Raw genomic sequence first — 144,179 nt, 5'->3', positions numbered from 1 at the left:
CCCTGTCGGTTGACATAAGCCTTGGCTACCAAGTTGTCTGTCCGAATAAGAACCGCCACTCCCTTCAGGGACCCCTGGAAATAAATCAGAACCAACAACACTGCCCTCAACTTGCGCCAATTCGATGATCGATTGGCCTCCAGCGGGGACCAAAATCCCTGAATCTGTGCCGACCCCATCCAAGCACCCCATCCTGAGAGGCTGGCATCCGTTGTTACCACTACTGGGCTCAGAGGAGACAAAGACACCCCTACCCGAAGATGATTGGACCCCAACCACCATCTCAACTCCCTGCGAATCAACCCTGACCCCGGAATCCAGGTCATCAGAGAACCAGACCCTGGCGCCCACCTTCTCAAGAACCAGTTCATCAAGCAAAGCAGATGGAATCGCGCCCAAGGAACCAGAAATATTATTGATGCCAAATGACCTTGCAGCCGTAACCATAGAAGCACCCGGGGGCAGACTGCAACACGACCTCCCTCACCATAGACTGGAGTACACCTAACCTCCTTTCGGACACCGTCACCAAACCGAGAAGAGTCCGAAACCGAGCCCCTAGAAAAAACAGATCTTGGGACGGGACCAAATCTGACTTCCCCCAGTTGATCAAAAACCCGTGGTTTTGCAGGACCACTAGAACCCGGGCCACCTGCCTCCGCAACAGGTCTTGCGAGGGAGCATGTATTAGGATTTCGTCCAGATACGGATGAATAAACACCCCTTCTGAATGCAGCAAAGCCACCAGGGGGGCCAGCACCTTTGTAAAAATCCGGGGAGAAGACTTGAGGCCGAAAGGCAGTACACAAAACTGATAATGGTCCAGACCTAAAGCAAACCGCAGGAACCTCTGAGAAGTCTTTGCCACAGGTACATGTAGGTATGCATCCTGCAGATCCAGCGACACAAGAAAACCCCACTGACTGACCATCGGACAAATAGTCTGAATTGACAGCAGGATTCGGAAATGCACCGTCTTGATCCAAGCATTCACCCCTTTTAGATTGAGCACAGGCCGAAAACCTCCTGACACCTTCTGAACAAGAAACAAGACAGAATAAGTGCCCTAACCCCTTTCTTCTAGAGGAACGTGGGAAATGGCCCCTTTCAAAAGTAAGTCCCGGACTCTGTCCAACAACGCCTCTCTCCGTGCCCTGACCACAGGCAGAGAAGTGGGACGCACCCCCGAATCTGGAGGCACCACATCGAAATCGATGACGTAACCATTGGCCACAATGTCCAGCACCCAATGATCGCTGACACTCTCCTGCCAAGCGGAAAGAAAGTGCCTCAGCCGTCCCCCAACCTGCCCTATGCCAGGCCCACAGTGATTGTCAGAACCCCTTCTTGAACCCACCCCGGTTCGAAGGAGCCGATTTCTTAGGTGAAAAACGGGGCTGAAAACAACATTTCCTGAAAGAAAAAGATTTTGCATCCATCTTGGGAGAAGAACGAGAATGCTTCTTCCACCCTTTGCCAGACGCAGATCCCCCTTTATAAGGTAAGGCATGCTTCCTTTCCTTCAACGCCTTGGAAAGCATGGAAGGCAATTGATCTCCAAACAAGCTACGACCCTCAAAGGGCAGTCTCAGGAGAGCAGACTTCTCCCCAGGATCCGCCTTCCATGACCGCAACCAGAGGGACCTACGGGCCCCAATCAAAGCCCCAGATGCCAGAGCTGAAGTACGGACCACATCCGATGATACGTCCGCCAGCAACCTGGCCTGTTGCTCCATACCAGCCAGAAGTTCGGAGCACTCCGCACCTTCCTGAACAGCAACGGCCAGCTTATCAAAGTCATGTACCAATGACTGGGCCGCATAAGCAGAATAAATACCTGCTCTCAGGGCCAGATTCTCAGCCGCAAAAGCCCTCTTGAGCCCAGAATCCACCTTACGGTCCGTGGCATCAGTAGGCACACAATCCTCCGGATTGACAGACGTCTTGCCAATCAGGGTAGCCAAAATCGAATCCAGGCGAACAGAGGAAGGCAGTACCTCCTCCCCTCTAGCAAATAAAGTTTCTGAAGGAATCATGGATCTTGAGCTTTATCCACATCCTTCCATTCCTGAAACACCATATCCTTCACAGGTCCCTGAAAAGGCATGGCAAACTTAGAAGGCGTCTGATACTGCAGGAACAAGTTGGAGTCAGAGCTCGTAGGCTGAAATACTGGAAAACCCAAATTGTCCCGTACATGTGCATGATAGAATCAAATAGCACTACCACCGCACTGAATGTAATCCCAAATATATAGGGCACAGGACCTCCCACTAAACATCCATTAACCAATCCCAACAAAGATCCAAATTAAAGAATTTAGTTAAAAATGCGGGCAGAATGCCCGTCCTACCAGTCCTGAATCCAAAAAATGCCCACCGGCACCTCTGCGCAGCTCCGCGGGCCGAGGAACCAGAAATGGACGCCCCAGCCGCAAAGAGCCGGCTGACCTCGTCAGCCGACTCCCAGGACGCGTCTCACGAGCAGCCCCGCCTGCTCGGAAAAGACGCGACCGGCCAGAGCACACCTCGAGGAGCCCCGCGCCCCGAGGAGTGCAGGAATCGACGTCCCCCAGGCCCCGCCGTGGAGGAAAAGAGAAAGGTAAGACTAGCGTGGGCTAGAGAGAAAAAACAGGAGGTGGTAGGGGTGGGGGGGGAGTTTTAAAAGGGGGAAGGGAGGGTCTAGAGGGAGGCAGGAAGCCTCATTGGTTAAAAGGAAGGCGAGGGAGGGACGGGAGGTAATGAAAGTTATCGACTGAGTCAGAAATGTTTTACCCACTTCGAAGGGAGGCCTAAGTGCTGCAATGTATTTCAAAGTGGCAGTTTCTGCCTTGCAGCACACAGGTCTACTACAATGCAGATGTTATCAGTTACTATGTAAAGAACAACAATGATGGCTGAAGGGCCACACTGGAACCATATATCGATCCTAACAGCATCCACCGTTTAACCCCTATAGCAAGACAGGTTTTGAATGGAAGGCTCCAAGGGCTTATAAAGGTGCAGGACTAAATTCTTTGATCTTAGTGCTGTATAATAATTGTTCTTTTGCTGAGGCAGTTGTCAGTTGTGCCTATTTACACAGATTGGGTTCTGTCATCCCATACTGCTCCTTATTTCTCTTCGTCCCTTGTTTTCGGTGTACATGGGGTTGATACCTTAAATGTCCCTGAGCAGTATTCCCCTTGCTTCCTTTGCTTGTATTATCATCTTCGTGTGTTTTCTCTACTATGTTGCTGCTTTTTTAGGTCGAAGCCTACCTGTAAGCAATTGGTTTACTGACTGAGGTGGGTGAAACCCTACTCAAGCAGCAACCACAGTGTTTGCCAGGGTGAAACACAAGCGGACACCAAATTAGCCTGTGTTCCACCCTCTGGTAGCTTGGCACAATGCGGCCATGCTTAACTTGGAGGCAATGTGAAAGGTATTTATGCAGCACTTCAAACAGTAATGAAGTAGAAACAGAACACAAAAAAAAACAAGCACAAAGCGCCAACTGTGGTTACTTTGTAGTGTAATTCCTGAACATACTCACAAGTTCAGGTCGATCAAGATGAGGTGTGGGCCAGATACAGGGACCAAGTTAGGGACTCTTAATAAAGTACCTTACCGGAGCATTGAGAGATCCTGCATTGAGGAAGCTTTGAGGATGCATCGCATAGCAGTGGTTCAGAAGAAGCTGCAGGGTTGTGATGCAAAGTCCTGCATTGTCATTGCAAAAGCTGTTGATGAGGGGCTTGCAAAGCAAAGACATGTGTTAAGGATGCATCACACAATGTCAGTTCAGAGGAAGCTGTGGGCTGCAGTGCGAGGTCCTGTGTTGGGAATGCATTGCGTTCGGAAGCAGAGCTGCAAGGTTATGCCTTGTGCTGCATTGGTTCTTCTCACAGGACCACATGGCAGAGCACCTTCCGGCCCACTTCCAAGGATCTAGGACTGGCATGACACCACTTGGGAAGCAAGGCTCACATCAGTCAGAGTCTAGGTGCTGAGTTCAAGGTGGTTGGAGTCTCTTCTGTCCCAGCGGCTCTGGTAAGAGGAGCAGACAAGTAGCCCTTGGAGTGACTCTGCTGGTCCTGGGTTCATGATCCAGGTCCAGTCCTTTCACTTAGGCATCAGGGCAGAATAGTAGAAGAGGATCAGAGTAGTAGTCCTTCTTGCCGAGCAGCACAGCAGTCCTTTTGAGTCTTCCACAGGTCCAGAGGTGCACTCAACATTTGGTTCCGAGGGTCCAATATTTACACCTGGTGCCCCTTTGAAGTAGGGGAAGGTTCTGGAGGTTTCCACCCTCAGAAGTGCCTAGAATTTCCTTCCTTCCTGCCATGGCCCCAGCTTGTCTGGGGTCACAAAAGACTAGTGTCAAACCCTTTTTGTGTGCTGAGGCAGAGGCTTTGTGATATGCAAGTGTGGTAGGTGAGAGCTCTTTCCCTGACATCAATTCAGAGATGGCCTGCCCTGCCAACCCCTGTTCACCCTTTGTCTCACTGTCTGGGAGCAACACACAAAGACCAACTGCAAGCTACACCTAGTCATGTGATCCAGGAGAGAGGGTGCAGGCCCCAAATGCAAGCTTTCTAAAAGTGGGATTTTCTGAATTATGACTTAAAATCTGACTTTACCATTAAAGAAGGATTTAATTTAAAATTCTTTAGACCTCAAACTAGATGTTCCTACTTGCTCCCAATTGAAAATTAGCACTTAGTAAATGTAATAATGTAATCCAATGTAATCCCATGGGAGAGGTAGGCCTTAGACTAGTGAAAAACTAATTTAAGAATTTCTCGCTACCAGGACTTGTAAAACATAAACATACATGTCCAACTTTTTTAAAGACAGTGCATCCTGCTCCCTGGGCTGTTTAGAGTGTACCCTAGGGGTGACTTATATGTAATAGAAAGGAAGGTTTAGGCGTGGCAAAGTGTTTATTCCGCCAGGTTGAAATGGCAGGTTAAACTGTGCACATAGGCTGTAATGGCAGGCATGTTTAACGGGCTACATAAGTGGGTGCCGCAATCAGTCCTGCAGACCCACTAATAACATTTAATTTACAGGCCCTGGGTAAATGTAGCACCACACTGCTTCTATTTACTGACTTTACTTGTTTTAATGTGCCCATCAGGACTTTGTCCTGCTGTGTAGCATATCCTATTTACTGTATTCTTCCACAAGTGCTCACTTTCCGCACATAGGCCTTTAAATGTTATTATTAGCTTGTCACATTTGCTGTGCATTCCAAGATGTAGGATAAATATCAGATTCTGTCTTCTCGGGGAACATGGTCTTTTCTTTTGATTCTCTGACTTGTATTGTGTAGGGTTTTCTTGTATTTTTCATTTGCTCTCCCTGTCTCTATCACAGCTTTTGGGTTTTGTTGGCACCATGGCACCTTTGGGTACTGTACAGACTACAAATGTATTTTTCTTACTTGCTAAAGGCTTTTTCTAACCAAAAACTAAATGTAAATGACTGTAAATGAACTGTGAAAATACTTCAGAATATATAAGTATTAGGAAGCACAAACAAAGCACTTTTTTGTAATTCTGATGTGTGCTGAAAACAATTATTTGAATGGGTTCATAACAAATCATACAATAAGTGATGCCATTTCCACACATCATCTTTTGTTTGTGCGCTGTATAGCTTATCAGTAAATGTAATGGTTATTTCAATTGAGAAGTGTTGTCTGTAACAGCATTGAACTACCACACCATGCATACTCCACTTTGTGCCACTCCACTGTATGATACTCTACTTCACTCTACACACCTCCACTGTAGCCCACTCTATGCCACTCCACTCTAGGACACTCTATGCCACTCTACTCTACCCCAATCTCTCATTCTACTCCGCTCTACTCCAGTCTACACCACTCTACCCACTCTACACCACTCTATGCCACTCTACTCCACTCCACAATGTTGCATCACGGAATGCAGTGGCCATCTTGAGACTATAGAAAAAATATTTTTGACACCTACAACACGGCCAGTCACTACGCAAGTGCATTTTAGTAACCTCTGTCACTAGCAAAGCCAACAGCATTGCACATGCAGCATTGGAAAAATGAAACCGATAGGATTTGCCAATGTTTGTTTTGTATTGAGCCCACGGCTGAAACCAGCAGTAACATCTGCATCTGTCCATTACACTTGGACAGACAGAGGATGGAAAAAGTAATTGTTAGGTGAGAAAAATGTTCTGAAGGGGTACACAACAGAGTTTTCATCCGTCTTCATTGCTATTTTTTGAAGCTGTTTGCATGATCCCTAACAAATTAGTAAAAAAAACAACCAGCGGTACCTCCCCAGTCAATTGTTCCTTAGTTTGAAATAAAGAACCAAGAGAGAGCATTCAGTTGTTCAGGAATAAACATTTTATCCGAGCGAATGTATTATGAAAGAATAATTTATCATAAATTTCTTAAGACATCATCAATGACATGCTTGTTATTTGAAAAACAAAGACTTTTTTATAAAGCAATGAGAACTAAGAATTGCAAACTGTGGTATGAATGTTGTAATTATCCATGGAAAGACAGTGCATAAAGTGGTCAAAGTGGTATAAAATCTTTAGGATGGGACACCAGGGACACCAGGCCACAAATCAGAACCCCCTCGCCCCCAGCATTTCGTGAGGTTGTGATTCATCAAATAATCGCCAAATTAGCTAAGGAGTGCAATGACTGCAATATTTACCATTTTGGCTGCAAAAAACAAAAAAGATCTCCCAACAGATGCCGCGTGCAGGCAGGCCTATCTCTATCGTTGGGGTCCTGGCAGCCCATTCAGCGAGACCCCGCGCTACGCCGCTGCTCAGAAACACTAAGGTCAGAGTTATTTTATGAGATAACTTCCAGTAGTAATATGCCTCGACTCAATACATTTGTGATTCGTCAATGTTTGCATATAAGGCAAATTGATATTTTATAATAACCACTTCATTGTTCAAGTTTACCATTTCTGAGCATGATACCTAATATGATGGCATTCACATTCCTGGAATACGGAGGCTATGCTTTCTGTAACATAGAAGAGTGACATCAAAATGCTTCACTAAAGCAAGAAGGGCAAGACAAAATCAACAGGACAGGATGAACTACTCGCAGGTGCCATGGGGGTATTGCCTATGTTGGAATGAAGTGTGGCTTCTGACTAGAATGTACCTGCAGTGGACGAGTATGGCAAAGAAGCTTGCCTTGCTCTCTGTCCTATGCCTGTTCTGGGTTTGCAAGCAAAGCTTGCACTCTTGCTGCCAGTACGGAAACGGTTCTGGGTGTAGGAAAAGGTGACACCTGTGCTGCTTTGTGTACATTGAACCGTGACCTTAAGAGGTGCAGACTTGAGTTACTAGGGTGCTTCAATTTGTTTTCCTCTCAGGGCGCTGTGAGTGAATGGCCGACCCTGGTAGGGCCAGTGGCGTAGCCAACGTGTCATCAACCCCACTACAAGGAAGGAAATACCTCCCAAGGCCAGATTTTGTTTGAATTTTAAAGTACAGCAATACTCATGGTTCAAATGCCCCCTTAGGTTTCTGGGCCCAGGTGCTGCTGCGCCAGCTGAACCAATGGAAGCTACGCCCCTGTGTGAGACAAAATCAATAGCAAATATTGAATATCACAGTAGTACCTGCCTCAATGAAAATGTAAACTACCCACTCAGTTCAAAGCACGATCCACAACACCTGAGCTTGCAAAGCTGCACAAGTACAAAGGTCCGGTGTGCTTCTGATATACTGTATAAATCGAATGTTGCGCACCACTGCCTGGTTGGCTTTCTTGATGGTAGATGCAGACAACATTTTAACTGTTAGAAGCCAGTGGCTTCTTTGCGGACACATTTTTCTCCGTTTTTTCTGGAGTTGCATATGTTTTGGGAATTTGTGTAATCTCGATTTATTTACTGACCCGATTTATTGAGTTCAACAGGATTCCTCCTTCCTGTATAGCAAACAAACACTCTCAGACAATTTAAACATGCCAATTTCACAGTGGAATACTTTGCTAAAACACTTTCTATTGATGTAAGGCTGAAAAGGAATGATTAAGAATAAAATAAAGTGCTACAATTATGCTGCAAAAATTCCATTTTTGGGCCCCAAAATCTGCAAATCTATGCTGCAATACCCCGGGGGGGAGGGGGTCTGACAAATGCAATTGAGTTGAATTGGGAAACAAATAACTTAGGGAAACAACTGTTCCCATTGGGTTTAAAGTGTAGCAGGGGGATGGGAACCAATGATCCCTGCAAGGCAGTACACTGATTATATTTCTAGTGTACCAATGATACCTGCAGGGCAGTACACTGAATATATTTCTAGTGTACCAATGATCCCTGCAAGGCAGTACACTGATTATATTTCTAGTGTACCAATGATCCCTGCAAGGCAGTACACTGATTATATTTCTAGTGTACCAATGATACCTGCAGGGCAGTACACTGAATATATTTCTAGTGTACTGAGGCCCAACCTGCCAAGTTTCAACGGCCCGCCCTTATTCAACATTATTCAAGTCAGCGCCTCCTCTGTCTTTTCTGACGCTGTAATATATTGTGATATAACAGTGCTGGAGGAGGACGTTCAGGGCAAAATGTGAAAATTATGACTATCTTTCAGCTGGTGTTAATCTGGGTCATGGGTGCAGGGTTTACGATGGGGGCCCAGCCTGTGTCCCGATACCGTAAAGCATGAGTGCGCAGATGGAAGTGTTAAGTTACACCACAATCCACCAGGTGGTTGGCAGGAACCCCCACCCGCTTTTGGAGAACAGTGGGGGGACTGAATACTGACACCTGCCCAACAGCACAAATCACACTCTCAGGCAATAGGCAAGTGAGACTGACAGTTTTGCCCCATCGTGGGGTGCAATTCTTCTCAACACCTATTTTTTGACTGACTGTGTAATAAGTGCTGTTTTTTTCACCTGTTCCCCACATATTTATTGTGCAATTTAAAATCTGATTCTGCAGGGGTTCAAATTAATTAGGTGCGATAAACAGTACCTGCTATGAGATTTTCCTCAACAATGAGGAACAGCATGTGGAGTTTGGTGCCTCCTGCACCAAAATGTGCACGTCCTGGCAATAGCTGGTCATTTTGCCACAGTTAAATGCATCCAGGTCTGACTTGCTGAAATTTAACAGGGGATCCAAACTTTAATTTAACCAGCAATTCCCAGGTTCACTAAGGTTAGCATCACTTGTAACTCCAATTTGTGTGCAACCATAATGTCAGAGCCACTTGCAACGAGGGTCTTGATCTACTTGCCTCAGAGCACCATAGTTGCATAGTGCTTAATTTGTAAAATAATGATTGTCAGAGCCCGAAGATCGGCTCATAAGCCTGGGGCCAGTGCTATTAAATCTCAGCATGCCGAATACTAAGGCTATGCAGTCCAGAATCCACACCAGATCTATTTAATCCACTGCCAGGCACTCCCTGTCACTTTATCTCACTCTTTCAGGTTCCCGCTTTCTCCCTTTGGGAGATTAATCATTTCTTTCCCTTCCTCCATCTTTCCGCTTTGTGGGTTTTTCCATCTGTTGCTGTTGGGAAATGTCTGAAGTGGAAAAATAAGTGCCTGTCCACAAAAATAAGTGCCAATAGCCGCCACTGGCAACCACTGGCTCAAGTGAAGCACTGTGGTTGTATGTGCAAGAAATAACACTTGGCAGCGCTTTCCCACGTCCACTCACAATATAGAGATGGCCTTTCTGCAAACTCTTCAGTCAAATGTTTGTATGTGATATTTTCTGTAAGTCTTCAGCACTTTTTAATACGCATAAAATTCTTTAAAGGGCTGAGTGGAAAAAACAAAGGGAAAAAAGATTTCTCTCTGTATATAATCCATCTGTGAGATAAAGAATATAATGTGTGATGATTCCGTGCACATTTGAGATGTAAGTGAGCACTTCATGCATTGCAAAGCATGCACTTCATACAGGCAGAATAATACACCAAACAACTAAATTCAGAGAGTAAATATTCTTGGTGGACCTAAAGCCCATTATTTATATTTTAAGGGATTGTAGACAATAGGTCTCTCAGTCAGCTGCCCAGCCAAATCTAAAAAGAATCTTGCACTTTGGGGGACACCTCAAGGATAGTCACTCTAAGTTTCCTGCGGATCCATACAAGTTTGCATTAGAAGAAGAAAAAGAGGAGCTGTTCCTTTAAAGGTTGTCTGAAAGTTGATTGCTATCTCCTTGCTTGCACACAACATATCTGTCTCCATCTATTGAATGCATCTGACCTTTTTATAGTTAGTAGGAACATCTAACAGAACACGAGTTAATTTAGAGCTCCATATAGCACAAAGCTCGGGAAATGAAAGGGCATTTAAATCCATAGCGGCACAATAACACCTTGATGAATGTTAGTACCCAATTTTCTCATTTAGCTAACTCTGGATTGGGGGCGTTGAATAGGCCGCCGCAGACCACATTCCCTCCGTGCTGTGAAGCGGGTGGCATTGTGTCCAAACAATGCCGGGGGATAATCATTATGGAGTATCGCCGGGCCCGAAAGGTCAGTTCGTTAGAAATGTCAGTCTTCAATGGACCGCACTGGACCTCCCCACGCCGGTAGCCAATTAATGGGACATGCCAAGGTGGACGAAAGCCTCACCGACCCAGGATAATAAGGGGGTGCCGCGGTAGCGCTCGAGGCGCCTCTTCAGAAGTAACCTGGCAGCTTCGGGGAGGCCATTTGCGGTCATTTCTCAGCTGCGGAGTTCAACTTCGCAAGTCTTTTGCTAATCTCTCAGGTAGAAGACAGAGACCGATTCCTGTGCCAGAAGCTGACTTCAGTTAGCCAGTTCCTTATATATTCTTTTAAAATATTTGTATTAGAATTTTTCATAAGAGTTAAATAAATACGTAAAACATTCATGTTTGAATGCAGGGGATTTGGTTAAAATATACATGTTATCGTGTAGGTTTCACCACCTTGTTGTGCAATATTACTGTTAGTTGCATTATTTCAGGCTCTCCGCGTTAAGGCATTAAACATATTTGTTTGCAGTACCATAAGTAGGGCAGAGTGTTTCTAAAACAGTAATTTGTTGAGATGGAGGTGGGGGCAGCGGTGTAGAACATTCTGAGGCATTACGATTGCACCAGCTTCCAGCCATCAGCAGGGCCTCTGGGATTATGCATTAAGGAGGGTCAAGTTATGTGGCAGGGCAGACTAAACTACGTGGCGACAAAAGGCAAATTATGCGGCATAAAGTGGCACATTTTGTGATAGTATTACTTCATTATTTTTCCATTTTTACACGTTAACACTGTTTGGACAAACGTTTCACCCAATTTGTACTGGTTTAACACACAAATAATAAGCAACAGATCGGTAACCAACCACTCCAAAGGGCTTTCCACTGTGCAGCAACACACTTTGATGCGTTTTAAGTAACTTTTAATCCATTCTTGTTACAATGTGGCATAGGCAACGAAACCACAATTATGTGGAAAACACAAGGGGCACAAAAATGCATAATTCCAGTGGTCCGGGCCACAATGCAGCGTGGTGTGAGACAGGAAAGATCAACATTGCGTTGTCATCATTGTCTGCCTGCTCGATCAGTAATATATAGCAGGCTATAGTAATATTGATTTGTTCTTCTAGGTCACAATACTAGGCACATCTGCAGTTTTCCAGGTCATCACTGTCATGTTTTGCTACATCCATGGCTATAACATCTACAATTACATTCCACCATTGTCTTCTAAGGATGGGACATGATGCCAAGGAGAAAGGTCTCTGGTATACTTAAATTAGACTTGCCATTGATAGAGGTTAACGTTTCTGGTACTATTTTCCAAAATAGGATTGGACAGACAAGGCAGAACAGGGGTCCAGCAGAGTGGCAGTCCTTCAACAGCACAGCAGTCTTCTTCTTGGCAGGGTATCTACAGGTCCAGTAGTGTACTGAATTGGTGGTGTCTGAGTTTGAGTATTTATACCCAGTGGTGCCTTTTGAAGTAAGGGAGACTTCTAAAGTCATGCCATTGAAATGCACAGATGTCCTGCCCTCCCTGGCTCCAATTTAACTTTTGTGTGGGTACAGGAAACAGCCTATTCAGGTGTAAGTGAGGCTGTGCCCACTTCCTTCCTCCCATCTTGCCAGTGATAGCCTATTGAGACACACCTAACCTCCCATTGTGTGTGGTTGTCTCAGGGGAATGCACAAAGCACATTGCCAACTAAACCTAGCCATGTTATCAGAAGCAGGCTGCAGGCATTAAATGGATAAGGCGAGAAAATGCCAACTTTCTATAAGTGTCATTTTCAGAATTGCAACTTAAAATCCGACTTCAACATCACTTTGAAATTTAAATTGTTGCTCCAGAGACACCAGACTTGAAAAGTTTATCTCTTTCCAAATAGAAATTACACTTAAAACATGTAATGTTTTGAGGAGAGCGTGTTTTTGGTTGCCGCTCTTAAGGTTACTTTCACTCGTTTTTTGTGTCCTTTATAAAAATAATCTTAATCTTTTGTGTGTGCCTTTTATAAAATACTTCTAACACTTTCACCTTTTAAAAAAAATACTTTTTGGGATTTGTACAATTTATTTTTATTGTAGGGGAAAAGGGGGAGAGGGGGCTGCCTCCATCTGCAGGTGGGCTGCATTCTATTACAGTGCCGTGGAGGCAGTTTGTGAAGGCTTTCCGTCTGTTTTTGGCACAAGGCAGGAAGTGAGGGTCAGTAAGAGCCCTCTTTCCTGTTTGCACCGCTTGTTAGCGGTCTAGTTGTTGGTGACTACGTGGTCTGGGCCTCGTTCCTATGGCATAAATGTGCCGGAACGAGCAGCAGCGCAGGAGAGGAGAGTGTGTTTTTTGGTTGCCGCTCTTAAGGTTACTTTCACTCGTTTTTCGTGTCCTTTATAAAAATAATCTTTATCTTTTGTGTGTGCCTTTTATAAAATACTTCTAACTCTTTTAACCTTTTAAAAAAGTACTTTTTTGGATTTGTACATTTTATTTTTATTGTAGGGGAAACGGGGGAGAGGGGGCTGCCTCCATCTGCAGGTGGGCTGCATTCTATTACAGTGCCGTGGAGGCAGTTTGTGAAGGCTTTCCGTCTGTTTTTGGCACAAGGCAGGAAGTGAGGGTCAGTAAGAGTCCTCCTTCCTGTTTGCACCGCTTGTTAGCGGTCTAGTTGTTGGTGACTACGCGGTCTGGGCCTCGTTCCTGTGGCATAAATTTGCCGGAACGAGCGGCCGCGCAGGAGAGGAGAGTGTGTTTTTGGTTGCCGCTCTTAAGGTTACTTTCACTCGTTTTTCGTGTCCTTTATAAAAATAATCTTAATCTTTTGTGTGTGCCTTTTACAAAATACTTCTAACTCTTTTAACCTTTAAAAAAAATACTTTTTGGATTTGTACATTTTATTTTTATTGTAGGGGAAACGGGGGAGAGGGGGCTGCCTCCATCTGCAGGTGGGCTGCAGAGGCAGTTTGTGAAGGCTTTCCGTCTGTTTTTGGCACAAGGCAGGAAGTGAGGGTCAGTAAGAGCCCTCCTTCCTGTTTGCACCGCTTGTTAGCAGTCTAGTTGTTGGTGACTACGTGGTCTGGGCCTCGTTCCTGTGGCATAAATGTGCCGGAACGAGCGGCCGCGCCGATGGTGCGCCGAAGGCGCGCCAAAGGCAAGCCCGTCTGCACCCGTCCGCGCCCGAACAGGTCCAGGGGCCAGAGATGCTGCCCTTTTTCATAATTGTGTAATACCCTGGGGAGAGGAAAAGTATAGAAAGTCCTTTCTCAAGTCTACTTTTATGGGGAATTCTAAGTCTCTAAGTGAGGGTGGGACCTTTTGGACTTGTGAAACATGTAATTGGTGTGACCAAGCCCCTACCAAGTTAACAGAGGTCAGAAGCCAAGATATTAGGCCACTGGGGTTGGGGGGAAGTACAGAAACAGAAGGCAGCCTGTAATCATTCTATTCAGTATGCCTTAATAAATGCCCATTCCCTCCACAAACACAAACTGGAAGTCAGCGAAATGATTGATACTTGGCAGATTGATTGTCTATTTATTACTGAAACTTGGGGTAAAGTAGAATCTGACCCTGACTTTGTGGCCGCCTCCCCACCAGGATTCACCTACTATAGACTTGACAGACCTCAGAATGGGGGGGGTGGTCTGGCTATTATTTGTAGGTCTACGCTTGTGTGGACATGGCTTAGTTCTTCCACTGAAACGTGTGAGGCAATGGCCTTTAGGATTTCCCAAAATACTGGGGTATTATTGGAGGGCCTGTTGATATATCGCCCGCCAGGACCACCCACAAATTTCTTACAGTCCTGGGCCAAGTTGATAGAACCTATGGTCCTGTCCCCGAAAGCTGTTATATTGGGCGACTTTAACATCCACTTTGATGAGACATCTACCCCCATGATCCGTGAATTTATAGACTTCATGGAGGCCCTGGATTGGACCTTCAGAGTCTCATCAGGAACCCATATTGCAGGGCATATTTTGGATGGGGTCTTTGTACAAGCCTCTCAACAGGTGGATGTAACCATCGTGTGGCTGAGCTGGACGGATCATTACCTGTTGAATTTTAAACTTGCCTCTAAGAATTTATGTGATCTTAATGTGGATATGGGTAGAGTGGTTAGGCTATGAAAACAGGTTAAAGCAGAGGAATTAGGCCCAGCATTAGAAATAGGCTGGGATAAGGCAAAGAATTTAGCTTTGCCCCTGCTTGATAGTTTTCAGCAAGGGGTGGAAATGACTATGGACCTACTGGTGCCCCCTATATTTAGGGGACCCAGTAGTCAGAAGAAACCAGGTCATCCCTGGTTACAAAGGAGCTTAACCGCTTAGGTGCGGGCGTCGGCCACTGGCCGACGCCCACACACCCTCCCTGGTGCGGGTCACGACCAGTGGCCGACACCAGGAAGGGCAATAATAAATCCTCGGGTGCGTCGCACCCGAGGATTTCATTTATTTATTTTTTCTTCCCTGGGGAGACACGGAAGCTACCGTGTCTCCCCCCGCCCCCCACCTGCCCCTTTGTGACGTCAGCGCGCCGCGAGGCGCGCTGACGTTGCAAAGGTGTTTTCCCCATCAAAGCAGGAAGCAGCCTTGCGGCCGCTTCCTGCTCTGATGGGGAAAACGGTCTTTTACACGTTCGGGAAGGCCTCGTAAGAAAGGGGAGAGTCTCCCCTTTCTTACGAGGCCTTCCTGAAAGTGTTTCCTGGCCCCCGATCGCAGCACAGCTGCGATCGGGGGCCAGGAAACACTTTCAGGTTTCCTGGCTCCCCCGATCGCGGGGGGGCCAGGAAACACTTTGAAAAGGCCTTGTAAGAAAGGGGAGACTCTCCCCTTTCTTACGAGGCCTTCTGAAACTGTTTCTGGCCCCCGATCGCAGCTGTGCGAGGCCTTCTGAAACGGCACAGCTGCGATCGGGGGCCAGAAACCCCCACTAGACACCAGGGATTTCACTTTTGGGGGGCGGCCCCCCCGGAAAACGGGCCGTTTTTTAAAAAAAAGGTAGGAGCCCCCTGGGGGGCGCAATCGTGCCCCCCCCAGGGGATTTTTTTTTGTTTAAGAAAAAAAAAAAATGAAATGACAGGGGGTCGCCCGTGGGCAGGGTGACCCCCTGTGGGGGCAATTTTTTTTTAGATGTTGTAGGGTTTCCCTAGATATATATATGTATATATATATATATATATTTATATATATATATATATATATATATATAGAGGTAGATCTGTATCAAAGAGATTTATAAAGCGCGCTACTCACCTGTGAGGGTCTCAAGGCGCTGGGGGGGGAGGACGGGGGGAGGGAAAGGGGCTGGGAGGTTCACTGTTCAAAAAGCCAGGTTTTGAGGCCCTTCCTGAAAAGAAGTAGGTTTTGGGTCTTGCGAAGGTGGGTTGTGAGTGTGTTCCAGGTTTTGGGTGCAATGTAGGAGAAGGATCTGCCCCGGTGGTGGTGTGTTTGATGCGGGGGACAGAGGCGAGAGAGAGGTCAGCTGAGCGGACGTTTCGTGTGAGGGTGTGGAATGTGACTCTCGTTGAGGTAGGCAGGGCCTGTGTTGTGGAGTGATTTGTGTGCGAGGATGAGGATCTTGAAGGTGATCCTTTTGTCAATGGGGAGCCAGTGGAGGGATTTGAGGTGTGGAGAGATGTGTTGGTGTCGGCGGAGGTCGAGGATGAGTCGTGCTGCTGAGTTCTGGATGCGTGTAGTTTGCGCTTGAGTTTTAGAGTGGTGCCGGCGTAGAGGGCGTTTCCGTAATCAAGCCTGCTGCTGATGAGTGCGTGAGTGACAGTTTTTCTGGTCTCTGTGGGGATCCATTTGAATGTTTTTCAGTATACGGAGTTTGTTGAAGCATGAGGAGGTAAGAGCGTTGATTTGTTGGGTCATCGAGAGGGAGGAGTCTAGGATGATGCTGAGGTTGCGTGCGTGGTTGGCGGGGGTGGGTGCAGGGCCTAGCGTGGTGGGCCACCATGGGGGGTCCTAGGTGTTTTTGTGTGGGCCAAAGAGGATTATTTCGGCTTTGCTTGAGTTGAGTTTCAGGTGGTTGGCTGTCATATATATATCACTTTTGTCAATATGTGTGTGGTTTCCCTGGGGGGAGAAGGGTCCGACTTGTCTAGTTGCAGTTTTATTGCCATAAAGAAACGCAGAAGGTTTATATGCCTACTGCAAAGAGCATATCTGTATTTTATGTAAATAGCTGAGTACATTAGTAAAGTCTATGGAGAGATGAAGGGCACTTTTGCTGGGTGGTAATGAGGGAATCCGAGGAGGAGGGAGTGGGAGCACCAATAATGATTGTTGGACTGGGCGCAGGAGGTGCTAAAGACTGTGACGAATGGTATGTGACAAGGTGTTTTTTGAGTGTCTTGAAAGTACGTGCTGATTGAGGGAAGAAGCGCAGGTAAGGTGGCCTCTACTGTTGCACGTATCTCACACACACCATCGATTTTGTGACTGTCTACGTAGGCCAGTGTTTTAGAGCAACAGTTTAGCCAATAGCAGAGATGGCATCTTGATGGATGACTGCTGCCTGCACTCGGGTTATAGAGGACCGCTCTGACATAGGATCAGAGACTGAGACATCAGATACTGAGACAGCATCTGAGGGATAGGACAATGGCGCAGACTCTGGGAGTGATTTTTCAGTCAGAGGAGTCCCATTCGAAAACTCCTCTTCCAGTACATTATGAGGGAGGTGATGAGGACAGTCCTGCTGTCCCTTCGCAAGCTGTTCGTCCAACTGGGTAATAGTGGGTTAGGCCAACCCAGAGAGCAGGTGAATGCGGCGGCAAGCAGAGAGAGAGTGCTCTCTTGGGAGCTCACCAATTTAGTTCAGCCCCAAATTCCACCACCCAAATCATATTGTGGAGACATCAAAATTGTCTATGGCAAAACAAACTGGTTTTGTAAGGCAGGCACCTGTGTTTTTGGTCCTGGATTCGGCGGCCATATAGAGAAACACACTAAACCCAAACATTTCTGGAAACTAGACATTCGGGGGAGTCCACAGAGGTGTAACTTGTGTGGATTCCCCAAAGTTTTCTTACCCAGAATACCCTGCAAAGCTGAAATGTTGAAAAAAAACTCTATTTTTCTCGCATTTCTGTCACACAAACTACAGGAATATGCTGGGATCCACAACATTCCTACCACCCAGTGACTCCTCACCTGTCCAGATAAAAACACTACCCCACTTGAGTGCCTACATCTAGTGCCTGTGTCAGGAATGGATCACCCCAGGGTCAACAGCTGCCTCACGTAAGGACCAACATTGACCGTTGTGTGATCTATTCCTGTCGCAGGCACCAGGCCTAACCACACAAGTGAGGTATCATATTTATCGGGAGACTTGGGGGAACGCTGGGTGGAAGGAAATTTGTGGCTCCTCTCAGATTCCAGAACTTTCTGTCACCGAAATGTGAGGAAAACGTGTTATTTTAGCCACATTTTGAGGTTTGCAAAGGATTCTGGGTAACAGAACCTGGTCCGAGCCCCACAAGTCACCTCATCTTGGATTCCCCTGGGTTTCTAGTTTTAAAAAATGTGCTGGTTTGCTAGGTTTTCCCAGGTGCCGGCTGAGCTAGAGGCCAAAATCCACAGGTAGGCACTGTATTCTATGAAAAAATGTGATGTGTCCACGTTCTGTTTTGGGGCATTTCCTGTCGCGGGCGCTAGGCCTACCCACACAAGTGAGGTATCATTTTTATCGGGAGACTTGGGGGAATGCTGGGTGGAAGGAAATTTGTGGCTCCTCTCAGATTCCAGAACTTTCTGTCACCGAAATGTGAGGAAAACTTGTTTTTTTAGCCACTTTTTGAGGTTTGTAAAGGATTCTGGGTAATAGAACCTGGTCCGAGCCCCGCAAGTCACCCCTCCTTGGATTCCCCTAGGTCTCTAGTTTTCAGAAATGCACAGGTTTGGTAGGTTTCCCTAGGTGCCGGCTGAGCTAGAGGCCAAAATCTACAGGTAGGCACTTCTCAAAAAACACCTCTGTTTTCTTCCAAAAATTTTGATATGTCCACGTTGCGCTTTGGGGCGTTTCCTGTCGCAGGCGCTAGGCCTACCCACACAAGTGAGGTATCATTTTTATCGGGAGACTTGGGGGAACGCCGGGTGGAAGGAAATTTGTGGCTCCTCTCAGATTCCAGAACTTTCTGTCACCGAAATGTGAGGAAAACTTGTTTTTTTAGCCACTTTTTGAGGTTTGCAAAGGATTCTGGGTAACAGAACCTGGTCCGAGCCCCGCAAGTCACCCCTCCTTGGATTCCCCTAGGTCTCTAGTTTTCAGAAATGCACAGGTTTGGTAGGTTTCCCTAGGTGCCGGCTGAGCTAGAGGCCAAAATCTACAGGTAGGCACTTCTCAAAAAACACCTCTGTTTTCTTCCAAAAATTTGGATGTGTCCACGTTGCGCTTTGGGGCGTTTCCTGTCGCAGGCGCTAGGCCTACCCACACAAGTGAGGTATCATTTCTATCGGGAGACTTGGGGGAACGCTGGGTGGAAGGAAATTTGTGGCTCCTCTCAGATTCCAGAACTTTCTGTCACCGAAATGTGAGGAAAACTTGTTTTTTTAGCCACTTTTTGAGGTTTGCAAAGGATTCTGGGTAACAGAACCTGGTCCGAGCCCCGCAAGTCACCCCTCCTTGGATTCCCCTAGGTCTCTAGTTTTCAGAAATGCACAGGTTTGGTAGGTTTCCCTAGGTGCCGGCTGAGCTAGAGGCCAAAATCTACAGGTAGGCACTTCTCAAAAAACACCTCTGTTTTCTTCCAAAAATTTGGATGTGTCCACGTTGCGCTTTGGGGCGTTTCCTGTCGCAGGCGCTAGGCCTACCCACACAAGTGAGGTATCATTTTTATCGGGAGACTTGGGGGAACGCCGGGTGGAAGGAAATTTGTGGCTCCTCTCAGATTCCAGAACTTTCTGTCACCGAAATGTGAGGAAAACTTGTTTTTTTAGCCACTTTTTGAGGTTTGCAAAGGATTCTGGGTAACAGAACCTGGTCCGAGCCCCGCATATCACCCCTCCTTGGATTCCCCTAGGTCTCTAGTTTTCAGAAATGCACAGGTTTGGTAGGTTTCCCTATGTGCAGGCTGAGCTAGAGGCCAAAATCTACAGGTAGGCACTTTGGAAAAAACAGCTGTGTTTTCTATAAAAAAAATAGGATGTGTCCATGTTGTGTTTTGGGGCATTTCCTGTCGCGGGCACTAGGCCTACCCACACAAGTGAGGTATCTTTTGTATCGGGAGACTTGGGGGAACATAGAATAGCAAAGCAAGTGTTATTGCCCCTTATCTTTCTCTACATTTTTTCCTTCCAAATATAAGAGAGTGTGTAAAAAAGACGTCTATTTGAGAAATGCCCTGCAATTCACATGCTAGTATGGGCACCTCGGAATTCAGCGATGTGCAAATAACCACTGCTCCTCAAAACCTTATCTTGATCACATTTTGGAAATGCAAAGGTTTTCTTGATACCTCTTTTTCACTCTTCATATTTCAGCAAAAGAATTGCTGCATACCCAGTATAGAATGAAAACCAACTGCAGGGTGCAGCTCATTTATTGGCTCTGGGTACCTAGGGTTCTTGATGAACCTACAAGCCCTTTATATCCCCGCAACCAGAAGAGTCCAGCAGACAAAACGGTATATAGCTTTCAGAAATCTGACATCGCAGGAAAAAGTTACAGAGTAAAACATAAAGAAAAATGGCTGTTGTTTTCAGCTCAATTTCAATATTTTTTTATTTCAGCTGGTATTTTCTGTAAGAAAACCTTGTAGGATCTACACAAATGACCCCTTGCTGAATTCAGAATTTTGTCTAGTTTTCAGAAATGTTCAGCATTCCGGGATCCAGCATTGGTTTCACACCCATTCCTGTCACTAACTGGAAGGAGGCTGAAAGCACCAAACATAGTAAAAATGGGGTATGTCCCAGTAAAATGCCAAATTTGTGTTGAAAAATGTGGTTTTCTGATTCAAGTCTGCCCGTTCCTGAAAGGTGGGAAGATAGTGATTTCAGCACCAGAAACCCTTTGTTGATGGCATTTTCAGGGAAAAAACCACAAGCCTTCTTCGACAGCCCTTTTTTCCCATTTTTTTGGAAAAAACAAAATGTTCACTGTATTTTGGCTATTTTCTTGGTCTCCTCCAGGGGAAACCACAAACTCTGGGTACCATTAGAATCCCTAGGATGTTGGAAAAAAAGGACGCAAATTTGGCGTGGTTAGCTTATGTGGACAAAAAGTTATGAAGCCCTAAGCGCGAACTACCCCAAATAGCCAAAAAAGGGCTCAGCACTGGGGGGGAAAAGGCCCAGCAGCTAAGGGGTTAAACTCCTTCAAAGAAAGTACCGACAACAGGAACGTCGGTGGAAACTTAATCCAGGACCTGATGAAAGGGTGGTCCTTAAGTCTACTTTGAGGGTTTATAAAGCAGCGCAACGTAAGGCCAAATCTAATTTCTACACCACTAAAGTGAAGGAGGCATTAAATGCCCCTAGGGAGCTTTTCAAGACGATTAAGGCCTTATCTGCGCCCCTTAAGCCCGCTGGCTTAGAAAACTCTCAGGAATTCTATGATAGGGTTGCTATGCATTTTGAGAAGAAGATTCTACAAATACATGGCAACTTTGATCCCCAGGACATCTTTGGAGTACTTCCTTCTGTGACACCTGTTAGTCCTATTGCAAGCGGCAAATTACTGTTATCAGATTTCCATCTTCCTACCCTGGACAATATTAAAAAGAGGATTCTTGAAATCAAGTCTAGCTCCCCTCTTGATCCGTGCCCTCCTTCTATTTTTCATCTGGTTCCTGATCTGATGGCTCGGATGTTAGTTCCTATCTATCAAGAGGTATTAATGTCCGGGGTGTACCCTTCTTATTGGAAAGAAACTATAGTGGTACCCCTCAAGAAAAAAACAGACGGTGATAGCCAGGACCTGAGTAATTTGCGGCCAATAGCACTTCTCCCATATTTGGGGAAGATTTTAGAAAAAATTCTGAATTTGGAACTGGCTGAGTTTTTAACTGAAGTGGAAGTCCTTGATGTTTCTCAACATGGTTTCAGGAAAGTGCACTGCACTGAAACAGCCTTGATCTCTTCCTCTGATGCTATTCGGAGGATAGTTGATGAAGGCCAGGGGGCTATTCTGGTTCTTTTAGATTTATCAGCGGCCTTTGACACTATCTCTCCTATATTGTTGACGTCTCGTCTTCATCAAGTGGGGATAAGGGACCGGGCACTTATGCTCCTTTCTTACGAATAGATGGACCACAGTTAGTTGTGGCAATTTCAAATCCACACCTTATCTTTTGCCTTGCGGGATTCCTCAGGGATCTTCCCTCAGCCCCACGCTGTTTAATGTGTATGTAGCTCCGCTGGCTAGTTTAATTCGAACTTCTGGCTTCATTCCATCTTCTTACGCAGATGACTCCCAGCTCGTTATTCCTATTAATCAGCCATGGGAGAAGGTGACGGATCGGTTTAGCAATTGTATGCAGGCAGTGAGTAAATGGATGAATACCAACTGGCTCAAAATGAACGCCACCAAAACTGAAATTTTATGTTTTGGACTTGGGAAGGAGCTATGAACTCACAGTGGTGGCCTTCTGAATGTGGCAATTGTCCCGTGCCCTTGACTGTTAGTAGGAATTTGGGCATCCTGTTTGATGAACAGTTATTCTTTAAAAAGCAGGTTAATCATACGGTAAAGATCAGTGTATGGTCCATCAAAATGCTCAGAATTTTTTTTCCCTATTTGTCTCATGAATGGAGAGTATCTGCCATTTTGGCACTGGTGATGTCCAAGGTAGACTATTGCAATGCCTTATTGCTTAATTTGGACAAGGGGCTGATTAACAGGCTTCAATTAGTTCAAATTCCGCCGCCAGAGCGGTTCTCAATTTCCCTCGGCAGATATCAGTCAGAGAGAGCCTTAAGCAATTACACTGGTTGCCGGTGGCTCAGCGTATACAGTTTAAATCGCTCTGTCTAACATTTAAGGCAGCTCATGGAAATAGTTCCAGCTAGTGACCCTTATTGCGTCCCCTTCTTCTCATGATCTCTCCTCCTAGCGCTTCGATGCTCTTTTGAATAGGAATGCCCTCTAAAAATCACGGCATACATACATACATACATACATAATAAGGTAATTTCAATGTTATCCTATGGGAGAGATAGGGCTTGCAGTAGTGAAAAATGTATTTGGGTGTTTTTCACTACCACGACATATACAACTTAAAAGTATATGTTGTAGGAAGCTGGAACAAAGTTGTCCCCCCACTTTGTGCCTCCTTTAGAACTACTAGATGCTGGTTTTCAACTGTGACAGTGCGCTGAGGCCTGCTACTCAAACCTTAGTGACAGTGCTCTTCCCCCTAAAATAAGTAAAGCTTAATTGTAACCCAAATGGCATGGACTTTAGCACCACTGTAAGTCTCTAGTAAATGGTACCCCTGGTACCTAGAGCATGGGTGCTACAGAGGATCCCCAAGGGCTGAAGCATATCTTATATGCCACCCTAAGAGACCCATGCACAAATTACACACAGACTGCTATTGCAGGCTGCGTGACATGGTACAATCCATATTTGAAAACATGACATGGCACACACCTGTGTGCCATGCCAAACACTGTATGGGCTATATGTAAGTCACCCCTACAGCAGGCCTTGGAGCCCAAAGGCAGGGTGCATTGTAGCACAAGTGAGGACATATGTGCATGAGCAGATATGCCTCTGTAGTGTCTAGTACCATTGCTAGACAAGTGAGCAGTGAAGGCATCTTAAGGTATGTACTAGGCACTGGTCAAATCGAGTTACCCCGCTACATAATGGCTTCGCTGAAATCTGTGGTGTTTGGTATCAAAAACCTCATCTCAATAAACTAATACTGATGCCAGTATTGGATTTATTATGACATGCACCCAGGGGGCGCCGTAGAGGTGCCCCCTGAAATTACTAGCTCCCTAGTGTGCTGGATGACTGGTCTCATCCTGCCTGACACCAGAGACACATTTCTGAGCCCCTGCAGGTGAGAGCCCATGCTCTCAGGAGGTCAGGAACAATGCCAGCTCTGGCAGGAGGTGTTATCACCTTGTCCAGCAGGCAGGCTTGTAAATCAGCTTATCAAGGCCAAGGACTTCAAAGACCCTATCACCTTTGATATGTAACCCTGGCTTCCCCAGACTAAGGAGATGCCACCCCCTGCCCTTCTGGCATATGAACAGGTAGGAAATAAGATATTCAGGGAGGGCTGGTATACTACCAGGCCAGTCACACCCCTAGGGTGGGGTGCCTTATGTGACCCATTAACGAAGGAATCCACCATCTTGATTTTGGTGAAATTAGGAGCTCTAGAACAGGGTTATGCCCACTACCCACAGGAAGTGGTCATATAGGGGGTGGAGTGACCCCAAGGGTAAGTAGCCCATTGGCTACTACCCTTCACTACCCTTAACACTCCTACATTTTGTATTTAAATGGCCCCCTGACACCAAAAAAACAGATCAAGTCAAGGCTTTGACTACTGGGAACTGAGGAAGAAATAAGAAGGACCAAAAGAGTGAGAACTGAAAACCTGCAGCAAAGATTGGTGTCAAACCCTGCCAGGCTACTTGCACTTTGACCATCACTGGGATCATCTTTGCAAAAACCTGGACAACCTCCCCAGACCCTTGGAGGATTGCCCAGCACCTCAACAACCAGGAAATATCTCACTTGGAACAGAGGAGCTGCTTCCCTGCATCTGCAGGTACCGCTTGCAAAGTCCGGTACTCTGTCCTGTTGGCCATCGGGCCCATAGAGGGAACAACCGGCTAGAAGAAGATTGCTTGGAGCTCTGGAGGTCAGTCCGATCACCTCACCAAGGTCCTGTGACGCAGACCCCTCCCGGAGCCTCCCTAGATCTATACCTGGGGTATCAGACCCCGTGCAGCAACCAAGGCTTGTTGGTGGCCCAATCCAGACTCTATCAGCACAAAGACAGACCTACCATTGAGGGACGTCAGGACCCACAAGGGTAGCATCCGGAGTGGCCCTGCTGTCCTCTTTTCACCTCTCCACCAGGCCACCAATACAGAGAGTGAGCCTCTGACCGCTGCAATTCTACACCGAAAAGCAACTCTGCACCCGAGCCCCACAGCCCGAGTCCAAGTGAATGAATAGTGCCAACAGGGTCCAGAGATCCTCTAGAGTTGAGCCACCCCTTGGGTTTGGACGGTCTAGTCCTCCAGTCCCCCCCTGCAGCCTGTTTCTGCAAGAAACTGAAAACAGTGAGAGTCTCCTGCAGCTGGACAAAGCACTACGGCACATGAGTCCCCAGCCCAAATACCAGTGAACCATTGGTGGCCCTGAGTGCCAGAGACCCTCAAGACCTGAGTCCCCTGTGGGTTCAACTAGACTGGCCCCTCCAGTACCTGCTTGCAGCCTCTTCTCAACAGGACAGTCTCTCGTTGACTTGAACAGGGCACCCGATTCTGAAACGCACCTCTGTAGGCTAAAACATATGGTCAGGGAGGCATACCTGACATAACTAGAAAACCTAGAATATGTGATTCTAACAGGTCTCATACTTACTGAAGATAACAGAAGGTGGGTCAGGACTTGGAATGTTCTCGAGAGTGGTTATGAAAATATCTGCCGGGGAAATGAGGGAGATGGGTCTTGTAGATGACTTTACAAAGCACTACTGAGAGAATACTACTGTGTGCAAACAGCAACATTTTCTTGGACGGGAGGCTCGAGCTGACCCACTTAAAATTCCTACACCACCACCCACCACTGACCCTACACAGGTCTGGAATGTGACAGGTTCCATTGTGATAGATGCAAACACTGGTAAGTGGGTCATTAACCTTGGCATGCCCTGTTGGTACCAGTTTTCCGGAAGCAAGTGATAAACTGAATTTATAGAATGGACAAATAAACAGTCGTGCTAGCACCAATTCTGGGAATTTCACATGCCAAAGGGGATTAGGAAATTGGTGACATTAGCCCATCGACTGGCAAAATGTAGAGTAACTGTGACCTTGATGAGGTGCCTAGTAGCTGCTATGAATGATAGGCTCGAATCTAGGAAGTGAATGCACAGAAACATATGTATTTTTCCCCAATCTTGCTGATATTGGTATGATTCAAATCTATGGCTTTAAAGTCCTGCAGATATCAGCAAGCCCCCAACTCACTGTGTCATCTTGCCTGCTAACAGATGTCTTCTGTGACTTTAGCATGTTTTAAATTATAGATTGAAGCAAATGCATGACTTCATTCTACATCAGATTACAGAAGAGATTTCCGTCTACTTTACATTGTACTGGATTGAAGAAGGAAATTATTCTTCATCCTGTAGCCTCCAGTGAATTAAAAAGTGTGATTACACTGATTATTTTGCTATGTATTTGATTGTTGAGTATTACTTTGATTACTTCATCCTTCAATGGACTGAAGAAGGGAATTCATTGAGCATGCATTAAATAACAGGAAATTGTTCCAGTTACTTTCATGCTACATTTAACTGCATTGTGGGTTTACTTTGGTTACCTTACTCTGCCTTAGACTAAAGAATACTGCACTGATAGAATTACCATGAATTTGATTCCAGAAGACGTTTACGGCAGTATTTGCCCATTAGTGCATTATTTTAGGCCATTATTTTGACTACTTTGATGTGCATTAGATTACAAAGGTAGATTACTCTGGAAGAAGCAGATTACACTGATTACTTTCCGCCTCAGTAAAATTCAGAACATTATTTCTATTTTATATTGGTAACCGGAAGTAGATCGTGATGATTAATTAATGTACTATTAGATTACATTTATTTTAATAATAGAATATATTACTGTATATTAAATAACTGAAGATAATTTGTATATTTTTCTATTATAAATTAGAATAAATGATTGGTCAATTTCTTCATCCTGTGTTATATTAATAAAGTTTGCGTCTATTGTTGTGGAGTTATGTCGATTACTCAGGTTACTTTCCTCCGTATTAGTTTATAGAATAAAAACACTCTCATGCTACCCTGAATTTGATTGTAAATTAATATTATTAAGAATCCCTCGTGCTTTGAAGGAGTATAGAAAGAGATGACTTTGGTTGATTTACCCTACATTACATCACTGATTACAATGGTCCTGATTACTATGCATTAAAGGAAGTTACTTCACTCAAATGTGGAGTAAGATTACTCTAATTACATTACCGTGGATATTATAGCAGGAGATTAATGACAAGTATTTACTTTATGTTAGATTGTAAAAATATACTTCATTGATTCCTACATCCTGTATCAGATTGCGGAGACGATTGTGGTTACAATATTCTGAATAAGATCACAGCAGTTGATTATTCTGATTACTCTACCCTTTACTGCAGGCAGTGTGCATTATACTTTTTGCTTCGCCGTGTACGGTATTAAGGCAGTAAATAATCTGATGCCCTGCATTACATTACCGAAGAAGTGGGCTGGTTACTTACCTGCATGAAATTACAGGGAATTATGCGTATTGCCTTTCCTGTTAATTAACCACTAGAGAAGACAATGCTTTTATGGATTTTGTCTGCTTTGAATTACGGAATGTAGTTACTTTAATTTGCTTTAGGGTTGGTTAAGTTATGGAAGGAAATGTATTCAATTACTCTGACCTTAGCTGTATTATAGAAAAAGTATTTCCAAGTCTTTACTTTGCATCAAGTTCAACTAGAGAGCTTGAATTACGTCACTTTGCGTTTGGTTTGAGAACATTATAATATTGATAGTTTAAAGATTATTACTTTAACTACATTACCTTCCATTCCAAGACAGGAGATTGCATTGGCTATTTTACCATACATCATATTACAGTAGGGAATTGCATTAATCAATTACTTCACCCTGTATTAACTGACACAAGAGTCATTCACATCCAGGACAGACACAGCAGACGTGACAGGAGTGCAGGATTCCCTCGCACCAAAGGAACAACACAGACTGAAGCAATGAGAGCTTCCTATAACCTGGGCCTGCGTGAAATTCAAATCATGCAGGGGTAATTAGTGTAATTTGAAGAATTTCACTTTATGCTAGTTCAGTGGCAGCTGCCATGTATTTAGAGTGGTATGGCAGGCAAAATACGGGTGGGGTTAATATAATCATGAAAAAAATAGTACGTACCTTACTGACTTTTCACAACGTCCTCCCCCTTGCTCTGGTGTCTTCTCTGTTCGAAGCTCCAGACCCAGGAAACTGCACTACCCAATCCTTGTGCTGCTCTCATGCTGTTAAACAGCATAATAGAAGCATCAGGATTGGATGGAGAGGCCTCTCTCAGCGCTCTTAAGAGCACGGGAGGCCTGTGCTTTCTCTAACCCCGATGTCTGGCTTAGAGAAGTTTAAAGTGTGCATGTCAGGCTATCCATCGCATAGTGCACAGCTCCCTGCTGCCTCTCAGCAGCAATTACCCCACTCCGTCCTGACACTCAGTTCAGGACGGGGTGCTGAAAATTAAAATGGTAATAAAAAAACGTTACTACCATTATATTTCTCTGGGGCATTTTTTCAGCGGGCGATGCTCCTCTTCTCTGATGGAGGAGCCGCTCCTGTGCTAGTTACTCAATATTCCTGAAATTACACCATTATGCCACTTTGCGTACTTACACACCATTTGTGGTTTAAATATACTGCCAAGTCACCATTCATGGAAGAAATTTACCTCACATTCACTGGAACAATAGAACGTGAGTAGCTGGAGTTAGCTGTGTTTTGGGGGTTTTTGCACCTTTTTTTAAGTGCAAAATGCCCAGAGCGTCAAAAACCGATGAACGGTTGCATTTCCAGCTAAAATATGACATTAAATGACAGACTGGAAGTTCATGTAATTACGGATAATTCTGCAAAAACGGGCATAATTAAGTGAAAGTACATTACGTGTATTTCGCAGACACCCCTGTAAAGACAGTAGCAGTTCAAGCTTCTTTCTTGGAAGAGGCACTGTCCAGGCATCACAGAGCAGTATGTGTTTTTTCTCACGTAACATAGGCTAAGCACTGACTGAGAGGATGTTTTCCTCGAGCACATGCAACAGAGATAATTCATGGGAAATCTCAAAAAAGGGAAATCACACAGCTTTTGTACTGTGGATCCGTACATGCAACAGATGACGAGACGGAAATTGGGGCATTCTTCACCACACAGTCAACAAGCAGTTGCAATGCACGAGGGTCTCGCATTTGTCGGAGTTACAGCTGTTGACAGTTGTAAACACCCAACCAGATTTTTCTTGCATAAAAAAAAAAACAGCGCGTTCGCGCTGCTACAATTCACACTAATAAAAGTATCGGCAAAACTGCAATTAACTGAGTAACAAGGTCCATAGTATGCGAAGCGCTGGACTTCTGCCCAGCTAGATCGCACTGCGAAAACATAGAAAAAGTAGTCCACAAACCCAGCGAGCATCGCATGTTTTCTGTACTTGGTCGCTGCGCTCGAGGAGGGCTAACCACCGGAAAAGGCAGGACGTATGCGTGCCTTCCACTAATGAAAAGAAGCGGATTCTAACAGGCAAGCCAACTTGCCAATGAAAGACACTGACGTGACGTAGACAGGGCTCCGAGCCCTTTTCTAATCCCTAAAGCGTCTCACTAGCGATACGCATGAGCGAGCACATGCGACGCAGGCTCGACCCTAAAAACGAGACAGGATGTAAAAAACCAGCCATGAAGTATGTCCCATGTACCGTGCCTGGTTTTATCTGGGCCTTGCATTCACTATCCGCATTATGTCGAAATCTCAACTTCTGTGTGTAAGTAAGCATTAGAGGTACTTGAGACGATCTGACACCGTTTCTTCTTATTTCTATCCTAACCTGTGTTTCAACATCTACCAATAATTTTACTAGTGTGCCAAGCATGGTACAGTTCTGTAAATAGTGCAAACAAAATATTTTGTACGAAACTCTATCAGTATTATTGTATTATTTACTGCTGTTTATGCAAATAATACATACTTAGTAGATTGGTGTTTTTGTTTGCAAGAATTTTTCACTTTGTATGCAAGCAGCTGGTATTGCACTATTTAAGGAAAGTTGCAATTTCATGTTTTAGATGAATAATACAGAGCACAATAGGGATATAGAATCAATCAGCAGTCAAGAGGATCAGTGTGCCAAGTTTAAACCCACAGGCAATATTGTATGGTGCAAAATGAAAAGCACATTCTACTCACATGCCCTAGATGCACACCTGCAATAACAAGGCAATTATCTTTCACTAGTACCAAAAAAATGTAAAGAACAGCATTGGGTCTGGGTTTAATGTGCTAGCACATTGGAGCAACACACATTGGAAGGAGCCGGCAGAGAGGACTATAGTAAAGAAGTCCCTCATGCTGACTGGTGCACACACTTGAGTGGAGGCAGAAGGATACACCAAATCAGCCAATAGCACTAAGTGAGAGGTGGATATTCAACTGCACCGAGACATGACTGATAAAATCTAAAGCAAATTGGTGAAAGAAAACTGTTGAAGAAAGCCAGTTGTTGAAAGGGCAGATCCAGAGCCCACTCCATGTATTTTATTAGAAACAGGTCTATTGGACAAAGCCGCGATTCCTCTGCAATGGCGGAGGACAGTTGTCCCGCTGGCTCAGAGCCAGAAGCTGAAAATTAAAATGATATTTCACTATCTGTTTTTTTTTTCAACTGCTGGCTGAGCCAGGCTGTGGAGGGAGGGTTGGGGCCTGGCCATGGGAGAGGGGAGGGAGGGAGGCCAAACAGACATGTGCAGTTAGGTTTCTCCAGTCCAGCTGTATTTGACAGCCAGGTGGGAGAAATAGAACAGACTCCCTGTGCCTGAGTGAGCAGCAAACCAGCCCACTCAGGCCAGTCCCCGCACTCCCCCCTCATGCTCTCTCCTGCGCCCCCGTGCTCCGCCACACCCACACTCTCCCGCCCCACCACTTTTAATTTATGTCAGCCATTGCTGATTTGACACCTGAACAATCAAAACCGAGACTTAAGAAGGAGAGCAGGAGGAAAAATGAAGGATAATAACAATAAAGACTGGACATAAAACTATTTACATTCTAAAAAAAAAATACAGTAAAACCTAGGGCAAAATTATATTATTGTGTGACATTTCGTGGGAATATGATATGTTGTTCCAGACTGAAAAATTGTTCAATAAACTGTGTGAGGATTTCAGAAAGAGTTGTGTATTGCTTCACACTTTAAAGACAGGACACAATGTGAAGTACAGTATATGCAGCAATTCAGTGTGTTTCATCTACTAGCATGGGGACATTTATCACACATTTTGCAAAAAGTTTCCCTCAAATTTGCTGGATTGTAGAGATCTGAGATAAGTCACAGCAAAAGTATATCTCTAGGCACCCGGAAGCATCCGCCTTACACTGGATCTGTGTAGTTTTCTTCTGCATTTTCAATCAGCTCTGCTTTGTTAGTTCTGGGTAAACCTCAAGACACCCTGTGGTACTGTCTTTCCAGAATTTAATGCACAGATTATATGATGATGTGGCAGTCATATTAATAGCTAATCTAGCTGTAACTGCTACTCATCAGATTGCAATGCTATTTCTTCAGCTTTGTTTCACAATAATGCAGTGTATGAGCTGCCAAAATGAGGAGTGACAAAAGCAAAGATCAGGGCCCACTACCATTCTGGGGGCACTGGATCACCCTCAATCCACCCTGGAGAGCAAATCAAACTCATCTGCTCCTCAGAACAAATCTGAAAACACCATGTTCAAACAACTCTGTGAGAGAGTCATGCATATCTGACCCACAAACACAGATTAGGGTTCCATCCAGGACCTCCCACCAGGTCACTGACCATGACCTACAGCATGGCATTTGCATTTCTACCCCTGTGAATTACCCTAACCAGTTGCCTTAAATTCGCACTTTCAACCTTACTATAAACTTGGGTTTTGCTACCGCATTCACAACTACACAAGGATAAGCTTATTACAGGGTAAAATCTCATCGTCTTATAACATAGTAAATCATGGTCCCTGCCAAAGTCACCATTTACATCACCCAAAAAATCTTTAAAGAAAGCCTATTTAAGGCATTTTTCTAGCTATCTATGAAATCCTTGGTATTAACTCTCTCAAATTCCAAAAGGGAGATTATCTGTTTCTCTCCGGTTAGACCCATGTGGAGAGTCGGATCTGAAACTTCCTTTCATCAACTGTCTCCTACAGTGTCAACAATGCTACAGGGAGGCAATCTGTCCCAAGTCGGCACTTTACAAAGCAATTGAATAAACCTACATGCTAGCCCAATATATGTGCATCTCTGTTACAAAGCGTCCAGAAGTGGTCTCAAGCTGACACCTTGACTGCCCATACAACACGTGAAATGAGTAACTCTTGGATGCTCCATGGAAACAAATTATATTGGCCCCAAAAGATTTAAACACAAAGCCATATTTTGGATGATTTCTTGAGGGGACTCACTTGACTATCATGTTTAATTTATAAACCTGTACAGGTCAGAATTCAAGGCTTGCCATTGAGGTAGGGTGTAGAATAGCTTTGTTTCAAGAAGAAATAATACAAGACAAAATGTGGTATCATGAAGAAGAAAATACAGTCAGCATACAAGGGGGGCATCCAACCGGTGGGTACAAGTGGAAATCCGTCGATCAGGCCTGTCAATGTATAACAGGAAGGTCCGACCCTCCCTTTGTATGCAGCATCATGAATGCGATGTTGGTGCATGTGTAACATTTGTTTATTGTTGCTCTCCTTCAAATGCTTATCAACATGCGAGATTATCTGTGAGCAGAGCCAAAAGTGTCTCATTTCAGACACATCCTGGAATTACCAGTTATTAACAAACACATATGAAAACTCCATAAGGCATTCACAGCTACCAGAAACTCTTTCCAAATATTCACATTATTTAAGCAAAACATCAGACATAGAGAAAATGCACCTTGGAAAGTTAAAAACAAACACATTTTTTATTCTAAGCATTTATGATGGTTTTGTTTTGTTTGAAAAAGTTCCCTATTTTTCTATAATGTGCAAATGGGACGGAGACCGTCCTCAAAAGTACTGTGCATGCTTCTAATCAACAACATCACAAAAACTCAACACACAACCCTGATCTCAGAGTTCTCAAGTTTCCGAGGTTTATACATGAGAAGCTTATCCTATCCAGGTTTATCCTTTGCATTATGGGAACTGGAGTCCTAATTTTATAGCGGCATCAACAACAAAACATACTAGTCAGGAGCAGAAATATTAATGTGTACACATACTGAACACAGCCATTCTCCTTCAAGTTTTAATCTTGGTAACCTTTCTATTTGTGGAAATGCATTCCTTTATATTTGTTGCATTTCCATGGTTGATATCAAACATATAAATATATTTACACAACCATTATTTATCTATAAAACAAATAGTATTATATAGTACATTACACAAAAGTCATCTTCAACCTATCTTCACAATTCAGAATTGTATCCAAGGTGCTATAAAAGTCACCTTCAATCAAGAATAAGGCAGTGATGATGCTTCATTCTAAAAAGATGATCCACATAAACGGCAAAGCCTACTGGCCAGGGAAGCATTAGGCCATACGTCAGAAATATGACATTTTGTTAAATAATCAGTAAAGGGCATGTAAGCAGCTGATGGAGTACAAGGTTTGATTAACAGTAGTGACTACACAGTTCTTTTGTTTGAAGTACACAGAAATCAGCCTTAAGCTTTTGTAGAAGCCAGAAGGTGTGTAGCTTGTCATCAGACAGCCCAATATTTCAGAGTTGGTTAGGTTTAGGCTAACATTCATGTCTCTGTATTGGTGAAAATAGTTGAGACAATAATCTTTTGAAGTCTAAATTGTAGCATTTTTATCTAAAAATTAACAAACTTACTTCAAAGAGACAAACATTTTTTGGAACAAACTTTGGTCAAAGAGAGATTCCAAATAATATTTCTTTGCTTGCAAAGAACCTTTCAAATTACTCTGCACAGTCACATATATTCATTGCCAGTACCCACCTTCAAATTAATGTCATTAATATTTGTTTAACCTACCATTGAAATTAAGATGGCGGGTGTGTATAAACTATAGGCGACCGGACTGATCACTCTGACATTAGGTGCAATTTAGTGGGTCCACCTCGGAGGTGGGGACAAGGTCCAACCGTTGCTAGTAAAAACTACTCTATCTTTACCAACCCTTTTGACTTGGATGAGAGTGGAACTCGTACTAAGCAGTCTTTTGTCAATCAAATTCAAATTCATATTATTTCAGTTACACAAATTTGCCATAAAACACATAAAAACAAGACAGGTACACATCCTTACCATTAAAGCAATCAGCAAACAAAGCCACGTGTTACATGGGCATAGCTTGCAGGACTAACTCACGCAAAGATAAATCCTCCATTCGGCTATATGTGGTTGGAGCAAATGTGCTAATTACTGTCCTTCTAACCTACATATTGATTGTAATAAGAATTCAAAAACCAAATTGCAAAAAGATAATAAACAGCCCACAAAACAACCACATACTCAACCAAATCTCATTCTATTTAAAAGTGATAATTACGGCATATCTCACTCTTAAAACATTTTTTTGTCAATCAAAGCGTCCATGACTGAATACACTGGGAAATTTCTGATGCTAAAAATGTAGTACTTCATAAACTTAACTCAAAATCTGAAAAGAATGTCATTTGGACAGCACTTTAGGTTACCATAAAGACTTTTTGAGGATGTGGAAAAAATAAGAAGTGACCAATAATGATAATTGGATCCCTGAACTGGGTTTTCAAGCATCCTTAGAAATCCTTTTTAGATCAGGTGTTTGGCATGACCTATTGTTTTTACTAAACATATGTAAAGTATACATAGTTATTGACAAGGGATTTCAGTCAGTCCCCTTAAACCATTGATCACATTTTGCTTCCATCACCCCCCCTCCCCCCATAGCATTGGTTAACCTGACTGTGAGTAACGGCATTCTTCTCTTGCACAATGTGAAAATCAACAATTAGTCCCCTTCAGTGCTAGAGACTACTGTTGCAATGTGTGCTTCAACCTTAAAAAATATAAATATAGGCTTTTAGACAGTGCTTGCTTATTTAACTTAAGCAAGGGGCTTACCAGCTTCCCTGACACAACACTGCTAATGGGTGGCTCTTGTGTCATGTGTCTTAATACAAAAAACATTCACAAAGAAAATAGGCGTTGGTGAAGGCAAATCATCAGGGGTGTATCACAAGCCCCTTCAGCTTCTGTGGTGGAGGGAGCCCCCCAAACCCTTCAAGAGCCCTCACTCAGGCCAAAGTCAATAAAAATAGTTGAGATTATGGGAGACTCAGCACGCTCATTACATTCTGCAGGGGGGAGACATCATTTGATATTACGCCACTGCAGATCAGCAGCTAATGCCAGACCTATTGTCTTTGCCAATGCTTGCTCTACGAAGGACGACTTGTCACATTTAAGCTTAATGTTACCTGGCTGTCATGCCTTCAAATGTACTTTGTCTGCTTCCCAGTGTATACTCAATTCAAATTGTAAATTTACATTTGCCTGCTGGTTAATTTCAAGTTCGAGTTTATCCCTTTGTTCTTTGATTGTCCTAATGTGTCAAAGCTCTTCTTCCTCTTCTTTCTCTGAGTTAGTAAATGCTTTAGAGCTATTGTTTCTTGTAAGACTATTGAAATAATAAAAAAATGCTTGTTGTGTTTTATACAGTGTCTGTTCCCACGGCTTTAACCTTAATAGCCTCTCCATTGTAACTTACATTTCTCAGACAAAATCACTCAGACTGTCTGGTATGATACAATCTCTATGTGCCACTGTGGGAGTGTCCAAAGTGAGAGTTTAAAGTTTTATAATGTCAATGATCACTCAGAAAGTCACAGGCCCTGTTGTCAGACACAGTACTTGTCAATATTTCGGCTGAATTCCCCAATCCATGACGTTTTAAAATCATCTTTTCTGGTTGTACATCTGTTACAATGCACATCCACTCTCGGTTGAGATGTTCTTGAAAAGGGAAACATTGCAAACATTTCATTTTCTGACACAGCATCGAATGGGAAAATAAAACAGATCTTCAATTAATCGCTCCAAACTCCTCCACCATCATTGAAGAGACAAAGAAACGCCTACTAGCGATATACAGGTGGGTGACTTTCTGGAGAACCCAGGGCCCATGAAAATTAAATAATTGTGTGTACATTGGTGGCTTCCCCATCCTCTTCCTACCTCTTACGAGCCAACCTTCATCCCCGCTCTGCCAGGACCTGTGCTTAAAGGTCCCTTTCACTACTTGAATAGTCCCTGTGCAACTCCAAGCAGAGTTCATCTCCATCTTCCTTTCCCTGAGATACTTGGACAGACATCGCGAAGGTTTAGGATCTGCCCTGCGGCCATACCACTAACTCCCACTCCCCGCCCCCCAACCCCGCGAGGGTCGGCGAAATATCAGCATGCAGACTCATCGAGTAAAGGTCCGCCGAGGCACCGCCGCGAACAGAAACACTGCTCAGGGCTCTTCCGAGCACAATATAGCTGTCACTTGCTATTATGTTAAAGATTTTCCGGGGAGCAGGAGGGGAGCGTTTGGACAAACATTGCTTTAAGAAAACAGGGAGTAAATAAGAAAGATGGCAGCCTTGCGGCTTACTCACGCGGGTTGGTTATTGTCAGGAGGTCGAGCCGGCGCTGCTGCTGTAAAACATGTTCCAAAAGATATTGTTAGGAGACAGTAAACAACTCTGTCAGCTTAGACATGGAAAGTAAGCGGTCTGACATTTTAAGGCTGAACTAATTAAACATGATAAACTCGAAGCATGCAAGGGAGGGCCGAGGTGCCTGTTATCAGAGCAGTGGACGTTCCGCCATCTTTCCCTTTTTTTCTCCCTTTTCAGCTATTTATTATTGTTGGTTATGCTTAAGTACAATGTAAAATATGCCTCATCAAAATCAACTGGACATGTGCACATTTTATTCGACAATCTCTTTAGAGGCTACTTGGGAAATTTTCAAAATGTGCTGCTTCTTTCAAATCTCTGGTCAGGGCTTGTGGACTAGAGTCTTTCGGCCTGATTACGAACCTGGCGGTCTCATGACTGCCAGGTTCGTAGTGGTGGTCGAGCGGCAAATTACGACGGTGGCAGTTCCACCGTGGCCGGACCTCCAGGATTAGTCGTCCTGGTGGTCTGGCAGTCCCAACGGTTTTGATCCGCTAGGGCGGCGCTGCCTGACTTCGTTCTCCACCAGCGATTTCATGGCGGTATCACTGCCATAAAAAGGCTGGCACAGAATGGGTGCAAGAGGCCACAGGGGTGCCCCTGCACTGCCCAGGCACTTGGCATGGGTAGTGCAGCCCCCCCCCCGGCCAGCACCGTCGCAATGTTCACTGCTCTACTTTGCAGACAGTGAACATTGAAAGGGTGCTGGTGCACCCTGCGAACGACATCATTGCCGCCAGCTCGATTATGAGCCAGTGGGAAACTCATAATTGGCCCGGCGGGGAGGCAGCCACAATGGCAGCAACCTCCCCATCGGGAAATCGTAATAAGGCCCTTTGTCTTCTTGACTCTAGACTCCTTGGGTACATGTCTTCCTGGACAGCTTCAGCTTCAGCCTTCCCTGGCTTTCTAGAAAAAGGTCTTCGCATTCTGGGACTTGCAGCATGTTGCGTCACTGGTTGGCCTTAAGAATTCCAGCACTCAAAGCAAATTTTATTAAAAAGTCAGAACAGACTAAAGGTGTCTCACGTGACATGGGGCCACTAGGCATCCAGGTCTTGACTGAGGTGGACAGTAAGCATCCTTAACAGGTTCCAAATCCCTGGACAAAGAGGATTTGTTTACAGAAAAGCGCCTGAATGGGCAAAAAAGGAAGTTTTCACTGTCTGTCAGGCCCTTTCTACCCAGTAGTCCAATAAGCCACTAAGCACAGAGAAGAGACTACTAGTTAAATGGGGGGGGGGACTAGAAGACCAACAAACAGTCTTATTACAGACAATTCTACCCTTTGCACAACCAGCTTTTAATACCAAAGTGCATGATACCACCAGTGGTAAAAGTGCCTGGCCTTCATTTGCAAAGGGGTAACTCCGTGCAAATGAGGTTTGCCAGGGTGGACAGAGAGCTGGCGGTGTGCCTCACAAGAGAGTTTTCCACAGGCAGAGTATTCCATTTCTCTAATGCATGACAGCGAGCTAAATGGAGGTTGCTGGTTTACTACCAGCAATGTGGTGGCGCTCTTTACATACCAGAAATATTCAAAATAAGCACTTTTGAGATGCCCTTGAAATGTAAGGACATAACACTAACCCAACACGAGAGTACGGGGAAACAATGTCTCCTCTTCCCCATGAACCATGTGTATCCAGCACAGTTTGAGCAGAAGCTTCCAAGGAGCAGTCTAACAATATGACGACTTTGAAAGGGCACATTCGATCAATGGCCTCTCAGTCAAGGCTGTGAACAAGGCGTCACTGTGCACCAGCAAACGCTTTGAAGAAAGGTGTTATTTTGCACCAGTCATTATAGTAGCTTGAGGGCAACACACATGTGCCCTTTAGGAATCAGCCACTGAATGAGTGTCAGTAGAGGTTTTCAGTCCCTGGCAACATAGGTTTCATTCGAGCTGGCAGTCTAGAGAAGAATGCCCTTATTCTCAAAAACAAAACTATGCCAGTTTATGACTAGAAACCTGATCTTTCCCCATATTTCCCAACATAAAAATATTTTTTGAATTCCCTTTTCTCAGGTGCAAATATCTTAGAATGACAAAAGAAGTGTTTTTTCATTTTTCACAAGAAAATGTTCTTATATATACACATACATTCCCAAACATTTTCCGGGTGTGAAAGAGCAGGAAAATGCTTTGTGAATACCACCAAACAGTTTTGTACTCTCCATTAGGCATGTCTATCCATTTAAAGCAATAATCCCAAACATGTACATTTGTAGAGCCTTCTGTAGGAAAGTAAGATCTTTCTGACAAGGTTGCCCCCACTTTTTGCCTGGTGTCAGTGTGTTTTGATTGTAGTAATGTGGGATCCTGCTAACCAGGACCCCAATGTCAGTGTTCTCTCCCCTAAATTTGGTTAGAATGGATTTCTTACACCCCACCAACGGCATACTGGTGTACACCTGTAAGTCCATGATATATGGTACTTAGGTACCCATGGCATTGGTACACCAGGGGTCCCCCATGGGCTGCAGCATGTATTGTACCACCCATGGGATCCCATGTTAATTGTGTCTGTAGGCATGCCATTGAAGCATGTGTGAAATGGTGCATGCACATTTCATCCCAGGTATAAGATTCCCGATATATAGTGGTCACTGCACTTTGATCTGATAAGTCACCCCTCAGGTAGCCCCTTTAGACCAAGGGCAGGATGCATGATTCTAAGTGTGAGGGTACCCCTGCAGGAGCACTGGTACCCCTACATAGTCCATACTCATGTTTTGGGGTTTTGTAAGTGCGAGGAAACCATTCTAAGGTATGTAGTGGACACTGGTCATCATGAGAAGTCCAACTATATAATGCTTTTTTTAAACCTAGTCATGTTTGGTATCAAACATGTTGGAATCATGCACCTACACCGGTTCCAGTGTTAGTTGCATGATGCCATGTACCTTAGGAGTTTCTTGGAGGATCCTCCATGCCTGCCTGTCCAGCCTTGCAAGGTCTGCGTGCAAGCCAGTGCTGCCACCAACCCCAGACATTGTTCTGCCCTCCTGCTGCTGAGCTTTACTTGGGCAGGGGAAGGCAGATCAAAGGATTTCCTTTAGAGGATGGGTGTTACCCCCTCTCCTTTAGAAATAAGTGCCTCTGGGCTAGGGTAGGGGTAATCCTGAGCGCCACCAGACTGTTTGAAGGGCACATTTGGTGCCCTCCTTGAAAAATCAATTCTTTCCAGTGCAGGAGCCCTCTGGCTTCGGCTCCGGTGTGAAACATACAAAGGACAGGGAAGTGACCCCCCTGTCCAGCTTCTCATCTAGGGGGGTGCCAGAGCTCTGCCAGGTGGCCACTTGATTTTGCCATCTTGGAAACAGGATGAGCAGAGGACCCTGGGAGCAGCCGACTGGCCAGTCCAATAGAGTAGCGTTCCGGACTCCGCCTGATAGGTGGGTCACCAAACTAGTCGTCCAACCCCCTTTCTGGGTTACTAAAGGGCTCCCCTGAGGGCGGGATAACTGATTCATCTTCAGGAATTCTTCTATGACCTGGGCACCAGATTCTGCTGCTGGACTACACCGGGAACCAATACAGGACTGCAACTGGTAGGAGGACTCCTACTGAGACTGTGCCCCCGGGCATTGCAAGAACTCTGCAACTTCTGCGGCTGTGCATCCTCCAGAGTAACAAGGACTCTGCCTGCACTAAGGGCATCCAGAAGGAATCTTCCTTGGAGTGAAGGAGTCACTCCCCTGCAACCGCAGGCACCTCTACATCAACAACCAGTTTGTGGATCCTGCTGTCCCACGGACTATGCAACACAGGTGGTAGTTCTGTGGCTCTCTGGAGGCCTGACCTGTCTTCTTTGCGACTGGGAAGACGGAGGTCACTTGTTGGAGCTGCTGGGAGAGCACCCATGTGCATGATGTCTGTTGTCAATACCATGCCTTTTTGGATCTTCAGCCCAAAGATCTCCTAACTCCTAGGAGCACCAACCTCAAGCATCAACAGCTTCAAGACCAGCTCCTCCCTGCAAATCCTGCAATGTGAGCATTCATCTTCTTTGTGCTGCTGAGGCCTCCTCTCAACTCCTTGTGACTGCTGCCAGAGGGTCCTCGTGGGGTCTCCTTCAATTCCTTTTGGCTCTCCTCACTTTTGAGGGCTATCCCCGACTTAGCTGTAGAAGTTGATTCTCTCGGACCTTGCTGGTCCCCATTACTGCAACTCTTTTTGCATCGCTTTTTGCATTTGCCAAGGCTTGTTGGTGATCCTGATGGCCACTGACTCCTCTGCATTCGTAAAGTGGCATGGGACAGCTTGTGGGGATCCCTCTGCATTGCCTGGATGCTGCAGCTGCAGCTGCATCTTCACGAGAACCGTCAAACAGAGAAACATTTACAAGAAGGAAGGGCATTGCCCTCCTGCACCTTCTGGATGACTCTGGGTGGTTTGGACTTTGTCCCCTCTCTTCACAGGTGCTCCTTGTCCAGAATCCACACCTGGGTTCCACCGACCTAGTCCACGGGTCACTGTAGCAGCTGGACAGCTGAGGTCCCCATTGACTTCAATGGGAGAGACCAACATGACTTCACTCCCTATGCACCTGGGCTCCCTGGTGAAGATACTCCACTTCTATGAGTATCCACAGTTGGAAGCTCTCCTAAACCTTCCTTGTTCCCCAGGTTTCCTCAGGGTTCTCTGACAAGGGTCTAGCTCCACTTTCTCTAACCGTGACTACCCAATGGTATCCACTAGGTAACACCACTGCACACAGGCTCTTGGGGAATACCTGCTACTTACCTCTAGTGTTCTAATACTTCCCCAGTCCTTAGGATCCATGTGTGTTAGTCTTGGTGAGCTATGCCTTTATTAACCCATTTTTTGTGTACGGTTTGGTCCCCCCATAGTAGCCCATGTTATTTGATGCTTTTACCTACCTGTTTATAAGTATCTTTTTCTATGTACATGTCTCCAGTTAGGAGATATACCACAGTTAGTTTAGTACTTGTGTTTCAATAAATAATACTCTATTTTTCTAACACTTGGTGTGGCTCTTTTTTGTGTGCAAATCATTGACTGACGCTGTGGTTATTGCAGTGCTTTACACCCTCTCTGATAAGTCTTAGCTGTTCTCTACAGATGCTCTTTGAGTGCTTTGGTTACTAGAAACCGTGAACACTATCACTAAGGGTTGCCTGTGCTCATTGCAAGGTGCATCACCAGTATAGGTGTAAACCATATACTAAGCCAGCCTCCTATACTTCCCTCAATGGAAGGCTCGAACCCCACCCGCAGGAAACCTCTGCGTGAGTATGTTACCTTATAAGTCCAAAACAAACTTTTGTGAACTTTCGTTTGTGAATCATTTTGAACTCATAAAAAAGCTATTTGCAGGTGTAAGTTCGGCAAATAGCTTGATGAGGTTAAATGTTTGCCAGCCTTTGGTAAACTGCAGCCTTTGAGCCTTCCGGTATTCCTCAGCGCATGTGTGAAACCAGGGCATCGCAGTCAGCCTCATTTCAGGGCCTGTCTATCCTTCGGCTCCTGCGATTGCTCTGTTTTAAGCTCAGTCAGTAGTATCTGTACAATTAGCGCATCCTCGTGCCAATTGATGCTGCGTCGCTTGCCTAACCTCATTTCATCACTGCGCTGCGTGCTTGCGCCTTAGTGCTTGCGCCAGGTTCCTGCTACCTCAACTAGACGAGGCACTGCCTCGGAGCTGTAGCATCAGTGAACACGAGTACCTGAACCCCTGCTTTTTGGATTACCGGGCAGTATTCTGCTTTCCAAACTGCAACTATTGTACATGGTTTGTGAAAACATCTGAATTTAACATATCATTAAAAAGCATAGCTGGACAGCTCCAAGGAATCAGGCATTACTCAAGCCAAAAACGATCTGGTTTGACATTTGAGTCATTAAAAAAAAAGTCTGCAGTAAAAAAACTGGCACACAACCAGTTTTTTCTGCATACAGTACATCCATGAGATATAAAATGTAATGTGATGATTCAGTGGATATTTGAGATGTAAGCTAGTCTCTCGTGTATTGCAATGCAAGCATCCCATAAGGTGTAGATCCATACACCAAACAGCCAAAAGCATTATGTGAAAGAGAAATACTCCTCTGCGTGGATCCAAAGCCCACGCCATATATATTTTAAAGAAATAATTTTCTCAAGCCAGACCTCAAATTCATCATATTAAGTCACAAAGTCACACTGCTCGACAGCGATATCGTACAGTCACTCTCTTAATTTTTCATGATATTCTGCCTGAGCCATCTGCTCTTCTACAATATCCTTCACACCCATGTTCCTTTTCTTCAATTAGCATATATATCGGCATCAGTTCCCTCAGCCACCCTTCCCTTGCATCACTGGCTCACCTGAGAGCCCTTTCCCTCCTCACTTGCCACCTTCAACAGGCCTTTGGCCAAAAGCAACCCTCCTCTAACACAAAGGCTTCAGTCCCCTTCCACTTCCTAAAGTTACCTACAACTGGTTTTCCTTTACATACAACAATATTTGCTTACTTACTACCACTTAATACAATAAAACACAAGGTACCACAACAACAATGACGGGCCGATGAGATCTGGCAATGTTAATACATAGAATACATACAATGTGGCATTGGTTCTAGTTGTGGTCTTCACCATGTGTAGGTTATCGTAAATTCCATGCAAAGATATACAAAACTGCTGCGCCATAGGTGATACTTTCAGCCAATTCCGCCTTTTTAGCAAACAACAATTTGAGTTCTTGGACTTGTAGTGTTTTTTTATTGCCAGTTTAAATATGGGATTAAAAATACCAACATGACAAATTGTGGTGCCTCAAAAGCCAGGACTGTGACTCAAGTGATCCTATGAATTACCCACAGACTGTATCCTCACCTGCAGGACTCATCCTCACCCATCCACACTGAGGTCTTACTAACATCTCCATGCCTTTATGAATCCACTGTACAAAACTTTGATTGGTATTCGTCCTTTAGAAGTGACTTTACTCAGAAGAACACAATAAACGGTATTAACAGTGCTCATCTGGGAATGAAGATTTTAGGACAGTAAAATATGTTATCCTCAAACAACCCAAAACATTTCATACAAGTCAAAGTTCACAACAAAATTGACTATGGAATGCCTTGACGGTTTTCCCTTCCCATGTCCAAGCTAGTATCCCTTAAGGCAATAAAGCATGCAGCTGCATGTCGTCAGACCTGCAGCTGCCGCAAGGACCACATTTCTCCTGCACTCAATGATCTACGCAGACTCACACCCTAAGCACGAGGCCCCTACAGAGCAGCGTGCATCACGTACTAGGCAAACCACCTTTATAAGTCAAAATATCTGACACAATGGACAAGGGGCCAAGCCGCCAGGTCGCAGGCACCGAAGACAGGTGTGGGCCGGATCGGACCGGTCAGGGACAATGGCCAACTGTAGCCACCTTTTGAATTTCCCACTCTACCACGGTGAGCAACCATTGGTTGCTCCCATTGGTGGCGGGGTTGCCCGGGCGGTCGCCGGGGGCAGCGGGGCATGTTTAAATAGTGGGCAAGGTCGCCCAGTTTTCACATCGCTGCCTGCCCCCCCCCCCGCAACCGATGATCACTGCCACCGCCCTTTGACCTGTTCAGGCACCAGAGTGCTTCCTTTTTAAATCTAAGCTACCATGAGGTTACTCTATTTCAAGAAGCAAAAGAGATCTGTAGTTGGAAATCCTAATTATTATGAAGTGCAAGGCTTTCTGTGGACACACCTAAGATTATGGTACCTTTCTCCACGTCCCCACAGGTAAGTCTACTTTTTACATTTTCAAAGATGGCCTCAACAATTTACTAAGCAGAATTCCAAGTTGTTCAGTTTCTCCCTCATAGCATCAAACAGCCTAAAGTTACATGTGACTCGTCTGGTGGGTGTTTATTTGTACCATTGATTATCTGTTATGACTCCTATTTATTTGGCATGACTTCCTCTTAGCCTCTGTTCCACTACTACTGGACACAACAGGTTCTGCTACTTAGCTCACTGTGAATTTGCTTGGTACCACGATGCATCTATGGACTCTTCCTCCGGTCTCCATGTAGTGATGACATGCTACGAGGGTTTGGCATTCCTTTAATGATTCTTACAATGCATGGCCTCATTCCCTCGATGGCCTTACCTGCATAAGATATTTTTAGGTCTGGTTTAACCGTAGGGCTGTATTATTGACGTATTGTTATCAATTCTTTAATATACACAAAAAGTGGCATTTGGCTTCGCCCAGAGTAGCCCAACTCTGCCACCTTATGCTATTGGATATTTTATGTTTTATTCAGTTTTCAGGCAACTTCCACTGGAATGCTTGAGAGGTGATTTTACATTTGAAAGTGCACTCACTCGTCATGGAATTGCCACTTTGAGTATTTTACCTCCATATCTATTGTGTAGAGAAAGCAGTCCTTTTTAAAAACTTGTTCACACTATTAGCAACACCATTTGTGTAGGGCTAAATGTCATAACCTACCTTTGTGCATACAACACGTAAACATTATGGGGGTGATTCTGACCGCGGCGGACGGCGGTCGCCGCCCGCCACGCGGTTCCCGCCGAAAGACCGCTCCGCGGTCAAAAGACCGCGGCGGTCATTCTGGCTTTCCCACTGGGCTGGCGGGCGAACGCCGAAAGTCCGCCCGCCAGCCCAGCGGGAAACACCCTTCCCACGAGGACGCCGGCTCAGAATTGAGCCGGCGGTGTGGAAAGGTGCGACGAGTGCAGTTGCACCCGTCGCGAATTTCAGTGTCTGCTAGGCAGACACTGAAATTCTTTTTGGGGCCCTCTTACGGGGGCCCCTGCAGTGCCCATGCCATTGGCATGGGCACTGCAGGGGCCCTCTTACGGGGGCCCCGCGGCACCCCCTACCGCCATCCTGTTCCCGGCGGGAGAACCGCCAGGAACTGGATGGCGGTAGGGGGTGTCAGAATCCCCATGGCGGCGGAGCGCGCTCCGCCGCCATGGAGGATTCTCAAGGGCAGCGGAAAGTCGGTGGGACACCGCCAACTTTCCGTTTCTGGCCGCGGCTGAACCGCCGCGGTCAGAATGCCCAGCGGTGCAACGCCAGCCTGTTGGCGGTGCTACCGCCGACCTCCGCCATGGCGGTAATTACCGCCAGGGTCAGAATGACCCCCAATATGTGAATACCTGTGTTTACATATGTTTGCAGATTAAGCCCAAACCTATTGGCTTTGTTAATGCCTGTTCATGAATGTTAATAGTTTTTTACTATAGTACATTGTTACAACTTTGCTCCGTTGCCTCTATGCAGAAAGATCTTTTGTTCTACTTTCTAAATACGTTGTAAATGCTTCTTTTATACAGAGGTCGTCACCGTTGAAACGGGTCCACAATCAACAAATCCAAGCAAATAAAACAAGGACATAGATCTCATCTTTTGGATTTGGCAATGCAGACCTAAAGGCTTTGCCAATTTGTTGATACTATTTCGCATCAGAAAAAGAAATTGATATTGTCACTGATGAACAGCACTGGCCACAGATACTAAGATGATATATTGGCATGCATGCCTCATTACACGTATGCATTTTCGCACCATAATGCATTTGTTTCATCACGCATGTGCACGCATATGTCATGGTGTGGTCGCTTTTTTTAAATTTACTGTTCCAGGAGCAAAAAAATTATAATTAAAACATACTTAAGTGCATTTTAACAAGGGAGAGGACTAGAAGCAAACTGCAGCTATCAGGACCCACAATGAAGGTAAACAAATGTATATGAAAATGAGAATAGGTGAGGGGGCCACCATGGCATGGCAGGGTATAGGAGAATTTTAACGAAACATCTCAGACAAGCGGCAGCAGTGGTGAGCAAGGAGGAGAAGGCTAGTAATGTAAGAGGGTTAATGAAAACAAACACAAATGGGATAAGGAGGGGTGGGAGAAGCAACAGATGAGCTGGAGGCTGGGAGAGTAATACAAAGAGAACAGAGTGGCGGGGTGCACGGGGGGAAGCAGCACACAGGGTAGACGTAGAGAGAGGAAGAAAACACATGGAATGACCAAAGGCCCAATGTATAATTTTGTTTTGTGCAAAATAGGTCTTTCAACAACTGACAGGTAAAAGTAAAGCTGTTGTTTTCGAGATCTAAAAAATGGGTCCAGTTTGCTGTTCTCTCTGCTGGTCTGGCCTGTGGGTCTCTTATAATGAGGTACAGACTTTCCTTCCCACTTACTGCCACATACTCACTCTGTTCCATTACCCTTAACTTTCACCTCCACAGGTTCACGCTTCTGTATGTGTCAATGTCACCAGAACATGTGTGTGATACACCTGAAATATTAAGTGATCCCTAGTGTCTGGATGTCTGTGTACTTTTCTGTGCCTGACATTCTTCTTTAAAACCTGGACGTGCTATGTGAAGTTTGCATTACATCAAGACTGTGGGATTCAATTTAGGTTCAGAAGTACCTAATTCATGCATGGTTTTCTGGATGACCGCTACAGTACATATTCTGAAAATCAGGCATGGATGTGCCACAGTTGGGCCCGCGTTGGATCAATCATAAATTCTCCATAGATAAAGCACAGGGAATGAGGGTGCTCCAGCAGGATACGGCAGCTATTATTGAGCTGGTTCTGGGATCGGGGTCAACTGCCAAAGAAATATGCTGAGTTTGTCTTATTGTACTTTGCAGACGGTGGGACACATTCAGCAGCTCCTGCACATAGCTATGCTTTCCATGCAGAGCACCAACTAGCAGGCAGTGAGGAGTATTTCTTGTTTTCCTTTTTAGCTGGGTCAAACACAAAGGCCTGACTGAAAGGGTGATCAGCCCTCCTTTTGTTGGACTTTGAACCTGATTGGGAACTGTCAGGAGTCTCACACCTACATACCAATGCAATGGAGGGAAACAAAGGCACTTATGGCCAGATGTACAAAGCATTTCTCCATGTACCAAAGCAAAATGCGACTCAGTAAATTGTTAACCAAATCACATTTTGCTTTTGCAATTCAGTATTAGAAAGGGGTATGTTTAGTGTGTCCCTTCCTAATACTGAATCGCACTGGCATGTAGAAATGTTTTGGGACTGGGAATGAAGTTGCAAAACATTGACAGTTACCACCAACTTCAGGTTGGTGGTAACCCATTCGCAATGGGGAAAGGGTCCCTTGGGACCTGTTCCCCTTTGAGAACGGTAGCAAAAAAAATTTAAGAGCACGCAATGGTCCCACGGACCACGGCCTACTCTTAAAATATGAAAAGAAAACTTTTAATTTTTCTTTTTTATACGCATCCCTTTCTCCTTTAAGGAAAACTGGCTGCATTTAAAAAAAAAAAAAAGAAGATTGTTTTATTTAAAAGTAATCACAGATATGGTGGTCTATTGCCCACAGCAGGCTTCGTCTCTTGCAACCCGTTTGGGAATGACAAACAATGTTACACCACACTATTGTGCGTACCACTTTGCGATTTCCTAATAGTGAATCGCAAGGATTCGCTATTAGGACATTACAAACCACTTTTTTGTTACATCTTGCCCTAGGTTTTTTTACTGCTTTAAAAGTGCTTGAAAAAACTATGATCTAAGGGCAATTTTGGGACTTTGTTCAGTCCATATGTGTAAGAGATATGCATGCACTGTGAGAATGTCAGAGTAGCTGCCTGAGTAATTAAACTAACTATGGTTTGAGTTTTGCATACTCATTTTTTTTTTAATTTAATTTTCTTTGTAACGCTACTCATCCCAATGTGGGGTGTCAGAAGTGCTTTACATCACACATGCACTGAGACACCGAATCAAACCTGTGTGTAAATCAAGGTACAGGAAATGCTACATAAGACAATGATGGTGTACAAGTCACATGTCTTCCAGACTTGTTGCATTATATTTAAAGAGCAGTTGGTCTTGAGAAATACAAAGTCAGGATTTAAAACATAATGCAGTTGTTAGGGTTGTCAGTGCTGATAAGACTTTGTTACTAACCAAATGGATTATTTTCTAGCAACTTCAGAATATAGAAAGATTTAAAAAAAGCAATAAGGTTCTAAACCTATGACTTGCAGTTGCCATGCAGCTCATTGATGCCTGTTCATAGCTCACAGCGCTATTTTAGAAGTACTGTAATTTATAAACTGCAAGTAAGAAAATGATCGTTGTGAAAAAAGTAGTAACCCAAAGAGCTATCTACATAATATACACATCTGTGACCTGGATGTTACATGTTTTGCTCTGCAGCAGGCAGATTAACCTTCTGTGCTACTATATGATGAGTCCAAACTTGTGACTAGACTAATACAGATCTCTCTAGCATGTTCATCACCCACAGATGTATCATATATTAATATTGTTTCCTGAAAAGTGCTGGGCACACAAGGATCTCTGCAGCAAGTGCCTTAATCCCATAAGATATTTTAAAATGCACTCTCTGTGAACAATTAAGTAACCCAGAACTGTTTTGCTGTCGTGTTTGTCTTTGTTGACAATATATTAGCAGCAGAGGTTTTACAAAAAATAAATGTACAAATTGAATGTCAGACTTCGCTTTTTATAACTTTACCCTTGGGATTCCACTCCCTTTCTGCATAGGTGCTGGAAGTGGAAGTGCAGGTTGGATTTCTGAAGGTGAATGAGAACTAAAGATGACTTCACATTTTGCTTTTATCTTGTCACATTTGTTGTGCCTTCAAGGACAGAGGTCAAATGTCAGGTTATGTCTCCTAACAAACTGCTGCTTATTCTTTTAACATGGAGACTTGTGTTTACTTTTCTTCCTCTGACTAGACTTCAAAGTGAGAGGGTTGTGTAAAGTGAATGAGTGTGAAAAAATGGCTGAATCATGTATTGTTTTCTCACACACAAGAAAATGTAAATACCTGTAAATGAACTGTACACATATTTTCAAAATATAACAGCAGTTGGAATAGCACAAGTGAAGAACAGTTTGTAAATCTGAAGTGAAACAACAAAGATTATAATAGGTTCAAAACAAATCAGGACACTTTACTTGGTGATGAGTAAATGACAAATACTTGTTTGTGCACTACATAGTTATCAATCAAACTGTAAATTTGTGCACAATTAGTTGCGATTACAACGGAGAATGTGCTGACTACGAATGACGGTGCGCTACCACACCACGCTTTATTAAATTGTTTGCAACAGTGTGCTCCTCAATGTACCACTAGCTACATACCACTCCCTTACTTAATGGGCCTGGATAATTTGTTACACTGGTTTTGTGCAATGATTGTTTCCACAATGTTACACAGTGATATAACATTGATGGCAGCGCCCTGTCTCTGAAAATTGATCCAACACTATTGTCTTTCTGCTACCACACACCCTGGAACCCAATTAATGGGGTCCCAGAGTAAATATTTTGCTATTTCCAGCACAGCATGGATTACTCAAAATAGAAATAATAAAATGCAAACCAAGGTCCTTGTCAAACTGAAAGACAGAGTCATTGTCTTTTTCTTAACTAGCTTCAAAATGTCCTCCCTCTGCCCTGTCATGGACCCTTAGCCACTGGCAAGGACAGGCCTCTTTGGTTTCGGTATTCGCTGGTCCTGCTGCTGAGACAGACAAGTGGGGGCCATAATTAGTGCTAATTGCATTGATGCCCATTATGATGCAAACATCTGTTCGCCCGTAATTAGGCTGGAGCCACCGACTGATTTCACTCGGACCAACCACTGGCCATCAGATGGCTAATGACTCGCGCGCCTCTCGGCTGGCATCGGGACAAACCGGAAGCGCAGGTTAATTCCGCATCCGTTACTGAGCCATCGAGTCCCCGAATGCACTGCTGAGGTGTGCAGCATCAAGAACCCGTTTCTATTTCCCTGTGGTTTCACCTTAAGTAACTCTGCTCCTTTTCCCCTCTCGATGGTTGGAGACGGCTCAGCGTTCATCTCTCGCGGGCCTCCCACACTTTTTCGCAGTTAGCAGGTTTTTTTTTTGGAAATGCAAAGCGTGGTATTTTGGGACGAGATTGACCTATATTCACCGTGAAACGCGCAGCCTTGCACATTTTTTACCCTGAAAGACGACGTGATTCGCTGCAAGGCTTGCGTTTGCAAACAGAGAGTACAAGAATACTTTTAGTTGCTATGTTTTTTTTCTGTGACGTTTGCCGAGTGAGAAGAAAACAAGTGCAATGTGCTTTAGGAATACGTTTTCATATTTTGTCTCAAATGTCGATCAAGTTTACTTGTCAACCAAAGGTTACACCATCCGCTATTTATTTCTCAAGTGAAGACGGATGCACGGGCTGCCCAGCGGCCCCTTGTCTTCGGCTACACCTTCACTCCGCCCTGACCTTTTAACCAGCCAGACTACTCATGCTTGGAATATTGAGCGCTTTCTCATCGCGTGTTTGACAAAACTACAAGACCCAGGATGCACCCTGCTGTGGCGCCTGGGAGCTGCACCTGGACGTCAACTAACAGAGCATGATTTTCTGTCTATTATAGGGTTCTGGTGACCAGGCGCCCCGGTTTTGCCGGGACAAGTCTCGGTTTTTCGCCACCTGTCTTGGCAGACTTCCGCAAATTTAGCTCATGCCCCTGTTTTTAGAGGGGGAGGAGACTGAAAACAGTGGGAGGTGATTTTAATGATTTCCAAAGCGGGGTTTGTTAACAGCTGTTAACTGAAAGCAATTTAACTAGCAGGCATGATACTAGATTTAAAAATTGCATATTATATATATTCTTAGTGCCTCCTGTGTAACTGCATGCAGATGAGCGCTGCAATTCTATGTGCTCGGTTGAAGTAAAATCGTAGTTCTTCTATTTTTGCAAAATGTACCGATTTTTTACTTTAAAAATCTGGTCAGGGGCGTAGGAGACAATACATTTCTGGGGGCTACAGGGACAGCCTTGGGGACTTTAAATCAACCCTATACAAATCGCTCGTTGTTTACGAACTGCAGGCTCCGATAAATATACACAATCATATATATTGGAAGTGAAAAAGGGAGAAAGGAAGGCATGTTTTCACAGTCTGAAAGTATCTTTTATTGTTATTTACATTCACAAAGTAATTAGCTCAAATGTGAAAATAACATGTTGATTAACCTTGCATCTTCATGCACCAAGCAAATAAAGGTAGGAGGGTAAAAAGGAAGAACATACCCTTTGCGCCCCACACCCATCATGCCCTTCGCCTCATGCCAATTGGAACCGCACTGGAGAGATCAAAAGCGATTAGGTACAATAGTTGTAAACTGTGCTCGGAAACCATAGTTCTAATAACACTTCTACTCCTGTGTGTGATCTTGGGAAGCTCAGCTCCACATCAGTCATAACTAGAAACATTTCAACTGAAGAAGCTCTTGGAGTTACCGGCTATATAAACATGGATTCTCTAATCTCTGTATAAACTGCAGTCACTAATTTCTTTAGAAACGGCTGTTTGTGATGCACCAAGTCACAGCGTAAAAAGAAAAGACATTCACTGATTATAAAGAAAAGACATCAGAAAATGACTATGGTAGGGTTATTGATAGGGTTATTACAGTCAAGTTCTGACATTACAATGCCTTCTGCCAGAGCTAGCAGCCAAGGTAAAAGGCAGATCATGTCACAGAGCATAATTAATGCAGCTGTTTAAAGCAAAAAATTGAATGTTGCTTTTCTTTCTTCTGCTCTACTTTAATAGCTTGGAATGACAGAAGCTATGCACTAAGGTTTTAAGTGGTTTGTGGGAAAGTTGGTGGTGTGACCATGTATTATATGGGGTAAAATACCCCCCTGTGTACATAAGGATATTGCAAGTCACCTTAAAGTTCATACCTTATAAACAAGCATTGGCAAAGCCAATAGGTCTCGCCCATGCAAGTTCTATTGCCTTTGCCAATGTGTTTTAGCCATGCTGTACACTAGTGAGACTACTATTCAGCATGGCTCAAAGTTAATGGCATAAAGGGGAATGATGTGTCATCGACTGGTGTGGCATAGTATCATGGAGTAAGTAGAGTGTCCTAGAATGGAGCAGTAAACTAACTTTAAAGGAACAGGGGTCCCTTGAAAAAAATGCAACACCACTCCCATAAACAATGATATTAAAGTAGTATGCAAATGGAATGTTTTATGCATTTATTCAATCAAAATATAAAAGATCAAATGTAGTGGGAAAACATCAACAGGGGAAATCGAGAAAGACTGGTATTCGGGCATTAAACAAGTTATCTAGATGACCCAATGTAGCCAATTGGAAGAAAAATTTAAAAAGTAACCTATATAGTACAGTGGTTTGGAGGAGGCTGGCCTGGTTTGTAGTGGGTACCTATGGTACTTACACCTTATACCACGTCCAGTTATCCCTTATTAGTGACATGTAGGCAGTGTCTAGACGCCAGGCTCTCTAGGCGTGGCTGTAGCCAAGGCTTATCTAGGAGACATGCAAAGCTCATGCAATACCACTGTAGTCACACAGTACTCACACACATAAAAGAAAATACTCAGTGTTACAAAAATAAAGGTACTTTATTTTAGTGACACAAATGCCAAAAATACCATAGAGACTATACTCCCTTAAGAGGTAAGTAATACACCAATTATATACACTAGTATGCAGCAATAGCAATAAAAACTGTTAGAAAACAGTGCAATTAGTGAAAATCACAATGGTTAGAAATGGGCCTAGGGGAAACAACCCATGTACTAAGAAAGTGGAATGCGAATGTCAGTTTCCCACCTAGGCAAGTGTGGTGTGTAGACGGGCGCTGGGAGTATTAGGAAACACCAAAGGTTAGTAATAGAACCCACCTCAGAGCCCAGGAAAGCAGGAGTAAATCACAGTAACTTTCCTAAAACACACAAGAACACGAGAAAGAAGATAATGCAAGAACCAGAAGAGACTTCAAGACACAAAGGGTGGATTCCTGGACCTAAAGACCTGTGGAAGAATGGGACTAAGTCCAAGAAGCACAGAAGAGTCCAGGGAGGACAGGAGCCTCTGCTAACCCAAATCAAGGTGCAAAAAAAGAACCACTGGTGAAGAACAACAGTCAGTACTGCACCCAAGAAAATGGATGCAGGTTCGTGGTTGGTGCAGATGATATCCCACACCAGATGGATGATTGCAGTCTGGTTTGCATCACTGGATTCCACCAACAAGCCTTGGCAAAGCTCATGGTTAGCGGAAAATGGCACTGTCCGGGACCAGGAGGGACCTGGTGGACTCTACCCAGGAGGAGGAGTCAGAGGGGGCTCTCAGCAACTCAGAGAGCCCACAGAACACCAGCCAGCGCACCAAGGAGTCCCTCAGCACGGGGACAAAGGAGTTGCAAAAGGAGGCCCACGCAGCACAAAAACAAAGGATCCCATGCCGCCAGAGAACCACTCAGGAAGCTGTGCATCTCAGGAAGGAGTGCTGGGGGCCAGAGCTATATTGTGCACAAAGAATTTCATAGAAGGATGCCACACGCCTTGGCAACTGAAAAACACGTGGTGCACAGGGTACTGTCTTGCGTGAGAAGACAAGCTCTTACCTCCACCAAAGATGGACAGTAGGACGTCAGGACCATCAGGACCACTTCAGTCTACCACCCATGATGCAGGATCCATGCAACTCGTCAGGAGAGAGGACCCATGCAGATGGTCATCGTTGCAGAGAGGTGCCTGCTGAAGCAGGGGAGTGACTCCTTCACTCCAAGGGAAATTTGTTCATTCTTCTGGTGCAGAATGAAGACAGGCTGTCCTCTGAGGATGCACGATCGGGAAACAGTTGCATTTGCTGGCAAGAGCTGAAGATACAATGTTGCAGAAGTCGTCTTTGCTTTGTTGTTGCAGTTTGTGGAGTGCCTGGAGGGTCCAGATGCAGTTTCTTCGGGGAGAAGGTGAAGTAAAGGATGCCGAGGATTTCTGCTGAAGTCTTGCAATCTGAATCTGAAGAACCTCCCAAAGGAGAGACCCTAAATAGCCCTGAAAGGGGGATTGGTCAGCTAAACAGGTAAGCACCTATCAGGGGACGGCTCTGACACCACCTGCTGGCACTGGCCACTCAGATGCTCCCAGAGTTCGCTGCCAACTTGGAATCCAAGATGGCAAAACCCAGGGACCCTCTGGAGGAGCTCTGAACATCACACCTGGGGTGGTGATGGACAGGGGAGTGGTCACTCCCCTTTCCTTTGTCCAGTTGCATGCCAGAGCAGGGACTTGGGGTACCTAAACCGGTGTAGACTGGATTATGTAAGGAGGGCACCAAATGTGCCCTTCAAAGCATTTCCATTGGCCTGGGGAAGGAAGCTACCCCTTCCAACCTATTTCCAAAGGGAGAGGGTGTAACACCCCTCTCCCAAAGGAAATACTTTGTTCTGCCTTCCTGGGCTTGAGCTTCTCAAGCAACAGGAGGGCAGAAACCTGTCTGAGAGGTGGCAGCAGCTGGGGCTGCCTGGAAAACCTCAGAAGGCTGGAATGGCAATACTGGGGGCCCTCTTAGGAGCCCCCAGAATGCATGAAATCATACAACCAATGCTTGCAAAAGCCTTGGGGTATGATTTCAACATGTTTGATACCAAACATACCTATGTTCGGAGTAACCATTATGTAGCTGGGAATAGGGAGTGACCTATTTCCAGTACATGTGTAAAATGGCATCCCCGCACTCCTGAAGTCTGGGAAAATGGTCTTGGAGGTCATGGGGGCACCTCTGCTAGTGCAGGGGTGCCCTCACACACAGGTACTCTGCACCCTGCCCTCAGGGCAGGAGGGCCTGCTATAGGGGTGACTTATAAGTGACCTGGTGCAGTGTAACTGGCAGTGAAAGGGTGCATGCACCTTTTCACGCAGGCTGCAATGGCAGTCCTGCAGAAGCCTTTGCATGGGCTCTCTATGGGTGGCAAAAGAAATGCTGCAGCCCATAGGGATCTCCTGGAACCCCAATGCTTTGGGTACCTACGTACCATATACTAGGGACTTATAAGGGGGCACCAGTATGCCAATCTTGGGTGAAATACTAGGTTACCAGTATGCAACAACCATAATTTAAGGGAGAGAGCATAACTACTGGGGTCCTGATTAGCAGGATCCAGTAGACACACTCAAACACACTGGCAAACAGGCCAAATGTGGGGGTAACCAAGCTAGAAAGAGGCTACTGTCCTACAAGGTTAGCATCCACATTACATGAATGACTCAAATAGTGAATCAAGGAGTCATTAGCTCATAGTACCTATGCTTATGCCAACTTATGTACAATATCACAAATTCAAGTCAAGGTACTTTGGCCGATGATATTTCGATCCCCTAGACAAGTATCAGGATCATCCTAAACCTTCGTTAAGCTTGAGTTAAAAGGGTTACAGATTGCTTGTAACCAAAATGGCGAAGATAAATATGACTCACGTCTCATATGAGTGACAAGGCAATCAATGGAGATCTGAATCTCTAATCAAGTGCCAATGCCATAAAGTAGTAGTAGAGTGGAGTAGTATCACAGTGTAATAGAGTGTCAGAGAGTGGAGTGGCAGAGTGTCGTAGAGTGCAGAGACATAAATAAGAGTGAACTGGAGTAGAGTGAAGTAAAGTAACGTGAGCTAGCATAGAGAAAGTTGGGTAGAGTGTTGTTGAGCATAGTACATTGTTGTATAGTGGAGTGGCATAGAGGGTTGTGCAGTGGTGTTGAGTAGAGTATCGTAGATTGAAATGGCATAGAGTGGTGTGGAGTGGCATAGAGTGGAGTAAAGTGGAATGGAGTGGCGTATAGGGAGTTGTGTAGGGAGTTACAGAGTGGAGAAAGTGTTAGAGTTTAATGGAATAGAGTGTCAGAGTCTAGTATCGTGGAGTGTAATGTCAGAGTGAAGTGTCATAGAGTGGAGTTGGGTGGTCTAGAGTGAAGTGGCATAGAGTACAGTGGTGCAAAGTAGATTGGTGTAGAGTGTAATGGTGTAGAGTGCATTGGCGAAGACTGCACTGGTTTAGCGTACAGTGCAGTAGTGTAGAGTGGTGAAGAGTAGAGGGGAGCAGAGTGGAGTGGCACAGTATAGATTGCAGTGGTTCAGAGTGATGTGTCAGAGTGATGCAGTGCATTGTAGAGTGGAGTGGTGCAAGGTAGAATAGACTGGTGTAGAGTGCAGTGGTGGAGTGCAGTGATGCAGAGTAGAGTGGCATATAGTACATTGGTGTAGAGTGCAGCAGAGTGGTAGATAGTTGAGCGGTGCAGAGTAGAGTGCTGTGGTGCAGAGTAGAGAGGAGTATAGTTCAGTGGCAGAGTGCAGTGTTGCAGAGTAGAGTGTCATAAAGGGCAGTGGTGTAGAGTAGAGTGGCATAGAATGCATTGGTGTAGAGTGCAGTGATGTAGAGTGATGCAGAGTAGAGAAGAGTGGCTTAGAGTAGAGTGGTGCAGAGTAGAATAGAGCTGCATAGAGTGCCGTGGCATAGAGTAGATTGCTGCAGAGTACAGTATAGTGGTAAAGAGTAGATTGTTGCAGAGTGGAGAATAGTGATGTAGAGTGCAGTAGCATAGAGCAGTGCAGAGCAGATTGGAGTGGCGCAGGGTACATTGGAGTGGTGCAGGGTAGATTAGGCTGGCATAGCATACAGTGGAGTTGCGTAGATTGCAGTGTCATAGAGGAGATGATTTCAAAGTAGAGTGAAGTGCCTACAGTGGAGTGATGTAGAGTAGAGTAGATTAGAGTGCAGTGGTGCAGAAAAGAGTGCAGTGGGACAGAGTACAGTGGCATTGAATGCAGTGGTGCAGAGTAGAGTGGCGTGGAGTTCAGTGGCAGAGTGCAATATTGCAGATTAGAGGGTCACAGAGTACAGTGGTGTATTGTAAAGTGGCATAGAGTGCAGTCGCCTAGAGTGCTGTGGCGCAGAATACAGTGGCATTGAAAGTTGGGGAATAGAGTGCTGTGGTGCAGAGTAGATTGGCATAGAGTGCAGTGGCATAGAGTGCATTGGTTTTGAGTAAAGTGGTGAAGAGTGCACTGGCAGAGTGCAGGGGGTAGTGTACAATATTTAGAGTAGAATAGCATAGTTTGCAGTGGCGTAGTGTAGAGTGCTGCAGAGTAGAGTGGTGTAGAGTGGAGTGGTACAGCATAGATTGCAGTGGTGTAGAGTAGCACAGAGTGGAGAAAAGTGGTGTAGGGTGCAGTGGCATAGGGTAGATTGTTTCAGAGTACAGTGAAGAAAAGATAGAGAAAAGATAATATACTTCAATATGCTGAAGTATGTAACGATAACAACAACATAAATAATAACGCTAGGCATAACGGCCCAAAATGAAATATGGCTTCTCCCTGTTAGCCACGCTATAATCAAGCCCTTCATTACCTAGATAACAAAACATTAAACATAAATCTTAGAAAAATATACCCTTCTAATAGCTAAATTGTTGTGTGAAAAGGTAAAATCTGAGCCCAATCTCGACTTCACTGTTTCACCAACTGGTGTGATCTTAGGCAGATGCAAATATTTTGTTTCACAGAGTTTCTTTTCTAGCCTGCGGGCATCAGGCTGAGTGGGACTCTGTTTCCTCTTTAGATCTTCCTCATTGTGTTGCAGCTCCTCTTGAAGGCGTCCTGCAGTGCTCCTCTTCAAGGCGGCAGGTGATGCAGACAATAATCATCCAAAACTCTTTTCTCCTCCTCGTGCCTTTTGTTCTTATGAGCACCCGTAATGCCCAGAGCTGTAAACAGTACAAACAAAAGGGCAGAGGGCGCAGGGGGCCTCCTGACTCACCTTCATTCTGTTACCATCAGATTGGAGGATGGTCGGTACAGGGCTATTATAAGTAGCGCTTTTGTGCGCTAATGGCTCTCTGAATAATAGATGTAAAAGGGGAAATTATTTTGTCCCCTTGCCCCCCCCACCTTCGTCCCCCGTGTCCCCCACCCTCCAAAATCTGGGGGGGATACATCCCCCGTGTCCCCCACACTTCCTACGCCCATGAATCTGGTCACCCTGGTTCTGATTCTAGGGTGTACATTTTGTTAAACTATAACCAGTGCGTTGGACAAGCATGCTGTAACCATACAAAGATTAGCAGTTTTTTTTAGTATAGGATACACGGAGTTGGATTTGTAGTAATGTTATTCATCAGCTGCCACAGGGATCAAGAGAACGCAGATGAATTCGGATTACATCCTTTACAAATCTACCCGATATAAGGGCAGCTCTTGGATGGATTTGCCAAACAGCCAATGAAGGTGGTAATGTTAGAAGAACCAGGAGCATTTAGAAATGTGTCTTATTTTCATGTAGAGCCTGAACTGTCAGCATTGTCTGCCCACAGAAGGCAGACTCAAAAGTAGTCCACGTACGTGTCATGCAGTTGCCCTTAAAATGTCTGCCACGTCTTCAAACCTTAGAGTCCATTGCACTGTCTGTCACCCAGAAGGCTCAAGTTGATTAGCTCACTGGTTCAGGATTTCTTCTCTATTCCCTCTGGAATTTCTAGTTGTGTTTATCACAATAAATCGGTACCCCAAATCCCAGAGAGATCAGCTCTGACCACCTCTTTTTCTAAAGAAGCTAGGGAATAACACAACAACATATCCATAAAGTAGTTTCAAACCTGTGTAAGACCCAGAGTACATTGAAATTTAAAGGTCTGCGCGGTTATAGTGCGGTGTACATTTTAATGATTATGTTAAAGACTTGGGTGCGCCCAAAATCTGGCACTTATGACCTTAAGACGTTTGCTACGTGCCACCTCACCAAGCCAGGAGCACACGTTGCGGGCCTCACAGACAAACACCGAAACTCATTACTAATAGACAACACTGTAACAAAAACATTTAGGTGATCCATAGCCATACGCTTTAAGATTTGGTAACTTTCTATTGAACCTTATTGAGACTGCGTTAGGCCTCAACAAGAAGTAGGGCAGCACCATGGAAATGCCACAATTCAATACAAAGATGACAACTTGGCATCAAATACAGCTTGAATGGCCTCAGCATGAAAGCAAGACTTTACTTTTTTGAACAATTTTTATTAGTGTTTTTTTAACAGATAAAGTCTTATCTATGCTACATTGTCACCATATAGTCCTAGTGGACGGTATGTCAGTAGCACACTACTAACAGTGTAATTTAACAATTATGTCTGCAAAATATATTCACGAGAACCATCAACATGTTTTTAGACAATATACATTTAAAGTTGTGCATCGTCTACTTTAATCAGTTCTGACCATCAATTAATAGTCTTATGTATGGCCTCTCATAGAGAGCCTCTATCAACTATGGAAGTTTCTGAATCTGATAACTCACTGCTATGATGCAGCTGCAGTTAACATCAAAACATATTACTCCTCTGCCCTGTACATCAGTTGAAAGCGGGGTAGATGATTTTTGGAGCCTTACATAACATAACATTATAGGTGGGTAAACAGTGAATGAAGGGGATGTTTTTCAGCTATGGGTTCTGAGGTGGCATTACAGCCAACTCAAGCATAACTCTCATTGTCTATATGAAGTCACTCAGAACCCCTCAGTGAAAAACATCCCCATAATTCACTGTTGCCTATCTATCGTTCTATATGTTGTGACAGAGCATAAACCCTTTCTTCCTCAGCAAATCCTACACTTGGCATACTTACCATGTCTCTCTGGACAAAAAGCCAATCCCTTACTGTAGCTTTTGTTCTGGACATCAACAGACCAATTTGTTTCTTCAGTGTTTGTCTCTGTGACTCAGGCCTTTCCTACACCTGTCTTGAACCATGCATTGGGAGTAGATAGGTAGTTCCCACTCTAAACTTTATCAGAAAGCCAACAGTTTGTAGTATCATGATTCTTTCCTTTGTGCCCCTCAAAGTCTTAGAAAATGAGCGGGTCAGAAGATTGTTGACATATGGATGAATGCTGATCCCCTGATTGTGAAGTAAAGACATCACTGATAACAAGATCTTCAGAAAGACCCTCATAGCCATCTTCAACACAAAGAGGAGTCGTCAAAACTGCTACTGCTGTTTCCCTACTAAGAACTCAAGAACTCCCTAATGAGAATCTGCAATGAAGACATGAAAATAAGCGTCTTGCTGATTGATCTTTGCTGGAAGTTCCCATCTAAAATAAGAGGAATCATCAGCAGAAGAGTATTCATCTTGAAATGGTTCATCAGATAAACGTGTTGGTAGGCTTTAGATCTATAATCATTCTGTACTGAAGTCTACTGGATTAAAAAAAAATATTGAATACCAACCCAAACCCTTCTTCTGGACTGGGGCTGGTAGAACAACTCCCTTCTTGGCGCGGGAGAGAAGACTCTTCTCTAAAATCTACCTATTTAAAGGTTCCTTGGGCAAAGGATTCTGCACAAAATAGAAGTATGTGGGACATTCTTGAAAATCAATTGTATATGTATGAGAAAGGATGTCTACACTCAAGTGTTGCAATGGTTGAGAAACAAAAATAGACAACTCTCAACAGGAATCATGTCCCCTACCTGCTCAACATAATCAGGGGCACTGATTTAGATTTTCCTTAGTCCGAGGATTACCATTCCTAAGCTGAAACATTAACCTGTTATAGAATAGGTCTTGTTTACCCCACTTATTTTTAACGAACAGCTTTCTATTATTCAGAACAATCCCTTGCTTGTAACGAAAACACTGTACATGCTTCTGGTTCTTAAAAGTCTTATGTACAACCTTTTCCAGTTCCTCATCAATCAGTTGATTCCAACCAAAGGACAACCTCAGCAAGTTTGTTATACAGTGATGCATCTACCTTCCACCCACTCAAATGTAAAGGATGATTAGCAGCTACAATACCCCCTGAGACCATAGCGGATGCCTTGAGGTTGTCAAAAACAATATCTGAGGGGGAGTTAGCTTGAATTTCCATAAAGCCCCAAAGCATTGAACAATCCTCACCCTCTTTGACGCTACAGCAACAATTTCTGCCTTCAATGAGAGACCTAAACCTGCATATGCTCCTTTAAAGCACTTTCCACTTTCTTATCTAGAGGATACAAAATCACAAATTCTTCTGTCAAAAGTAAAGGCTTCTCAATCAAACTTGCTGAAGCGGGTCAAATATTAGGTCTGAGGAAGCTCAAGCTCCCCGTGCCCAAAGCATATACTTACTTACTTATACCTACTGCCCCTCTTTGGGTGCAGGCCGTCAACCAGGACTCTCCAGCCATCTCTGTCTTGGGCTTTTCTTTCTATCAGACTCCAGGTGTAGCCCAGCTCCTGCAGGCAGTCTCGAGGCTTGGCCCCAGGTGTCTCTAGGCCCTCCTCTTTTCCTTGTCACTTGAGTGCTCTAGGTCAGGGATTGCTTAGTAGTGTTTGACAAGGGCTTGCTGAGGGTGTGACCTATACAGCCCCAGCGTCTTTTCATGATTTGTCCATGGAAGGGAGTTGGGATGTTCGCTGCCAAAAAGCGCTGCTGCTGATGGTGTTTGGCCAGAAGATTTGGAGGATTCTCCTCAGACAGGTGTTAATGAAGGTCTGGATTTTTGGTGATGATCACTGTTGTCATCCAAGATTCCACTCCATAAAGAAGGACCTATTTTATGCTGGTGTTAAAAAGCTGGATCTTGGTTTGCCGCTTTAGGTCCTTGGGGTTCTAGGTCATCTTTAGCTGAATGAAGGCAGTCCTTTCTTTGCCGATTCTTACCTTCATGTCGACATTTGTGCCACCCTGCTTGTCTATGACACTGACCAGGTAGGTGAAGGACTCAACCTGTTCCAGTGCACCACCTGCATGAGTGTCAGAAACTGTGCTGGCCATGTTAGCCTTCAGGATTTAGGTTTTTCCCCCTCTGGATATGGAAGCCAAGTTGTGCTGATGTGGCTGTCTCATTGTCAGTCTTTTCTTGCATCTGCTTATGGATATGGGAGGTTAGGGTCAGGTCATCGAGCTGTGTCCAAGGTGTGCACTGGATCACATTGTTCCTACCTGCTGTGGATGTCTTCATGATCCAGTCTATGGCCATCAGGAAGAGAAAAGGCAAGAGCAAACAGCCCTGGCAGACTCCGGTCCTCACCTGGAAGGCTTCCGTGGGTTGTCCTCCATAGACTATCTTGCAGGTCATTCCCTCATAAGAGTTCCTGATGATTCCTAGGAGTTCTTCAAATGATATAGCCTTTACATAAACCTAGGGGTAGATACCCTGTCTGGACCCTTTTATTCCCTTTTCAAAAGATCCTGCATAAGCTATATGACAGGGTGTTAAGCAAAGGAAGTCCTCTGGAATTGTTATAAACAATCTCTGCTAGAGAAGGGTTGCTCCTCATCCTCATCTGTCAGCATTTATGGATTTGCAGAAAGATAAGAAACAATGGGTTTCAGATGAATGTATGATAGAACAACGAATGCTGGAACCACGCAGGTGTAAACAACGAGGTTGGAACAACCACTGCATTGTTACCCCAAATGCCTTTACTAGACATGCCTTAACAATGATTTTTCATTGTAAAGGCATGCCTAGTAAAGGCATGTGTGGAACGGCGTGCATGGTTCCAGCATGCAACCCCCCACCTGCCCTAACGCCCAGAAGTACCCCACACCTAAAACTACCCCGACCCCCCACCCCCAAAACTAAAACAACCCAACCCCCTTCCCTTAAGCTAAAACTACCCGACCCCCCCAACACCACCCCTAAAGGTAAAACTACCCCCACCCGCCTCTAAAACTGAAACTATCTCGATCACCCACCCGCCCCTAAAAATGAAAAACTACGCCGACTCCCCACCCACCCCTAAAAACTAAAACAACCCTGACTCCCCACCCCTAAAAACAAAACTACCCCGTCCCCCCACCCGCCCCTAAAACTAAAACAACCCCGACCCCCCGCCCTTAAAAACAAACCTACCTCATCCCCCAACACCAACCCTTGAAAACCAGAACTACCCCGACCCCCCACTCCGACCCTAAAAACCAAACTACCCCACCCTTAAAAACTACCCCCAATCCAGCCCCAGCCCCACTTACCTGACCGCGTCCTCTCCCTATGCTGACTCCCTTTTTCTGTGCCTTAACCACGCATGTGTGTTGTTCAGCACATGCGTGGTTAAGGCACAGAAAAACAAAGCCGTTCTTCACGCAAGCACTGTTTTGCTTGCGGTGTTCACGACTTCGTTGTGCTGGAGTCGTGCTTCCAGGTGTTTCCCGTTTCAGATTTTCTTTGAATTTATTTTCCCCTTGGAATAGCAGAGTCACCTACTAAGCCTCTGTCTTCCTCATAATAATGCAGGAAAGCCCATGAGGAACAAGACAAAGGAGAAATCACTAAAAAACTAGAAGGATCTGTACCATTATGAGAATGCACTGTAAAATAAAGCCCTCTGTATTTGTCATAAACCTGTGACAGTGATTTCAATATCTCTTGCCAATTCTGGTCGGTCATTTGAGGTCGTTGAGATTTCCCCGAGCATCTTTCCTCACTCCATGAAAGTAATCCTCCATAGAGGCAGGGGAAGAAAGATGGTTCTTGTTCTGATTGTGTTTACCCATGTTGACACCACTATGGACCTTCTCAGATCTGGTAGAGAAAAAAGAGAGCTCTCATAAATAGAGCACTGTGGTCCTAAAGAGCTATGATTAAAAAAGAAAACAATTTCCTGTAATAAAATGCACAGGCCCATGCACTGCTCTCCTAAATCTGCACAGTCTATAAAATAAAAAATTAAAGTACTGCAGCAACTCTTGCAGCTTCAAGGAGGTAGGGACCTTAAATGGTCACAGCAGAAAATCAGGAAGTGCCCAGGGAGGAGGCAATATTTAAAGGAGAAGGCTTGTCTATCATCATAGACAGTGAAAACAATTTGGGGATGTGGCAATTCATATGGTTATAGCAGGCTACATCCTCATGGAGTAAGAAAAGGATCAAGGAAGAAGATGGGGGTAATGTTCATGATATGATGTGCAATACTTTCTAGGGAATTTGGCATGGTATTATTTTTGGCTTTCCGAAGCGCTTAGTGGATGCTCCTCCTAAGCGTATTGTATTAGATTGTCTCCTTGTCTTAAGGTGACCAGATTTTCAAAACCAAAAAATAGGACATTATACAAACATTGACGTAGAGCTACAATTTTGCATGGACCGCTCACCTGTAAAAGAAAACAGACAACGCAGCACTAAGCAAAACACAATGCAACTTTTACACAGACTGTCACCTGTGTAAATTATTGTCCTTTGTGATAATGGCTGCTAAATTATTCTATACTGAAACATATGACCACGTTCCTCCATGTGTGTTCACTCGACCTTGTCTGAAAAAAAGGGACATGCTAAATTTTCTGAAAGCTGTAGGACAGAAAGGAAAGCTGAAACTATGCCAGCAAATTAGGAATGTTTGGTTATTATTATATATTTTTTTGCCACTGACTAGCACTATTTGAGCTCATTGTTACGGAGGTGTGCTTCAGCTCAGTCAGTTCTCTAGTGTACCACTTGAATGCAGTGGCAGCTCCTCCGTTTGGGCGGATGAGCGTCGCCCTCCGGCCAGCAGCAGAAGCTGCAAACCTTTCACAAGGAAGGGAAAATTCCTTTTGAAAGGGGCGGGCTGTAGGGTGATGAGCAGTGAGTAGAGTGCACTGTGCACTCCCCTCACCGTGCATGTATGTTTGGCTGGCCAAACATACATGCGCAGTAGGCTCTCTCCAGCCCGGCAAACAGGGTCCCAGTATGCCTGCCTGGGAGCGCCCTAGCTGGGTGCTCCCAGCCAATCCTGATGTTGCTCTGAGCACCGTCAGGATTGGCCGCAGGGCAGGCTGGGAGTCTGTGCCTGCACTGCAGGACGGAAGAGAGTAGTGGTGCAGCGAGAAGCGACGCAGAGGTAAGTTTGTTTTATTTAATTTTTTTAATTAAAATTATTTTACCCCGTGCTAAGCCCCCGCCCTGCACGTCCCCCCCTTCCTGCAACCCCAACGAGCTGCGACTGTATGTATGTGGATTCAGTGCCAGACTTTTATTTTCTGTTTGTGACTGGATCAAGTTTTTAAATGCATTTTGCAAGGCAGAGATTTACTAACAAGGCTATGTGCTCATTTGACTGTGGGGGTATTGCCTTTGTAGTACTGTAGGTTGCCTTGAATATATTTGTCTATGCAGATTAGCAAAGGAACTAACATAGGTGTTAATTCAGAGGAACGGGGTGATGTTGGGATGCAGGTGGTACCTGATGTGGTGTATTGTTAAAACAGTACACTGGGTATATCAGCTGAGATTATCATCAGTAATGACTAAATGCACATTCCTGAAGTGAATCCTTTTACATTTTATTAAAGTTAAATTTCATGCCATTGCCAGTAGACAAGAATTGAACTTCCATCCTTCTTTAATTTTATGTCATCCTAAAATTTTACAACAAAACTATTGATTACATATGCTAATTTGTTGTTAATATGTGAAGAAAATAGTAATTATTGCTATCCACTGGGGATCACAAAACCATCATCTGTGGAGCGGCGTACCTGACAGCCACTGGGGCTCTTGAAACCATCATCTATGGAGCGGTGTACCTAGCATCTATGGGGTATATATTGGCACAGTCATCTGTGGAGCAGTGCACCTACCAGCTATTGGAGCTGTCAGACCCGTCATCTGTGGAGCGGTGTATCTAGCGTCCCCTGGGTATCTTGAAACCATCATCTGTGGAGCAGTGTACCTACCATTTACTGGAGCTGTCAGACCCATCATCTGTGGAGCAGTGTGCCGTCCAACCAATGGGGGTCACAAAACCATAATCTATGGAGCAGTGTATCTAACATCCACCGGGAACCTCAACACCGTAATCTGTGGAACAGTGCATGCTATACACTGCGGCTCAGAAAACCATAATCTATCGAGTGGTGTATTTAGAATCCACTGGGTATCTCAACACTGCCATTGTGGAGCAGTGTACCTGCCATCGACGGGGGCTCATGAAACCATCATCTATGGAGCAGTATATCCAGCATCCACTAGGTGTCTCAACACCATCATCTCTGGAGCAGTGAACATACCAACTATTGGAGCTGTCAGAACTGTCATCTGTGGAGCAGTGTATCTGCCATCCACTGGGGCTCTCGAAATCATCATCTATGGAGTTGTGGATCTAGCATCCACTTGGTATGTCGAAACTGTCACATGGAAAGCAGTGTACGTACCCTTCACTGGGGATCTCAAAACCATCATATGTGGAGCAGTGTATCTAGTAGTATCCACTGGGTATCTCGAAACCATCATCTATGGAGCAGTGTATCTATCAACTACTGGAGCTGTCAGAACCATCTGTGGAGCAGTGTACCTACCATCTACTGGAGCTGTCAGAGCCGTCATCTGTGGAGCATTGTACCTACCATTTGCTGGTACTTTTGGACCTATCATCTGTGGAGCAGTGTACCTACCATCTACTGCAGATCTCAAAGCCATCATCTGTGCAGTGGTGTATCTAGCATCCACTGGATATCTTGAAATCATCATCTGTGGAGCAGTGTTCCTACCATCTACTTGAGCTGTCAGACATCATCTGTGGAGCAGGGTACCTGCTGTCCACTGGGGCTCTTAAAACCATCGTCTAGGGAGCAGTGTATCTAGCATCCACTTGGTATCTCAACACCGTCATATGTGGAGCAGTGTACCTACCAATTACTGGAGCTGTCAGAACCGTCAACTGTGAAGCAATGTACCTACCAACTAATGGAACTGTCAGAATCGTCATCAGTGCAGCAGTGTACCTACCATCCACTGGAGCTGTCAGAACCATCATCTGTGGAGCAGTGTACCCACCATGCACTGGTGCTCTTGAAACTGTCATCTGTGGAACAGTGTACCAACCAACCACTGGGTATCTCAAAACCATCATCTGTGGAGCAGTGTATCTACCAACTACTGGAGCTGTCAGAACCATCTGTGGAGCAGTGTACCTACCATCTACTGGAGCTGTCAGAACCGTCATCTGTGGAGTATTGTACCTACCATCTTCTGGTACTTTTTGACCTATCATCTGACGAGCAGTGTACGTACCATCTACTGCAGATCTTAAATCCATCATCTGTGCAGCGGTGTATCTAGCATCCACTGGGTATCTTGAAACCATCATCTGTGGAGCAGTGTTCCTACCATCTACTTGAGCTGTCAGAACCATCATCTGTGGAGCAGGGTACCTGCCGTCCACTGGGGTTCTCAAAACCATCATCTATGGAGTGGTGCATCTAGCATCCACTGGGTATCTCAACACCGTCATATGTGGAGGAGTGTACCTACCAATTACTGGAGTTGTCAAAACCGTCATCTGTGAAGCAGTGTACCTCTCATCCACCAGGGCTCTCAAAATCATCATCTATGGAGCAGTGTATCTAGCATGCACTGGGTATCCCAACGCCGTCATCTGTAGAGCAGTGTACCTACCAACTACTGGAGCTGTCAGAATAATCATCAGTGGAGCAGTGTACCTACCAACTACTCGAGCTGTCAGAATCGTCATTTGTGGAGCAGTGTACCTACCATCCACTGGTGCTCTTGAAACTCATCTGTGGAGCAATGTACTTAGCATCTACTCCAGATTTCAAAAACACCACCTATGGAGCGGTGTATCTAGCTTCCATTATGTATATCAAAACCATCATCAGCGTATTAGTATACATACCACCTAGTGGGGATCTTGAAGCAATCTCAATTGGAGCAATGTTCTGTCTCATCCATTGCCTCTCCTCCCCCATCCCTGGGGAACTGTGCTCTCCACAGATATTTATACGTCTGTGTAAAACCCATCACAAATTGCAACTCTCCCTTGGTATTCTTAAAGTATGCTATATGCGCCAGTAGTATGTAAATAGCTTTGTGAAAATGGCACTTGCTATCTTTCAAAATACTCATGAAAAAGAAATTCAGAGTGACAGCATTGCGTGGAACACATTTCTGAAACACTCCTCTAATGGAGGAAAAACCGTGAGGGAAGGTATCTCTTGCCACCTTTAATTCTAATTATTAATCTTTTACTGGGGGGGCGGGGTAAGGGGGGTGGGTGGGGAGAGTTTCACGAGAAGTCACAATGTTTAAAAAAGATTAAAAAGTGGAAATTCAACAGAGGGAAATAGATAGTAGGAAATCAAGCTTAAAGTTTCAACAGCTCTGGTGCCCTTGCAGTGACAGCTGGATTGTGGGGACTTTTGTGCCACGATTGTAGGCACGTCACCTGTGCTAGGAGTTTGACAGAGCATTAAGAGCCATTCCATCTGAGACTTCAGGATGCATTTGATCCAGCTCATCGACGGTGCCTCGGTTCTGAGCCATATCAAACACACTTCCCTCTGATAAAAGCTGCCATTAAGTTCCTCTGCTCATCTTCGTAGCTCAGATGAGCTCTTATTTGCCTGTTCCCTGCGACCTCTGCATATATCTCCAGTAAATGCTCTTAAAAGAAGATACATCAACTGCCTTTATTGCGTTTCAACCTTATGCCAAGCAATTTAAAAGTACAGTGATGGAAAGAGTTCCTATCTAAACTCAGCAGATCGACTGGCTCATAAAAAGAGCCAGCTTAGCTTCTTTTTGTACTCGGAAATGGAAAAGTTTTATATAAAAATTAACTATAGGACGAGCAGTGTAGTAGCGAGTAGTGAAAAATAATCACTTTTTTTCTGTTTTTTTTCCAGTGTTGCAGACAGGTCGATCGATGTTGTCCCTGAGTTAATGCTGATTGTTTAGGGAACAATCTTCTTATACTGCTACAGTTCTTAATTCTTCAATAGGATTTTCATAAATGTTAATTTTGATATGCATAACAAGTTTCCAGAGTCTTGCCACTACTTGGCGCTATAAAGAAAATATACTTTTCTCAATGGCATTAGCTATATCAGCCTTAGGAGGAGTTAAAAACAGGTTGGCCCTTTTGGGGATGAACTGCTGGAAACAAAAAGATAGCAGCAGCAAGTGTTCAACCTACTGAGTTATGAGCAGCGTTACTGGCTGCATTCTCCTACCCAGAGACAGAACGACTGCCTATATTTTAAAGCGAACAAATGTAACTTCAACAGGGCGGGTGCTGGGCTTAACCTGGGCCCAAATAATAGAAAGGAGGGTCTTGGACAATAGCCACAACTAAGTAGTGAAGAGGGGATTCTGGACAGTGATGGAATAGATTACCATGACATCCTTGTCCCAATTGTTATTCATGAGGTGGCCCCACCTCGAGAGAGGAAGGAAACATAAGCATGGTGGATAGCCGAAGCCCCGCCCACCCTGCTGGGGGATGTGATTGACGTCCTCCAGCATACGTCCTGCTTTATCCTGTCTCAGCGTGAAATGAGTAACTAGAAGGTGTGAGGACCCTCGTCGAGCACAGAACTTTTCAGTCATGCGACATGGAAGTGAGGTAGGAAAGAGGCCCTGATCCTTGCCTAAAGAAACTTGGGATTTGCAAGAGGCAGCACAGCTGGGTCACTTCCAGACCATGTGGTTTCTTACCACTCGAGCTTGATGCTCATGAAGGTAGACGAGGTCTGAATCATCTGCCACTGTATGTAATTTGGGTTTCTTTCCTTCAGGGTTGCTAAGTGTGGACTTTCTTTAACGCATGCATGGTGATCAAAATTCTGCCATTCAAGCTTACACCAATGGTCAAACTTTTATTTTAAGCAGTCCACTGGGGGCAGCGATCTGAAGCCTTTTTAAAGAACACAACAGCATATCAAGTAAGGCAGTAAAGGGTTGATGTGGTTTCCAATTGCCAATATAATTCTAAGGCTGTAACTCCTTCTCATAAAGGACACCATTTGGAGGAGACTTCAGGTCAAGTTTCCCATTCCTCCTCAGCCAACCAGGAAACATGCCATGAGGTCACTGAGGGTTTGCAGATGGGGATCCTGAAGCAAAGCAAGGTTACATGAATGCTAAGGCTGCTGGAGTTTGGAATAATCAGGCTCCCTCTACTTCTGTCATAAGGACTCTCACACAACCACAAGACTGCTGGATTTGGGGAGGCAGCAACTCTGTGTTGTAGTTGACGGAGTCACTCCCACACCAGTTGGCAGCTGTCAGCCCAACCCTCCTGGCTCACTAGCAGCACCTCATCAAAACCCATCTAGTAAAGGTGATTTGTGCCAGCCTTGCATGGACTCTGAAAACCCCTCAGGGAAATCGTGGTGGAAACAAGTCGTCCCCTTTTCTCTCCACACACAAGTCTCTTACACATATATAGGCAAGGAAATAGATGCATGAGCGGCAATGATTAGGATAATGAGGAATAACAAAATCAGGATTGTGAAAATTAGAGATGTGAATAAGAACAACCCAAACATATTGTCATAACATGAGTATACAATTCCTACCTAAATGCCTAATATTTAGCCCCTAAGTGAGAGCATTGTGAGGTGAGCCAAATCTGTCCGTACAGTGTCCATGAACAGCACATCCCACCCCTGTAACCTTGGTACAAGGTCAGGCCGCCAGTCTCCAGAATAGGATCTGAGGAGGCACAAAGGGTGAAGTCCGCTGAAAACCAGCATGCTGCATGTATGGAAATTCTGGCTGGAACCCCCTCTAGTGCACTTTGTCCTACAATATGTTTTTATAGGGGACATGTTTTGTTCATGCACAGAAGCCTGATGTGGGTATGTACCTAAGCGCTGGACTGTTTAAACAGGCTTGGGGCCTGCAATACAAAATATTATTCTGTGTGCCTCACATTCTGTTCTTGTGATTTTGAGGAAAAGAACATGATGCAAAGTATGTCATCCATAACACTGATAATGGTGCTTTCACAGAATAGCAGCTGATATTGGAATTAAAACAATACCCCTAAAGATTTCAGGAAAATAAAATGAATAAAAACAACAGAGCATGATAACTTGGTAAAAAGTGCACAGGCTGCAAGGTTAAGCTACCACTGTGCCCAAGCTGCTAAAATGGACCCACATCACTTTGAAGATTGAGCACTGGAACTCAGCTTCTCAGGACTTTGAAAGAATGATTCCAGTTTCAGCTTCACTTCATTGTCAACTACAGTGGTGATAGTAGTGGTCAGATCCGCAATCTCTAGAAAGGGGCTTCATTTTCCTCTAGGATTACCTCTAGTGGTTACAACCAATGACAACTCCTTGGGTTGGGGTGGCCACCCCTATCTGGGTTGGGAGTGGCAATGACCCACTTTAAGTTTCACCTCCCACCATGAGTCATGGCCCCTTCCCACACTCAACAACAGTAATAAGTAGTATATTACACATATAAGGAGACTTGGGGGAATGCTGGGTGAAAGTAAGTTTGTGGCTTCCGTTAGATTCCAGAACATTCCATCACAGAAATGTGAGGTACATGTGTTTTTTGTATACACATTTTGAGATTTGCAAGGGATTCTGTGTAACAGAACCTGTTGACAGCCACAGAAGTCACTCCATCCTGGATTCCCCTGGGTGTCTAGTTTAAAAAAATTTACAGTATTGTTAGGTTTCTCTAGGTGCTGGCTGAGGTAGGGCCCAAAACCCACAGCTAGGCAAATGACAAAAAAGGGCCAGTTTTGGATGGCAAAAATGTAATGTGTCCACGTTGCGTTTTGGGCCGTTTCCTGTTGCGGGCACTAGGCCTACCACACAAATGAGGTGCCATCATTATTGGGAGACTCGGAGGAATGCTGGGTGGAAGGAAGTTTGTGGCTTCCCTCAGATTCCAGAACTTTCCATCACAGAAATGTGAGCTAAATGTGTTTTGTAGACCGATTTTGAGGTTTGCAAGGGATTCTAGGTAACAGAACCTGATCTGAGCTACACAAATCACCCCATCCTGGATTCCCGTGGGTATCTAGATTTCTAAAATGTACAGATTTGCTATGTGTCCTAAGTTCCAGCTGAGATATAACCCAAAATCCACAGCTAGGCACATTGCACAAAAGGGCTAGTTTTTAGTGGAAATGTGCTCTGTCCACATTGCATTTTGGGCCGTTTCCTGTCATGGGCACTAGGCCTACCCACACAAGTGAGGTACCATTGTTATCGGGAAACTTAGGGGAACACAGTATAGTAGAGCACGTATTCCCAATTGTCTTTCTCTACATTTGCGTCTTCCAAATGTAAGAGAGTGAGAATGTGTTTAAGAAAGAAGTCATTTTGAGAAATGCCCTTTATTCACATGCTAGTATGGGTACCCCCAAATTCACAAATGTGCAAATAACCACTGCTTCTAAGCTCCATATCTTGTATCCATTTTGGAAATACATAGTGTTAGACCTGACATGCCTTAGGGTGGTCACCCCTAACTTTTTGCCTGCCTCCCTCCACTTTTTGGACCCTGTTTTGCTGGCTTTTAGACTCTGTGCACTTTACCACTGCTAACCAGTGCTAAAGTGCGTGTGCTCTCTCCCTTGTTAAACATGGTAACTTTGGATCATACCTGATTGGACTATTTAATCTACTTATAAGTCCCTAGTAATGTGCACTACATGTGCCTAGGGCCTGTAGATTAAATGCTACTAGTGGACCTGCAGCTCTGGTTGTGCCACCCACTTAAGTAGCCCCCTTAACCTTGTCTCAGGCTTGCCATTGCAAGGCCTGTGTGTGCAGTTTCACTGCCACCTTGACTTGGCATTTAAAAGTACTTGCCAAGCCTAGGACTCCCCTTTTTCTACATATAAGTCACCCTTAATGTTTGCCCTAGGTAACCCCAAGAGCAGGGTGCTGTGTAGGTAAAAGGCAGGACATGTACCTGTGTAGTTATATGTCCTGGTAGTGTAAAACTCCTAAATTCGTTTTTACACTACTGTGAGGCCTGCTCCCTTCATAGGCTAACATTGGGGCTGCCCTCATACACTGTTGAAGTGGCAGCTGCTGATCTGAAAGGAGCAGGAAGGTCATATTTAGTATGGCCAGAATGGTAATACAAAATCCTGCGGACTGGTGAAGTCGGATTTGATATTACTATTCTAGAAATGCCACTTTTAGAAAGTGAGCATTTCTTTGCACTTAAATCTTTCTGTGCCTTACAATCCACGTCTGGCTGGGCTTGGTTGACAGCTCCTTGTGCATTCACTCAGACACACCCCAAACACAGGGTACTCAGCCTCACTTGCATACATCTGCATTTTGAATGGGTCTTCCTGAGCTGGGAGGGTGGAGGGCCTGCACTCACACAAAGGACTGCCACACCCCCTACTGGGACCCTGGCAGACAGGATTGAACTGAAAGGGGACCTGGTGCACTTCTTAGCCACTCTTTGAAGTCTCCCCCACTTCAAAGGCACATTTGGGTATAAAACAGGGCCTCTGCCCTACCTCAGGAGACACTTGCTGGAGAAGAAACCTGAACCAGAAACTACATCCTGCCAAGAAGAACTGCCTGGCTGCTCAAAGGACTCACCTGTCTGCTTTCTACAAAGGACTGCTGCCTTGCTGTTGGCCTGCTGCCTTGCTGAACTCTTGTCTGGCTGTGAAAGTGCTCTCCAAGGGCTTGGATAGAGCTTGCCTCCTGTTCCCTGAAGTCTCAGGACCAAAAAGACTTCTCTTTTTCACTTGGACGCTCCGTGCGCCGAAAATTTCGACGCACAGCTTGTGCAGCGGCGAGAAAAAACGCCGCACACCGACGCTGATCGACGCGATGCTCTCGGGACGACCGGAAATCCGACGCACGGCTTCGCAAGGACAACGCCGCCCGAACTCTAGAGGAGAAATCGACGCGACGCCTGCCGCGAGATCGTAATTTCAACGCGCAGCCCCGTAGACCGATGCGCAGCCGGAAAACAAGCAGGAAAATCCACGCACAGACCCGGGACATCTGGTAATCCCCGCGATCCAGAGAAAGAGACTGTCCGCGCACCGGAAAACGACGCCGACTTCCCTGCGTGGAAAATAACGACGCAAGTCCGTGTGTGCTGGGGAGAAATCGACGCACACACCCTTTTTCCATGCACCTCTTCTTTTGTGGCCCTCTGAGGAGATTTTTCCACTCCAAACCAGGTACTTGTGCTTGAAAGAGACTTTGTTCATATTTTAAAGACTTAAGACACTTTATATCACTTTTCAGTGATATCGCTACAATTTCACATTGCAACTTTATTCTTTTTGACCTACAATTATCCTGATAAATATTATATATTTTTCTAAACACTGTGTGGTGTATTTTTGTGGTGCTATATGGTGGTATTGTATGATTTATTGCACAAATACTTTACACATTGCCTTCTAAGTTAAGCCTGACTGCTCGTGCCAAGCTACCAGAGGGTGGGCACAGGATAATCTTGGATTGGGTGTGACTTACCCTGACTAGAGTGAGGGCTTTTGCTTGGACAGGGGGTAACCTGACTGCCAACCAAAAACCCCATTTCTAACATTGGTGATCAGCGGTGAGGATAGGACTTGTATTTGTGCAGTGACATACAGTAGCTAAGTATTTCACTACCTACCCACAGTTAAAGGTCAACTTGGTTTTTATCTCTTTTTGCAAAACCGATTTTTTCCGGGCAATTTCCAAAAACTAAATCCTCACTCAACATGTCTCTGACTGGGTCTCAGACAGGGGACTTTGACCTAGTCCAGTTGGATATATATACGGTCAAACAACTAAGAGGATTCTGCAGGGCATTGAGGGTACCCACCCAAGGGGCCTCCAGAAAGGAGGACTTTCAAGTGCCGCTGAGGGCCTGGGCAGAAGCCCATTTAGAAGATGATGAGGAAGAGGAGCCAGAACATGGCCCCTCAGAGGAATTTTCACTATCTGTGGATGGTGTTACCACTGCAATTGTGCCCCCTTCCAGACCAGGGAGCAGTGTCTCTGTGCAAAGCCTGACCGCAGAGGAAAGGAGAGAGGAAAGGGAGTTCCAATTGCAAATGGCGAAACTGAAAATTGAGGCTCAACAGGAGGAAAGAAGGGCAGAGAGAGAAGCCAAGCAAGCTGAGGCTGAAAGAGCGGCCAAACAGATTCAAGATGAAGCTGAAAGGGCAGCCAAACAGGTGGAAGCTGAAAGAGCTTTAGCTGAAAAGAAACTATTATTGGCTCATGAACTGAGTCTCAAGGAGCTGGAGATCAAGGCAAGACAGTCTGAATCCAGCAATAATGGTGGCAGCATACAGACAGGACCTGCTGGAGAAAAGAAGGTTCGTATACCCAAAAATGTGGTGCCCAGTTTTGTGGTGGGAGATGACATAGATAAATGGTTAGCTGCTTATGAAGTTGCACTAAGGGCTCATGAGGTTCCTGAAGGGCAATGGGGGGTAGCTATGTGGGGTTATGTACCGCCATTGGGGAGGGACACACTTCTCACATTGGATCAACCTGATCAAAACACATACCCACTTCAGAAAGCCACTTTACTTGCCAAGTTTGGGCTGACACCTGAGGGATACCGTCAGAGGTTCAGGGACAGCACCAAACAAACCACACAAACATGGGTAGATTTCTTTGACTTTTCCAGTAAGGCACTGAATGGATGGGTGCGGGGCAACAAAGTAGATAATTATAAAGGGCTATATGACTTGATTCTGAGAGAGCATATACTCAATGTTACCTATACAGAGTTGCGCCAGCACTTGGTAGATAGTAAGCTGACTGATCCCAGGAAGCTTGCTGAGGAGGCGGACATCTGGGTTAGCACCAGAGTGTCCAAAAAGGTACCTGGGGGGGACTCCCACAAAGGTGGTCAGGGTTCCCAACAGAAGAAAGAGGGGGGAGATAAACTTACAGATAAGGAACTCTCAAAAGGCCCCCAAAAGAATTCCCAGGGAGGGGGTGGCAACCATTCCTTCTCTAGATTTGGGAAGAAGCCAGGGACATTTGATAAGTCAGGGAAATCCAACCCCAAATGTATGGAGTGTTGCCAGTATGGTCACTATAAAGGCGACCCCCAGTGCTCCAAAAGGGCACCGTCCACTACCGGACAGACACCTGGGCTAACTAGTGTAGCGCTTGGAGGGGAGATGGACCCAGATGGCTTTGGGGAGCAAGTAGAGATTTCCCTAGTGTCCCTGGGAGAAAGAGAAATGGTGCCCAAAGCCCACATGCCCCGAAATACTTCCAAGTACAGGCAGTGGGTCACCATTAATGGGCAGAAGGTGGAGGCTCTGCGTGACACAGGAGCCAGTATGACTACTATCCAGAGTCAGCTGGTGTCCCCAGAGCAGATAGTCCCTAATACATTCCACCAGGTCATAGTCGCTGACAATCGTGAGAGTCACCTACCGGTGGCTCTGGTTCCCTTTGAGTAGGGGGGGGTCTCTGGTACTCTGAAAGTAGCTGTGAGTCCTGCCATGCCTGTAGATTGTCTGTTAGGCAATGATCTTGAGCACACTGCTTGGAAAGAAGTAGAGCTCAGATCTCACCTGGAGATGTTAGGGTTACCTGAGTGGGTCTGCATGACCACCAGGTCCATGGCTGCCCGGGAAGGGAGTCAAGGGTGTCTGGAGCCTGGAAAAATGGTCCAGACAGCCGCCCAAGAGGGGGGCCAGGGGCGCGGGAAACCCACCTCCAATGTTCCCACGGTGGTAGACGAGGTCCCTGAGGAAGAGGAGGCCCCAGGGCCAACCGGGGAGGACATAGCTGCCCTGGGTAACGTAGAGGGGGGGCCAACCAGAGAAGCATTCTGCAAAGTGCAGAGAGAATGCCCCACCCTTGAGGGTCTGAGGAAGCAGGCCACAGACCACGCAGCAGGTGATGCCTCTGGCGCTCACCATATTTACTGGGAGAATGATCTCCTTTACAGTGAGCGTAGAATTCCAGGTCCTGGGCCACACCGTGTGCTGGTGGTCCCCCAGTGTTACCGGAAATTCCTACTAGGCCTGGCTCACGACATTCCCCTGGCAGGACACCTGGGCCAAGACAAGACCTTTGACAGGCTTAACACCCACTTTCATTGGCCCAGAATGAGGAAAGCCTCAGATAACTTCTGCAGAGCTTGCCCCACCTGCCAGGCTAGTGGGAAGGCAGGGAAACGGCTTAAAGCTCCCCTGATCCCACTCCCAGTCGTTGGCACCCCCTTTGAAAGGGTGGGCATCGACATTGTTGGTCCCTTGGACCCCAAAACTGCCCTGGGCAACAGGTTTATCCTGGTTTTGGTGGACCATGCCACCCGCTATCCAGAGGCAATCCCTCTGAGAACAGTGACTGCAAAGGTGGTGACCAGAGCCTTGATGGGAATATTTACCCGTGTGGGATTCCCTAAGGAGGTCGTATCTGACAGGGGCACAAACTTCATGTCTGCATACATGAAGACCCTGTGGGATAAGTGTGGGGTGACCTACCGGTTTACCACTCCTTATCATCCTCAAACCAATGGGCTGGTTGAGAGATTCAACCAGACCCTGAAAGGCATGATTGGTGGCCTGACTGAGGCCATGAGGCGTAAGTGGGACGTCCTCTTACCCTGCCTGTTGTTTGCTTATAGAGAGGTGCCCCAGAAAGGGGTGGGGTTCAGCCCCTTTGAGCTTCTCTATGGTCACCCTATCAGGGGACCCCTAAGCATCGTTAAGGAGGGCTGGGAGAGAGCTCCCCAGGCCCCTCCCCAGGATGTGGTCAGCTACATGCTGGCCCTCCGCAAACAAACCCAACGCTTCTGGAAGGAGGCCCAGAGTAACCTCGAGGCCAGTCAAGAGGTGATGAAGGAGTGGTACGACCAAAAGGCCACTCTAGTTAAGTTCTCACCTGGAGACAAAGTTTGGGTGATGGAGCCAGTAGAGCCCAGGGTTCTCCAGGACCGCTGGACTGGCCCTTTTGAGATCAAGGAGCGTAAAGGGGAGGCCACTTACCTAGTGGACCTCAAGACCCCTAGGCAACCCCTAAGGGTCCTCCATCACAACCGGCTCAAACCTCACTTTGAGAGGTCTGAGGTCAGTATGCTCCTAGTCACCGATGAGGGCATGGAAGAGGAGAGTGAACCTCTCCCCGACCTCCTCGCTGTCAAAGAAGGGGATGGGTCAGTAGGTGGTGTCATTCTCTCTGACTCCCTGACTCCAACACAGAGAGGGGACTGCTATGAGCTGTTAGAGCAGTTCTCCCCCCTGTTCTCCCTTACACCTGGACTAACCCACCTCTGTGTGCATGACATTGACACAGGTGACAGTGCTCCTGTAAAGAACAAAATTTACAGGCTGTCAGATAAGGTGAAGGCCAGCATCAAGGAGGAGGTCTCCAAGATGTTGACTTTGGGGGTTATTGAGAAATCCAGTAGTCCCTGGGCCAGCCCTGTGGTATTGGTTCCCAAGGCTACTGCCCCAGGTGCGAAACCAGAACTCCGGTTCTGTGTGGACTACTGGGGTCTCAATTCAGTCACCCGGACTGATGCTCACCCCATCCCCCGAGCTGATGAGCTCGTTGACAGGCTAGGCGCTGCCAAGTTCCTGAGTACGTTCGATCTTACTTCCGGGTACTGGCAGATTGGCCTGACTGAGGGGGCTAAAGAAAGATCTGCTTTTTCCACCCCTGATGGCCATTACCAATTCCGGGTGATGCCATTTGGGCTGAAAAATGCCCCCGCTACCTTCCAACGGTTGGTTAACGGGGTCCTAGCTGGTAAAGATGCCTTCTGTGCAGCTTACCTAGACGACATAGCTGTCTACAGTTCCAGCTGGGAGGAACACCTGCTCCACCTCAAGGAGGTGCTTCAGGCCCTGCAACAGGCAGGCCTGACTGTCAAGGCTAGTAAGTGCCAGATTGGGCAGGGTTCCGTGGTGTACTTGGGGCACCTCGTAGGTGGTGGAAGGGTGCAGCCGCTCCAGGCCAAGATTGAAACTATCAAGGCCTGGCAACCACCTAGAACACAGACTGAGGTGAGAGCCTTTTTGGGCCTCACTGGATACTACCGCAGATTCGTCAAGGGCTATGGTACCATTGCGTCCCCCTTGACTGAACTCACTTCCAAGAAACAACCTAGGTTGGTGAATTGGACAGAGGCCTGCCAGAAAGCCTTTGATTCTCTGAAGGAAGCCATGTGCACGGCCCCCGTGCTCAAGGCCCCTGACTACTCCCAGGAATTTATTGTCCAGACAGACGCTTCAGAGCATGGCATAGGGGCTGTTCTAGCACAGCTGAATGAGGAGGGCTCAGACCTACCAGTAGTCTTTATTAGCAGAAGACTATTACCACTGGAACAAAGGTGGAGTGCTATTGAGAGAGAAGCATTTGCTGTGGTCTGGGCACTGAAGAAGCTAAGACCCTACCTGTTTGGGACTCACTTCCGGGTTCAGACAGACCACAGGCCCCTCAGATGGCTCATGCAGATGAGGGGGGAGAATCCAAAACTCTTGAGATGGTCCATTTCCCTACAGGGGATGGACTTTACGGTGGAGCATCGCCCAGGGGTTGACCACACCAATGCTGATGGTCTCTCCAGATACTTCCGCCTTAGCGATGAGAGCTCCCAGGAGGTCGGGTAGCTCTCCCCACTTTCAGCTGGGGGGGACACATGTTAGACCTGACATGCCTTAGGGTGGTCACCCCTAACTTTTTGCCTGCCTCCCTCCACTTTTTGGACCCTGTTTTGCTGGCTTTTAGACTCTGTGCACTTTACCACTGCTAACCAGTGCTAAAGTGCGTATGCTCTCTCCCTTGTTAAACATGGTAACTTTGGATCATACCTGATTGGACTATTTAATCTACTTATAAGTCCCTAGTAATGTGCACTACATGTGCCTAGGGCCTGTAGATTAAATGCTACTAGTGGACCTGCAGCTCTGGTTGTGCCACCCACTTAAGTAGCCCCCTTAACCTTGTCTCAGGCTTGCCATTGCAAGGCCTGTGTGTGCAGTTTCACTGCCACCTTGACTTGGCATTTAAAAGTACTTGCCAAGCCTAGGACTCCCCTTTTTCTACATATAAGTCACCCTTAATGTTTGCCCTAGGTAACCCCAAGAGCAGGGTGCTGTGTAGGTAAAAGGCAGGACATGTACCTGTGTAGTTATATGTCCTGGTAGTGTAAAACTCCTAAATTCGTTTTTACACTACTGTGAGGCCTGCTCCCTTCATAGGCTAACATTGGGGCTGCCCTCATACACTGTTGAAGTGGCAGCTGCTCATCTGAAAGGAGCAGGAAGGTCATATTTAGTATGGCCAGAATGGTAATACAAAATCCTGCGGACTGGTGAAGTCGGATTTGATATTACTATTCTAGAAATGCCACTTTTAGAAAGTGAGCATTTCTTTGCACTTAAATCTTTCTGTGCCTTACAATCCACGTCTGGCTGGGCTTGGTTGACAGCTCCTTGTGCATTCACTCAGACACACCCCAAACACAGGGTACTCAGCCTCACTTGCATACATCTGCATTTTGAATGGGTCTTCCTGAGCTGGGAGGGTGGAGGGCCTGCTCTCACACAAAGGACTGCCACACCCCCTACTGGGACCCTGGCAGACAGGATTGAACTGAAAGGGGACCTGGTGCACTTCTTAGCCACTCTTTGAAGTCTCCCCCACTTCAAAGGCACATTTGGGTATAAAACAGGGCCTCTGCCCTACCTCAGGAGACACTTGCTGGAGAAGAAACCTGAACCAGAAACTACATCCTGCCAAGAAGAACTGCCTGGCTGCTCAAAGGACTCACCTGTCTGCTTTCTACAAAGGACTGCTGCCTTGCTGTTGGCCTACTGCCTTGCTGAACTCTTGTCTGGCTGTGAAAGTGCTCTCCAAGGGCTTGGATAGAGCTTGCCTCCTGTTCCCTGAAGTCTCAGGACCAAAAAGACTTCTCTTTTTCACTTGGACGCTCCGTGCACCGAAAATTTCGACGCACAGCTTGTGCCGCGGCGAGAAAAAACGCCGCACACCGACGCTGATCGACGCGACGCTCTCGGGACGACCGGAAATCCGACGCACGGCTTTGCAAGGACAACGCCGCCCGAACTCTAGAGGAGAAATCGACGCGACGCCTGCAGTGAGATCGTAATTTCAACGCGCAGCCCCGCAGACCGACGCGCAGCCGGAAAACAAGCAGGAAAATCCACGCACAGACCCGGGACATCTGGTAATCCCCGCGATCCACAGAAAGAGACTGTCCGCGCACCGGAAAACGACGCCGACTTCCCCGCGTGGAAAATAACGACGCAAGTCCGTGTGTGCTGGGGAGAAATCGACGCACACACCCTTTTTCCACGCACCTCTTCTTTTGTGGCCCTCTGAGGAGATTTTTCCACTCCAAACCAGGTACTTGTGCTTGAAAGAGACTTTGTTCATATTTTAAAGACTTAAGACACTTTATATCACTTTTCAGTGATATCTCTACAATTTCACATTGCAACTTTATTCTTTTTGACCTACAATTATCCTGATAAATATTATATATTTTTCTAAACACTGTGTGGTGTATTTTTGTGGTGCTATATGGTGGTATTGTATGATTTATTGCACAAATACTTTACACATTGCCTTCTAAGTTAAGCCTGACTGCTCGTGCCAAGCTACCAGAGGGTGGGCACAGGATAATCTTGGATTGGGTGTGACTTACCCTGACTAGAGTGAGGGCTTTTGCTTGGACAGGGGGGTAACCTGACTGCCAACCAAAAACCCCATTTCTAACACATAGGTTTCCTTGATGCCTATTTTTCACTCTATGTATTTTTCCAAATGAATGACTGTATACCTAGTCCACAATGAAAAACCACTTCAAGGTGCACCTCAGTTAGTGGCTCTGGGTACCTAGGGTTCTTGTTGGACCTACAAGCCCTATATATCCCCACAACCAGAATGTCCAGTGGATGTAACAGTATATTGCTTTCAAAATTCTGCCATAGTTAGAATAAGTTACAGATGAAAATGTAGGCCCAAATGGCTGTTTTCTCATCTGAATTTCAATATTTATTTTTATTTCAATTGCTACTTTCTTTGGGAAAACCTTGAAGGATCTACACAATTCACCCTTTATTGAATTTAGAATTGTGTCTACGTTTCAGAAATGTATAGCTTTTCTGGATCCACCGTTGGTTTCATACCCACTTTTAACGCCAACTGGAAGCAGGTTGAAAGCAAAAAAGTAGTAGGATAAATGTGCTATGTCCCAGATAAATGTCAAAACCGTGTTGAAAAAATTGGTTTTCTGATTCAAGTCTGCCTATTTTAGCACCACAAACCCTTTGTTAATTCCATTTGCAAAGAAAAAAAAATGCTTTCTTCCCCAGCATTTTCTTTTCCATTGTTAAAAAAAATAAAATATCTGCATTTTGGCTAATTTCTCGGTCCCCTCCAAGGAAATCCGCACTCCCTGGATACCTTTAGAATCTCCAGGATGTTGGTAAAAAAGCACTCAAATTTGGCATGGATACCTTATGTAGAAAAAAAGTAAGGGGGCCTAAGCACGAACTACACGAAATAGATGAAAAAAAGGCATAGCACTGGGGTGAAAAAGGCCCAGCAACGAAAGAGTGGAAGCACTGTGAGCTGAAGCTGTATGTTCTTCAGCTGGAGTACAGGAGCCCCTTATTAATGCTTTATTGAAATAATTTCAGACAATCATTATTATAATACATTGTAATGTGTGAATTTATGAGACGTACATGTATAGTTATTGGTGAATTTTGGACAAAGCCAATAGGTCTGTTTTACATTAATGTGCTACCCCATTTGATAAGCCAATAGGCTCACTGCTTTTTCTAGTTAAGTCAACTTTAAACATTTCCCAAGCACAAACATCCCAAGACATCAAAAATTACCCCACCAAAATACTTTGCAGAAAAACCTAAAATATATAAAAACACATTTTACATTTAATACAGTGTCATCCATAAATCAATAGATGTTTAAAAAAAACATATAGCACAGAACATGTTTTTCAAGATAGATCCAGTGCCTAGTGTTGGCTGGCCATTGTGGCCCATGAGCGACTAGACCCCAGACAGTAAAATTAGCAAAATAGTTCAAAATTCACAAACAACAAACAAGAAAATGGACAAAAACTACTTTAAAACCAGGTCCCTAACCCTCACAAAAAATTATCTATAATGCCTATAACTAACATTAACTACAACTCACCACTCTACAATGCATTGTGTTCTCACAGATGATGTCATTTCAGATGTCATAAGCCTTATTATAACTGCCATGATTTCACATGCTATAAGTTATATGATATGCTAGGGTATAACCAGTGCATGGAGAAACAGAGAGTTGTAGTTAATGTAGTGTGGCGATTAATGCAGGAAGAATGTGTCCAGAGGTGCACGATGAATAGTAAATTGAAGGTGGTGCATACATTATAACTGTAAGTTCTATATAGTGGTGCATACATTAGAAATTCGAGTCATAACTCTAACTTTATAATTTCTCCAGTTCGTATAGTTTAAGTTGGGTTTGTATATAAATAACATTTTCTTAGCTGTAACCTAGCTATAACCTTTGTTTTAGACCTGCCATCCTTAGTATGGTCTTCCCCCAAATATTTTGCCTGCTTTCCTCATATTTTTGTGGATTTCTTTTTGTTGGCCTTAGGAATCTGAGCACTTTACCACTGCTCACCGGTGCTAAAGTGCTTATGCTTCTCCTCCAAACATGCTAACATTAGTGTATATATCAATCAATCAATCATGGATTTGTAAAGTGTGGCTAATCACCCATAGGGTCTCAAGGCAAATTGCCATATCTTTTACCTGCCCATCCATTGTAAAGCGATATACCATATATACAAGGGCCTGTAAATTAAATGCTACTAGTGGGCCTGCAGCACTAATTGTTCCACCCACTGAGGTGGCTCTTTAAAAATGTCTCAGACCTGCCACTTCTGAGACACTGTGGCCCATATTTATACTTTTTGACGCAAAACTGCGCTAACGCAGTTTTGCGTCAAAAAAATTAGCGCCGGCTAACGCCATTCTAAAGCGCCATGCGGGCGCCGTATTTATTGAATGACGTTAGCCGGCGTTAGCCGCCGGCGCCGTCTGGTGTGCGTTACAAAAAACGACGTACACCAGGCAGCGCCGGCGTAGGGGAAAATGGAGCTTGGGCGTCAAGAAATGGGGCAAGTCAGGTTGAGGCAATTTTTTCGCCTCAACCCGATTTGCGCCATTTTTTTTCACTCCCAACCCCCATTGAAATGACTCCTGTCTTAGTAAAGACAGGAGTCATGCCCCCTTGCCCAATGGCCATGCCCAGGGGACTTCTGTCCCCTGGGCATGATCATTGGGCATAGTGGCATGTAGGGGGGCACAAATCAGGCCCCCCTATGCCACAATTTTTTTTAAAAAAAAACACTTACCTGAACTTACCTTAATGTCCCTGGGATGGGTCCCTCCAGCCTTGGGTGTCCTCCTGGGGTGGGCAAGGGTGACAGGGGGTGTCCCTCGGGGCATGGAAGGGCACCTCTGGGCTCCTTCAGAGCCCACAGGTCCCTTAACGCCTGCCTTTTGCAGGCGCTAAAAAACGGCGCAAAAGCGGCCGTATGTCATTTTTTTTGACCCGCCCACTCCCGGGCGTGAATTTTGCCCGGGAGTATAAATCCGACGCACATGCCTCGGAGTCGATTTTTTAGACGTGAACGCCTACCTTGCATCTCATTAACGCAAAGTAGGTGTCCACGCTAAAAAATGACGCAAACTCCATGGACTTTGGCGCTAGACGCATCTAACGCCAAAGTATAAATCTGGAGTTAGTTTTGCGTCAAAATTGCGTCAAAAAAAACGACGCAATTCCGGCGCAAACGGAGTATAAATATGCCCCTGTGTGCGGTTTTACTGCCACATTGACTTTGCATTAGAAACCCTTGCCAAGTCTTATACTCTTCTTTTATTACATATAACTCACCCGTAAGGTAGGCCCTAAGTAGCCCATAGGGCAGGGTGCTGTGTAAGTAAAAGGCAGGACATGTATGTTTACGTTTTACATGTCCTGGTAGTGATAAACTCCGAAAGTCGTTTTTCACTACTGTGAGGCCCCTCCTCTCATAGGTGAATATTGGGAATTCCTCAATACACTTTTAAACTGTAATTCCTGATTAGAAAAGAGAAGCTGTGTCATGTTTCATACCTTTGGAAAGGTAATGATAAATCTTCTTTACTGGTGAAGTTGGATTTAACATTGCTATTTTATAAGTGCCACTTTTAGCAAGTGGGCATTTCTCTGCTCTTACAGCTCTGTATGCCTGCAGCCTGTTTCCAATACACGCCTGAGGTGGGTGCATTTCCTTTAGACAGCCACAAACACAGGAAGGTTAGGTGTGTCTGAGTGCTCATCTGTATTCTGATGGCTCTTCCTGGGTAAGAAGGGTGGGAGCGCCTTACTCTTACACCTGTATAGGTAGTGCCTGTCCCCACACAAATGGCTGCTTACCACCTGCTCATAGTCTGGAGCCAGGGCTGAGGAACAAAGGATACTTGTGCACTTCAAAGACCCTTCATTGAAGTCACTCCCACTTCAAAGACACATTTGGGTATAAGTACTGGTTGTCTGACCCTACAAAATCAGACACTTCTGGACGTACATCTGGATTCTGTTAGAAGAACTGCTGTGCTGCAACATGGACTATCACTCTGCTGGACTTCTGACCTGCAAGGACAGCTTTTCTGATATGCTGCCCTGCTGCTTTTTGACCTTGCTGAGGGAGACCAAGGGCTTGTTTGCTTGCCCTCTGTAGCTAGAGACTCAGGGATATGAAAGTCTCTACCCCGCTCCTTAGCCTGGTTCACTGGAAGTGGACCAAGATACTTGCACCACCTGTCTGCTGGAAGTGGCAGCCAACGCATTAACCCTGTTTCGAGAGTAGAACCAGCGCATCATATTCAGAATCAGCAGGTCGCATTCACATTGTCGCTGCATCGAAACCACCACATTACCCCACTACTAAGGAAGATTGAAGCATCACTTCACTGCGTGGAAAAATCTGGTGCATCGGCTTTGAAACCAGTGCATCAAAATCGCATCTGAACCACTGCATCTCCACCACTCCGGAAGGATGATCGTTGCATCCCTTCACTGTGATGCGGCGAGTGGCAGCTTTCTCATTGCGAGGGGTGGCCGCTCGGGTTCAGGAATCTCGCTCTAGCTCACCAACTTAACGTTGGCGAGCGAGAGAAAAAACTCTGCTCTGGGTCACTTTGTGGAGTTTTTTGCAACTGCGGGGAAAACTCTGCAAACTCTGCCGGCGGAGCAGAATTCTTCACCCACCCCTTTTATTACCATTGTAGAGATGCCACTTTTAGAAAGTGGCCTTTTCTCTGTGCTTATAACTCTAGTGCTTTTGCAGCCTGACTCCAGTCCACATCAAGGGTAGAGTGACAGTTCTACTTGGTGCATACTTTCCAAACATCCAACACATAGGAGGGTCTGGGTATGTCAGAAGAGGTAGCTCCATACTGATAGTCTTCCTGGGCTGGGGAGACGAAGGGTCATTCACACCTTACTTTTGAATAAGCTGTGTCCTGCCCTCACACAATGGACTGATTACCCCCTACTCTGGAGACAGGGCTGGGTTGAAAGGTTGTTTTGCTTCACTTGAAAGGACTCTTTTGAAGCTACCTCCTGAACAAAGGCATTTTTGAGTATAAGTAGACAGGGCTTGTTCCATGATGGTTAGAGCACTATTGGACCTGGAATCAAACCTCTGTCAGAGAGACTATTGGACTGCACAAATTACTCATCTGGACTGCTCTTCTGTTTGTTGCCCTGCTGCCTTGTGTCTGCTGGGTGGCACAAAGGACTCACCCGGATTGCTTTTCTGCTTGTTGCTTTGCTGCCAGCTGGTCTCTGATTTGGACTTCCCTGGCACTGCGGGACTGCCAGGAGAAACCGCCACTGCTGCCCTGGTGTACTGGCCTGCCTGGCCCTGTATGCCCTATATGCCCTGTGTTCCACCTCGAGTATTCTCCCAGGGGTCAGCTTGAGATTACCTATGTGCCTTTGCTGACCCTGGTTCTGAAAACGTGTATATAACATATGGGTCGCACTATACTTTGGATTTATGTCTCGTGTCAGCTCGTGGTGAGCAATGGGTGGGATTCTGCTAGCCCTTGCGGGAGTTCGTTATATTTCTGTGCTTGGTAAGCATTTCAACTGTTACTAGAGTGCGTCTGGAGCGCTGCAGCTAGGGCCCACAGGAGGACGGGCCCACAAGTCCAGAGGATCGCCGGCCCTGCCCGTGAGCTAGACCCGTTGGGAGAGACATGCCCTTGGAGGACTTCCCCTTGCGGGGGTCGGCACGCTGCTCACATTAAAACGACAGCCGTGCCGAGGGAACCTCCCTTGAAGAGGCCCCATTCAGCCTCTGTGCCTTCGCTCGGGGGAAGGCGAGGTTTCCATTCCCACTGCGGCGCCACACCGAGGGAGGAGGATAGCTGCAATGGTGCCAGTGCAGTAGGGGGAGCCCCAACAAAGAAGGAACATTCTCCATGGGCAGCCACCTCGCGATACAGGAAGAGCAGTCAGCGGCTCCAGCTGGAAGCCGCACCACATGTTCAGGACGAGTACAGGCTGTGGCCCCAAGCCCCGTTTTTGAAGGTTCTGGGCACAGGTGGGTCCTGGGAGGTCTCCTGGCTACCACCTTGCAGTGTGTGCCCCTCCATGTTGCTCATATCTTTGGGGACCCCAATAAGTTGAATCAGATAGCAGGATGGGGTGACGATCCTCGACAGAGGGCCAGATCCTGCTGATTCTATTTCCTTGGTTTTACCGCATAATGTATAGTAGGGGTCCAGATGGCCCTGTACCCCACGTTGGACATCTAAACTACCGTACAACCCTCGATAAGAGCCTGGGAGCACTGGGCCCCATACTTTTATGATGACAGATGTGTTTTTCTTTGTTACATGCTGCATTTTTGTGCCCTAGGATTGATGTATGTCATATTTCTTCTAACACCAAGAGCACCAATACTGTTTCATGGACTGTAAGATATGCACAGTAACGTTTTGTTGGTGATATTCTTCTTATGACGTATGCAAAGGATGAGGATATCCTTTTTTACATTCATAATGATGATGACCTGACAACTGTTTGTTTCATAGGGTATACTGATTTGTGTGATGACCTGCCAGCTGCTTGCTTAGCAGAGTATTACTGGTTCATGTCATTTCTGGTCTAATGATGCTGTATACAATACAGTATATTTTTATATAACTTGTTGTGGAGTTTTCTTTGTGGTCAATGGTGTGAGTGTGTTGCGCAAACGCTTTACACATGATCTCTGGGGATAACCCTGACTGCTCTGTGTCAAGCTACCAGAGGTGACCACAGGTTATTTTTGGTGTGTAACTTACTTGCCCTGACTAGAGTGGTGGTCCCTGCCTGGCTGAGGTGCCTATCCTAGCCGACTAGGAACCCCATTTCTAACACCTGGTGTATCGGCTATGGAATGGATGCATCGCCAACCATGCATGAGGAAAAAGCAACACATCTTGTGTCTGTGACCAGGATTAAGGTACTTTGCTCAGCGGGCTCTGCGTGGGTCCTGCAGCTGGCCTGCGCTCCATCTCAGGTGGCCTGAACTCTTGACTTTGTCCCGGTCCAGCGCGACATCCAATAACCACTAACCACTATTTAATTCTAAGTGCTAGAGTCTTTAATTATTTAAAAATGTATAACAACTTCTACTTATTGGATTCTTGTTGTTTTGGTATTGATTTATTTATATAATTATTGTCTATTTTTCTAAAGCAGTATGGAGTCCCTTTGTGGTGTTTTCATTATGTTACTGATAGTGTGTGTGTGTTGTACAAATACTTTACACATTGCCTCTTGAGATAAGCCTGACTGTTTTTGCCAAGCTACCAGAGGGTGAGCAGAAGTTATCTTTTAGTCTGTGTCTGACTTACCCTGTCTAGAGTGGTGGGCCCTATTTGGACCGGGTGCATACTCCTGCCAACTAGAGACCCCATTTCTAACACTATGGGGGTCATTCTGACTCCCGCCGGGCGCGGTCACTGCGCGCCCGGCGGGAGCCGCCAAAATACCGTACCGCGGTCGGAAGACCGCGGTGGGTATTTTGAGGTTTCCCCTGGGCTGGCGGGCGGCCTCCAAAAGGCCGCCCGCCAGCCCAGGGGAAACCGTCCTTCCCACGATGAAGCCGGCTCGTAATCGAGCCGGCGGAGTGGGAAGGTGCGACGGGTGCTGTTGCACCCATCGCGTATTTCACTGTCTGCCAAGCAGACAGTGAAATACTCGTAGGGGCCCTCTTACGGGGGCCCCTGCAGTGCCCATGCCAGTGGCATGGGCACTGCAGGGGCCCCCAGGGGCCCCGCGACCCCCCCTACCGCCATCCGGTCCCGGCGGGCGGACCGCCGGGAACTGGATGGCGGTAGGGGGGGTCGGAATCCCCTCGGAGGATTCATACGGGCGGCGGCACACTGGCGGGAGACCGCCAGTGTTGCCGGTCTGACCGCGGCTTTACCGCCGCGGTCAGAATGCCCTGCGGGGCACCGCCGGCCTGTCGGCGGTGCTCCCGCCGACCCTGGCCCCGGCGGTCTAAGACCGCCGGGGTCAGAATCACCCCCTATGTTTTTTTCATTAAATTTAAATGGTTTGTATTTTTTTATAAAAGTGTATTTCACATCATTGAGTGTCATTCAAGTGAGTGGTGTTAAGTGCAGTTTTTTAGAGTACAGTAAAGAACAGTGTTGTACATTGGAGTGTAATAGAGTCTAGTGTTGTGGAGTACAGTGGAATGGAGTAGGTTGTTGCTTATACTGGAGTAAAGTGTTTTATAGTGGAGTGGCATGGTGTGTCATATAGTGCAGTGGAGTACTGTAGATTGTAGTGGTGTGTTGTACAGTGGAATGGCATGCCGCACAGTACAGTTGAGTGTCATACAGTGGAACATCATCCTACTGTAGTGTTATGCAATATCATTGAGTAGCATAGAGTTGAGTAGAGTGTTGCAGATTGGCACAGAGTGGGGAAGAGTGTTGTACAGTGTATTGTAGGGGCGTACAGTGTAGTACAGTGTCACAAAGAAGCATAGAGTGTAGTAGAGTGCAGTTTTATAGAAAATAGTAGACTGTTGTAAAGTGGCGTGGCACACACTGCAGTGTCATTCAGTGGGCTAAACTGTTGTACAGTATAGTCAAGAGGAATATAGCGGAGTGAACTAAAGTGTCATTTAGTGGAGTGGCATCTCGTATAGTTCAGTGCTGGAGAGTGTAGTACACTGTAGTGGCATAGCATGTAGCAATGGCAGACAGTGTAGCATTATAGAGTGGAGTGGCATGTCATACAGTGGAGTGTTATGGTGTGTTGTATGTATGAAACGTTCATGGATTTGAGTACAGTGCATTGGCACAGAGTGGAGCACATTGTTGTACAGTGGAGTGAGGTAGAGTATACTAGAGTGTGGTACAGTGTGCTACAGTGGAGTGGCATATAGTGTTTGTATAGTGTAGTGCCATTCAGAGCTGTTGAGTGGAGCTGCATGTAGTGGAGTGACATACAGTGAAATAGTGTAAAGTGGATTGTTGTGGAGTAGAGTGGTGTCCAATGGAATAGCATATACTGAAGTGGCGTTGAGTGGGGTAGCGTTTGGTGGAGTTACATATAGCATAGTGTACTTAACTGGATTGATGTACAGTGGAGTGGGGTAGAGTGGAATAGTATACAGTGGAGTGTGGTACAGCGGGCTTGCTTACAGTGGAGTATCATACAGTGGAATAGTGTATATAGGAGTGTCATAGAGTGGAATAGCATGGATTGGAGTACCCCACAATGCACTGCTGTATAATGGAATACCGTAGTGTGCAGTAGTGTACCGGCGTAGACTGTAGTGATATACAGTAGAGTAGAATAGAGTGAAATAGCACAGAGTGGTGTGGCATAGGGTGGCGTTGCATACAGCGGAATAGCGTAGAGTAGATTAGTGTAGAGTGGAGTAGTGTACAATTGAGTATCACAGACTAGAGTGGTATAGAGTGGAGTAGTGTACAGTGGGGTGCCATAGAGTGGAGTGGCATACAGTGGAATAGCATAAAGTGTAGTGGGGTACAATGGAGAGGAGGTCAGCTGAATAGGGAACACTGGACTGGCGTACAGGGGAGTAGTGTAGAGTGGAGTGACGTACAGTGTAGTGTTATACAGTGCAGTGATGTAGACTGGAATAGTGTATAGTGGAGCGGCGTAGACTAGAGTGCCATAGACTGGAGTGGCATACAGTGGAATAGCATACGGTAGAGCAGTCTAGACCACCACAGCATACAGTGGGGTAGTGTAGAGTGGAGTGGCATACAGTGGAGTGGGGCATACTGTAGTGGTGTGCACCTTAGTGGCATAAATTGGAACAGTGTACAATGGAGTGGTGTACAGTAGGTTGGGGTAGAGTGCAGTACATTACAGTGGAATAAAGTACAGTGGAGTGGGGTAGAGTGTAGCTACATACAGTGAATAGTGTATAGTGGTGTGGAGCAGGGTACAGAGGAGAGGTGTACAATGGAGTACGTTAGAATATAGTGTGGTAGAGGGTAATGGTGTACAGTGGAGTACCATAGAGCTTAGTGGCTTAGAGTGGAGCAGTGTACAGTAAAGTGAGGTACATTATAGTTGCATATAGTCGAGTAGCACAGAGTGGAGTGTCATAGAGTTGAGTAGTATAGAGTGGAGTAGCATAGAGTGGAATAGCATATAGCGGAGTGGAGTAAAGTGGAATAGTGTAGAGTGGAGTAGCATGAGTGGAGTTGTGTGAGTGGAGTGGCATATAATGGAGTGAGGTGGAGTCGAGTGGCATATAGTGGCGTGACATAGAATGGAGTGGCATAGAGTGGAACAGAATAGAGTGGAGTGGCATAGAGTGGAGTGGAGTACAGTGGAATAGTATATAGTGGCGTGGCATACAGCGGAGTAGTGTGAGGTATTGTAGAGTGGAGTGGGGTACAGTGGAAAATCGTGCAAAGGAATAGCATATAGTAGAGTAGCGTACATTTGGAGTGTGGTAGAATGGACTGGCATAGAGTGGAATAATATAGAGTGGCATTGCATAGAATGGAGTGGCATAGAGTGCTGTGGTACAGAGTGGACTGGTGTAGACTGGAGTGTGGTTAAGTGTAGCAGCATACAATCAAATGGCGTAGAGTGCAGTGACGTTGAGTTCAGTAGCACACAATAGAGTGGAGTACAGCAAAATAGAGTACAGTGGAGTGTGGTAAAGAGGTGTAGCATAGAGTGACGTGGCATAGAGTTGAAAAGCATAGAGTGGAGTAGCATACACTGAAGTGACATAGAGTAGAGTAATGTACAGTGTAGTAGCGTACAGTTGAATCACATAGACTAGAGTGGCATAAAGTGAATAGGTGAAGAGTGGAATAACAGAGTGTTGTAGAGTGGAGCAGGGCACAGTGCAGTGGGGTAGACCATAGCATCGTACAGTGTAATAGCATACTGTGGCATGGTGTGTTGTGGAGTGGTGCACAGTGGAATAGCGTAGAATATAGTGACATAGAGAGGTATGATGTAGAGTAGAGTGGGGTGACAAACAAAATTGGAGTAACGTACAGTGGAGTGGTGTAGAGTGGAATAATGCTGGCTTTAGTGGTGCACAGTGTAGTGATGTAGAGTGGCATATAGTAGAGTCATGTAGAGTGGCATAGAGTTGAGTGGTGTACAATGCAATAGCATACAATAGATTGTCATAGAGAGTGGTGGTGTATAGTGGAGTGGCATACAATGGGGTGGCGTGTTTTGGAGTGGCATACACTGGAAATGCATACAGTGCAGTAGTGTACACTGAAGTGGTGACAGTGCAGTGGCATACAGTGGAGGGGTGTGCAGTGGAGTGGTGTAGACTGGAATGTCATAGAATGGAGTTGTGTAGACTATAAGAGCGTACAGTGAAGTAGTGCAATTTGGAGTGGCGTAAATAGGATTAGCATAGAGCAGAGTGAAGTGTAGTGCGTGGAGTGGAGTGGCATAGAGTGGAGTGGCAAAGAGTTGAGTGTGGTAATTGAGACAGACCATGAAAGTGTGTGAACAGATGTCAATATTATGTGTCAGGAGAACATTATGAGGTGTAAATAGTAATTTATGGTAGTGTGTGTGAATAGTGAAAGTAGTGGTAAAGTTATAACTTGTAAAAAATGTAGTTATGTATTGTGCCACAGAATACCATGGTAAATTTGTGGCACACTGTAGTACGTGTGGATGAGAAGTCAGAATGTGAATAGCTAATGACTGTGTTCACCAAAAGTAAAAGGCAGCCGTGTAACTTTTAGCACAGTTTAGCTACATCCTCATTTCTCTGCATTACAGGTTACAGTGTTACATATAGGTAAATAGTAGATTATATTCTTGTTCACTACATTATACTAGGTTATTAAAGTGGAAATATGTAGAGAAATGTATTATAATTTTATATCCATTTTTCAAGCAGTTTAGGGAGAACTGCACATTTTTTAAAACTTTTTTTTTAGTACCATGGTAATTTGTAAGCATTGCTGCAGTACTCGTTAGACTTTTTTGTGCATATTTAAATATATTTAAAATAGAAAATACATTGTAGTACACTATACTTGTAAAATATATTGTTTTTTTTAACATATTATATATTTTTTTTAATACTGCAGAACTCCGAAGGTAGCACCGCAGCACTCTGTATATATTTTTTTAAATATATAGAAACATCATTTTTTTCACTACCATACTTACATACAGTGGTAATTGGTAGGGGAAAAATATCAGATCTAACACTTACCTATATCTGAAGGCGGAATATAGAAGACAACAAAAGTGCACCTAAACACAACACTGCTACCTTTAATTTTTGTAAAGGCAGTCATTAGCCAATCAAATAATGACTTGTCATCGCTATCTACCACAGTATTTTCACGTAATACCACAAAATACTACAAAAGTATTCAGCCGCGGCCCGTCCTTCAGGGCGGAGGGGCCACACATCCCCACCTTTTGCCCCTCATGAAGAGTGTCTGTCAGGTTGAGAAAAGGTCAGCCTGACAGACACTCTTCATGTTCAGCTCAGGCAGCCAGGATGAGACATGCACGATTTGCGCAGACTCCTGGCTGCCTGAGATGAACTTTGCTGGGCTGAAGAGGTCGCAGCTCCTAAGGAAGTGACGTCCTAGGCTCAGCAAAGGTGCCTCGAGGCCCTCCCCCTCGGTGATGAAGGGAAGTGTCACCCATTGACTCCGACCTGGGCGCTTCAGGTTTAAGCCCTGAAGCGCCCAGGGCGAGTGTCAATCAGTGGCACCTCGTCACAGAGTGGGGTGGGGTCAGCAGTGTCACTGACCCCATCCCACTTTGTGACAAAGTTGGGACTGCTGCCTTCCCTCATTGGTTGACCTGAGGTCAGCCAGTGAGGGAAGGCAGCAGTCCCAACTCTCCTGGGACCTCCGAGCTGAAGGTAAGTGTGTGTGTGTTTGTTATTTAAATGAATGTTTGGTGCATGCATGTATGTTTGAATGAGGATGAGTGTTGTGAATGGATGTTCATGCGTGTGTGAATGAATGAGTGTGAGTGTGCTTCCAGCCCGCCCCCCTTCCTCCGAAAATTACCTGACGCCACTGAAAGTATTATTCTACAGAGATCACTAAGTAAAAATGCCTTATTATATAAAAATACATACCCATAGTACCCAAAAGGATTATATGCACATCATAATGTGTAATCTTGCAAAACTTAATTCAAATTCGTTCAGTCGTTTTCACGCTATGCGTGAGTACAAAATCTATAGGAAATGCACTGGTGGCCAAAGGTGTTTTGGGGGCCCCCTGTTTTCATTTCACTCCCTTGCTAAATCTCAGTGAAACTTTGCATTCTGCAAACGTAAAGAGAAATAGGTCTACAAAGTTTCACAGTCGTGGAGATTTGTCAAATGGGCGTAAAGTTATTAGCAACCTAAATTCTGAGGAATTCCTATACCAGGGAATCCTATCCTAACTATACCTACAGAATGTATATATATGTATATAGAATGTACATATATATATATATAAATATATATATACACACACACATATATACATATATGTATGCATATATATACATATATATGTGTGTGTGTGTGTATATATATATATATATGTGTATATATATATATATGTATATAATATATACATATATATATATATATATATATATTTACACTCACTTAAAAAAAACAAAGGTTACAGGGACATTTTAGTTAGGCTCACATTTTCAATGTACAAACCATAGAAATTGATAAGTTATAGTTAGAGTTACCTTAAGTAACTATAATCCGTGCCCTAAGGTAATTGGAACTCAAGCTCTTACCATGTACTGCTAATTACCCCACAAATAATGGCAATCCTGCCACTATATATATGTATATAATATATTACCTACGGAGGTCGCCAGTAGTTAGTTATAATTAGAACCTAGTTTCTCTAGGAAATGTGTTTTTTGTTTTGCCAATAACTTTGGTGCTGTTTGTTGAATTATCAGAAAATGTTCACAATGGCTGTGATGCTCAGTTCAGCTGCTGTATTGAAAGTTGAGGTGTGATTCATCCAGTGGGGGCCAAGAAAAGGTGGGGGTCCCAAAACGCTTTTTCCCCATGCAAGTTCCCACAGGGATAGAAGACGCGACTACTGCCCAAACTACGGAATGGAATTACACCAAATTTGGCAGAAAGGTAGCTCTTGGTCCAGAAAGTGCCCTTTTTTATTTGGTATAAACCCGTTCAGTAGTTTTTGAGATATTAAAACAAAACTAAATTTGTATATCTAGAGGCGTGAACTCTTTGTGAATCCTCCCGATCTTGTGCAGAGATCTGGTCAGCTGCCAACATTTCACCCTGAAAGTGTTGGCAGCCATTTTGGGACTCGGACTCAGCTGAGTCCAACACAAAAAGATTTTTAAAAAAGGGGGGCAGGGTAGAAATACACTGAACCCCTGAGCCTTGGTGCAGGGGTCCCCCAGGGACTTCCCGGGGGGTCTAGTAGGCCCCCGCATGAGTGTTGATTTAGCCCTAGGGAGGTGATGGTCCCCGGGGCATACAAAATAGTGGGGTATGCATGGCCTCCCTCCTTTATTAAAGAAAACCCTGGGGAGGTGGTGGTCCCTGGGGCATTGGGGGCTCAATTGAGGGGGGGTCCGCATGGCCCCACTTCCATTTCTTAGTAAAGCCCCTGGGACGTGGTGGCCCTGGTGCTAAAAAGAGCCCTTGGAGGGAGGTCCTGTGTACCCCCTCCACTATTTTTAGTATTACCCTCGTGCCACAGGCCCTGGCCAACCCTGGGGCTTTTCTCTAGAAAAGAGCAGGAGACCAAGCTTGCTTTTTTAAAAAAAAATTGCTGCAGATTCGTAAATCCACCACGAATTTGAGGAATTTGTTTTAAAAAAAATGCTTTTTGTTGCCCTGGCAGGGACCCAGGGGGACCCCAGCACCAAGGCTAGAGGGTTAGGGTATTCCTAACCTGTCCCTTTTTCTTTTGTTTCCCAAGGCCATGTGTGGCAAAGGGTTGACTGCTTAATGGGGTTTTGGCACACCTTTTGTACCATGTCAGAGTGCTGTGATCATCACTTATGGTGGACTTGTCAAATAAATATATATTAAAATCACAAATTGACTTCAAACAATTCAGTCTCAGTTCCCTGACAAGCACCCCTCTTTATTTTTGCAGGAACTCAAAACTACTATGGCCTGCAATGACTGAAATATCTAACCTCCAAAGATTTTTCCCACTCAAGAATTGACCTATTTCTATGTACAGACTGGGATTTTATAAAGAAAAGCTATAAACTGGGGAATTCAGGACGTGAAACAGTGACTTTAATTCTACACCTTTGGTGAAAGGAAGGGCATTAATCAAAGAAAACCAAAGAACATGGAAAGGATGTATTTTGTCTTATGGATGTGCGGGAAACCCAGCATGTAAGATATTCAAAATAAAAAGCATATCCCCTAAACTTTACTTCAGTTTGTCTTCCGTGCTTTACAAAGGACTAAAAAAACACACTCCGTATGCTTTCAATAGAGCTGTTGGTACTGCGGCTCTCTTGAACATACAGGGATCAACACCTGCAGCACAAAGATCTATTCATTTTTTTTTAAACAAACTTTTTATTAGCAATTATGACTTGTAATTAATCGTACATTAACATTTCAACATATATTTGCCATCCTGCATATTTTGTTTTTCTTTCTTCCTCAGTAATATTTTACCCTGTCTTGTGTCTAATGAAAGTCTATTACCCCCCCATTCTTCCGAACTACCCTCCCACCTCCCTGATGAGCCATGTTTAACCTGCGTGGAGTGTAGAGTGTGATGAAGCCTTCTGTGCCCTGTTTTCATATGAATGGATTAGATTGGTCTCTTGTTCAGGATGGATCTTTTTTTCCAATGGGGAGGTAGTTGGGTCCGGGCAGCCTCTATTCAGGGTCCGGGGCTCTCTCATATTTTTCCATAAAAGTTTCCCATGCTCTTGCCATATCTAGGGGTCTCTTCCCCCTCTAGCCTCCCTGAAGTATAGTGGTCACAGCATCTTCCCAAGCCTGGGTACTCGCTATTGACTCGCTAATGACTATGCCACACACAAAGCAGTCTATTACATGTTTTTATTCATCTGTGTATAACCGCAAACTCAACATTCTAAACCTGCATTCACCTCACCACACTCTAACACTTATGTCACAGTTCTACAGAATCCACCAGGAGCCAAAAGGGTTCTGTCATTAATAACTCACACAATACTACATCTCAAACTCTGTTAAATAAAAAGTTAACATTTTTTTACAAATATATACACAGTCACAGTTCATCTAGAGCCATGGCCACACTCTGATTACTTGTCCTGATCGTGTCTTTGGAAACCGAGAACTGGCAATAGAAGTGTCCATGAACTGCACTGGTGATGCAGGAGCAATAGTAGTCAGGGGGTTTTCAAGTGCCCTTTCAGAGTATTTGTGTTGATATCAGTATTTGATAAATGGTGAGCTACATGTTGGAAATGCAAGGAATCTTGCCTAATGGAATTCCCAGGACATTGGGCATTCACCATATATCCTTTGCTGGTTACAACATGAAATGGCTCAGCATCAAATGGAGCATCAGACTTATGTTTTCTCGAAAATAATGTCTTTTGCATGTTTTCACTTGTCTGTATAAGTCTTCATTTTCCATTTACGATCAAAGTCTTTTATATAGGGTTCTTCCTCAGTACTTGACCTTCTGTTGGTCCGCTAAGGTAACTTGGTCATCATGGCTCTCCAGAACATCAAAGTTGCAGGGCTTTTACCTGTGGTCGAGTGAGGGGTCAATCAGTAAGCTCTCAGGGTAGAATTCAAGACAGTATTAACGTTGCACTTTTTCAACGCAGGACGCTGAACAGCTTTCTGCAATACTCATGAAAAGTTTGACAATGCCATTGGCCTTTGTATCTAAAGAGGTGTGCTCTTCTGAAGCTTCACATTAAAATGACGGAGAAAGTCTCAAAATTTTCGACTGTTGAAAGGTGAGCTGTTGTCAGATTTTAAGGCCCGTATTTATACTTTTTTTGCGCCGCATTTGCGTCGTTTTTTGATGCAAAAACGGCGCAAACTTGCAAAATACCATTGTATTTTGTAGGTTTGCGCCATTTTGCGTCAAAAAGCGGCGCAAATGCAGCGCTAAAAAAAGTATAAATACGGGCCTAAGATTTTAAGATTGCAGGAATACCCCATGTTGCAAAGATGCCATCTAATCTCTCGATGATTCTCTCTTGAGTGATAGATGAGCGATCTTCTATCAATGGAGAATGGGAGTATTCATCAACAATCACCATCAGGTGATGTCTCTTGTCAAGAGGACCAGAAAAGTCAACAGCAATTCTTTCCCATACATGCTTTGGCAAGTCTGACATGCTTAAAGGGTGCTGAATGATTTTCAATGACAGGCAACTTTCTCATTGAGATGAGGAAACCAGACTGGATCTTGAAGAGCTCATTTTGTGGCAACAAATCCACGATGTCCTTCATTAGCCACTTCAATTATCTGTTGTCGCAGACTCTCCAGAATAAATCAAACGCCTCAGGACGATGCCTTCTTGAGTCATGGAAAATTCATCTTTGACATTTTTAGACTTCTGGTATTCACTGTCATTGGCATGAGAAAGTGTGTGCTGGTTCCATAACTGATGTGTAATATTGTCTTTCAGTTTTAACATGTCACTATCTTGACTCGTGGCAGTGACAATTTTGGCAGCTGGTGTATTTAATTTCACAATGAAAGTTATATAGCTTTCAACCATGTTAGAAGGAGTATCATGACACCGTTTAGGCACTCTGGAGAAGTAGTTGGCAAGGACGGTGCAAGATTGTGTAGTTGTATTCTTGTATTCGTAGACCCTAACTTTCAATGCAAGGAGGTATCTTGGCCTTGGTTTGCCAAAAATAGTCAACAATGCTTGATGATCTGTCACAAGTGTAAAAGGTTTTCCATATAAGAACATGTGAAAATGTTCACAAGCCCCCACCACTACTAAACTTTCTTTTTCAGGTTGTGAATAAGGACATTCAGTTTGGGGCAAACATTTGCTTGCATTTGCTACAATATGTCTTCAAGCATTTGAGTGTCCGCTGTGCTGTGCACGGATTGCACCTACCCCGACTGGGTGAAAGCCAACAACAACTTCAGTATGAAGCTTTGGATTAAAGTATGCCATTTCAGTAGTGTTCGCGATAGCTTGTTTGATTCTCTCACAGCTTTGCTCACATTCAGGAGTCCAGTGAAATGAAACATTATTTTTCGTCAAGTCTATCAATGGAGCACTCAGGGTGGCAAAGTCTTGTATGTATCTAGAACAGTAACTGCCCATGCCAAGGAATGAACGTACATGGAAACATGGGAGATTGACAGTTGACAATGCTTGAACTTTAGCTAGATCGGGTGTCATACCTCTATCAGAAAAGATATGGCCAAAGAACTTTAGCTATGACTTATTGAATTCCTCCTTCCCTTAATAAAGAAAGCCCTGGGGAGGCGATGATGGTCCCAGGGGCTAAGTGTGCCCAATGGTGGAGATCTGCACGGCCCCCTCCCATTTCTTAATATTCAGCATTCAAAGTTAAACCTGCATCAACAAGTAAATGACACACTTGTTTAGGAGCTTTACCGTGCTCCTTCTGTATAGCTCAGAAAATTAACATGTCATCACTATGGCTGAAAGCATTCATGAGAAGCTGTATGATATGTCGAATTACATCTTAAAAAAACTCTGCAGCTGATGACACAATGAAGCTTAGGGCCTAGTTTAAATTTCAGTGGATTGGTTACTCCTTCACACGGTGATGGATAGCCTGTCTGCTGAAATATAAATCCCATAGGATATAATGGATTTATATTTCAGCAGACGGGCTATCTATCACTGTTGTGATGGAGTAACCCGTCCACCGAAATCTAAATCAGGCCCTTCATTTTTTATATCAAAATAGACCAATATGTATAGAAAAGGTTACTATGTACCTGCAATTCTCCTTGAGTTGATATCCTTTATTTAAATCAAAGTGAGAGAAGATCTTAGCATCAGTCAGTGTGTTATCATGTCGGCAATGTGCAGATCCAAATGTTGTTCTCTTTCAATTGCCTTGTTTGCTTGATGCATATCCACATAGATGCATTCAGTTCCTTCCCTGTCCTTTTAGGGTTTTACCACTAAAGGAGAAACCCATGCCGCTGGAACAGTAGAACGCTTAATTATATCATGTTTAAATAATGATTTGAGTTCCTTTTCAACAGCTTCTTGCAAATAAAATGCAATTCATCTATGTCTTTGAGCAACATGATCGACGTCCTCATTAATATGCAATTGTATGTAATATACTTTTATATTCTTAAGTTTTCCTAACCCATGAAAAAACAAAGGAAACTGACTTACTGTTTCATGATGAGCATTTATGTTGTAGGCCACTGAGATCAGTCCCATATCAGCAGCCATGCTGAAACTGAGTAGACAGGCACTTGACGTCATACCTTGAAGCACATGAAAAGGCACTTGCACTTTTGTTTTCTTGTGTTTCATTGTTTCTACAAATGAACCTTGACTTTTCAATAGCGTTGATGCAGCCCTTGTATATACTTTAGTTTTCAATGGTTTCAGTTGTGGCAATTGAGATAGTTCATTATATTTCGCCTCAGGCTTAATGTTTATCGACGCAGCACTGTCAATAATGAAAGGTATTGAACAGCTGTTTACTTTCAATGTAATCTTCGGATAATATTTGAACGACTTTGGTGCTTTTTCTTGTGCACTTTTCTTTGGTATTTTTCTTCACATGTGGCAAGTTCGACATGTGCACATTTTTCTGAGGTAAACAGCAACATTGCACAATTATCTTCTTCATTTTCACTTGATAATGATACTGAAGAACTTTCTGATGATTTCGATGGTGATTGACTTTGTTTGATGTTGATTTTCTCAACTGGTGTTGTAGCTTGGCCTTGTAGGCGTGCATCGAATATCGCTTCTGGAACGCTCGGCACCCATTTTGTCTTCTCGCCACAACGTACTTACTTGTTCCTTTGCCTTTTGAACCATTACAAAAAGGTTCTCCTTCCCACAGCCTTTGTATATCTGTCCAATGGCAGGAGATTTACCTTTATGTAGAAACAACAATCCACACCTGAAACACAACTTCTTTTTCTGTGGAGACATCACTTTGTGTCCTTCAGGCTTGTGCCTCTGTTTTCTTTTCATGTTCATGACCTACTCACTTTGGGCTTTGGGCACCTCTGGCCTCCATGTTAGCTTATTGTCGATTTGCATGCTCTTCAACTCTGGCAGCTATGAGAACTCACTCCAGACTATGAGTTTCTCTCAGCATTTGGGGTCTGAGTGAATCTGATAGGCATCCATCAATACCTCTGAGACGTATTGCTTTCTCATCATTAAATTCATCAAACGTATGTTTGATAAGCGTATCCAGTCTCTGAATACATTTGTCTCTAACTCTTTGTCATTCTTGACTGAAAATCTACCTTTTGTGATCTACATTCAGCATTGGATTGAATTTGAGATTCAAGGCTTCTTTAGTTTGGTGGGATGCAATTTCATCAGCTTAAGGCATTTTCTTTATGACATCTTTCACATCCTCACCAGCAAGATTCTTAAGGTATTTGATAATCTTCTTGTTATCTATTTCTTCTAGTGCATCAATGAAATCATCAAATGTCTCTATTCAAGCAGTCCATCTATCACCAATATTCTGGTTTTTGGCTGTATCAAATGAGGGTAGTGGTTTGCAGAAGGCAGCAGCATTATAAATGTTCATGTTATTGGTTGACACTGAGAATGGATTTATCTCTGATACTGTCTGCTGTCCTCTAGGACATGCTTCCTCCATGCCATCTCTAAGGCCCTGTGACGTGCTGGCCTTGAGTCATCTTGGACAGACTGTGGAACTGTGACATCTTACTTGGTCTTCACTGGAGCCCTTCACTTTTCTGGAGATTTCTGGAGTTGTTCTGAGCCCCCGCCCAGCAGCTTTGATGGCATGCCACTTCAGGTATTGGACAGCTCTGTAAGTGAGCACAACCCCTGTGCTTCTTTGTGGGTCTCCTCACCCGCTGCTGAGGTCTTATAGCTCTTCTTGTCAAGGCTATAGTAATTGCAACAACAGTATGCTTTAGTAACAATTGTTCTGTCAGCTAGCACTTTTGTGTATTCTACTGATATCTGACTATGGTAGTTTTCAGTGCTTCTTTTCTGTATCTGTTTGTGTCCACCTTTAGTGTTGTCACTTTGTATGATGTATAGCTTTATGCTGCGTAGTAGCACAGTACCTCTCTTTATGGCCTTGCCAGCAGGTTCTTGGCCAATGATGTGTAGACTTCTCAGTGATGCTTTCATTATTTTTAAGCGCTTCACATCAGCTGGAGTTGTGTTTGGACTCCACATACACCAAACGTCGATTCAGCACATCGACAGAGGCACGTACAAGCAGTTTGCTTGGACCGCAGCAAACTCTATGGAAGAGCCCTGTCGATCTTCGAGTTACTTATCCCCTATCTCGTTGCTAGTTGTGGCGTCATCCCCAGAATGAGTACCTGCCAATGACTATGCCACATACAGAGTGGTGTATTACGTGTCTTTATTCATCTGTGTGTAACTGCGAACTCAATGTTTTAAACCTGCAGTCACTTCACCACACTCTAACACTTATGTCACAGTTCTACGGAGTCCATCAGGAGCCAAAAGGGTTCCACCATTAATAACTCACACAACACTACACTAGTCAATTGGCCACAGGGGCAGTAGAGTAAATCCCTCCTCTACCTCAATCAACCGTCACACAGGCAGCCAAACTCGAAATAAGTCCTGAGAAATCTAGCTTTAAAAAGTCTTGATGCTAAACTGTGTGAATTGCATTTTTTGTGGTTTCTGTTTGCTTGTAATGACCTTTAAATGTGCTGATTTATATTTGATTTTCATGTTTTTTCTTATTTTCTCTGCCAACATTTGTGCACCCACAGGTTGATTACCTTATTCGAGCTTGTTTTAGTTTACCATGGTAGGTTATTATGGAACTAACCTTTTCACCGTAAGGAACACAAATCTAATTCCACTTTTACCTGCAGCTGACATTTTCAGTCTCCCAGAGCACTGGTATCTTTCCCCCTACTTCTGAATGCAGTCGAAAAGCACATTATTCTACAGGGTGTCATTGATTTTACTGATATATAGCATAAGAAATGTGGCAGGTTGAGCTTTTTTGATTTTGGCTCGCTTATATATTTTATAAAAATGTATTAAATGCCAATGTGTTTAATTTGAGATAGGCAATACTTTGTGCCTTTCAGATTTTTAAAGTGTTGTTACAACATGAATGCCAATTTTCATGCTGTTCCATGAGTTATGGTGTGCAATGTACACTATGACTGGAATTTGTTCAATCCATTGGGGGGTGGAATGCTCCATAGATGAAGGGCTGTCACTCTACCTCATCCAAGGGTTGAAGTGTGATTTACAGCATTTAATTCCCAGGGTAGCCCTTGGGCTGCTGTCTCCCACACTTGTGTTGTTCCCCTGTCCTGTAAAAAATATAAACATGCAATACATAATCTATATCAGTAAACGTATATCAGTCTTTTTCACAAAACAATATAATTCCACTTAGAAATGGAAAACATTGTAAAAACCAGGATACAGTACACGAACGAGAACTATCCAGTGCTACATGAGGAGCAATTATTAACAGAAGATAACTCATCATATCAGCATGACAAAAAGCCTATGCATCGTGTCAGCTTTAACAAAAATAAAATTATTTAGGAAAGATCCCAAGTTACAACCTGGACACCACTTATCTTCTAAAGAAACTAAGCATATATGCTTTTTTCCGAAGGTTACATTACAGGCAGCCCTGAATATGGAGCCACTGTACACCTACACTCCTCCCAATAATGAGAAAAGGGAATTCAGAAAAGCACTAGAAGCTTAGAATGATCTTACTGGCACTGCAGCAAAGTGCAAAGAATTCTATTGACCGTCCTGTGTTTCATCTTGTAATGGCACAGATCAGCAAATAACAATGGCAAGCTGTATTGAACAGTAGTTTGTAAATTTCTTCATGGCACAACTGGAGAGTGATTCCCCCCTGTGATAGAACACGTTAAAATTCCTTTCCTCCATTCTTGTTAGCCTGTTGATTTCAACTACTGCGTAACAAGACCACATTCAACTTCACAGATGATTTGATGAATTTCACCCAACCATCAATCTTTAACTTTCTGCTGTCAGAAATAGTACACCTCTGATGCACCACAATTACTGTAAATGACAGTTAGCTAAAGACGTCACTATCCTTCATATTAACAGACCAACGGTGACGGATATCCCGTCTGCCAAAATATAAACCCCATCATATCCAATGGGATTTATATTTCAGTGGGCAGTGCACCCGTCACCGTTGTGACAGAGTTACCTCCTCTTCCAAACTCTAAATCAGGCCCTAAGACATCTGTCAGAGAGTGGGAGAGGTCTTGGGCTGAAATGCTAAAAAGACAAAATACACATTTCTCTTTAGTTCACCTGTGGAGTGAATCACAGTAAACAAAATCTGCATCAACTTCACAGGTAGACTCGAAAAAGGCCACATTTTCAATCTAAACTTGGCAAATCCACCTGTCTTCTGATGGATGACGCTTTCTCATACTGCAAAAACAGTCCTTGCAGGTGTCAGCTAACCATTGTTTTTCTTGATAGGCTGCTCTCAGCCTATTAGAATGGTATTACCATAGGAGTCCATTCTGATTGGCTGATGGCAGCAAATCAGAATTGTTGAAGTAGACTGTTTCATGCAATTTCAGCAATCGAAATTGGTTGACACCAAACAATAACAATGTGTCTTTTGTCTTGTCATTGTCACTGATTGATTGATATCAGTCTATTGACCAGTTGCAGTGTCCAAAGAGCAGTCAGTGATTTACAGGAAGGGCAAGCTGATCGCTCTTTAGCTGGTGATTTGCTGAGAGATACCGCCTGTCCCTTCTCTATTTTCCAAAGATAAACAGAAGCAAATCATTGGAAATGTGAACTTATGACATGATTTCCTTTCTCTTACCATAGATTGAAAAACACAAATTATCCAGCCCTTCTGAAGAGTGATCGTTTTCACATGAAGCACATTAAGCAAGTGTTAAAAGCACATTCCGCAAGAAGGATATGGTAGAAGATGTGAATTTATTCAAGTTAACATCAAGTACCACCAAACCTCCTTGACAGGCTCCAACTCGAGTTCAACCGCCAGAAAATAAAACCTACAGGAACTCAAGGAACTCACAGCCTCATTACATACATAGTATTCCTTGTTACTTGCATAGCATTCCAGTGTACTGATGACATAGACAAAATACAACATATACTGAGTACATAACAGCAAGCCGAAACACTGAGCCAAGCTATGAAGTACAATCAGACAGGCTCAGACACATCACAGAGAGATGAAAATGTAAAGATTTCTTAAACTGTGAGTGAGTGAGGCATAAGAGCATATTACTGCAGAAAACTCGAAAAGCAAAGAAGAAAAAATAAGCTTAAGAAAATAAAAAAAAGCTGGGTTCATAGTACTGGTAAGCATATTAGTGGCTAGAAATCTGCTGGGCTCAGGTAGCCAGTTTGTTCCAGGCTCTTCCACAAGCAGGCACAATTAAATTCAGGAACCAAGAGCAAGTACTTAAAAGGAAAGGACAAGGCAACACACGATGCTGAGGTTTAGCTTAGATATTAGCAGACGCAAGGCCTTAAAGGCATTATGGGCAAAGCAAGTGGCCTTCATCTATATCCTTTCAATAAATGGGAGGCAACGTCGCTCCTATTAGGCCATGGACAACCAGCCATACTTTTGGAGATTCATAAAGAATCCTTTCTGCCGTATTCAGGACTATTTGCAATGTGGCAAATAGCACAGGTAGAACAGGCTGCAAGAATCCAACTATGGGTACAACCTTAGCACTGGGGAAACCTAAATCCAAATACAAACAAGAATCACAAGGAGCAACCTATTGGAATAGAACTCAAGATAGGCCCAAAACAACAGGGTTCCACTTGACAATATGAATCAACCACAATTAGAAACCCTATGAAAGATTGTCAGAGAAATACAATTGAATGACCACAATATGTCTTCCCAGATAAAGCCCCTGCAGGGAATCTGACAAAATAATATCTCAAATTAATTATGGTAAGATGTAAATTACATGCCATACCATTAAGAATAGTGTGGTTGCCAAGAATAAGGTGCGTATATGGAGATAGAATTTGTTTCCAGGAAGGATGCCATAGAATCTGCATTAGAAAACCTGTACGATTGTGTAAAACAGGGCAGTGGTGGCAAGGTGCGTTAGGATCATTACTAGTGAAGGTCAAGATGAGGGACTTCTGGGTCATGAGTGACAGGGTAGGGACACCCTGAACCACAGGCACTGGTGGAGGTGAGACAAAGGTACATCCTCCATGATTAAAATTAACAAAAATAATTTTGGGGTCTCATGGGAGAACCCAGCGTGGCCCACTGTGAGGTACTACAGTACTGTTGGGGTACTTGTGTCATAAGCTTCTGTCCCATGGTAGCATGAAGCTTGAGACTGGGGTTATGCAAGAGGAGCACATTGTCCAAAACAACTATTAAAAAAATTGAATAAAATTGAGAAGACGATGTGGGTTAGGCATGCATGGCTGAAGTCAGTGAGCAGCGCTGTTAAGGTTCTTATAGGGGGTTAGACGCAGAACCTGGATAAAGGCCAGACCCTGTGCCCAACCGCTGAGCCCCTACAGCCAAACACTGCAGCACACAGACTTCGGCCATGTGTGCCCAACCCAAATTTTCCTCCCTTTTTTTTGTTTTATTTTTAAAGTTTTTTGGGGTAGTGCAGTGCTCACAGCGGGGGTCGTGTGCATGTGAGGCATTGCAGTAGAGGTTGGGTGCATGTGGGGACTGCAGCGAGGATTGGGTGCAAGTGGGGGACTAGGTGCAGGGCCTGGCTAAAGCTCAATGGCTGTGCATAGCGTGGGTGGCTGCAGGCAAAGCACTAGCTGTTGGTCAAATATTAGTTTAGAAGATTCGCAAGAACCCCAGGAATTCACTGAAAAACCCAAAGGTTAAAGTGACGTTACATATAGGTTAGTTTGTGATAGTAACACGTTAAAAACACCTAGAAATTTGCAAAAAAATCAAAGGCTAAAGTGGCATTATACCCAGGTGTTGCAATTAGACATGAAATACACCAGTTATAATTTAGTAAAAAACACTATAATTTCCGCACAATCATGCACAGCATATAACTTCACATATTCCATCACTTATGACAGGTTGAATGAAAAAAAAGGGACAAATGTATGGGGTGGATGCTTGCACAGGGATGGAAACAGGGCCTGGTTCAAGTACAGTGTGTTGGAAAGTGGTTTATTAGTCATACCAGGTCAGAACCTACACTTAGTAATAGCACCACAATCACAAATAGGGTCCAGTCGAGGTTTCAATAAGTTAACCACTGCTCAACCTTTGGTAGCTTGAGTCACGATTAGGCAGGCTTAACTTAGGAGACAGGTGTGTAAAGCATTTATTATCAACAAAACAGTAAATAAGTAAAACACAACACACAATAAAACTCTAAAACCAATTTATTAAAATAGGAAATATTTGTTATCTTTAAATTGATGTAAAAATGATAAAATTCTAATGTAGGGGATCAGAGATATGAATTATAAACATTAAATAAAAAATATACGGTCTAGTGCTTAAAAGTGAAAAGCACCAACCGCGGCCATCTGGTCGCACCTGACCGGGTAAAAGTAAAAGTTGGAGCCCAACCGCAATGGATCCTGGGTTGGAGACACTGAGCGCTAGGCCTCAATCAAAACTTTACCTTTGCACTTAGTCACTTTTCTGACTCTGTTTTCATCAACGTGGTCTCCTTTGCAGTCGATGACTGTGGCTTGCTTCAGCATGAGGCCTTGGTGAAGTCGTGGAGGTCCTAGACCTCCAGAGCTTTCAGCAGGACAAGCCTGAGATACAGGCAGAGTTGCAGTTTGACGTTAGCAGCTTGACTCTCAATGACAGGTCGGCCCACTTATTGACCTTTTTCACAGAAATTCTCCAAATGTCTCCAATCGTCTGGATCTTCTCACAGAAAGTGTTTTTGGGGTCTTGAAGTGTCCACAGCACCAGCCAAGGTTCCAGAAGCTCTGAGTTGCTCCTTGGAGAGTTTGAATGACAATTCCCACAATGCCCCTGCTCAAATCCTTAAAAGCCCACTGGACGCTGGAATGGAGAAGATGATGCAGGGGATTCTTGGTAACTCCTTTGTACCTGTAGATTACCTGTAGATTACCTGTAGATTACAGGGAGTCCACCTGGAGGACTTTTGGTAAAACCCAGAGTGTGTAGCAGGTGCAGTCCTCTCTTGGAGCAGACTGGTGGTTCAGCACGGCAGTCCTTCTTCTTCAGATTTATTTTAGCAGGAATCTGAGGTGCTGGGCCGCTCTCCCATGTTTATCCAGATTACTACACTGGCAATCAGGGAGGAAGCCCAGATCAATGGGGTACAAGGTGCAACCCTCTGTGATGACCACTTCTATTGAAGTGTAGGACATTTGTGTCCCAGGAAGCATGTTTCTCACATATCCAAAATGGAGGAACTCTCCTGGAGCTTCAGGTCTGGCTAACCCAGCCCACAGGCGTGACTAACTTCCGCCTGCACTCCTTTTCCAGCCCCTCTCCTAATTCAAAATAGAAAGACTCCCAGCTGGCTGGGGATGCAGGAAGTGAGGGTGGGCCTGGTTCCTGCACTATCCGTGCTTCTCCCTTCGAAGACCAGTTTGGCTACCCAGCTCCCTTCCTGTCCTGGCATCTGCAGATCTCCTAGCACAAGATAGTCCTTTTTGTCTCAGCCCAGGCCACTTCACACCTCATCAGAGCAGCTCAGCCTGTCAAAGGCTGACTAATCAGAATAGGGTGCTACAGGGCTGATATCAGGTAACTTTAGGAAAGAGTTCTAAAACTCTTCTCCTCTAATAGTTATAATAAATCTAACCTGGCATGTTGTTGGATTAATTTAACTATTATTTTGACACTTTGAATCACTGTTCTAGTCCATTTCTATCACGTTAGACTTTATTAAAGTTTAATAAAGCCTTCTCATGTTACCCTATGAAGCTAGCAGTGCTACAATGGGGAAAAACTAAACGGACAGTTTTCCTCTCGCCAGGGCATATAAAACATCTTTTATAATGTCCCTGCTTATAATTACAATGCTCGTTACCGCAGGGTAGATCTTAAGGGTGATTTATGTGTAAAAATAAGGTAGTTTGTGACTTTGGAAGTCAAATTTGGGCTTAAGCTTATTGTAAAAGTAGTCTGCAAAGCAGGGCTGACTTCAAACTGACTGCAGACACCACAGAAGTGCATCCTTAACCCCATTATTGTGTGTGTCGGCCAATGGCTGACACACATACACCCTCCCAATTGGTCGACACCAGGGAGGGCTTTAAACAATTCTATGGTGCTTTACACCCGAGGATTTTTTTTCCAATACCTTTGGGAGTCACGGAAGAGCTTCTGCATCTCCCCCCATACCTCCTCCAGCCCATCTGTGACATCAGCACGCAGCGAGGCATGCTGACATCACACTTTTTTCCTACTGGAAGATCAAGGACAAGGTAAGCATCCTCTTCCCACTCTGGTGGGGGTAAAAAGGCAAAAACGGCCTCCCAAATGCCAGGGAGGCATCAACAAAAAGGGGAGAGCCTACCCTTTCCATTGATGCCTTCCTGGCACTGTTTCCTGGCCATAGATCGCAGATGTGCTGCATGGCCAGGAAACGGCCTTAGGCACCAGGCATCTTGTTTGAGGGTGTCTGCCCCCATGTACGTGGGCCACCCTGCTTCCCCCACCTCGTGTGGGCAATCGGGCCCCGCAGGGGCTATATTTTTAAAAATAAAATGGTAGGTTGGCCCACCTGGCACAGGCTGAGTGCTGAATTTGTTTTTTATACATGTGGTTTCATTTGGGGTCGTGATCAGCCCCCAGGGAAACCACATGTATAAAAAAGATGATAGAGAGAGAGAGACTAACTCTCCCTCTCTCTCTCTCTCTCTACATATATATATATATATATGTATATATATATATATATATATATATATATATATAATATATAATTTTTCTTTCCTTGCTTTTCCGTCTCGTAAACTCCAGAAATGTGCTGGGATCAACAAAATCCCTACCACCCAGTGTTTCCCCACTTGTTCTGATAAAAACACATCCCCACTTATGCCAGTGCCAGTGCCTAATGCCCGCGTCGGGAATGGATCACTACAGGGTCAACAGTAGCCCTCATGCAAGGACTACCATTGACCCCTGTGGGATCCATTCCTGTCATGGGGACTAGGCCCAGGCACTCCAGTGGGGTAGCGTTTTTATTGAGGCAAGTTAGGGAATGTTAGGTGGTAAGATGTGTGTGGATCCTTGTATATTTCTGTGGTTTTCTTCACAGAAATTCAAAGAAAAATACTGTTTTTATTCAACCGTTCACCTTTTCAGGGTATTCTGAGTAAAAAAAAACTTTTAAGAAATCCACACAAGCCACACCTCCATGGACTCCCCTGGATGTCTATTTTATTTAGAAATGTCTGGGTTTGGTAAGTTTCCCTAGATGGTTCCAGATCCCAGCACTAATTAGTACACTCACCTCAGTTATCATTATCGCCACAGTATGTTTTAGGCCCTTCCCTGTTACAGGCGCTGGGCCTTCACACACAAGTGAGGTACCATTTTTATTGGGAGCCTTGGGGGAATGCTGGGTGGAAGGAAGTTTGTGGCTCCCCTCAGATTCCAGAAGATTGCATCGCTAAAATGTGAGGAATATATGATTTTTAGACAAATTTTGAGGTTTCAAAGGATCACTGGTGACACAATCTGGTGAGAGCCCCGCAAGTCACCCCATTCTGGATTCCCCAAGGTGTCTAATTTTCACAAATGCATAGGTTTGCTAGGTGTCCCTAGGTGTCGGCTGAGCTAGAGACCAACATCCACAGCTAGGCACTTTGCAAAAAAATGTGTCTGTGTTCTTTGGGAAAATGTGATGTGTCCACATTGTGCTTTGGGGTGTTTCCTGATGCAGGCACCTGGCCTACCCACACAAATGAGGTACCATTTTTAATGGGGAGACTTGGGGAAATGTTGTCTGGAAGGAAGTTTGCGGCTCCCTTCAGATCCCAGAACTTTGCATTGTTTGATTGAGAGGAAAATTAGTTTTTTTAAGACAAATTTTGAGGTTTGCAAAGGATTCAGGTTGACAGAACCTGCTAAGAGGCCCACAAGTCACCCCACTGTGGATTCCACTCTGTGTCTATTTTTCAAATGTGCATAGGTTTGCTAGGTTACCCTAGGTGCCGACTGAGCTAGAGACCAAAATCTACAGGTAGGCACTTTGCAATAAACGTGTCTGGTTTTATTGGAAAAATGTGATGTGTCCACGTTGTGTTTTGGGACACTTCCTGTCACGGACACTAGGTCTACTCACACAAGTGTGGTACTGTTTTTATAGGGAGGCTTGGGGGAATGTTGGGTGGAAGGAAGTCTGTGGCTCCCCTCAGATTCCTGAACTTTGCATCACTGAAATGTGAGGAAAAAGTATATTTTGTAGCCAAATGTTGAGGTTTGCAAAGGACTCTTGCTAGCAGAACCCATTCTGGATTCCCGTAGCTGTTGAGTTTCCAAAATATATAGGTTTGCTAGGTTTCTGTAGTTGCCAGCTGCTCTGTAGCCTAAAATCCACAAATAGGCACTTTGGAAAAACTATGTTGGTTTTCAGTATGAACATGTGCTGCGTCCACGTTGCATTTTGGGGTGTTTCCTGTTGCAGGCACTAGGCCTACCCACACAAGTGAGGTACCATTTTTATTGGGAGACGTGGAGGAACGCAGAATGGAAGAACAAGTGTTATTGCCAGTTGTCTTTCTCTACATTTGTGTCTTCCAAATGTAAATCAGTGTGTAAGAAAGAAGTCATTTAGAGAAATGCCCTGCAGTTCACATGCCAGTATGGGTACCCCTGAATTGAGAGATGTGCAAATAGCCACTGCTTCTAAACACTATATAGTGTGCCCATTTCAGAAATACATAGGTTTCCGTGATACCGATTTTTCACTCTTTATATTTTACCAAATTAATTGTGGTATATCCGGTATACAATGAAAACCCATTGCAAGGTGCTGCTTATTTTCTGTCTCTGGGTACCTTGAATTCTTGATAAACCTGCAAGCTCTATATATCTCCACAACCAGAAAGGTTCAGAAGACATAATGGTATATTGCTTTAAAAAGTCTCCCATCACTGAAAAAAGTTACAAAAGAAAACACAGACAGAAATGGCTGTTTTTTCCAACTCAATTTCAATATTGTTTATTTCAACTGTTACTTGAAGAATTTACACAAATGACCCCCTTTCTGAATTCAGAATTTTATCTACTTTTAAGAAATGTTTAGCCGTCTGGGATTCACCATTGGTTTCACACCCATTTCTGTCACTAACTGGAAGGAGGGTGAAAGCACAAAAAATAGTGCAAATGGGTTATGTCCCAGTAAAATGCCAAAACTCTGTTGGAAAATTTGGTTTTCTGATTCAAGTCTGCCTGTTCCTGATAGCTGGGAAGATGGTGATTGTATCACTGCAAATCCTTCATTGATACCCATTTACAGGGAAAAAAACAGATGCTTCCTTCTGCAGCACTTTTTCCCATTTTTCCCCAAAAAAACTAACTTTTTTCCTGTATTCTGGCTAATTTCTCTGTCACCTCCAGTGGAACCCACAAACACTTGGTACCTTTAGAATCCCCAGAATGTTGGAAAAAAGGACGCAAATTTGGCGTGGATAGCCTATGTGGACATAATGTTATGGGGGCCTAAACGTGAACTACTCCAAATAGCCAAAAAAGGGCTCAGCATTGGGGGAAAGGCCTCACAGCTGAGGGGTTAAGTGTCTTAACACCACTGGGGTCCCTAAACCTACATGCCATCATATATACAAGGGGCTTAAAGGTAGGTTATCAGAGCCAGTGGTAATGATGCCTAATTACCATATACCGTTTAAAAAGAGCACTGGCCTGGTCCTGGTTAGCAGAGCCCAAGGCACAATCAGAGTCAGTAACCACCAATATCAGTCAAATAATGGGGGTGATCATGGCAAAAAATATAATTTTCTCACACAGTGTATGATGGGGCAGACATTCTAGGTTTTTGACTAAACTATAACTGGTGTATCAGTGTTTTTTAGCATTAGCTTATATCTCATTCCAGCACTTATCTATAATGTCACTTTCACTGATATATATAACACTGACTCAAACTCAGCTGCATAAAAAGCCACTACTCTGGACCATATCCTCTCAAAGGATGGGTGGATTACTGTGGAGGATTTCATACCAGTAAATTGTTCTGATCATCTTCTAATCAACTTTTCTTTCGATTTTACATGTGATAGAAATGTAGGCCAAACTAAAAATGTGTTAACGTGGTTTTGTGATACTAAAAAGTTTGACCTAAATAATTTAGTGCACTGTCCTTGAATAAACCTCCTCCTATCAGTCCCTTCAATGACATCAATGCCTCTGTCTCTAGTTGTAATCATTGAATGCCTGAACTTCTTGCTGACTTAGCTTCTTAGTAAAAGCAGATGAAAAAGGTCAAAATCTTCATCTTCTTTGTTCTCTAAAGATCACTTTGAGGAAAGAAAACTGTTAAGAGCAAAGGATTTTGGTCATGATAGTTGATATTTCGGCCTCAATATTTCAGATCTATATCTGTGGGTATCATTTTCAGTAAAAAAAACCAAAAAACTAAATCTTCATACACAAATCAACTCAATGGCCAAGACTGCTCATTTTTAACTATGTTTGCTCTGAGGAATTCGCCAAATCATCCATAAAAAAGACTCCCAGAGTCATGTCCAAACCCCTGTTTTGTCATATTTGAGTATTACATTTCTCTTTGACTTGCTACCCACTTGGAGAGCAGTGCCATATCCTGCAGCATGCTATGTGAGTGGTATCAGATGTGATGACCGCATTACACTAGTGGTACTTACTTTTCAGTGGCATCATACTAAAGCCAGAAAAGTATATAAGATGTCATATCAATCACACAGCTCTACACACCTTTACCCCTCAATACCTGGATGCAAAGTTGACTGATTCTGAGACAGTGACCTCTTCAGGATTATGAAGGCCATGGGCCAAACATAGTTTGGTGGTCCCAGTTAGGAGCAGCTTTGAATTTGTGATCCAATTTCAGCTTTTTCATGCCCTCCTAGGCCAGGTCACTGACACTGCACAGGCAGACTGGTTCAAATTCTAAATGTGTTTCCATCTAATATTCAGGGATAAGGATGTGTGTTTTCAATATTGTCATATAGCAGCAGCTCACTAATATTATTGGAATTAATCTCTGCGGCCCACTGCCATGTATCATATTTGAGGTGCTATTTTGATCTAAAAGGATATTTTTATGGATGTCGCATGCCATTGAAAAATAGAAACAGCATTTGTCTGCAAAACGTCTGTAATAGACTTCCACACATTATCCGTGTTAGAAAAATAATTAAAGGAAAATTGTATTAACAAAAAAAATCTATGTTTCCCAAATCATTCAAGGTCCTCAGGGCAGGACTGTGTGGTGAACAGAGCTGGAGCTATCAGGGGGGCCCCTGGGCCATAGTCCACTTCGCCCATGCCTTAAAACGTCTCTGTTCTGAGGGGCTGTTAAGGTGTGCTTCTAGACTTCCTGTTATTAAAAAGGAATACCCAGGGGTACAACTTTCTTGTTCAGTGTGACCAGAATCTGGATCTCTCTGGTCCAAGGTATCTGTACCACCAGTTTGCTTTCTACATTCAGTACTAAGGTGAAAATTCTTCTTTTCCAAAGAAACTTTAACTAGAGCCAGGGTGACCCTTTTCCTTCCAACTAACATCGATATTCGCACGTCTCGCATCCCATCACCACCCTACACCACTGCCCTGCATTGTCAGTCTGTCCATCACTTTTCCTTCACAACCACTGATCATTGGGCTTCGTCCCTTCCCTCACCTCCAGTAATGGCAGCTCTCTGGTGCTTCCTTTATGGTTTTCTGTTTGTCTAAATGTAAATGTGTATTTCTATTCGGTTCGCCTCATATTGATGTTTCCTATTGTATTTATATATTGGCTGTTATCTGTTGTTCCTATGGATGTTGCTGAATAAGTACAGTATATTTTGTTTTGTAAATTAGTATCATTAAACAAAAAAAAATGTAAAGCGCTGTACTTCCCCAAGGCGATGCCCATGCTCTATAACACTGCACACACACACCCTCACACTCACACACATTCTCACACAAACACACACACACACACACACACTTTCACTCTTTCTCTCTTTTTCTCTCTCTCTCTCTCTCTCTCTCTGAAATATTCAGCTGCAAGCCATCGTGCTCACCGGTCACTTGCAAGGCGAGAGACTGCTCTATAATGCTAAAAAAAATGTTTTTTCCTGTATGAAAGACATTTTGTGATGATTACCTATGTAAGCTCCTTTCCTTCGCTTGCTGAGTTAGCCCTTCCCAAATGCCAGGGGACATTATATTCATGGCACTATCCGTAATGAGTGCAGAAGCATTTCTATGCTAATGCAAAAGTTAGCTGGCTTATGCCTACAAACTAAGTATATATCAGGGTCTGCAGACAGAGTTATAGTTCGCTGAGGAGGGTGTAAACAATGCTGGGCTCATGGGAGAGATAAAAACAGCATTATTGCTTTGCAACTGAAGTTTCATCATCTTGCAGCCTTTGGTATATTTTCAGAGCCAGATTCACCTACAAATTACAGGAGTTGGTGATGCGCTAATTTGCAGAGCCACTCACTGAGGACTTCCTTCCCAATGTATGCCAGTGGATTATGGTAGGGTGGTTACTCTACCCAGGTGGCACAAGCGGTACCCACATCCATATGAATGGCAGACTTCCTGATTATTTTCCTATTTGGAAGCCTATTGGCGCTTGTGAGAACCAGGGGGCTTCATAAATACTTCGAGAATAGAGGGGACTTCATTGATCTGTCCTGAAGACCACAGACGTATATAACCAAAATAATTAAAATATGATAAAAACATTTTTGCAATATGTGATGTCAGCCGCGAAGGCATTATTTTTGTCATTTGTGATGTCATCTGTGAAATCAAGCATGAGGCTATGATTACAGCATTTTGGATTTAGAGTACTACCTTAATGACCAATTAACAGACTTTTTTTGCATTTTTAATATTTGAAATGCTTTTGTGAGACTTTTCTTAGGACGTCTGTTAAGTTGCAATAAATTGGATCATTCTTCGACCAACCTCATTACATTTTGAATGGGAATGTTCTGACAATTCGTAAAACGGGCAATTTAAAAGGAAACTTCAATCTTCTGTTAGAAAGGTTGCTCACAATAATTCCAAAATATAAAAACACTAAACTAACACTGGTGTTGGTACTTACTGGCAACTGTCGAGATGGAACCCACAGACCGCGACGAGGAAGACCCAGGCGTCTTTGTCTCTAAACTGCACTTCTTGTTTAGATAGATGGGCACATGTGATACAGCAAAATGCCATCACTCACGGTGCTCGAGAGCCAATGACTGAAGCGGGCTGACTCATTGGCAAATGCTGTATGCTGGGGGGGCGGGAACAAAATGGGAATGACAGTTGAACTGACTAATGTATGAAGAGAACTAGCCAAGAAACCCTCTATGTATATATTTTATATTTATGAATTTCTTTGATTACATGAGGCTGGTTAGACAGCTAGTGCTTTCTCCAGATTAGACTTAAAAAGGGGATGGCAGGGTGAAAACTGGCTTGCGTACTGCTGGTCCCTGTATTTAATGGCACATAAAAGACAAACAATAATGACATTGAATGTACCCAGACTAACTACAGTTTCTTCAAAATAATTCAAGCATTTCCATCACTCAGTTTTTTCAGTCTGGGAGGCGAAGCAGCGCATGCCTTCCTATAAGTAAGAGATAGATAGCCACAGTCCACCGCATTAGAAAGCCACAGACGTGTGATATGAAGTGCTAAATAAAATTGAAGTTATCATGTTACATTTCTACAGGCTTGGCTATTTCTGGAGAATCTCCTGGATGGCGAGCAAAAATGCTGCCATAGTCACCAGGCTCTCGTATCCACAAGTTTTACCCGGATGGCTTCTTCTGAGATGATAACCCTACTGTTAGAGATCTTTTTTTTAATCCTTGTAGAAACTATTCAACAACCGTTCAATAGGAAACCACCTGGCCTATATATGGCCAGTGCTCCCAAGTCCTTTTAATTCCTGGTGATCACATTAAAAACAACCTCATGTATAGATAAACCTTTAAATTCTGGCCACTGAAAGTGCAGAAAATGCCACTCTCAGAAATTGTGAAGCCTCTGGAGAAATTCAGATTGACCCCCTGACATCAAAGAACGTCAGCCACTCAAGGGACACAGCAATCATGCTTTTCTGGCTCATCATGCTGAATGTCTGCATCAGCAGGGGTATCACAGACCTCTTGATATTAGTAGCCGCGTGCTGCCATCACATAGTGCGACTGCGACAGCATGGTTTCCTGGACCTCACACTCCCCAGAAGCAAATGCTGACACCTAGAATCTACGTTTGTGAAACAGAATACCTGGGCTTAGTGCTGGAAAGAGAAGAGGGCCAGGGCAGAGTAAGTTGGGTGTGTTAGAGTAGCGCCCGCCATTCCAACACTCGAATATAGACAGCCTGACAGATGTGAGGCACAGCATTAACTAAAGCACAATAAAATGCGTTGTCAGGCATCGATTGGCAGGCCTCTGGCCATCAACCACAAACAAGGGAATCAAGATAAAAAAAAAAAATATTGTAACTTAGCACCTAACCGGCCCTTGCTAGGGTTAGGGCTGGACATTTCAGTCTTTCAACAAGAAATAGATCAATAGAACTTGGTTTTAGGTATAGAGGCCTTTTTACCACTTGAAAGGAGAGAGTTTATCTATACAGGATACTAAAAAAGCAGGGGCGGATCCTTCGCAATGGGGAAGGCGCATCGCCCCCAGGCTAAGAGCCAGGAGCTGTAAAATAAAACAATATTTAATTATCATTTTATTTTACAGCTCCTGGTTCAGTCAGCAGCATGTGCCGGGAGGGTCAGGGCTGGGCTACTGGGTAATGTCTGAGCGGCAGTCCAAGCCACTCAGGCCAATCCTGATGCTGCTTTCATGCTAAGTTTATCATGAAAGCAGCACCAGGATTGCTGGGGAGCCTGTACTCGTGACCGAGTGAATGCTCGGACACCAGAAGAGAAGAGGAGCGTGAGGCTGCCAGCAGCGTTCTTGAAAGTACGTTTTTAAAAAAATGTTATTTTTGTTACTGCCCCCGCCCCTGTTCTCATCCCCCGCCCTTCACCTTGAGATTTGCGGTGGCCGCCGCTGTAAAAAAGTACATATCAAACATACATAAAGATTCAATTTTAGAAGGATAACAGGGTTCTCAGAGGTGAAGCTTCACCTCAATCCGCAAAGCCTGTGATGAGGAAGGATAAAATGGTAATTCGAGTTTAAAATGTTCTAACTGCTGGGTATAATTTATATGTTAGAATTTGCAGGTCCTGCCCTATGCTGAATTTTGCATTTATCTGCCAGTACCCAAATATCTTCTAAATCAGCCCGAGATTGCAAACTTGCAAAATCTTTGCTTGATCATTATTAGTGAAAAATAGTAGTGTGGGCTCAAACCGTAGTTCCACACAAATATCCACTCCCTTCACGGTCTGCTCTTTATTAAGTACCACATCAGACACATGCAGGCTGGATACCTTGCAGCTGCTTTCACAATGGTGTAAATGGTGACTTTGTTCACCACTCCGTTGCCCAAGTTCTGGAGGGGGCAAGAGTCTGTACTCACATAGTGACCGTGTAAATAGCTCCTTCACCATCTGCACAGCACAAGACGTTTGTTTCTCATACTCCTTCAGAAAAACGAAAAGTTTAACATAACATATATTTGGTGCATGTTCACATAGTATAGTAAAGCCAATTAGATGACATAAAAATAACAAGTGACATAGCTGCTGGATAAAGCTATGCCGTGGGTGACAGTGAATTCAGCATTGTTTTAAGTATATGGGGTCTTGCGTCGTTACAGTACACTCCATGTAGGGGAAGTAACCGTATTTTGGGCCTCATTTACAAGCTTTTTGTGTCACTGCTGTGTCATTTTTTTATGCAGAGGTTGTGCTAGCAGTGCACTGCTCCAGATTTACAAACTAACGCATTGGGCCCAATTTGTAAAGCCGTGTGTCAGATTATACCTGCGCTAGGTATAATGTATGCAGGGTAAACGTTCCCATGCAAAAAGCCACGCAGAACTGATGCACTGACATTTACAACATTTTACTGCGTCATTCTGTAACCTCACTGCATCAGAATTTTACCACCTGCTCAGAGCAGGCATAAAATTGATGCAAGGCTTTTTCCAATTGGAGAATCCTCGCATTGCTGGAGTAGCATCATTTTTATGCCATTACTTCAGCAATGCGCGAGTTTAGTGCCAACAGATGAGTCAGAATTTCTGATGCATCTGTGAAAGCGTGCGCTATGGATCTCTGCATTGTAAATACAGTGCATCTATGGAGTCATTAGGGGATCTTAGGTAAGCACAAGAAATCTGACGCATTGATGCTGATGCATCAGATTCTTGTAAATGAGGCCCTTTGTGTCAAAAGACTAGACTGTGCTCCATGTTCGGCATTTGGGTATGCTCCTCTCAGGGCTAGCAGTGTGTCTGGTGGGCATTAGAAGTCGTGCATCAGCATCCTCCAGTCTATAATATCCTCTCCTATCCTATTTTCTCTGCAAACATGGGACCATTCTTCCACTCCTCTCACCCATCCCTACACATACTCATTGTGACATCCCTATTATTTGTGACGTAGTGAGCATGTATATGCGTGGATGTACCGTCTGAAATATATATGCATGGATGTTCCCTTGTAAGCAACCAGTCCAACATTTTCCCAGATTTGTCTCCTTTCTTCTGCAGTAGCTGTCTGCATGAGATTCTGTGGAAGTCTTAAAGCTTTCTATTATGTTCCTCAGTTTGTCCTTCTGATTATCAATTCTTTTCATTGCATTTCTCACTTCTCTCACATCGTTATCCAGTTGGACTAACAATAATTCCTGTTCCCTTTTGTTTTTTTCTTATCATCTATGCATTCCTGCTGCCCTGCTAAGGGAAATACAGGTACAGCATCTTCATAGCTGGCATTCTAGGTAGCTGAAAGTGCAGGACCCTTTGTTGTCCTTGAAGGATAGTCTTTGCTTCCTGCTTCTCATGTGAAACAGTGTCAGACATCAGCCAATATGTGGGGATCCTACTGCGCATAGGTTAGTAGTGATAAGTCATCTTATCGGCTACTGAGCCAAGAGTCACATTGTGTGGTAATGTAATTCCAGCCTAGATTGCACTATTTCTTCCGACAGTAGGGCGTATGCAGTCTAAAGTATGTGTTAAGTACAGGTAAGTTTCAGAAAATCGGGTTGGCCACATATCTATCATGTGCAAGCTCTCCTGTCTGTAATCTGTGATAGAAGGTTAGGAGGTGACCAACCATCCCTTTCAGTATGAAATTAGAGTCTCCTGCCCATTTAATGGAGTTGCCTAAATGCAGTGAACTTGGGAGCATATTTATAAGCCCCTAGCACCACCTTGTGCCACATTAACGTCATTATTTTTTACGTTAATGTGGCCCAACGAGGCCGAAATCTCCTTGCCGTATTTACAGAGTGGCACAATGCAAACCTTGCGCCACTCTGTAACCCTTTGAGCTACATTAGGACTGCGCCAGGCATATTTTCTGCAAAGGGGGCTTTCCCCCATTAGGGGGGCAGGAAAAATGGCATAAGGAAATCTATGAGATGTCCTTGCGCCATTTTTTACGGCACATTTAATGTCTGCTCAAGCGCAGGCGTTAAAAGGGGGCTTCCATTCTTTCGAAAGGGTCCTATGTACTCTGCAGGAGTAGCGGCAATATTTTGGCCCTACTCCTGCAGAGTACATTAATAGCGTCATGAGAAATTACGCTATTGCCCCCTACCCTGCGTCATGGTGCACCGTATTTTAAATAAGGCGCACACATGGTGGCAGTAGGGGGGTGCTAAGGGGCGCAGGGAAAGTGGCACTGCACTCGGTGGAGCAACACTTTCCATAAACCTGCCCCATAGTGTGCTCAGAGAGATGTAAAAAATATCCTTCAGGTTAGTCCTTGCCCTCTCTGCAGGGTCACCCCAAACCTTCTGCCTGCACTGTCCTGTTTTCTGAACCTGTATTTTGTTTACTTTTAGGACTCTGTGCATTTTACCACTGCTAACCAGTTTTAAAGTGCTTGTGCTCTCTTCTTTAAATATGGGAAACTTGGCTTACACTCAATTGAATAAGTTACTTTCCTTCTAAGTCCCTAGTAAAGTGTACTATATGTAGCCAGGGCCTCCAAATTAAATATTACTAGTGGGCCTGCAGAACTTATGGTGTCACCCACTTAAGTAGCCCTTTACAAATACCTCAGGCCTTCAATGGCAGCCTGTGTGTGCAATTATATACTGCCAAGTCAACTTGGCAAAATAACCTCCATGTCAAGCCTTAAACACCCTTTTTATAATATATAAGTCACCACTAAAGTAGGCCCTTGGACAGCCCACAGGGCATGGTACATTATAAATAAAAAATTGGACATGTACGTTTAAGTTTTCAGTGTTCTGGTAGTGAGTAGTTTTTCACTACCAGGAGGCCTCCCCTTTCCCATAGGATGACATTGTTACATTTAATGAGTGATAGTGTTTGATTGGGAGCAGGTAAGAAAGTCATGTTTGGAGTCTGAGGAACTGTAATGTATGAATGAATGAAAGATTATTATATAGCGCAGGGCTATTCCAGGAGTGTCCTGGCAACTAGGCAATCAGAGACAGATTTGGGAGAAGGAAACTGCAGGAGTCATACTTTCCCTAAAGTTTGACTAAATAGGTGATCAACTCTTTTCTAAATTTCATTTCCTTCAAAATAGATCTCAGTTGTCAAGGCATCTGGGTCCACATGCTGGTGGTGGTAACAGTAAAGGAGGATCCCTCTCCGCACTGTTTTGTAAAACAGGGGACTGAAAGTAGACCTTCTTTACTGGAGCGCAGGGACCTCCCTGGTCTACATTCCTTAATCCTTGCAATGAGATATATGGGCCATTTGTTGTGGAGGGCTTGATGTCTCAGTGTCAGAGCCTTGTACATGATGCATTGCCTAACCGGTAACCAATGCAGTTTTTCCCATAACTGAGATACCGACGCATGCTTGTGAAATGTATAAAGTAGGCAGACTGCCTTGTTCTAAACTACTTGTAAACCTGGAACCAAATATTCAGGAAGACCCAAGTACAGAACATAGGCATAGTCAAGCCTAGAGAGAATCAGCCCGCCATGACAGTAACTTGCGCATCGTGAGACAGGAAGTTGAGAAATGTCCTCCGCATAAGGCCGATTCAAAAGCAAAATGTTACCACTGCTGACACCTAGGTATTGAATGATAGTTGGGAGTCAAATGTAACACCCAGATTCCTGGCAACTGCTGTCAGAGTGTGTGGGGGGCACTGTGTGATAATTCTACTGTCCACCCTCGAGGGGTATTCAGCCCAAACAATAAGGTGTCAGTTTTGTTTGGGTTGCACTGCAATTTATCGGATCTGAGTCTAAGGATAAACCCGTTACCCCCAGATGTTCTAGACTGTGCAGCAAGATGGTATGGTCCACAATGTCAAATGCTGCTGACAGGTCTTACAGCACCAAAACAACATTGAGTCTGGAATCTAATCTGTCCTTAATAGATTCTGAGACCACCAATAACGTTGTCTTGGTGCTGTGGCAAGCTCTGAAGCCCAATTGGGTCAAGTAACAGTTTGCTCTAAGTAAGAAAGGAGGTAACCTGTTGATTCACCACCTTTTCCAGAATTTTCGAGGCAGCTGGGAGTAGAGCGAGTCTAAAATTTGCCAGTATTTCAAGGACAGCAGTAGCCTTTCTAAACAAAGGAATAATGTTTGCTCTTTTCCAGTCATCTGGCATAGTGCCTGAATGGAGGGAGATGGCAAATAGCTCTGGGTGGATAGGAGCAATGATATTTGAGATAGACTTCAGGATATGGGGTGGAATGGATCATCTGTGGACCCAGACCTACAGTTCACAAACTCTGTTATCAATTCCTCCATAAAAGGGGAAAGGACAATAGTTTCAAATGTGCCATTGGTCCTACTATGTCTTATGACCCTGGTCCAAGAGTAAGATGATTCCCATTCACTAAATTGGTCTTTATTTTGATAATCTTGTTCTCAGAGAAGTCTCTGAGTCTTGAGCTGAGTGTCTGGCTAATCTCTAGTGGGTGGACATGGTTTTAGTGTCTGTAAATCTGATGACAATTTTGAAAATCTCTTTCCCTTTATTGTCTGCCTTTAAAATCCTTTCTACTCGTAAAGTCGGATTTTAAGTAACAAATCAGAAAATGGACCTTTGAGAAAGTTCCTCAGTCACATCTCTGGGTGAAGATGGCCTTTGGGTATTCCTCCCAGACAGTATCCCAAAAGAAGGTCTGTGCGTTGGCAGGTAGGACCATCTCTGGTATAATGGGGGGGCCGAGCTGACACCTACCAAACTTGCACTTTAAAGGCACTGGCCCATGCTCACATACAAAGGACTTCACCACCTATCGTGCCCCCAGACAGAATGGGACCAGTGCAGAAAGACAAGAAATTTGAGACACCTCTGTAGGGGGAAACTCCAGAAGCTTCTCCGACTTCAAAGCTGACACCAGGTATAAATATTGGATCCTCAGAACGAACTCTTCAGTATACTTCTGGACTGACCTACAGGGGCATAACAAGCTCCAGAGGCGTCCTTGCAACTGCCCAACTGACTTGCTGCAACTGGGACTGCCTGGAGCTGCAGCTGGACCTGCATCAGCCTGCTGGTCTCTGCTGGAGTGAGTACCTGAACCCCAAAAGGTGCCTCCCATATCCTGGACCCTTAGTGCGGCATTAGTTGAAGTTCTCGTTGAAGAAAAGGAGAAATTATGAAGTTTTGGGCCAGTTCATGCCAAGATCTTGCCGCCCATGCTTACCACCAATGTGAAGCTCCTATGAACCTGAGTCTTTGCGCTACAGTGCCCACCAGTGACGACGAGCAATGCGAGATCTGCACTTCGCACTACAGCATCAACAGCTTGTGGTGACTGCCATTGTGAATCTCCAGCAATGACCATCCACAGAACTGACAGGATCTTCGCACAAAAGGGAGGACCATCAGTGACGCCCAACCTGCTCTTTGCACTACAGCAACACCCATCTGCAATGCTCTCCCTGCTCCTCGTGAATTCCTCCACCACAAACAGAACTCTTTGTGCTGGACTTCAGAAGATAACTTTTTCAGTGGGAGGAACCTGGTCTCTGTATCCGACTCATGCTCCTTCGTGGTCGGCCCTAACTTGTGACTTTCGGCTGTTCTCACAAGACCAGGTAACCACGAGTGGTTCTTTGTGCCTTTAGGCACTATACTTACCTGAAATCTTTGAAATTGCTTATCTCCTATCTGATTGGATTTTTGGCATTTTGGTATCAAATAATTTATTAAAATTAACTCTATTTTTCTAAATTGGTGTGGGATTTTTGTTGTGTTGTGTTTTCGATTTATTACTGTTTGTGTGGTGGAAAAATAACTTTAACACTGCCTCTAAGTTAAGCCTGACTGCTTTTGTGCCAAGCAACCAGAGGGTTATGCATTGGTTAATGTAGTGACTTTTGTGGTTCACCCTAACAAGGATTATGGCTGTTGCCTGAGAATGGTTCACACCCCCTCAACTAATAACCCAACTTCCTACACTCCATATTAGGATTGCATACATTAAGGACACTGATGTCTTTGTATATGTTGAGGACACCAATATTTACTCAACAGTAGCAGGTATCAGCCTTCAATCTCTCTCGCCCAGAACCCACCCCGACCACACCGACCCAGACACCGTCGCCAACAACCTCACCCTGTGGATCAACGACTGCGCCAACACCCTCGCACCACTCAAAAAACCCACCGACAACCAAGCCAGAAGAAAAGCCGCCTGGTTCACCGACGAGCTCCTAAATTCCAAACGCGACTGTCGGAAGCTAAAAAAGGAATGGCTCCTCAAACGCACACCTGACAGCCTCACAGACCACAAGGACGCCACCCGCAAGCACCACCAACTCATCAGACAAGCCAAACGATCCCACTTCAAAGACCGCCTGGACAACAACGCACACAACAGCAAAGAGCTCTTCAGCATCGTGAAAGAACTCTCCAACCCCAGCGCCAACATCAACGACATCCCTCCATCCCAAGAACTCTGCAACGCACTGTCCACCTTCTTCCACCGGAAGATCACTGACATCCACAACAGCTTTGACGCCACTCCCACGCCAGACCCCACCCCCGAACACTCCACCTGTGCAAACCACCTGACCTCCTGGACCAACATGAACGACACAGAGACACGCAAGATCATGAACTCCATCCACTCAGGATCTCCGTCAGACCCCTGCCATCACCACGTATACAACAAAGCAGACTCCACCATTGCCTCCCAACTACAGAAGGTCATCAACATCTCCTTCGAAACAGCGACATTCCCTGAAAAATTGAAACACGCCGAAATCCGCGCCCTCCTCAAGAAGCCCAAAGCAGACCCCAACGACCTCAAGAACTTCCGACCCATCTCCCTGCTCCCTTTCCCAGCAAAGGTGATTGAAAAAATCGTCAACAAACAACTAACCAGCCACCTCGAAGACAACGGCATCCTAGACCCCTCCCAGTCCGGCTTCAGACGAAACCACAGCACCGAAACTGCCCTTCTCGCCGCCACAGACGACATCAGCCGCCAAATGGACAACGGCGAAATATCAGCCCTCATCATCCTGGACCTATCTGCCGCCTTCGACACAGTCTGCCACCGCACCCTGAAATCACACCTCCACGAAACCAGAATTCAAGGAAAAGCGCCCGACTGGATTGTCTCATTCCTCTCCAGCAGAACCCAGAGACTCCGCCTCCCCCCCTTCCACTCCGAAGCCACCAACATCATCTGCGGCGTCCCCCAAGGCTCATCCCTCAGCCCGACTCTGTTCAACATCTACATGGCCCCCCTCGCTCAAGTGGCCCGACAACACAACCTCAACATCCTCACCTACGCCGACGACACCCAGCTCATCCTCTCACTCACCAAAGACCCCCACACCGCCAAAACCAACCTCCACGAGGGAATGAAATCCATCGCCGATTGGATGAGAAACAACCGTCTGAAACTGAACTCGGACAAGACGGAGGTCCTCATCCTCAGACCCACCCCTTCCGCCTGGGACGACTCCTGGTGGCCCACCGCACTAGGAACCCCACCGACACCGTCCGACCACGCTCGCAACTTGGGCTTCATCCTCGACTCCTCCCTCACCCTGTCTAAACAAGTCAATGCAGTTTCCTCCTCCTGCTACAACACACTCCGCATGCTCCGCAGAATCTACAAGTGGATCCCGACAGAAACAAGAAGAACAGTGACACAGGCCTTCGTCAGCAGCAGGCTGGACTACGGCAACGCACTCTATACAGACATCACAGCAAAAGACCTACTACGCCTCCAACGTATCCAAAACGCCTGCGCCCGGCTGATCCTCAACGTACCCCGCCACAGCCACATCTCCCACCACCTGAGAAACCTTCACTGTCTCCCCGTGGACAAAAGGATCACTTTCAAGCTTCTTACCCACGCTCACAAAGCGCTCCACGACACCGGACCAGCCTACCTAAACAACAGACTCAGCTTCTACACCCCCACCCGTCAGCTCCGCTCCACTTACCTCGCCGTCGTCCCCCGCATCCGAAGAAAGACCTCTGGCGGCAGATCCTTCTCATACCTCGCCGCCAAAACCTGGAACACCCTCCCCACCAACCTGCGACAGACTCAAGACCTACTCACCTTCAGAAGACTCCACAAGACCTGGCTCTTCGACCAGTAACACCAGCTCCCCTCACTCTTCCCCCCTCCCCCCCCCCCAGCGCCTTGAAACCCTCACGGGTACGTAGCACGCTTTATAAATTCAATGATTGATTGATTGATTACACTATCGGATAGTGACAGATGCTCCTGGAATCAGCCAAACTCAGAGTACGTTGTGTATGCTGCTTGGTAGAAACATTCTATCCATCTTTTGGATATGTTTTCACTTTCTTTTGGGGTAAAGTGGATTCCCTGAAGACACTCTTTGTAAAGTGGATCTCTTCACTTATGAGTTTACCACATCTGATTATTCTTCTTATATTCAAAGGAAAGTTTATTAGGAAGGGCCTGATTTAGAACTTGGCGGATGGAATACTCAGTCACAAATGTGACGGATATCCTGTCTGCGGTATTAAAATCTCCATTGGATATAATGGGATTGTAACATAATGGACAGGATATCCTTCAATTTTGTGAATGAGTAGTCCCCTCCACCAGGCTCTAAATCAGGCCCAAAGTCCTACTAAGTATACATGTTTTTATGTAATATCAAGTGGGAAAATGTTGTGAAGAGTATAACTGACAAGTATCATATTTATGAAAGTCATGCGGTGAGTTGCCTCCAGAGATTGCTGCAGTGAGCTTGACTATACTAATGATCACCACTTGCTCGCAAACATAATTGATGTTAAGTTGACTTGGGGCTCATTAAGAGAGGGTTTATCTTTTTCAAATATATCAGGGCTTTAGGATTTCATGTTAAAAGTGCAGAGAGGGAGTTTAGATTGAACTAGTTAAGTGGAAAACATTTATTCTGATCATAGGCAATCATACCCAAAGTTATTGTTTTATGTGTTTCTATCAGTTGAAATATTTATAGCTAGGGATAGTTTATATACTTTATTAAATGCATTCTAAGATTTGGTCATGTGTTTATTAAGTATTTAATCTAACACAACAGTGCATTTAACACTTTTAAAACACATTGACAGGAAAACTCCCAATAAAATTCTCAATAAGCTACATATTGGGCAAAGCTTATCAAAAAAGACCTTTGGGTGTATTTTCTAAAATTGCACAACAGAACAATATACCAGCTATGGTGTGCAGATTGACACATTTAGCACAGCATCATATTTAGCAGCTGTGGTCCATCTTTTGGGGCTGAGGGGCCACCCCCCCACCTTTTGCCCCTCAAAAAGAGTGTCCGTCAGGCTGAACAAAGGTCAGACTGACAGACACTCTTCATTTTCAGGTCAGGCAGCCAGGAGCTAGACATGTGCTATTTGCACAGGCTCCTGGCTACCTGAGCTGAACTTTGCTAGGCTGAAAAGGTCACAGCTTCTGTGGCCGAGACTCCTAACCTCAGCAAAGGTCCTCGAGGCCGCCCTCCTCGGTGACGAGGGGAAGCGTCACCCATTGATTTTGCCCTGGGTGCTTCAGTTTTAAGCCCTGACCTTGTCACAGAGTGGGTTGGGGTCAGAAGTCTCACTACACCATCCCACTCTATGACAAAGTTGGGACTGCCGCCTTCCCTCACTGGCTGACCCAAGGTCAGCCAGGGAGGGAGGGCAGAAGTCCCAACCCTCCTGGGACCTCCGAGGCAGAGCTGAAGGTAAGTGTGTGTGTGTTTTTTTAAATTAATGTTTGGTGCATGAGTGCATGTTTTAATATTTGATAATGAGTGTTGTGAATGGATGTGTGTGTGCATGTGTGTGTGAATGAATAAGTGTGAGTGTGCACTCCTAAAATTACCAGCCACCACTGATGTTTAGGCCATAGTTAGGCTGTGTCTTGAAGCAATGATGGCATCACTGACTGTCGTTGGAGGCCTCTCTCCAGAAGGAAAAATAAGCAACTCAAGGCCGACTTTGACCTTGTTAGGGATCATCACTGAATTATAGCTTACAGCCTCTGATACTGTGACTAGGAACCCATGTCTGGGCATACTTTCACCCACTTAAACATCACATCACACTCACAAAAGGCAATGGGAAGAATGCTTGCAAAAGACGAAATGACTGACAATCAGTCTGGGCAGCATTACAACTCATTGTTTTTCAACCACTGTGCCACACTAAAGAGAGATACAACTTATGCCAATCAGTATTGTGCCTGCTCCTCTGGAGAACAGTCAATCCTAGACTGCCAGATGAGGTGGGCCTTTGTCTAGAGGGGCACAGTGGCTGGAAAATTATGTTTTGGCATGCTACCCATAACAATTCTCATTGAATTATATTATTTGCAATCATTCCCTCCATCACCTATTAAGTGTTCAAAGAAATTTGACCACATAACCCGTGTGCTAGGAGACCTGTAATGTTTATTGCTAGATGCCACAATCAAGTGCAAGCGTATCTGCCTAACCTTCAAAGCACACTCAGGTTCTTGGAACCAAAACTTAGTGCCCAACTTATAGTTTGGCAAAAAGGGTGCCCCGTCATAGCAGCGATGGAGCACCCTCTTCACCAAACGTAAAGAGTCCACACTGATGGAATAAATACCCATCCACCAAACTCTCAATCATGTCTTTAGGGTGTAATTGAAAAATCAAATACTGTTTGAACTGAGAGCTGGTATCTGGCAAGAGTAGTTGTTACGTCCCTTTCACATAAGTTTGCACTCCTTTTCATTCCAACAAGTTGGTTGCAGTTTCCTCTATAGTCCCATTGGCACCATTCCATTATCTTGTCTTCATTAACTGTAATCTGATGTTTCCTTGTTTGTTATCTCCAGTATTTGTTGTACGTTTGTCTACGAGTCTGTGGTCCTGGTTTGGATAGCCTGCGTTACTTATCCATCCTGGGCCTGTTGGGTGTGTCCATCTTTGTTTCTTGGACAAGGTTCCCAGTTTACCTGGGGACTGGTTACACTGAGACTTTGCAGGTCACCAGGTAAGCCCTTGTTTGTCTTACTGCCTTTCACTCTGTATTTTCACTGCTAATTGGGTGTGCCTCCTATAGTCCTAAGAGTCCAGTTCAAGTAATTTACCATCCAACCTGCAGGCAAAAGGATGATTTCTCTTCTTCTCATTCCGACCTCTTTTTTCAAGGTTCTAGGTTGCTTTCACTTTCCTGGAGTCTCTGTGCAGGAGGTGGCTTACCCAAAAAAGGGAAAAGGTGGAATTGTCATCAACAACCAGTATCCAAGTCTACCGGGATTGAGGCACTGCTGAGAAAACTACCAGAAAGAACCGTTTTTAAGCATTCATGAAGACTAAATAATTTTCAATTTTCTTTTTGTTTGATTGCAGGATGTTCCAGATCTTTGGTGCCAAAACGTGGAACGATCGCTCCCCCATGTTGAGCTTTCTTTGCCTTGGGAACAACAAGCTATAGGGCATTAAAGGTCTGTAGAAGTTTCCCTGGTTCATAGGGTACCAGAGTCCTAGACAGCTCACATTTTTTCTACAATAGAAGAGTAAAACCTATGCTTTTAAATGTAATTTTATAATCAATGCCTAATCAGTGAAGCTCACTACTGGCACACAAAATGTGATTTAATTCGCTCAAATTCATGACCAGACTAATAGCAACATTTTGAATTTGCTGAAGGGATGTTAAAACAGCCCCAGAAAGCCAGACATAGCCTTTTACAATAGTCCACTCTCAAGCTTGTACACGAAAACCACCAAGATGGCATGCTGAGATTTAGGTAAAAGTGGCAAAACATTCCTCAATGTCCAAAAAAGTTGGAAATAAGAACTGATCACAGAATCCATTTGTTTTCATAAATGATGAAATGCACTCCTAGTGATTCAGCATTAATCACAGGATGGACGGGGTCCACATGCAGTTTGGCCAAAACATAGCACCTCAATGCATAGTCTTCTTCCCTAACAGTAAGAATATTCTGCGACATCCAGAGTTGCGCCTGAGCAAACTTCGGTGCAATTCTAAATGTTGGGAATGTTCAATGTTGGCCAAGTCAAGTCCCACCTCCTAGAGCCCCCTCGTCTGCTTCTGTAGTGCTGAACCTTGGGGTCAAATTTGATAACATGATTTTGTTTTGTGCACAGGTTGACAGTGTTGTGGACGTCTGTTGTGGCCTCTTAAAATCATTATAGAAATGTTTGTATCTGCTACCTGGCAGTAAAAAAAATGATAATTCATGCCTTGGTCACTTCTCGACTAGACTATGCGAATGCCCTTTATTGGGGCTTACCAGCATACCAACTACAAAGACTGCAATAAGTACAGAATGCCGCAGCTAGGCTGCTATTAATAGTGCTGAGAAGAAGTTATATCCAGCATCATCTGAAAGAGCTGTACTGGCTTCCCATCAAGGAGAGAGTCCTGTTTAAAGGGCTCATGATGACTCATGGAGCCTTTCACTAAACAGGGCCATGGTGCTTGAGGAACAGGATTAGACCATACTATCCAGCTTGATCTCTGCGCTCCTCTGAGGCTCTGTTGGTCTTCCAAGAACGAAGAGGAAAAAATGCAACTCACTTCTATTTTAGCTTTGGGCATTAAGGGTTATATTTATGAGAGGCTTGTGCCCTTCTTGCATCACGCTTAAAGATGCAATGGTGGCGCAAACCCTTCAACCGTATCCATGAGACCATTTAAAGCTACTTTGTGTGGCTTTGTACGGCCTCATAGATATTGTGTAAAGGAAGGCAGCGCAAATCGCTGCATTGCTTTACTATGCATTAGGGAGGCGTTCCATGGGTGTTGGGGTGGGCGTTCCCATGCAACACCCACGGATGCTGACGCATCCCCAGATTTACATGTAAACCTGGGGATGTGTCAAAACCTTACGCCTCCCCATGTGCAATGAGGCGGAATATCTTTATGTCTCCTCGTTTTTTGCATTCTGTAGCACACATAGAAAGAGGAAAACGCCTCACAGGATTGTTTTTGTGCAGTAATGTTTCCCTTCCTGCACAAAAACAATCTTACATGCAGTTTAGGTACCTTTGCACCCTGGTGCAAGGTTGCCTGCGTTGGTGCTAGGCAGACAATACAGCCCCAGCACAGTGAGAGAGGACAGGAATATGCCGTATTGCATAGATACGGCACATTTCGCCCTTTCCCTTTAACACAGGGCAGCGTAACAAGGTGACTTGCTGCCCTGCCCTGTGTCAAAAGCCCATAAATACGGGCCTAAGCCTGGAAGTGGAGTAGGAGGTGCAAGACGTCTGCAGAGGACAATCCTCTACAGCCATGGGACCTAACAAGATCTCAGGAGAAGAGTTATTGTTTGATAGCTGTTGATTTTATTAGCAGAAGCACAGTAACAATAACGCTCTTGAGGCAGTCAGGTACAATTCCTGTGGAGAGGATAGTGCTACTTACATTGGTACATTAATTATTGATTTAAAAACACTGGGGGAGGGCAAGCATCTTTTAGGTCCAGGATATAATCCTTAAAATTTAAAATAGGATTTAGAGTTGTTAACCATGAGTAGTACATTTAAAAGAAAAAGTGGTAATGACATGAAAGACATGTGAGAAACTGCTGTCACTGGTAGGTTACTTTTTTAAACCCCAAAAACGCCAGATCAACCTTCCATCAATTCCAGGTTACTAAATGAATTGCAAATACATTGAGTAATAGAATCAACTGCTATTTCACTGCTTAGAAACTGCAGAGGTGGTATAAATTGCTACAAAATAAACTTGATAGTACACTTTTTTACTGATTGCATGTGTCAATGTCCTCTCTAAGTTCAGGTTTTTGTTCTCAGGTATCCAGGAGGCTTTTGCCCAAGGTATCATTATCCACAGACAATTGATATTAGTAGTGTATCTATAATGCCCTGTACACATGGTAGCATAAGTGCCTGGTTTATTGTTGAGAGTATCTAGTGTACAGCTTGGAGTTTTTTGTGTTTTTTCTATTTCAGCAGAGGAAAGACTGTCACTCGCCAGCCTATGCACTATAAACATCTGCTAAAGTAGTTCTTTGTTTGCAGTGTTACTGAACAGACGAGCTGATGCATCTGTTTGTGTTCATACTGGGAAAAATTAAACCTGTATAACTTGTGGTACCAAGCGAATTAGAACTACATCACAAAAGTGACACACTACTTTACGTTTCTTGAATGGCTTCATCAAGAAGATGTCTAACAGACATTAGAGAATTCTCAGTGTGAGCAGATGCGCGTCGAAAATTATCATATTGCATTATCAAGAGAGAAACAGAGTTCGGATAAAAGTTTCCAAAACTTTTTTGTAAAAAGAAGTAAACAGAAATATAAATAAAGACGCGAAGAAAAGCAACAAACACAGAAAAATTAGACATCATAAAATGATCACTGGGCTATTGGGGATAGACGCTGTCATGAGACAAACATAAAAGTAAACAGTGACTTATTGAGACACACCTATCTTGACGCTCCTGTATACTTGGAGTGGCCATAGATGCCTAGTCCTCAGACACTTTACGGAAACATGGAGCTCCTAATTATTTTGCAAAATTATTAAGCGGCTGGAACTCGATTTAAGCCGGAGCCACCCCTTCACTATGGCAGAGGTGCGTCGTCCCACTGATGAATGGCAGCAGAAAAATAAAATGATAATAAAAGCATTTAATTATCATTTTATTTTTCCGCTTAGGTAGGGCAGGGTGGGGCCAGGGAGGAAGAGTGGTAGGTGAACTCTAGTGCGCATGTTGGTCTGAGGTTGGCCAAATGGACACATGTATTTAGAACTCTCCACCCAGACTGTGTTGCACAGCCAGGTGGAGACCATGTGCAGGCTCCCACTCCCTCACTGAACTGCATTTCAGCCCAGTCAGGCCAATTCCGGTGATTTTCTCATACCGTGTAACAGCATGAGAGAAGTGTCTGGATTGGGTGGGGAAGGGAGCAAGGCAAGTACAGAAGCACCGAGGCGATGGGAGCAGTGGAGGCGAAGCGGCAGGTAAGTGTTCTTTATTTGTTTATTTATTTATTTATTCATTATTGCCCGTCCCCTGCTCCGCGTGCTGCTCCACCAGCCCTTCCTGGCAGCAGCTGCCACTGGATTTAAGTTTTCTCACTTCTTTGTTTAAAGGATGAAGTTATGGCAAGAGTATATTTTAGAGTTACTTGCTAGGAGAATAAATTGCAGAACCATACTTTTGGTTTACTTAAGTCATATTACAGCGCTCTAGCGCCTTAGCATCTCTCAAGTGGCCCCAGCAGGCCGGTTTGAACTGCATCAAGCCATATTGATTTAAAAGAAACACACAGCACACTTTTATTTCCATTTGAAGTTTTGCAGTGATCAGACATTTATTAAGTGAGGTTTAGCATTTTAATTTTTCCCCTTGTACCAATTAGAGAAGGGGAGGATCACAGCACATTTGTAAGTCCTCCTCAGTTCTTTCACAGGGATGAGGATCCCAATGCCGCCTCCATCAGCACACAAAACAGATTAGCTTTGTGCAAAAATGGTACCTCATCATTATTTACCCTGTGATAATTAGTATTATAAATGAAAAATCGTTATCAAGGACTAACCAGGAGCCTCATTAACAGGCTACACATGCCTAAAGAGCTCTGGGCTGCTGGAAAAATGTCTTATGCGAGGAAGTAAATTGTGTTACTGAAAATGAGGCTACATTAATCCCCACCGTTTCCTGGCCAAAGTTGTAGGACATTGCCACAATGATGTATCATGGTGGGGCGTAAATGCCTAGCACTGAGAGTATATGCTCTTCATTACGTTTCCTCTAAATGCTTCTTCGCCTTGTTCTAGTAATTGATGGCCATTCGACATTATTTTTCCTAAATAAATTGCCAGCATCGGTCGTGGGAGGAATGCTAAGCACTGTGACCTTGCAATGTGTAGTGGTACCTAGAGGAATGGTCATGTTTTAATTATTCTTGCACGTGTCGACAGCGTCTTTGGAAAATAAGCACAACCTCTGATGAGGGAGCTGGGGAGTTTTCTCAGCGAGTTAAGCACACACATCTAATGTCATGTGCAGGTAGGTGATGAGTTCGGGTCCCCCAGGACAAAGTCAGACATTCAACTTTCCAGCATCGGAATATTGGGAACATTGAACTGGTAAGGAGGAATGCTCTACAGTTTGTTTTTAGAAGTGGCAAAACTCTGAGGGCACGAGCTATTTAAATTAAAAAGTTATTTTTATGACGGTAGAGGGTAACCTCTGGGTGATAACTGGAAAGCAAAACTATCCATGAATAGCTTATATCATTTTGTTCTGGAAATCCCTACTGCATTCATTTCCGGACTGCATTCCTTCTTACAAAAGCACCCAAACAGGAACTGTAAACCTCAAGAGGCCAAACATAGAATGAGGCAATGGTTGGTTCGTGGCAGCCCACTGTGCTCTAAAAGCAGCCAATAAGCTTACAGCTACTGGGGAAATGGCAGAGTGACAGAATGGCCAGGCCAGGCTATTCCTAACTCCACAAATCCTGACTCCTCGAGTAAGGGCTCAATTACTGTTGTCCGTGGAGGACACCAGGGGCTGATCCTCCATGAGGGCAGAGGAGCGGATCCCCCACCCCGCCAGCAGCAACAGCTGCAAAACCTTTATAAGGAAACGATAATAAACTTGTAAAGGGGTGGGGCCACGGGGTGACGAGTGTGAGGGGGAGTGCTGAGCACTCACCCTCACAGCGCATGTGTGTTTGTAGCCAAAATTTCAGTGGTAGTGAAAATACAATTATGCCAGAGCCCCTTTGCATCCTGTAATTTGTTTCTATTAGGTTAAGGAGTGGTAGCTAAAGAAAGTAAACAGGACTGTTAAAGGCTTGTTTCCTTTCTGCTCCTTTTGCTACCTTCAGGAGCCCTAAAACAAGGGGTAGCAAAGGTGGTAGGAGGACTACAATTTAACACCCATGAGTCTTAAACTAGACATCTGTGTGTACATCTCAGAATATCCTAATTCACCCTCTCTTTATTCATCACACAAAGAGTGTTGAGGGGTGCGTTAAGAGGGACCGTTAGGAATAAGAGGCCAAGAGTAAGGAGAGATGGTGATTGGTGATATACAATGGATGTCCTATGTATACAATTGTTACTCTAATTTTCAATTTTATTTATATATATATATATATATATATATATATATATATATATATATATATATATATATATATATATATATATATATATATATATTTATGGATATATGGATATATCTATATACATAGATATATATATATAGATATATATATATATAGATATATATATAGATAAAATATACCTAGTGGTGGCCCCTGCTAGGTAGTTAGGACCATGTTTCCATAGAAAAAGCGTTTTTTTACTTGCCTATATCTTTGTCACCGTGTGCCGAATGTTCATGAACTTTTCCCCCCCAAAAAGTGCCCCGGTGACTCTTGTTGCACGCAGAATGTTTCGGGGTAATCCATCAAGCGAGGGCCAAGAAAAAACGAGGGTCAAAAAATGTGCCCTTCTAATGTTAATTACCACAGGACCTTTGCACACGACTACAGCCCGAACCAGTGGACGGAATTACACCAAATTCGGCACAAAGCTAGCTTTCAGTACGCAAGTTATGCTGCCCCCCACCGTGCACAGTTATCTGATCAATAATTTTACTGCAGATGTTACAGTGACATTATCAATGATGTTATGAAAGATGTCATGAGTGCTGTAATTTGTGCGGTAATTAGCAGTGCATGGCGAGAGAGCAAGTTATAGTTACCTTAGAGCACAAGTTATAGTTTCTTGAGATAACTCTAACAGGTGCATTGTTATGGTTTTGTACATTTAAAATGTGAGCCTAACTATAACGTCCCTGACACCTTTGTCTTTTTCAGTGAATTTCTATGTTTTTTTAATTCTATTTCCTAACTATAATTAACAATAATGTCACTGGAACCATTGTTTTTTCAGTGAAAAAAATATATATATCATATTAATAATTTCACTTAACATTAATTCCTATGGGGTTATATTTTTAGTCCCTGCCTCCATTATTTTCTGTTGAAGGGTGTTGTGAGTATCAGTACTTGGCCATGTGTGGTGCTGGACTTTCTATTGTTCCTTTTTGGCTGATGTGATTTACACTCATAAATTTGACTCTACCCCTTGTCCAGGAGGTGGAGGCATGAAAAATCTACACTTTTGTCTTTTTTTAAAGAATATTTTTATTGTTTTGCAAGATAACACAAACATTACATACAATGTACTGGGAACAGCCATCTACTACACACCCCTATCACATAGCTCGCCCCAATCCTTGAGTTCCTCATCCCATGTAATCTCTATCAGTCAAGTGTATCCCTTGTGTGTCTAGGTCTCGGTCCCATCATGAGTTGTCTTGCAAATTGTGACTAGGGTGCCTATATGTTTAATGCAGCTGTTTCCCAGACCTTGTCACATTTTCTCATGCAGCCTCGTCCTTTATAAACTTCATTTTCTAGCAGCATGCAGTGTTCCATCCTTGTTATTCAGTCCTGTATGTGCAGGTGGGGAGTTCCTGAGCCCCATTTTTGTGCGATATCTTGTTTGACTACTACGCATCCCAAATTTACTAGTGTTTTCTGGTAACGGGATTGGTCTGTTGATCCCCAAATTCCCAATATAGCTAATTTAGGATTAAGCTAGAGTGATTGTTCTGTTGTCTTAACCAAGTATGTCTGCATTGCTTCCCAGAAACCCTGTAACTGGGGAAAGATCTACAGGGTATGGTAAAATGCACCCTCTAGTCCACATCTTAGCAAGCAGTGTGCATGTGTTGCTCTACTTATTTTTTGAAGCATAGTGCGTGTGTAGTAAGTTCTATGTAATATTTTTATCTGTATAAGTTGGAAGCTAGCTTTAATGGCCCCTTTCTGTAGGGAACGTAAGCGCTTCTGCCCAGTCTTCCTCTTTAAGTGTACCTAGGTCTCTCTCCTATCTATTTATCAGGTATAATAAGGTGGGTTGGGTGTTTCTCCTTGACATACCATATTAGTTTTTGTCTACCCATCTATCCATTAGTCTTCTTTCCAGTGGGGCATCTTCCTGAGTTTCCTCTTCGAAGCAGATGCAGTGTTGTACAGTGTGTCGTAGTTGCCTATACTTAAAACATTGGAATTCAGGCATCTTATATTCTGTTTTGAGATATGTGAATGGTATCATCCCATTGGCGTCTCATATGTCCATCAGCGTGGCTAGGTCTACATTGTCCCAGCCTTTAAAAGTCTGTTAGGGCCATCACTGCTTGTAGCCATGTACCCTCCCATAGTGGTGTCCATGGGGTCAATCGATCCTTCCATCCCATCTATTTGGTCAGTCTCTTTCAGGCCTCTACCACTGTGATTGTAGCTGGGCAGGCTTCGGGCGTTACTCAACCCCCATATAGGTAAATGTGTGAAGCTCTCATTCCCCATGACTGTTCTGTCCTGTTTGTAGGCTGGATCCTGTTCCTCTGTATGTACCCAAGCACTTACTACCCTAATGTGCTCTGCTTCATAGCATTTCCTAACGCTGGGTAGAGCAATCCCTCCTTCGTATTTGGATCTTTGTAGCACTCGCAGGGCTATGCAGGGTTGTCCACCTGTTCATAGCAACAATCTTGTTAAGGCATCTATCTGGGTAAACAGGATGGCTGGTATCTTGTAGGGGCTGTTTTGAAAAATGTGTAATGGTTTAGGGAGGGCTATCATTGTAAGCAGCGCTGCTCTACCCAGGAGTGAAAGTGGCAGTGACTGCCAGTGTTGAACATCTATTTCCAGTTGCTTGATCAGGGGATAGAAATTTGTCTCGTAGTGAGAGACGAGGGATCTGGTGATCCAAAGTCTGAAGTATTAGAAACTTACAGTTTCTGGCCTCAGTGGAAGTGTTAATGGCTCCTCTATGTTTTCACCCATTGGGAACAGCAGAGATTTGTCCCAGAAGCCCGAATAGTTGCCAAAAGTGTGGAATATTTCTTTTAGTCAGGTCAGTGTTTGGGCAATGTTAGATATGTATAAAAGGATATCATCAGCGTATAGGGATATGCGTTTGTCCAAGCCATTGCACCCTGGCCATCCCCAGATCTGTGTGTCAATGAGGATCCATTCTGCTTGTGTCTCAATAACCAATGCAAATAACATTGGTGATAGGGGACATCCCTAACGATTGCCCTATATATGTTGAACATTTTAGATTTGTGGCCATTCACTGTAACTCTGGCCAAAGGGCTGTCATAGAGGAGTCTTATCCATTTGATATACATTGGTCAGAACTCCATTTTTCCCAATGCCCCAAATAGATAGGTCCATGCTACTGAATCAAAAGCCATATTTGCTTCAAATGAGGCTAATGCTTTCCCCATAGGTGATGCCTTTACTGCTGCTAGGTTATTGTATTGTCTTCTTAGGTTTAATTTGGTTGAATGGTCTGAAATAAACCCATTATGGTCTGGGTAGACCAGGCTGGGTATTACTTTCATTAGCTTTTTAGCCAGGATTTTGGCCAATATTTTGATGTCAGTGTTCAGTAATGAGATTGGTCGATTTGAGATACATTAATCTTAAGGCTTGCCAGCCTTATGGATGAGTACATTTGTTGCTAGTCTCATATCTTGCGGTAACCTACTTTCCCGAAATGCCGCCTTAAAGGCTGCATGTAATGGTTTTGTTGTCCTTCTGGAAAGTTTATGTAGGATCTCAATGGGAAACCTGTTTGGTCCTGGTGTTTTGCCTGCTTGCATCTGCCCCATTGCCTCGGTTATTTCTTCTATTGTAATGTCTGCGTCAAGATTTTGGGCATGGTATCATCCCAGTAGCTTCATGGGGCAGTCTGCTATCAATTCTAGGACTTAATCTTCTGGGGCATGGGTGTGTACACCATAAAAGGATTCTACATATGCCACAAATTTGTTCGCTACTCTCTGTCTGTCCTTTACTACTCGCCAATCCGGAGTTGTAAATCTACAGCTTTGAATAACTTTTGAATAACTTTACGTTTGGTGTTTTGGTGAATAGCCCAAAGTAGTAAAGTTAATCAAAGGTGCAAGAGTAAACTTACACAAATACCTTGCTTACAGGTGTAACATACCTTTGTGAATACCTCTGTAAGAGCCTGGATAATCTAATTACTACCATCCCCTGGGCAATGGGTTAAAATGTATACCCAATTATCAGTTCTAGGTCAGTTTAGAAAGTCTCTTCTCATCTCGTGGTGTTTGTGTAGAAGCCATCTGAAGCTTGTCAGCTGGGCCAGTTCCTACACTTGATCATATTCATGAGCTAATTGGGCATTATGTCATTATTTTATTCTCAGAGGGAAAGTAGCACATATAACATCTGTTTTAACTGTATAATAAAGTACCTTTTCCAAATCTAATCTTTGCATTCAAAATCATCACAGAACAACTAGCATATGCTGCATTTTCGATGGGGTATCTGACAGGTACGCAGTCACAGTTAAAATAATTCAGGCTTCAACAGCCACCAAACAGATGCTTAAGCATCATAGAATCTCAGACAATCCCGTCAGAGCTTCTTTCATCTTGGCAGCAAATCCTGTACAATCCATATGCCCTGGCATGATCTGTACAAAGTTGATGTTCCACCTTACAAAACAGTTTTTTAAGAGAGATCGAATACCTCAACAGTTTAGGATTTTTGCTTCTTAGTTCCATCAGAAAATCCAGTGGTTTGTGGTCAGTTTGTACTCTCAAGCGAATCTGAAACAAAATATGGTCTAAGATAAAGCAAGGGCAACACAACAGCAAACTTCTCCTTCTCAATAGTAGCTCAGTGAATCTCCCTGGGCAGCTGACATCTTCTCAGGGAGTGGAACACTTTGCAATTCTGGGGTCCAATTGACAAATTTAGGCTTCTTTCAGGAAGTGGCACTGGTTAGTGTTGCCACAGTGCTTTCATACATTTTCACCAAAGAATCTTCTGGAGTAACTGTGGTATTCTCAGTATGTGCTCTCAAACATTCTGGAATGGTGAGATCAGACAGAGAATACAGGGGAGTTAGACGAACCAATCCAACAGTAACCAGTGAGACCTAAGAATGTCTTCATTTGGATGCGAGGATGGAACTCCAGTCCATTGTGGGCTGGATCTTAGGTTGGATTTGATCCATATTACAACTGGCAATCTAGTGGTCAACATGTGTCTGAGTCCTACTCTACCTGGCACTTGCTGGGCTTGATATCATGATTTGGCCTGGTCTAAATCCTGGTTGTGGAGTGAAACCATCAACATCTAGCTTGCAATGCGAGGTCCTATATCATTGTCAAGAAAGTTCTAAGGCTTGCACAGACTTGTGTAGTGATGTATCCATGCAGTGGTTATTTTGTGTTGCACTGGGCTAGTGCTGGTGAAACCACAGTGGCTTGCGAGGAATTGTGATCAGACATACTGTGCTGTGTCCAGCTGAGCCTGTTGTCAGCTTTGAGATGCACCTTACTCCGTCGGACTGGCAGAGCTGCTGAGGTGATGAGTGGTCCTACATCAGATCGGATAGGAGCTACAGTGCGCTGGGCTGGTTGTCTGTGTCAACATGTGTTGTACTGGATCAAGCTTGAGGAGATGTTGAGGCGATGCCTTGTCCTGTGTCAAAGATGTGTGGCACAACGAAGCCTGCTTTGTCCCTGTGGATTAAGAACAGAAGATCAGTCGACTGACCCTTGGAGATCTTGGAGTCCTGGGACACACAGGTAGCCTAGCTGTAGGAAGTCAGCTCACTGCAGAAGAGTCCTGGTGCAGTAACAGCAGTCCTTGGGCAGCAATGCAGTCCTTGGGCAGCAAAGTAGGTCAGCAGGGAAGACTTCACAGCTGGGCAATCCTTCTTCCTGGCAGAGTCCACAGTAGTGATCTGAAGAGTTAGGATCTGAAATTTAAAATGTATACGTGATGCCTAATTTGAAGTTGGAGGAACTTCCAGAGGTTTTCACCCTCCAAAAGAGCCACCTGTAATTCCCTGCCTCCCTCCACTGGTTCCAGATTGTCTGGGGATATAAAAATCTGGTGTGAAACCCCTTTGTGAGTGTGCTCTGGCAGAGTTTTTGTGATGTGCAAGTGTACTAGGTGACATCTCCTCCCCCTTGTTAACACGTGGCCTGTCATGCCAACTGCTATCTTCCTTTTGTCCCACTGTCTGAGAGCAATACACAAATACCAACTAGCAGCTACACCTAGTCATGTGACCCTGGAACAGGTTGAAGGCACCAAATGGTTGGGACAGGAAGAATCCAACTTTCTAAAGTGGCATTTTAAGAATCATGATAAAAAATCTGACTTGACCACTAAAGAGTGCTTTTATTTACACTTCTACAGACACCACACTTGATATGTCTACCTGCTCCCAATTGAAAGTTATCACTTATAAAATGTAAGACGGTAACACAATGTTATCCCATGGGAGAGGTATGACTTACAGTGCTGAAAGCCTAATGGCCTCATTACGAGGCTGGTGGTCCTAGGACTGTGGCAGTTCGACCACCATATTACAAGATTAGCTTGTGGAACGGACTAAAGACTGCTGTCCTCGCCAGGATCAAAGATCCTGATGGGGTGATGGCAGTCGGGCTTGTAACCTGCCATGGTGGCGCTGAACTCAGCACATCCTGTGTGATTACGAACTATCTTTCCACCGACCTTTTCATGGAAGGGAACCCGCCATGAAAAGGCTGGCGAAAGCCAGTGTTGGGGGCTGCAGCAAGGCACCCCCGGCCCAGCACCTTCGGAATGCTTTGCAGACAGTGCGCATTCCAAGGGCGCTGATGTGTCAGGACATTGGCCTTGGCTCCCTTTAAACTGTTCCCTCCGGGCAGCTCTGCAGGAACGTGTATTGCAATGTTCCCACCGGTCAGCCCAGTGGGAACTTTGTAATACGTTCAGGGGAACATCACTGATATGGTGGTGGTGCCCTTCCCGTGAGTTTGGTGGACCTGTTGTTGGACCGCCAAACACATAATGAGGCCCTCAGACATTTTCACTACCAGGACATGTAAAACTTTAAACTACATGTCCAACCTTTTAAATACACTGCAGTATGCCCTCTGGGTGATTTAAGGCCTGCCCTAGGGGTGACCTATATGTATCAAAAAGTATGGTTTGGGCTTGGGAAAAAGATTTATTTTGCCAAATCAAAGTGGTACTTTCAAACTTCACACAGGCTGCAATGAGAGGCCTGATACATGTTTAAAAGGGCTATTTGAGTGGGTGGCACTATTAGTGCTGCAGGCCCACTAGCAGCATTTAATTTACAGGCCTTGGGTACATTTAGTCCCACTTTGAGAGGGACTTACTAATACATTTAATAAGCCAAATAGGTTTAAGTAAATATTACCATGTTTAAAGGAGGGAGCACGAGCACTCTATCACTGGTAAAGTGCACAGCGTTCTAAAAGTCAAGAAATCGGGTTCAGTAAACAGGAAGGTGAAGACAAAAGGTTTGGGAAAGACCCTGCAGAAAGGGCCAAGTCCAACAGTGTGCAACACTAATATCCTCCAATTTGGTCTGTGCCAGGTGTATGTGAGCTTATAGAAAAACAAACTGATAGAAAAACACTTCTCAGAAACCATTTTGTTTAAATTGTTAAAATAAAACTTCAAGAAAAGAGATACCGTTTAGTACAAACCTTTAAATACACTGATGTTTTCTGTATTGCCTTTTGCATGCTTTTTAATGTGCAATTGCCAGTATACTTGTTTTTTTCCTAAGTTCTATTTTCCTTCACCTGTCTTCTCACATCCTGTCAATGGGAGACACTTTAAATTTGTAATTGCTGTTAGAGGTCAAATTGTGCTCCTTAACATTATTTCCATTTCCCACTGCTTTTTCCGCTGTTTCCATTCCTCACTATTTGGAT

Source organism: Pleurodeles waltl, chromosome 4_2 (assembly GCF_031143425.1).
Source record: "Pleurodeles waltl isolate 20211129_DDA chromosome 4_2, aPleWal1.hap1.20221129, whole genome shotgun sequence".
Classification (NCBI taxonomy): domain Eukaryota; kingdom Metazoa; phylum Chordata; class Amphibia; order Caudata; family Salamandridae; genus Pleurodeles; species Pleurodeles waltl.
Note: the sequence above shows the minus strand (reverse complement) of the source record.